Source organism: Schistocerca americana, chromosome 2 (assembly GCF_021461395.2).
Source record: "Schistocerca americana isolate TAMUIC-IGC-003095 chromosome 2, iqSchAmer2.1, whole genome shotgun sequence".
NCBI classification, from domain to species: domain Eukaryota; kingdom Metazoa; phylum Arthropoda; class Insecta; order Orthoptera; family Acrididae; genus Schistocerca; species Schistocerca americana.
In genome coordinates, this window is record NC_060120.1 from 707043464 (window position 1) to 707187642 (window position 144179).

Genomic DNA, 144179 nt, shown 5'->3' on the forward strand with positions numbered 1-144179 from the left:
CCGTCATCGCCGTCTGTCCAAATACAGTACTATGTGGGCCTCAGAAATTTCATGGCAGCCCTGCGTGGTTTAATTCATCACCCAAGCCACCACTCTTCCACCACGAACAACCAAACATGTGGTTCACTGGCAATGAATGTATTTTCCACAACGATGGCATTTATTTATGACAGTTCAAATTGTGTCACTTTACTGTGCCACCTAAGCAAGCATGCTCACCTCATTATAAATGTCATGTTGTTTCCCCTGGCTATCAACACATCCGATGTGATGATGACTGCACTCACTCATCACCTCGCCCGAATACCAGAACAGCAGCTATCTGAAATTTTCTACGACCAACATTTAGGCCCAAAAACGCCTTCTCAACTTTGGAGATACCTCTGATGTTTAACAGACACAACACTCAAGCCAAATCATATTTTATGGATCTACTCACTTGCAGTTATCAATGATCTCACATGAGCATGAACCATTGGAGAGAAGATTAATTTTAGCAGATAGACAATGCATTAAGTCACTAAACAACAATGACCAGCCATGCATCAGCCAGTGTATAGGCCTTAACTCATGGCAACCAGCTGCTGAACAGCACCGAACACTCATGGACACCTTGGCAGATGATGTCACTGTCACATGTGTGGCCAACAACTGTCACCTGTCCAAAACATATAGAGAGCTGACTGGCAACAACATTCTGTCTGCTGCTGATTTTGTGCTCGTTTTGGCAATAAAGTTCACAACTGCAAGACATACTGTGACCATCCAAACAGGAAGAATGATTGTCCCACCGATTCAGGTCGCCTACCGCTCGACATATGAATTAGTCTCGTTGCACGCCATCTTTGTGCAACAGACATAATGTCTTGGACAACATTTTCAGTCAATATTTTCTCTTTGACATGTGGTCTGTGAGAGCATTACTCCAGGTGATCAACCACCAGCAAAAAAAACTTTATTTGCCTTCCAACTTCGTGCAGCAAACAATTCACACATCACAGTGTATGGAACCACACGTCGAATCTTAACTTCAGTCTGGAAGACAAGTTGTGTTGGAAATGTTTCATGGTTTTTGTCAATGAGCCAGTAATGGGGGCTGACTTTCTACAGCATTTTCACTTCTCTCCCGATTGGTCTCTTGGAACTCTTTTGCATCACAGTAGCAGAAGATCCGTCACTGGATTTATCGGTAATCCACCGTCTGTCATGCACGCAACGACCACAGACCACAGTTCGCAAACAGTCAATTCAGTTGACACGTACAAACGCTTCTATGGGAAGAATACCTCACAATAAGTGACAAAATTCGCTCGTCAGCAGATGAGCCCGCTACTGCACGTACATACATGGATCACCTCATTCGAGAGAGGCCTCACCATTTTGCTTCCTTCTTTAGAAACAGGTCATTGGACGTGGAACACGCTGCAGCAGACACTCACATACATGCAACAGATTCATCAGCTCTTGTACAGGTCAGTCAAGTGCATTGCTCCTTCGGTGCCTATGGACTAGTTGTGTGCGTTTCTCCCACTCCACTTAATCCCCATGTGCTGATCCGATAGTGCACTATCAGTAAAACTACAGTTCATGAAACATAACGCCAAGTCAGCCAGTCTGAATAAAGTGTGTAGACTGGCTCATCATAGAAATCGCGTGGCTAAGTTGATTATAGAGCAGTTGCTGCAAGCTGGGAGTGTCAGACTGAATTTCCCATCCGATATTTTTTAAAGTTCCTATCAATTTACATTTAGGACAATTAGAATCTTAGCACAAGTGATCTGTGACGTCATAGACTATGGAAAATTCAGCAGGACAAGTTACCTAGATCCACCATCCTGTATTTTTCAGATTCCTGCTAATTTTTTAATTTCCTGACATTTTATACAAGGTCAATTGGCCCTTGATGTTAGAGGGATTGGGGAAGGAGTGGGGATAGAAATCAGGCAAAGTTGCATGAAGATATCGTCAAAAATCAGGCAGTAATCCAGCTTGGGCTCATACTGATTAAGCCACATGACTGATGTAGCTCAACTGTAAAGGAGACCCAGTACAGAAAACTAGTGTGTCCCATTCTTGAGTACTTCTCTATTGTTCATGATCCCCACTAGATCAGATTAAAGGAAGATACCAAAGACATTCAGACATGTGTTGCTAGATTTGTTGCTGGTAGGTCTGATCAACATGCGTATATTACAAAGACGCTTTGTGAGCTCCAGTAGGGATCCCTGGAAGGAAAATGACGTTCTTTTCAAGAAACACTATTGAGAACATTTAAAGGACCAGCATTTGCAGTTGACTGAAGAACGCTTCTACTGCTACCACCGTAAATTTTGCATAAAGACCATGAAGAGGAGATTAGAAAAATTAGGGCTCATATGCAGGTACATAGACAGTTGTTTCTCCCTTGTTCCATTAGCGAGTGGAATAGGGAGCGAAATGGCTAGTAGTAGTACAAGATACCATCCACTATGCACCAGTTAGTGCCTTTTGGAGTATATACGCAGATGTAGGTCCAAGTATTTGATTTCTCTTACTCGTTTGTGTGAAGCTGTGCCCACACAGACCGCACTGTGTTGCACAAACGAAAAAAAGAGAAAAAAGGGGTTCAGCGCAGCGTGGCAGAAGATTTCTGTGCACTTATGAACACTCTGCTTCAGTCTGCACTGCTCTTCACCATATTGCGCTGCTGTCCATCACACATCTGTGTGCAGCATGGCGCAGTGCTTCAGCAGATATGGCTTAATGGAAAGAACAGATCAGTTGCTCGTTTTTACATCAATCCACAAGCAGGCAGGTGTTGCAGAGGTTCAGCCCTGAAGTCAATGGATTGATATGCAGTATTAAGGAAGTGAAGGAGGAGGGCTTCATTTGCACACTATCTGAGTACCAGAAAGAAAATGGGGATAAGTGTCTTCTGACTATGACTTCCTTGAGATCAGAAGCATGTTACGGCACAAGTTTTGTGAGCAACCTTTCTATGAGTCTCTGTTTTAGTAGTCGTTGAAGGATTCACATATTGCTCTTTTGAGAGTCAAACATGTTCATTTAGCGTGTCTCTACTATGGCTCTACGTTTTGTTTCACTTACATGTCCAGTGGTCACTGTTTCCTTAGAAGATTCTTTACAGTCACCGTATACCATGGAGGTTCATTCCCGCCATGAACTGTTCTGCTAGGTACATATCTACCCAATACTTGGTCAACAATGCCACTAAACCTGAGCCACAGCTCCTCTACGTGCTCCTACCAAGACTTACTGCCTCTATATTCGATTAACTAAACATGTATTCTCTTCTGTTTGTTCTAGTTCCCTTTGACTGAAGTTTTTGGTGCATACAGCACCGGTTACCGTCTTGGTGGATTTGCATTTCTTGTCCACTGCAATGAATACGCCGCCTCCATTTCCCATTAACCTATCCTTTTGGTTCAAATGGTTCTGAGCACTATGGGACTTAACAGCTATGGTCATCAGTCCCCTAGAACTTAGAACTACTTAAACCTAACTAACCTCAGGACAGCACACAACACCCAGTCATCACGAGGCAGAGAAAATCCCTGACCCCGCCGGGAATCGAACCCGGGAACCCGGGCGTGGGAAGCGAGAACGCTACCGCACGACCACGAGCTGCGGACTATCCTTTTGGAGTACACTTAAATTTACACCAAAAACCTCACTGGCATCAATTTCAGGTTTTAGCCAACTTTCTGTAACTGATAAGATGTGAACTCCAATGCTTTTTAGCAATTCAAGCACTTGGCACTTCATTGTGAAACCTTCAGCAGTTGTGTACTAAGATTTTCCCAATCTTATCTATGAGGTTGCGGGAGTGCTTATTTTGGTCTTATAGTAATACCTTGGGGACATCTACAAAATTGTCCAGAACCTTAGAAGACGCTGGTTCAAGTTTTCCACTCTACTCAGAACCAGAGAGCCACTATTGGTTCTGGTGATAGTGCAGCAGATAATGTACTTTGACGAACTTGTGTGAACAAAACTGGCCTTCTCAGCCTTCTCTGCTAGTCGCTGCAATCATCCAAGTTAGACCTCAGAGCTCAAGTGATAGGCTTTGTTTGTTCTGACGTGAACCACAACTGCAGCTGGTTGCACCCTGTTCCTCAATCACTGCCAGAATAGTTTCTTCAACATGCCGAATAAGGCTTTCAGGCGGATACATTGAGCGCAAAGTGTGATACTTCTTATACTTTGCCATTTCGCTAATGGGAACCATTCATCCATGATTAACAGATCCCTTCTCTTTTAAGTTTTCTTTGCTGGTACCCAAGACACAGCAGGGTTCCCAATAGGTGAAATGTGTCACACTAGCTCAGTTTCATTTTCAGGTGTAGACAGTAATTCAGACTTGTTGGTCAGAGGGATGAGCTCTCTCTGGTTTCTACTCCCTCGACCTACCAGTTACATGACTCTCATAATGAAGCCGATGGGTGGTAATAGGTCCTACATTTCCTGGAGAGGAGACATAATCCAAAGGAGAGGGCAGTACTTGAGATACTTTAGTTATCTCCAATATGTGGCTCTTTGGTAGCCCACTCAACACACCCATCCACAGCAGCTTCCAAGTGTTTGACAGCAATCAATATTATTTCCAGCTGCTTAAATGAAGAATAACTAACTGGCAGAGACCGGCATTTACTGTAGGGTTACTCTGTTGCGACCCTTACATCAAAATGGATGTGTGCATGTGAATGACAGGATAATGGTATCACCTAGCTTCTTTTCGTATTTCACCAGTTTAGCTCAGTTCCATTTAACATTCATATAATTATTTGCAGAACACATTAATCATTTCTTCTCAGGTCCATTCTTCATGTTTGCTCCCTATTGCAATTGGTAACACCTTAATCAGTTGTCATAGTTTTTAATTTATATACATATACAGGGTGAGTCACCTAACGTTACCGCTGGATATGTTTCGTAAACCACATCAAATACTGACGAACCGATTCCACAGACCGAACGTGAGGAGAGGGGCTAGTGTAATTGGTTAATACAAACCATACAAAAATGCACGGAAGTATGTTTTTTAACACAAACCTACGTTTTTTTAAAATGGAACCACGTTAGTTTTGTTAGCACATCTGAACGTATAAGCAAATACGTAATCAGTGCCGTTTGTTGCATTGTAAAATGTTAATTACATCCGGAGATATTGTAACCTAAAGTTGACGCTTGAAACCTCCGACGTTCAGTTGCGCGTTGCAAAAAAATAAGGGCCACGGTCGGCGAGCAGCATCTGCAGGGACATGTTTACGATGACGACCGTGTTTACGAGTGTGACTGTAGTGCACTGTTGTGGTTTGGTCTAGCTGTCGCAGTGTCCGCATGTAGCGGTTGCTGCTATTGTTATTCTGCATTCGTCTCCGCACGCAGACCAACTGTAGTGCACCGTGTTACCAGACGTCTGTGATAGCGTAGTGCTGTAGGAAATGTGACCATGGTGTATTCGAACTCTGAAAAGGCGGAGATGATACTCATCTATGGCGAGTGTCGACGAAATGCAGCTGAAGCCTGCAGGGTGTATGCAGAACGGTACCCGGACAGAGAGCATCCAACGTGCCGCACATTGCAAAACATCTACCGCCAACTGTTTGCATCAGGTATGGTCGTAGCACGCAAACGGATCCGTACCAGGCCCGTCACAGGAGAAGCGGGTGCAGTTGGTGTGTTAGCTGCTGTTGCCATGAACCCACACATGAGTACACGGGACATTGCGAGAGCCGGTGGACTGAGTCAAAGTAGTGGATCGTCACCGCTTTCACCCGTTTCATGTGTCGCTACATCAGCAATTACATGGTGATGACTTTACTCATCGAGTGCAATTCTGTCAATGGGAATTAACAGAGAATGCGTTGCAGTTCTACCTGTTTACCGATGAAGCGGGTTTCACAAACCACGGGGCAGTGAATCTACGGAACATGCATTACTGTTCCTGGACAATCCTCGCTGGCTCAGACAGGTAGAGCGACAGCGACCGTGGACTGTAAATGTATGGTGCGGAATCATTGGCGACCACCTCATTGGTCCTCACTTCATTGCAGGGGCGCAAACAGCTGCAACATACATCGCGTTTCTACAGAATAATCTGCCAACGTTGCTCGAAAGTGTCCCACTGAAAACGCGTCGACGTGTGTGGGTATCAGCATGATGGTGCACCTGCACATTCCGCAATTAACACTAGGCTGACCCTTGACAGGATGTTGGACGGGCGTTTCATAGGACGTGGAGGACGCATAAATTGGCCAACCCGTTCTCCTGATATTACACCTCTGGACTTCTTTCTGTGGGGTACGTTAAGGGAGAATGTGTGCCGTGATGTGCCTACAACCCCAGAGGATATGAAACAACGTATTGTGCCAGCCTTCGGCGACATTACACCAGATGTACTGGGCCTGTACGACATTCATTACGCCAGAGGTTGCAATTGTCTGCAGCAAATGATGGTCACCACATTGAACATCTTTTGGCCCGACATGTCGGGACACACTCTATTCCACGCCGTAATTGAAAACGGAAACCACGTGTGTACGTGTACCTCACCCCTCATGGTAATCTACATGTGCGTCAGTGAAAAAGACCAATAAAAAGGTGTTAGCATGTGGACGTAATGTGCTGTTCCAGTCTCTTCTGTACCTAAGGACCATCACCGTCCCCTTTGGATCCCTACGTAATTCGGTGCTTCCGATACACACGATCGAACAGCGGAGGAGTGGTACTCAAGCGTCAACTTTAGGTTACAATATTTCCGGATGTAATTAACATTTTACAATGCAACAAACGGCACTGATTACGTATTTGTTTATATGTTCAGATGTGCTAACAAAACTAACGGGGTTCCATTTAAAAAAACGTAGGTTTGTGTTAAAAAACATACTTCCGTGCGTTTTTGTATGGTTTGTATTAACCAATTACACTAGCCCCTCTCCTCACGTTCGGTCTGTGGAATCGATTCGTCAGTATTTGATGTGGTTTACGAAATATATCCAGCGGTAACGTTAGGTGACTCACCCTGTATATCTCCTTATAAAAGTAAATATGGAAATGTACTGCACATTAATTACATTGTCTTCATTTTACACAATCATCTATACTGGCAGTCGACCTGGTGATCTAGTGGTAACACGCTTGACTGGAAACCAAGAGGTTTTGGGATCAAATACTGGATGGACCTAGGACTTTTCAGTCTGCACTTTAACCTAACACTCACCTCTCAATCATGTGAAGAGTCGCCAGAAGTGAGATGTGGTTTGGATTCCACATAAAACTGTAGGTCCCCTTCTCCAGTAGGATAACATGGGTATGTTAGTGACAAGCAAGTTATCAAAGTTGTGTCCAATTGAGAGGCTTCACTGAGACGATGATCCACACGAAATTATTATTATTACCTATACTGGAGACAGAGATGCGAAGAAATGTTTAGATCCTTACCTCAAAAGGGAATAATTTTTAAGGTATATATAGGTATGCAACAAATATTTTTTATCTCAATGTTTTGATGCTAAAGACTTTAGTGTCAGAAAATAAATAATGCTGAGTGATGTGCCACCACTTTTTAATTTCCCACTACAATTTTATGGAAAAAAAGGAAGGTCACAATTTGCGATATAATATTTATTATTCTGGTTAACAGCACTTGAATTCATAGCACATGTCACACATGTCCACATTTGCGTATGTATGCAGGTGATCCACGCACGCAGTCCTCTGGTGACATTAGTTAATCCTGGATACAACAGACGCCAAAAGGACTGCCTAACCAGAACAGTAAAACAGACTCTATACCAACAGAGATGAGACCCTGCTAAACCTAAGACCAGCGCTTGAAAATAAACACTTTACAGCTGTAACTAGTCCTATAGCTTGTCTCTAGAAACCTCGCTTTCTGTAAGAAGCGTGCCGGGTTCGATTCCTGAGCTTGAGAAAGGTGTTTGTATAGAAGAATGATTGACTCTGACCAAAAAAAATAATATTCACAAGGGCCAAAGAGTATTAATTATCTTTTTTAAGGCATAGCAACATATGACAGCTAATTTATTAACACCAATTCGTGCTTCACAACTGGCAGTATTACGAAACGCTGTTATACCTTTGACTGCAATAGAACGATGAATATAATGATGTTCCTTTAAATATCATAGACTGACAGATCTTTATAATTCCATTATTCATAATACAAATGTTCAAATGCATGTCCCCCTTGTTGGATGCATTGATGCAAGTGTCTCTCGATATTAGCATGGACACCTCTTAACATTTCTGCAGAGATTGAAGTGCAAGCATGACATATTTGTTCTTTTAACATATCTACATTTTCTGGTTCCGTTTCGTAAACCATGGCTTTGATACAACACCGTAAGAAAAAATTCAAGGGCTTTAAATCAGGCGATCTTGCTGGCCATCGTATGTGACCACCACGACCTATCCACTGTTAGGGGTACACATTATTTAGATATTCCCTATACCCTCTACGTTAATGGGGTGGTGCCCCATCGTGCTGAAACGAGTGCCTCACAGCAATCTGAAGTGGGATGACTTCTAGGAGATGCCCAAGATTCAGCTCATTCTGTAGGAATTGCAAATACAGCCGACCAGTTAGTTGGGGAGCCAAATAAACTGGTCCAATGGTGTAGTCTCCTAGAATGCTGCACCATACATTAGCACCCCAGGGCAGTTGCATGGGATGTGGTTGTAACCTGTGAGGATTTGCAGTAGCCCAGTAATGCAGACTGCGTCGTTTGGTATTGGTGTCATTGGCGAAATAGCATTCATTTCACCATAAAATCTGCCTGATGAAATCCATATTTACAGCTACTTTATGTATGAGACGTCTGCAGAACTATACCCGATTTTGGAAATCGTTTCCATATAGCTGTTGGCGTTGGTGCAGCTTAAAGGGATGCCATTTTCGTTCCTCCAGCATCCTTTGTACCGAAGACCTCAGCATTCTCTGGTCCGCTGCAGCTCTTCTTTGTCCTAATTACGATGAGAAATAGGTATTACTGGACGAGATGTAATGACATTCATAATCCTGATAATAATGACCATAACGGAATAATAATATAATACAAGCTGATATAAACGAAAGTGTTATCGTCCTATTGCATTTAGGTTGCAGTATTATTTGTACCTATAATAATAATAATAATAATTATTATTATTATTATTATTATTATTATAGATGCCCTCCCCCCATGGACCATGAACCATGGACCTTGACGTTGGTGGGGAGGCTTGCGTGCCTCAGTGATACAGATAGCCGTACCATAGGTGCAACCACAACGGAGGGGTATCTGTTGAGAGGCCAGACAAATGTGTGGTTCCTGAAGAGGGGCATCAGCCTTTTCCGTAGTTGCAGGGGCAACAGTCTGGATGATTGACTGATCTGGCGTTGTAACACTAACTAAAACGGCCTTGCTGTGCTGGTACTGCGAACAGCTGAAAGCAAGGGGAAACTACAGCCGTAAATTTTCCCGAGGGCATGCAGCTATACTGTATGGTTAAATGATGATGGCATCCTCTTGGGTAAAATATTCCGGAAGTAAAATAGTCCCCCATTCGGATCTCCGGGGACTACTGAGGAGGACGTCATATTCAGGAGAAAGAAAACTGGCGTTCTACGGATCGGAGCATGAAATGTCAGATCCCTTAATCGGGCAGGTAGGATAGTGTTGTGTACATAGTTCCGCATAGTCAGCGCGTAGCCCCGCTAAGCACAACAGCGCAGGTGCAGCGCTCGTCCATCTCCGCACTACGTGATGGCACTGTCTTAGAGACGGACCAAATTCTGATACCGCTAATCCGCATATTAATATGTAACGCAGCCAATGAGATTGCTGCTAATGTAGAACCTTTTCTCCTTGTGGATCACACTTGCGCAGTGATACCTGAACGCTCGAGGTATTATAACAAGTGTACAGACCTCCAATTAGTCAGTCTGCATTTGTCTGCACCAGTCTGCGTTAGTCTGCATTAGCCTGCATTAGTCTGTAGTCAGGTTTCAGTCTGTGCCAAATAAGATTATCATATTCCTGTACATAGCCATGAAGAGAAATGTATAGACACTTTGTCAAGTATCAGAGATATGTGAGAATAAGATTAACGTACCAAGAACGAAGGAACTTCAGATTGTCAATTGTAAATAGCATCCAGAACCAAGTTAAGCTATTTTTATGCTTGTTATTATTTTAATAAATGTGTGTGAAAATTAATCAGGTTCTGTTTAAAGTTGGTCACCGTCAATCTGCTACTCTAAGCATGCAAGTGGCATTTCTATCGTCTGACCTAACAGCAGAAGATAAACACGCCACGATAAGACCAAGAGACATATTGATGACACTCGCCTACTTCGTTAGAGCGACAAGTCAAATAATTTGATGGTGTGTGTACCGAAGGTCTTACAGTACGCACACCACAGTTAGAAAATTTAAAAAGGGAAATGGATAGGTTAAAGTTAGATATAGTGGGAATTAGCGAAGTTAGGTGGCAGGAAGAACAAGACATTTGGTCAGGTGAATACAGGGTTATAAATATCAAATCAAATAGGGGTAATGCAGGAGAAGGTTTAATAATGAATAAAAAAATAGAAGTGCGGGTAAGCTACTATAAACAGCATAGTGAACACATTATTGTGGCCAAGATAGACACGAACCCCACACCTACTGCAGTAGTACAAGTTTATATGCCAACTAGCTCTGTAGATGACGAAGAAATAGAAGAAATGTATGATGAGATAAAAGAAATTATTCAGATAGTGAAGGGAGACGAAAATTTAATAGTCGTGGGTGACTGGAACTCGATAGTAGGAAAAGGAAGAGAATGAAACGTAGTAGACACGAAAGATGAAGCCGCCTAGTAGAATTTTGCACAGAGCATAACTTAATCACAGCTAACACTTGGTTCAAGAATCATAAAAGAAGTTTGTATACAGGGAAGAAGCCTGGAGATACTGACAGGTTTCAGATAGATTGTATAATGGTAAGACAGAGATTTAGGAACCAGGTTTTAAATTATAAGACATTTCTAGGGGCAGATGTGGACTCTGACCACAATCTATTGGTTATGACCTGTAGATTAAAACTGAAGAAACTGCAAAAAGGTGGGAATTTAAAGAGATGGGACCTGGATTAACTGAAAGAACCAGAGGTTGTACAGAGTTTCAGGCAGAGCATAAGGGAACAATTGACAATGGGGGAAAGAAATACAGTAGAAGAAGAATGGGTAGATTTGAGGGATGAAGTAGTGAAGGCAGCAGAAGATCAAGTAGGTAAAAAGATGAGGGCTAGTAGAAATCCTTGGGTAACAGAAGAAATATTGAATTTAATTGATGAAAGGAGAAAATATAAAAAAATGCAGTAAATGAAGCAGGCAAAAAGGAATACAAATGTCTCAAAAATGAGATCGACAGGAAGTGCGAAATGGCTAAGTAGGGATGGCTAGAGGACAAATGTAAGGATGTAGAGGCTTATCTCACTTGGGATAAGATAGATACTACCCACAGGAAAATTAAGAGCCCTTTGGAATAAAGAGAATCACTTGTAAGAATATCAAGAGCTCAGATGGAAACCCAATTCTAAGCAAAGAAGGGAAAGCAGAAAGGTGGAAGGAGTATATAGAGGGTCTATACAAGGGTGATGTACTTGAGGATAATATTATGGAAATGGAAGAGGATGTAGATGAAGATGAAATGGGAGATATGATACTGTGTGAAGAGTTTGACAGAGCACTGAAAGACCTAAGTCGAAACAAGGCCCCGGGAGTAGACAACATTCCATTAGATCTACTGACAGCCTTGGAAGAGCCAGTCCTGACAAAACTGTGCCATCTGGTGAGCAAGATGTATGAGACAGGCGAAATTCCCTCAGACTTTAAGAAGAATATAATAATTCCAATCCCAAAGAAAGCAGGTGTTGACAGATGTGAAAATTACCGAACTATCAGTTTAGTAAGTCACAGCTGCAAAATGCTAACATGAATTCTTTACAGACGAATGGAAAAACTGGTAGAAGCTGACCTTGTGGAAGATCAGTTTGAATTCCATAGAAATGTTGGAACACGTGAGGCAATACTGACCCTACGACTTATCTTAGAAGCTAGATTAAGGAAAGGCAAACCTACCTTTCTAGCATTTGTAGACTTAGAGAAAGCTTTTGACAGTGTTCACTGGAATACTCTCTTTCAATTTCTGAAGGTGGCAGGGATAAAATACAGGGAGCAAAAGGCTACTTACAATTTGTACAGAAACCAGATGGCAGTTATAAGAGTCGAGGGACATGAGAGGGAAGCAGTGGTTGGGAAGGGAGTGAGACAGGGTTGTAGCCTATCCCTGATGTTATTCAATCTGTATATTGAGCAAGCAGTAAAGGAAACAAAAGAAAAATTCGGAGTAGGTATTAAAATCCATGGAGAAGAAATAAAAACTTTGAGGTTCGCCAATGACATTGTAATTCTGTCAGAGACACCAAAGGACCTGGAAGAGCAGTTGAACGGAATGGACAGTGTCTTGAAAGGAGTTTTGCTATTTGGGGAGCACAATAACTAATGATGGTCGAAGTAGAGAGGATATAAAATGTAGACTGGCAATGGCAAGGAAACCGTTTCTGAAGAAGAGAAATTTGTTAACATCGAGTATAGATTTAAGTGTCAGGAAGTCGTTTCTGAAAGTATGAAAGTATTTGTTTGGAGTGTAGCCATGTATGGAAAAGAAACATGCACGCTAAATAGTTTGGACAAGAAGAGAATAGAAGCTTTCGAAATGTGGTGCTACAGAAGAATGCTGAAGATTAGATGGGTAGATCACATAACTAATGAGGAGGTATTGAATAGGATTGGGGAGAGAAGAGGAGTTTGTGGCACAACGTGACTAGAAGAAGGGATCAGTTGGTATGACATATTCTGAGGCATCACAGGATCACCAATTTAGTATTGGAGGGCAGTGTGGAGGGTAAAAATCGTAGAGGGAGACCAAGAGATGAATCAAGTAAGCAGATTCAGAAGGATGTAGGTTGCAGTAGTTACTCAGAGATGAAGAAGCTTGCACAGGATAGAGTAGCATGGAGAGCTGCACCAAACCAGTCTCAGGACTGAAGCCCACAACAACAACAACATTATAGGTGCAAATAATACTGCAATAATTATTAAAGGTGTAAATAATACTGCAACCTAAATTCAATAGGACTAAATTTCGTTTATACCACCTTGTATGTACGCACTATTTTCATTTAAACTATGCTTATCATGTGTGGGATGTGCTCCAAAATACTCAGTAACATTCCGGGCAACATTGGGTGTGCTGTGGATTGGTCTTTCCATGACATGTTGTAACTGGAAAGCTCTAGTTCTTAAACGCACCTCTGTATGCCAGAAAGGTAGACATTGCGTTGGAAAACATTGTGAAAACAGCCTTCGGGCCTCAACTGCAGTGTGTCTCCCCATAGATCAGTGTCAAATCAGTGTAGTCTTTGTTGGAGAACATAGCAGTTGTTACCTGTTTCACTGTAAGATCTGATTCGAACTACCGACTGCCATGCGACCTTACCAGAGTCGAAGCAGGAGAAAAATGCGCGCAGATGGCGGCACAGCTCAGTGGGGATTCGCTTGTACATGCTCTCCCCTTTTGGACAGCAGTGACGAGGCAGCTCTTCTTGCATTAACGCATGCAGGAAACATTAAACTACTGAGGACAATTTGCATGGGCCACCTTGTATACAGGTTGTCATATTCAGGGATATGACAGAAGCTATCACTCGAAACAAAAATGTCTCGTAAACATGGGTCTAAAATGTTTACCATAAGAGCTATGAGCACTTCTCCACCTTGTGAAACAAATGTCTTCTGCTGAGAGCTCTTTGCTTTCCATATTCTGAGAGATGATAGTGTAAGATTTTGTGAGGGATGCACTGATCCAGAATTGTTGCACAAACAATTTGTTAATTAACACTTTTAGAACACTCAAAGTTTAAACAGTACAATATATCTAGGTTACAAGAGAATGCACCAAATAGAATGCAAAGAGCTTACAAAGACAAAATGTATCTTACTTTGACAGTCAATTGTTGCTTGTAATTTCCTGGTCAATCTTCAGATCGCTGTACTAGCGCCCTCTTTTTTTTTTTTTTTTTTTTTTTTTTTTTTTTTTTTTTATATATATATATATCCAAACACAGGCAATGTCAGAGAACTGGTGTTTGACCTGCTGTCCTGCCCTCGTAACTCTTAGTGGACGCCCTTGTGTAGGTTATTATAGCAGCCACTGTTCCTCATTTCTCCGTCGACAATCATGCCAGCTGAATTCATTGTATGAGATGAAGTGATAACAGGTGGAAGTTCCCGTAAATGTAGGCTGGCCCCCAGCTGAATCCGTGTTGATCGTCTCCTCTGTAAAATGAGCTGGCTTTAAGTGCTCAATTGAAATCGTCTTCTCACGCCTGTTCCAAAACTTTTTTAAGGATGCAGTTCTCTTTGTCCAATGAATGGTGGCGAAAAAAAGTCTGTTGTTCTGTTATTCTTCAGAAAACTGAGATGCTGTGGAATTACAGCAACTCACTCATTTAGTGCTGTGTGCAGGAAAATGTTGCAACAGTTCCTCCAAAGAAATCTTCTTGCATTGTGTGCCCGAATGCATACCGCAGATTTTTTTCGGTTATGGGTGTTATCAACAACTCCAACAAGGCAGTCATGGCAGGGGAAGAGGGGAGAGGAGACTGAGAAATGCAGCACAACAACCTGTAGTGCCATTTAGATGCCATGAAAAGAGTCTGGGTGTTTGCAAGGAACTACAAAATGCTAATCTGTTAAAATGCCAGTAAATGTTTAACATTTATCTACTTTCGGGATACGTGAATAGCATTTCGTTATTAGTGTAATACTATTTTTAATGGTTTTAATTAAGCAGGTCCTTGTTTTCATCATATGTGTACTAGTGTTGCTCGATGGCTTAATGGTTAATAGCCGGATTATGGATATAAATGCCTGCTAGAGTTCATTTCCTGCTCAGTCCTAGGACTTGGTTCAAATGGCTCTGAGCACTATGCGACTTAACTTCTGTGGTCATCAGTCGCCTAGAACTTATAACTAATTAAACCTAACTAACCTAAGGACATCACACACATCCATGCCCGAGGCAGGATTCGAACCTGCGAACGTAGCGGTCGCTCGGTTCCAGACTGTAGCGCCTAGAACCGCACGGCCACTCCGGCGGGCAGTCCTAGGACTATTCTATGTCACTTATCACTTCTTTTAACCCTGGAATTGTTTGTTAATGTGAAAACGGCCAAGCTGCGCCTTTGTTCGGAATCCATCTTAAACTTTAGGCCCACTTGTCACTGTCTGGCTAAGTTAGATCTGATGAATAAAAGAACATAGCTTACTACCTCAATCACGCCCACACCTTGCAAGGCACTATGGTGTTCAAACTAACCTTCGCGTCAATAACAAATTTTATCTTTATGTCTTCACTCTGGCGAGCAGATTTCACTTGCAATTTTATACTTAATCGCTCATGAAACTGATAGATGATTTCCATCTGAGTTAGGAAAGAGAAATAAAGTTCCAAAAATAGTATTCGATAGTAGCACTTTTAACAGAGCTATGTTGGCCGTTGTAGGATGTATTTCTCAGAGATAAAATCCGCTCAAAAACATTTCTCTTTATGGACAAACTAGACATGTATCAAGTGACGTTGTTTACGCGTTGACTTTCCTGCTTATGTGTTACATGGAGCACGACCTACGTTTCTTTAATCCGTCTCGTAGCTGCCACTCGAAACGACCTAGCCTAATCAATGATTGGTTGATTATTTTTCCACAGAAGTTTGTTTGACTGTCGACGCATGTGACACCGTCTGCTGAGGTCGAATCTACTATCGATTTTACAAAGGGAAACTTATACAGTAGCGCAGTTGCTGGCCTAGGTCTAGGAGAATTGCCTGTGCGGTCTGCATATTTCGCGAGATGAGCCCTATAGTGCAACTACCGTCAATATTAGCGAAGAAAGTTACAGCGTCACCGCTGGTAAGAATTTTTTGTTTACATACTGTTGACACGTAAATTAACCTTTTAAAAAAACGGAGCAGTTTTGCGTGTGTATATATATTTCTGGCAATGATTATGTAACAGGTTTTCGATGTGCAGAGAAAGTGTATTATTAATGTGTATTGTTACCGTTTAATCGTATGCTGCCGACGTTTAATCGTTCTGTCTCCATTCAAAGTCAATGAACAATAGGCCTACTTGCAACAGCAATGTAAAATCAGGACATATCTTAGTTCAATGCGTTCTTTTGCTATTGATCGCATACTGGTTATTATGATCCAAATTTCAAAATGTTGTGACGAAATTCACATGCGGAAAACAATTGTCCAGTAACCATTGCTACAATTTAATCAAATAATATTGTTTAAAATAATGGATGAATGAAGAACGTTACGTAATGCAGGTCCAATGCTTAGCTAGAGAACAGGCGGAGGTGTAGGCGCAGTAGCCGGTTACTGAGTATTCCTAAGAAGTCAGTTATTCTAATAAATGTCGTGCATTTGCAATATTTAATGCGAAGTGACTGTATATGTTAGTGCACTTTATTTTTCTCTTTTTGCTATGAGCTGCTGATGTCACTTTCTCTGTGTAACACCGTAGTTAAATAATTTCACCGGTACGCAAAATCAGCAGAACTATAAAGCTTCACGTATAGTAGATACTCCAGGAAACACCAGACACTCTTCGTTGTTCTACGTAGACTATACTGGTATGCGTAAAGTAAATATTGGACAAATTTTTAGTTTCATTGATGCCCTGTTAGTATACTACGTATCGGTCTTACAAACTACTTTAATCTGCATTATTCTCATGTTTCTTAAGAATTCTTGTATTTGGATCATTCTATGCCAAATGGCCTAAATTTAAATAAGGTCCTCCCACGACTGTCACCAATTTTGATTAGCCTAGATTTTTGAGGGCTTATGTTTATATTTCATAATATTAGAATAGTCATCGTCCTCATCCTGCAACGTTTCCGGTTATTGGTTAATACTTTTCCTGTTGCATTGCCACGTTTGCTGAACATTACATGGTGAAAGAAATGCAGAACATGCATGCTCAAAAGATAACTATGGCAAAAAATTACTGAGTTGATGTGCTGTCATTGATATACTGTTTGGTGGGCAAACAAAACCTGCTGTGAATAAAGTTGGGAAAAGACTCATTTGTAAATAGGAGTGAACTGGGGTTAGTGCTATTAAATCATATTTCAGGTAGGGTGCATATCAGCTAAAGACCAAGGTGGTGGTTAGTGACCTAACTGGAAATAAGCATTAAAAGTTTCTAGAATAATGTGATGAGTCTTAACAAACAAGGAGACTATATGGGACTGGAAGGAAACCATTTCAAAGTGACATCATTCGCAAAAAGAGAGAGAGTGGAAACATTGTAGTTTTCATAGATGTCTTTCATCTGTGCTCGTCTGACACTGAAATGTAAGTAATGGAAGGAGTATAGGTTACTCACTGTGTAGTTGAAACAAGGTGTATTTATTAGTGAGATTACATGAATAAAGAAACTAAAGCTGTCACCAACCTAGAAGTTTGAAAATCAGGCTATAGTCTTTTGCTAGATATGCTCCTATTGGAGATAGTCTGTCCTTACCTTCCTCTGACCTTCAAACTAACACCCATCCAGTTACAGTGATATGTATAACTTAACATAGAATTTGAGCCCCAGTGCAGCTTAGTTAAGTGCACAAAGAAATTCTAGGTCTGACCGAGAACTTCTGGATTTGTAGACTAAGACATAATGATTCAATGAATCATTAATATTGAAAAACATGGTTATACCTTCTCAGCTACGTGGACACCAACAAATTGTGTATTGAACATTAATTTTATGTTTTGTTGGTAACATTAGTTGTACATTATACAGAGGGAGGGGGAGTGTGTGTGTGTGTGTGTGTGTGTGTGTGTGTGTGTGTGTGTGTGTGTGTGTGTGTATGAGAGGGATCTGGTCAAGAATGATGACTATACAGTTTTTGGTTATAGTTGCATCGGTACAAATCTGAGACAACACAGAAAATTAATAAAGTCCTAAGCAGTGTAATTCTTCTAGACTCTCCCATGTAGATATGAGGATGGTTAAGATTTTTAAGGGAAACAATCTTATTACAATTGTCTCAAAACAGATCATGACCAAATCATCCTCCCTGCTGGCAAACACTCCTCAACTCTACTACTTGACTGAAAGTCTCTGCCAAGCATCTGATTCCTCCCCCTTACAAGACCTGTCACTGATGTCATCCCAAAAATCCAGCATAACCTCCAGTCCCTACTGAAATCCTTAGGCCCCTCCCAGAAACTCTCCCATGAATGCATCTCCCTCCTTACCCCAACAAAACCTTGCGCACCAACCTCCTGCATGCTCCCTAAAACTCACAGAGCTAACCACCCGGGACACTCTATTAGAACTGGTTGTTGTGGTCCTAATGAAAGAATTTTCACTCTTGTTGACAAACTCCTCCAACCGATTGCTCGAAATAAAGCCTCACACCTCAGAGTCGACTCGGCATAAGGAAAACACAACACTGTTGCCAGCTTTCAACCATGAAGTGCAAACTGTTGCAGAGAAAAAAAAAAAATTGTGACAACTGTGAGACATTGCCATAGAGATGTTTACAAAATCTCATTACATGATTAGTTGAGGTAGGTGACAGACCTTCAGATCCAAACCCACTACTTCATTCCTCATACACCTTACCAACTATATCATGAGCATAATGTTGTCTCCTTTGAGGGGAAGGTGTATAAACATATGTGGCACTCTCCTATGTGGGCAATCTGAGGGAACCTTCCTAGTCTCCCCAACCTCTCGTCAGGTTCAGGTTCATTGATGATGTTTTCATGATCTGGACTCGGCCAAGACACCTTATCCTCATTCCTATACCCCAACCCCATCTGCTTCACCTGATCGTCCTCAACCCAATATGACACCTTCCTGGGTGTTGACCTCCACCTCTTTCATGGCTCTGCCCATATTAATTCCACTAAACACTGTGGGGGGGAAGAATTTAAATTTTTGTTCGACATGACGTAATGGTTACTGAAGTATGATCAAAATCCTTATTTTCAGAAAAACTTTGCTCTCTCAAGTGTGGCCTCAAGGAAGCTGCATTTTGGTGGCAGTGTAAAACAGAGTGAAGCCAAAAAATCAGAACAGGTGAGTTGATAGATATGTCACTATTTGTTCAGCGTGTGGTAGGCAGCTGTTCTATGGTAACTGCTCATGTGTGTATATTACTTTCTTAAGCTTCTCAAAAGTAAAATTGAATTGTGAGCAGATGCAAACATGAATCCCTGCCTGAAACACAGCAAATTGCTCTGATGTGAGATATAGAGTAGAAAAATGATACTGTTTCTTCCTTTTTACAACCTGATTTTGATTTTTAAAAAATCAGCTCATAAATATCAAACTTACTTCACAGGTAGCATTTCGGAAATTTTTGTTACTCAGATTTTTTTTAGTAATAACTAAGTGAAAATGCAGTAATCCTGACAGTAGCAAATAATGCCCTGTAGATAACTGATGTGTAATGTTTTGGACTATGGATAGCTATAGGCCTCCAATAGACTGTATGTTGTAAAGGTTTGAGAGAAGTCTGTATAATATCTCTGGCCATATTCTGTATAAGAACTTCGTCGTATTGTGCAAACTCTGTATTGGTGTTCTAGGCTTTAGACATTTATACACCAATGTGCTCATTATTGAACGAGTGACAGTGAAAAGTTACTGAACATTGAATTTATTATTTGTGAAAGCCTTTATATGAATAATTCTGAAATTTGTTGAAACAATCAAATTTCAGTAGTAATGGAACAGTGAACTTCGGAGCACTATAAGGCTGGAACTTTGTTTGCCTTGTGGAGAAGTTTCTAGTGAAATGTAATCTGGGATATAAGCCTGTACAATGCTGGTAGCTTTCGCATGTTTCTCCCATGAGAATGGTTTATCAACATAAAAATTTAAAGCTGTTACTTTCAGTAATATCTCACCACTTTGTACAGAGTACCAGGATAAGCTTTATCTCATTTATGACAGCTGATTATTGTGTGTAATACTCAATTAGTCATGTGAAATTATTTTAATTCACATATTTAAAGAAAGTCACGAACTAACCACTTTCTTGAACAATGGAAAATCCAAGATGGAATGTGACAGTATTATGAAAAGTATAGTTGCTACTCACCATATAGTGGAGATGCTGAGTTGCAGACAGGCTCAACAAAAAGACTGTCAGGAAGAAAGATTTTTCCAAATGCAACTCTGCCACAATTCTACACACACACAACCACATTTTCTGGCTGCTGAGACCAGACTGTGTGTGTGTGTGTGTGTGCGTGCGCGTGTGCGCGCGCTCATGTGCGGTCTACTTCTGATGACCTTATTGGCCAAAAGCTTACTTTGTGACAGCTTTTGTGTTCTGCCTATCTGCGACTCAGCATCTCCACTGTATAATGAGCAGCAACCTCTTTCTTGAATTTACTATTATTAGTATTATTATTCCATGAAGCGTTTCTAGCTTTTATCTGCTATTGGCTTAATACAGTCACACATTTTTTTTAATAATATACACCTTAACACAAGCTGATATACAGTTGTAGGTGCAACGTTCATCAAGATGCATGTGAGAATGTACATAATTCTGGTACGGGGAACTGCTGTAATCTGAATAGCAGACAGCTGGAGCATTCAAAATGTAGTCAATGTGCTCGTGTAGTTGCTAAATACATATCTATGTAAAAATAATTAAATGGCAAAAAGCCAAAAAATATCTTGGCCTCGGAAAGTGCGTTGTTATACATTCTTAAGTAATTTAAGCTATGACCATGAAGCTCAGTCACCATTCTCTTGAATAAGATAAATCAGCTTAATATTTTACTCTAGCTAATATTTTGTTTTTACTCAATGGTTAGGTAAAGCAAATGAGACTGCCAGTATTACCTCGTGCAGAAGTTAGTCAATAAATTTATAATTTAGTGTGCATGTCCTGCTTAATTTTGTTGTGTCATGTAGTTTGATTACCACCCATTTTTATGGAAAAAACTGAATTCCTGTAGTTGAAATGTATTATTGTAGTAATAGTTGTCCAGAACTCTTCCAAACAACTAGGTGAGCACTTACACAGCACTGGAAAATTTCATTGTTTTAGAGTTTCATGAGGAAATTTGTTTACCATTTGTATGTAATGTTGACAAGGAAGCCGCATAGAGTAGCTATGTGGTCTGAGGTGCCTTGCCATCATTTGCACGGCTTCCCCTATTGGAGGTTCGAGTCCTCCCTTTTGTGTGTGTGTGTGTGTGTGTGTGTGTGTGTGTGTGTGTGTGTGTGTGTGTGTGAGAGAGAGAGAGAGAGAGAGAGAGAGAGAGAGAGAGAGAGAGAGAGAGAGAGAGAGAAGTCCTTAGTGTAAGTTCAGTTAAGAAGTTTGTAACCTATACCAAAAGTTATAAGTGTAATATGGATTATAGAATAATTATAGACAATCACACACTGTGTATTGGAGATATTAAACAGTTGATAGGTATCTATACACAAAGTTGAATAAAGTAATTTAACTTTTGAAGTAGGACTTGTTTCAGAGCAGTGGCAGATACATATGGGGGGTGCCCCCCTCCCCCACTCCCTGCTGAACCGCGCACATTGCCAACCCTGCCAGTCAGCTCACATGCTATTCATTAGTTTCTTTAATCGCTTGACTCAACTGAATCGAGTTATTGTATTTGCCTATGTAGCATGCGCATCCGCATCATCGTATTTTGTGCATTTCTGTGTGGCACATAGCTAGCTAAAACGTACCTACAAGAAAAGTCGCATGTATTGCTAAAGTAGAAAGAAGTTTTTCAACATTGCGGCGTACAAAGACATGGCTGAGGTCGACAATGGAGGAGGATCATCAGCTTAATGGCTTAGCTCTGTTGAATACTCACCCTGACATTGATTGTCCTATTGACGATGTGATTAACCAATTTGCCAGGAAGAATAGTCGCATAGAATTCATCTTTTAAGGAAGAGAACCACAATTGTAACAAACAATTGTATCATAAGATGACACTGTCTTGTATATGTGTATAATCAGTTTAAATAAAACTTTCTTAAACTTCGCATGTGGCTTGATTATTTTTTACTATGGTATAAAACATACACAATGTAGGATAAGGTTAGGCAGTACTGGGTAAGAAGTCAGCTATGGCCTTGTCAATGGAACCATCACAGCATTCACCTTAGCAACTTGGGAAAACCATGGGAAAATGGAAAACCAATGTTAGGATGGCTAGATGGGGTAGAACCCTTCTCCACCCACAAAACTGTTACAGTGCATTAACATTGACTTAGCCACGTCACTCAGTACATGATTAGGAAAGAAAACCACATATCCATAGTCTGCAAGGAGATTACAACATGCACAATAAATATGAACAGTGATATATTTAGAACATGAAAGTTTGTTATATTGCACTTCTGAAAAAAAATGTAAACACAACACATTATTGGCTGTAGTCTAGATCAGGACCATTGGTGAGTGCTGCCAACATTGCTGCACAAAACACGTAAGTATGCCACTGGACCTTATGTAGACTTTTTTAACACTGCTGAAAAGTAAATTACACAAACACCAGCTAACAGTATATCTACCAAAACTAATCTTCTGACCTATCCTTCCTCTGTAGAGATGTACGGCCTTCCATTTGAAACAGAGAAAACTGGAAACAAACAGCACAGACATTCTTGCGCAAAGACACACACATTGTGAACTCTACAATAAATGAGGGCTTAGTATTTCTATAATCTAACATAATCATTTACTATATAGAAACACACCTCAGCAAGAAATGATTTTAACTGCGCACGGAAAGTCATTACTTTTCCCAATCTCTTTCTGTATGATGGTAATACATTACGAAGAATTTACATTTTTACTCCACAAGCCATCTTACAACGTGTTGCAGGGGGTACTGTGTGTCCTGTTACTTCCTCCATTTGCTGTTCCAGTCCCAAAAGGTTCACAGGAAAAACAGTTGCTGGTAAACCTTTGTGTAGGCTTGAATCTCTCTGATTTTATCTTCATGGCCTTTTTACGAGATATACATAGGAGGAAGCAATATATTGCTTGACTCTTCTAGCAATGCACACTCTTGGAACCTTTAACAGTAAGCACCATGATGATGCAGAATACCTCTGTTGCACTATCTACCACTGGTGCTTTCACGTTTACTGAATGAACCTGTAACAAAATGGATCTTCTCTATTTCCTCTATCATTCCTATCTGATATGGATGCCAGATTGACAAACAATATTAAAGTACTGGTCAAATGAAACTTCTGTAAGTTACTTCCTTTATTGATGGATTACATTTCCCGAGGATTATTCCAGTGAACCTTAATCTGGCATCTGCTTTACTTGTGATTAATTTTATGAGGGCATTCCTCTTTAAATTGCCCCATACGCATACTTCTAGATATTTTATGGGAGTAACTGCATTCAGTAATTGTTTTTCTTTTATGTAATCATGTATTAATGTGTTCATGATATGCTACATTTGCTTATGTTGAGGGTCAGTTGACACCAAAATGCCTCATATATCTTAAAGTAAGGGTTGTTTCTGCTTGCTCCACATGGAGGGGCAAACAGTTGTGAGTGTTATACCTATGGTATTCACTATTAGTGTGTAGGTTTCCAAGACTGGCTCTTTATCAGCGCACATTTGTATAAATAAGGGGAGGATCCTGTAAGCATGTACAAATTTTTAAATAGCAGATTGCAGTGAGCTGTTGTGGATCTGTGTGACAAGATTCGAGTAACCATTTTCTGCAGTGTAAAAGTTTTATCTGATGGAACTACTACTTATTCTCCAGAATCATTCCATAAGCTTAAAGGCACTGGAAGTGACCAAAGCAAAACATTCTAGCATGTTCTGAAGAACATTCTTTAGAAATGGTTCTCAGAGCAAAACATGTTGAACTGTGTGTCTGGGAGAGTTTTGTTACATGTTCTTTTTAGTTTGTCTCAATCAACATACATCCCTAAAAGTTTTGTGCATTGTGCTATTTCTAACTCATTTTCACCCATTACCAGTTGAAGATCTTGATTTTGAGTCATTTTTCCAAGTTGAACGTAATTTTTTTCATTTTGCATGAAGGGTCAGCCTGTTGATATTGGACCATGAATGCAAGGTCTTGAGTACTTAGTTGTTGCAGACAGTGATTCCTTAACATTGCAGAACTAGTGTAATAGTTAGCAAACAAAATGATCTTAGCTGCAGTTACAAGGGTCTGTATGTCATTTGTGTAAATACAGAACAGAAAGAAGCCTACCACACTACCTCCTGTACCTATTTTTGTGACTTTCTATTAGCCAAATACTTAAGATTAGAATGAGCTGAATTGGGTTCCATAACCTTTTGTTTTGCAGAGATGATTGAAACCCCTTGTTTTATACCCCATGTATCCCAATTGCTTCCCAATTACCTAATAGAATTTCGTGACTAATTGTAACCAAAGCTTTAGAAAGATTTAAATTAACTCAAACAGCACTATTGGTTTTGCCTAGGCTTCTAATCATTTCATCTGTGTAAGTCGTTATTGCTGTTTCTGAAAGACTGATGCTCAAGAGGTACAAACATACCAGGATTGTGAAATTGTTTATTGATCATAAATTATTTGAGACATGCGGATTAACCAGATGAGTCATGATAAAAGTTTTTCAAGGTCATCGTTGAATTTAGATGGACTAGTCATTCCTGGTTGTCAGCAAGCTACTGTAGGTGATTCCAAACACAGGTAAACTATTTCCTAATACCTTGACTTGGGCCCATTGACCTTGCTATGCAGATATATTGAGGATGGTTGTTACGAAACACTGCAGCTGCTGTTTGGACTAATTCATACAGTTCAGTACCAGAGGAAAATAAATGTCTTGTCTTTTTTTTTTTTTTTTAAATAAGTATGTGCACAGCAGCTCAGTTTGCTTTACATTAGGTGAATCACACTCCGTACATCCAATAGAAAGCAAATGAAATTGACACTGCAGTTCTACTATGAATTGTATTGTAGTTAAATATGGTAAATTTAAGAATTCCTATGAATATAGGTAGAAGTAGTTGCTGAACAGACCACTGGTAGAAATTCTACCATTAACAGAGTTTTTAATTTTGCACATCGAAAATTAACTTTCTACATACTATCATCTAAAAATCGGAATGTAATTGCAGGATTTCGTATTTTTTTTTTTGTTCCAGGGAGACAGCAACACGTTGCGAACAATTCCTGAAAATTTCATAGCATTAGCACATATATATTTTGAGAAAAGGCTTCTGATAATGTAAAAATGTAAAACAGAGGTTCAAAGATTTTCTTCTCATACTTCTACGTGTAATAAGCTTACCTCAATTTTAAAAATCCTTCATACTAATACTCCTAACCCTCCAGGTTCCTCTTCTCTCCTCTTAGAATCTTCCTGGCCTTCATTTTCAGGTAAGACACTGATCTCTTTAGCTTTCTTAACCCAGCTCTCAGTGATGGTCTAAAATGCTTTCGTTGTAAACACACCAGGATCTATACCACCTCTCTTCAGCACTTCAATTCTGCTATTATTGCCATTATTGTAACATAAAACTGCATCATAGACACCTTGTTTTAAGTACTTAAAGTCCACAGAATGTCGTTTTTGAGCATCTAATCCAAATTAAATTATTGAGGCTTTCATTTTCATTTTGTGTCTTTTCCATGAATACGCTTCCTCAATAAATCATGGTTTGGAAGAAACCTGAATGTGGGCTTAATTGCATTCATAACATGTTCTGGCAATGAGTGTTCATGTGAATATGGCTCATTTCTGTTGTTTAACTTACACCAATTGTCTTTCAGGAAACAGATTATGCATTGATGTTTGGTCAGTGGATAGTTTGTGGGGAAAAAAAAATTGCCCAAACAGCACCCCTCATTGCCTCTAAATTAGTGTGGTTTTCTGATAGCTCTCCCATAAAATAACTGAAGAGAATCAGTTTCTTTCAGAATAAGATCTCCTTTTCCTCAGTGTTTTTCCATCCTCAAGTACTTCCTCTCTTCTCTTTCAGCAAGTGACAAAGCCTACCACGAAGCTTCTTTGGGATGTGGCCAACACATTCCAACTTTTCAATTGTTGTATTGTATGGATTTTTCCGTTACAGCTTTGAACAAAGAGGAGTGCTCATCACCAAGTTATTTAATATATCTAACAACATACTGGTCCTCAGATCTGGAGAACATCCTCACAACTGCAGTAGCCTCCATGCTCCCACTTGAGCCACTATAATTTTTAGAACATGCTACTGCAAGCTTTTCTTGCCACAGTTTCTCACTGTCTTCATTGTGGGACATTTTCCTTGTTGCACATTGGTGACAGTATTTAGAGATAATTTCTACATCTAAAACTTCACCTGAATCAATACCAATAACAGATGCAACTCCATACAGAGATGAGAGACCCATTTTTATCAAGGTCCCATCTACACACACAATCAAGTCAGTAACATATGTAGGAGATTCACTGTCATGAATATCTACTCCAGGATCTATTTCTTTTTCATTTATTTCCGCCAATTCCTCCACTGCTTCCTTCGTAGAAACTTTGGCATAGAAACAGCATCAGAAAACCACACAATAAATTAGCTCCTCCCCTGCCCTGTCCAAGGCGTCTCAGAGCTTATGCTAACCTAAAAGTGCTTTAGAAAGATTTAAATTAACTCAAACAGCACTGTTGGTTTTGCCTAGGTTTCTAATCATTTCATCTGTGTAGGCCGTTATTGCTGTTTCTGAAAGAGTGATGCTCAAAAGGTAGAAACATACCAGGATAGGTACCAGCGTCAGGGGTGTGTGTGTGTGTGTGTGTGTGTGTGTGTATGAGGAAAGTGAAAATTCATAGCCACGCGAATTACAAATTAATTTAAAATCAATCACAAGCTATTCCTACTCTTCTTTCTTCAGCAACAATCATGCATTCCATATTTTTACAGTTAGAACATGAAATCATGAAATCTTTGCAGCCTGGCAGAGAAGATATAAATCAATAAGTTTGAATCCAGTGGAATCCATATCAAAATCATTCTTGCACCTGTACAATTCTTCTGTCCCAAGTTTCAGTCCTGAAGCTGAGAGCTTATGTTCTTCATTTCGAGCTGCTTCCTCTTTTTTGTTGGTAAACCAATACCCATGAAACCTCTGTTTCCTAAACACAGTTTTTCCACTGCCTGTTATGCATAAATCTTGACTTCCACATAAAGGTTTGCGAATTTAACCTTCCACTTACTAATATTTGTTGGTATTATCAAAATGTAAATAAACCACGTGCAAGAAAGTTTTCAGCTGAAGATACAGATGTCAGCCAAGGATATTGAAAGAAAATAGCCTTCACGCTGACAAAAATTCTGCTAAAGCAAGCAGTTTCTCAAATGTTGAAAAAGGTGGGAGTGACTGCCAGTGCAGAGTTAATCAGTTAAACAGTTTAAAGGCATTTCTAAAGCTGCTATCACAATAAAATTCACACCCAACATAGATTAAACTGTGTAGATAAAGAAAATAATATTTTAAAAAATGGGTTTTTTGGACCAAAATCAATTACAACTGCAACTGTCAGTCCATTTTAAAGCAAAAATATTTGCTGATGGCCACTTACTCATTCCTCGGCACAAAAAAGAAGCCTGGACAAACATATGCAGAATGGGTGACTGATTTTACATGTGTTGCAAGGGACTGCAATTGCATATGTGAACATGACTGCCAAGAGATTGCTTTTGTGAACAAATCAGATACAGTATGTGATTCAAAGTATCTGGACACCTGGCTGGAATTGACTTAAAAGTTCGTGGTGCCCTCCATTGGTAATGCTGGAATTCAGTATGGTGTTGGCCCACCCTTAGCCTTCATGACAGCTTCCACTCTCACAGGCATACGTTCAATCAGGTGCTGGGACGTTTCTTCAGGAATGGCAGCCCATTCTTCATGGAGTGCAGCACTTAGTGGTCGGTGAGGCCTGACACGAAGCCGGTGTTCCAAAACATTCCAAAGCTGTTCTATAGGATTCTGATCAGGACTCTGTGCAGGCCAGTCCATTGTAGGGATGTTATTCTTGTGTAACCATCCGCCACAGGCCGTGCATTATGAACAGGTGCTCGATTGTGTTGAAAGATGTAATTGCCATTCCCGAACTGCTCTCCAACAGGGGGAACCAAGAAGGTGCTTAAAACATCAATGTATGTCTGTGTTGTGATAGTGCCACGCAAAACAACAAGGGGTGCAAGCCCCCTCCATGAAAAACACAACCACACCATAACACCACTGCCTCCGAATTTTACTGTTGGCACCACACATGCTGGCTGATGACATTCACTGGGCATTCGCCATACCCACATCCTGCCATCTGATCGCCTCATTGTGTACTGTGATTCGTCACTCCACACAGCGTTTTTCCACTGCTCAATCGTCGAATGTTTACACTCCTTACACCAAGCAAAGCATCATTTGGCGTTTTCCAGCATGATGTGTGGCTCATAAGCAGGCGCTTGACTATGATATCAAAGTTCTCTCAATTCTTGCCTAACTGTCAAAATACTTGAATTGAATCCTGATGCAGTTCGGAATTCCTTTGTGATGGTCTGGATAGATGTCTTGTCTATTACACATCACAACCCTCTTCAACTGTCGGCGGTGATGAAATCTTTGGTAGTGAAGGTTCAGGAAGAATCTAAATACCAAAGGAAATCGATGGCTGCACTGGGATCACCAGAGTGCTGCAGCCCAAATTCGGCAATGGTAACTTTCGATGGAGCCCATATCAATTTAAAGGGAAAAATGATGGCAGCAGTCAGATACAAAGGCACAAACAAAAAGCTTTCATTAACAATTGTCAACTCGTGAAAAACAATCACTTTGTCTTGAAATAGCTCAATGCCTTCAGTTTAAATATTAACTAAAATAAGTCACTGATTGGGGGATAAAAATAGCTTTAAAGAAGCCAAGAAGAAAATATGCTATGATCATGAATCACTTGTCCAGCCCGACTTAGGCATATGCAGAATCTACAAAGCAGTCCTAAAATTGAAGACAGGAGCCACCCAAATTTTTTTCAAGGTAATGTTTCAGACACAGACCATTACCATTTGCTATGATGAATAATGTTAAAGAAGAAATTAAGACTGGCCAAAGAAAGAATCTGGAAGTAAGTGAATCACTTAATAGGCTGTTCCAAAACAAAAAGGATCAATAAAAATCTCTGAAGATATCAGAGTGACTGTAGAGCTACAGGTGGAAATAGATCAGTATCTGATCCCAGTGCCTGGGGAGTTCTTTCAGAAAATCAGAAGTGGAAAATGGTTTACAAAAATAATTTACCGAATGCATATTTCCAGTTGGAACTGGAATGGGGAATCCAAGATGGTGACTATCGTCAACTCTGCACTTGGTCTGTTCGAATACCAGAGATTACTGTTTGGTATACAAATACTCCTGCACTATATCAGATATTTGTGGAACAAATCACAAGTACCATACCTGTGTGTGCCAATTACTTGGATGACATAACTTTCACAGGCACGAATATGGATGAGCACATGAAGAATTTGGACATGCTTTTCACACAACTGGAAGGAAATGGCCTCAGATTCAGTTAGAAAGAAATGTGAAATCTTCAGAAACAAAGAAGGATACTTATGCTGCATCACTGATGATGCCGGTAGAATCCAACCATGTGAAGCTAGTATGGAAGCAATAAAAAAGCTGTCCCCATTCAAAGAATATCCAGGAATCATAATCTTTCATTGGAATAGTAAATTACTACAACAAATTCATCAAGGGATTTGCTGAAGCTGAAGGACCACTGAACCAACTTTGAAAGAAAAATTCTCAGCCCAAATGGATCAAGCAAGAAGCAGCAGTTTAGAAGCTTGAGAAGGAAATTAAATTGGTGCATTTTTACCCAACTCAAACTGCATTATTAACCACTGATGCATCTTCGTATGGAATCAGAGCAGTATTGTCTCTAGTATACAGGTGGAGACTTCGCCATTGCTCCCAAGACTTTAAGTAAAAATCAGGCCAGATACAGACAGATTTAAAAGAAGCACTATCTATAACTTATTGGGTCAAGAAATTTCAGCAATACTTTTGTGGAAGAAGATTTACAAGATTTGAATTAATCACAGAGCACAAGCATCAATTTCAGTATTCCATCCAAGGAAACAGCTGCCAGTAATGACAGAGACTACAAATATGAGACATAACTATGAAATTGGATATAGGTCCACAGAGAAACTTTGCTATGCTGATGCCTTATCAAAGCTACCTGCAAATCTGGATGAAAAATGGGTATGTCTAAAGAATCTTGCTTGCAACTTGACAAAGAAATTGATAAACAGATAGCTATTTCCAGTTGATCACAGAAAGAATTGAGAAACCACGAGCAAGAGTGCAGCACTAAAAATGATTCTGCATTATTTAATAACTGATGGTCAGACTATCTGCCAAAGGACAAAAACTTTGGCAGCCATATTTTAGCAAAAGGATTGCCATCAACACCAGGCATGGCTTGTTACTTCTTGATACAGAGTTTGCAAGGATCATCATTCCCCAAAAGTGCCAAAATTTTGAAGACACTTCATGGTGAACTCTGGGGCTTTGTCAGAACAAAACAAATGGCAAGAATATAGTGTTGATGACCAAAAATAGACAAAGCAAGTAAATAAATGGTTTCACAACATGAACTTTATCAAGTGGCACAATATAATTCAAAAAAGGATTTTCAAAACTTGCCCAAAGCAACAAAAACCTGTGAAAGAATTCACATTGATTGTGTTGGATTATTTTGAAAATCATCCTGTTTAATATTTGTGGCTGTCTAGTCGCAGTTCCCTTAGGTACTTGACACGTTGTCAGCTACTTCAGAAATCACAATAAAGGCACTCGGAGAAAATACACTCCTGGAAATCGAAAAAAGAACACATTGACACCGGTGTGTCAGACCCACCATACTTGCTCCGGACACTGCGAGAGGGCTGTACAAGCAATGATCACACGCACGGCACAGCGGACACACCAGGAACCGCGGTGTTGGCCGTCGAATGGCGCTAGCTGCGCAGCATTTGTGCACCGCCGCCGTCAGTGTCAGCCAGTTTGCCGTGGCATACGGAGCTCCACCGCAGTCTTTAACACTGGTAGAATGCCGCGACAGTGTGGACGTGAACCGTATGTGCAGTTGACGGACTTTGAGCGAGGGCGTATAGTGGGCACGCGGGAGGCCGGGTGGACGTACCGCCGAATTGCTCAACACGTGGGGCGTGAGGTCTCCACAGTACATCGATGTTGTCGCCAGTGGTCGGCGGAAGGTGCACGTGCCCGCCGACCTGGGACCGGACCACAGCGACGCACGGATGCACGCCAAGACCGTAGGATCCTACGCAGTGCCGTAGGGGACCGCACCGCCATTTCCCAGCAAATTAGGGACACTGTTGCTCCTGGGGTATCGGCGAGGACCATTCGCAACCGTCTCCATGAACCTGGGCTACGGTCCCGCACACCGTTAGGCCGTCTTCCGCTCACGCCCCAACATCGTGCAGCCCGCCTCCAGTGGTGTCGCGACAGGCGTGAATGGAGGGACGAATGGAGACGTGTTGTCTTCAGCGATGAGTCGCTTCTGCCTTGGTGCCAATGATGGTCGTATGCGTGTTTGGCGCCGTGCAGGTGAGCGCCACAATCAGGACTGCATACGACCGAGGCACACAGGGCCAACACCCGGCATCATGGTGTGGGGAGCGATCTCCTACACTGGCCGTACACCACTGGTGATCGTCGAGGGGACACTGAATAGTGCACGGTACATCCAAACCATCATCGAACCCATCGTTCTACCATTCCTAGACCGGCAAGGGAACTTGCTGTTCCAACAGGACAATGCACGTCCGCATGTATCCCGTGCCACCCAACGTGCTCTAGAAGGTGTAAGTCAACTACCCTGGCCAGCAAGATCTCCGGATCTGTCCCCCATTGAGCATGTTTGGGACTGGATGAAGCGTCGTCTCACGCGGTCTGCACGTCCAGCACGAACACTGGTCCAACTGAGGCGCCAGGTGGAAATGGCATGGCAAGCCGTTCCACAGGACTACATCCAGCATCTCTATGATCGTCTCCATGGGAGAATAGCAGCCTGCATTGCTGCGAAAGGTGGATATACACTGTACTAGTGCCGACATTGTGCGTGCTCTGTTGCCTGTGTCTATGTGCCTGTGGTTCTGTCAGTGTGATCATGTGATGTATCTGACCCCAGGAATGTGTCAATAAAGTTTCCCCTTCCTGGGACAATGAATTCATGGTGTTCTTATTTCAATTTCCAGGAGTGTATTTGCCATAGAATGATTTCATAAGGCCATAGTTTCTGGCAGTGATATAAATTTGTATGAAATGAATTAAGATTCCTGTGGCAATAATGGCTTGGATAACTGAACTGCAGGTCAGCTTTATCCTACTTCAAATTTTAAAGCAGGATGATTTTTCAAGACGTGCAAGGAAGGGGTGAAAAAAGACTAACTATGGACGACAAAACAAGAAAGAAGCTCTGCAGAAAATGTTGATTAGTTATCACACAATGCCAAATCCAGTAACTGGAAAATCACTTGCTGCACTATTTCAAGGGTGTCAGCCAAGCGTCACACTGTCACTGATCCTTCCGTCAAGAGGCAGCAAAGCCAAAGAATGCAAAAATTTCTCAAATGATTTGTCAAGCAGCTCACCATGGATCATTAGCAGTACAAGCAAGCAGCTGAGGAATATGCCTTATGGAACTGTCAAAAGCCATCAAAACCAACTCAGAAAATGCAGCATCTTGAACAATAGTCGGCACCACAGAACTGAAGCTGAATGGCACTTAACGCACCTGCTTTCTGAACCAGCAATAGAACCAGGGTGAAAATGGACCCCAGGATACTTCAGAGACTTAATCAGAAATTGCACAGATGGAGGGGAAATAAAACATTGGAAAGTCCAGGATGAAATAACAATAATATGAAAAGGATTGATTACTACTCATCATGTAGAGGTGGTGGTGTTGCCGACAGGTGCAATGAAAGACAGCTAAACATTTAAGCTTTCAAACAAATAAGTCCATCTTCCTGGTGCATGCAAGTGGCCCTCAACCCACCTCCCCCCCCCCCCTCCCCCCCCTCACACACACACACACACACACACAACTTGCATGCATATCGTAGCTGTGTGTGTGTTTAGCAGTCTTTTCATTGTGCATGTCTGCAACTCAGTGCCTCATGCATGTGATGAGTAATGGATTGAGGGTATATCTACCAAACTGAGGAGATCAATAAGGATTCGTTGAAATAGGTTCGCATCAGCCCTTACTCAAATTAACTGGGGGAATATTATCTATGAAATTTTGCACATTTTAATAAAATTTCTGTGCATATACAGTAGTGCCATGACTTCCAATATTGTATTCAGTTATTTTGCTACACTTGCATCGGCTACAATAAGATAATACCAAATTAAGAGGTGCATTCAAGTTATGACATCTCTGATATATTTTCTTCAAGAGTGTGGTTTGTTTTAAAGGACACATGCTGTTGTGAATGTGTGACAGAGATGGCAGCTCTGTACAGCACAGAGAACTCTGACAGCAGCAAGAGTGAGGAGTGTTTTTGATACTTAAAATAGCGAAGTTTCCATTACAAGAACAGCATGTAATCATTCACGTTCTCCATTTGTATGGCGTGAAACTGATTGAAATTCATTAGAAGTAGAGTGAGGTGTGGTGATAGTGTCTTGGGTGTGTCTAATGTGCATTCATGGGTGTGACAGTTCAAAGAAAGCAGAACTTCATTTGAAACAAACCAAGACAATCTTGGGCCTGCCTCAGTATGGCTAAAGATATGACCCAGTAAGTGGAGAAAGGTGTTTTGGAGGATTGCCAAATTAGTGTCAAACACACTACCACCAAAGTTGGCATTTCCATGGCATCTGTGCATACAATCCTGCATGAAGACCTGAAAATGCAGGTGGGTGCCTCGATGCTGACATATGATCACAAGGGTGTGTGTGTGTGTGTGTGTGTGTGTGTGTGTGTGTGTGTGCGCGCGCTCTTTTCTCACATGATATACTGCGAACTATGGATAAAAGGGACAATCAGATTCCATATTTCTATATTTCTGGAAAATATTTGACACAGTGACTCACTGCCAACTGTTGACATGCAATTCACACTTAAGTGCCTGGCAGAGGGTACATTGAACCATTTTTATACTGCTTCTCTTCCATTCCACTCTCGAATGGCGCATGGGAAAAAGGAACACCTAAATCTTTCTGTTCGAGCTCTGATTTCTCTTATTTTATTATGATGATCATTTCTCCCTACGCAGGTGGGTGTCAACAAAATATTTTCGCATTCGGAAGAGAAAGCTGGTGATTGAAATTTCGTAAATAGATCTCACCGCAAAGAAAACTGCCTTTGTTTCAGTGACTGCCACCTCAACTCGTGTAGCATATCAGTGGCACTCTCACCCCTATTGTGCAGTAACATGAAACAGGTTGCCCTTCTTTGCACTTTTTTGTTAATCCTATCTGGTAAGGATCCCACGCCATGCAGCAATATTCCAGCTGAGGACAGACAGGTGTAATGTAGGCTGTCTCTTTAGTGGGTTTGTCACATCTTCTAAGTGTTCTGCCAACAAAGCGCAGTCTTTGTTTCGCCTTCCCCACAATATTATCTGTGTGTCCTTTCCAATTTAAGTTGCTCATAATTGTAATTCCTAGGCATTTAGTCGAATTGACAGCCCTTAGATTTGTGCAATTTATCAGATTTCTTTTAGTACCCATGTGGATGACCTTGCTCTTTTCTTTGTTTAGTGCCAATTGCCACTTTTTGCACCATACAGAAATTCTCTCTAGATCATTTTGTAATTGGAATTGGCCGTCTGATTTTACTAGACAGCAAACTACAGCATCATCTGCAAACAATCTAAGGGGGCTGCTCAGATTATCCCCTAGATCATTTATGGAAATCAGGAACAGCAGAGGGCCTATGACACTACCTTGTGGAACGCCAGATATCACTTCTGTTCTACTCGATAATTTACCATCTATCACTACGAACTGTGACCCGTCTGAGAGGAAATCATGACTCCAGTAACGCAACTCCCCCCACCACCACCACCATCACCACCAGGGGGCTCACCGCTCTTTGGTGAGTAAGTGCTTGGCGACCACGGGGCCCCAGCCCTTGTAGCACCACTTCTCTTTCAGTGCTGATTGTCTCCTCTTCTTCTGTCCTTTTTCCCCTCTCTTGGGGAGATGTCTCGTGCTTCCATGGGCTCTTAAAGCTCATTTTTGTTGGTTTACTTGTAGGTCTCTTCTCTCATGGTTCTTTCCCTGTGCTGTGCTGTACTGTACTGTTCTTTCCCTGTGCTGTGCTGTACTGTACTGTACTGTTCTTTCCCTGTACTGTACTGTTCTTTCCCTGTACTGTACTGTTCTTTCCCTGTACTGTACTGTTCTTTCCCTGTATCACCCTTTCCTCGTTTTGCTCTTTCCCTGTTTCCTCTTTGCCTGTTCTTTGTTCTGCTCTCCTTTTCCTCCGCTGTGGTGTTTGAGGCCATCCTTCCTTTCTTCCTTTCCTTCTTATCTTTTCTTCTCCTCCTTGTGTGTGCCTGACGGCCACCCATGCATTTGACGCATAACAGGAGACTGGGTAATGGGTAATTCCCAGCCCCAGGTTGGCATGCAGGCCCCTCACGTACCCCCTGGTACATGCCAGGCCCAGGGAGTGGTGATTGCCTGAGCTTTTACCTTCCTCCTCTGCCGAATGGTCCCTCGGTCTGTCGTTCAAGAGGTGTGACCTAAGATGTGGACAATCATCTAAGGCGGGAGGCTCCCCTTTGGAGGGCTCCTGCAGGAAGGAGCACGCCATCAGGGACACTGGCAATCATCGGGGACTTCTTCCCAATGACTGATTTTCCTCCTCTTTCTCTGAGTGTTTCACATAAAAGAAAGTGGAATGAGGCTCCTGCCTCAATGTCTCTTCCTGTTGTGCCTCGATATCTAGCAGTCTCACGTTTAGATGAAAACAAGACTTTTGCTTCTGTAAACCCCTTTGTTATACAGACAGGCGTGGATGGCATCACCGGCCCTGTAAAGTCATGCTCTTGGCTCCACAATGGAATGCTGCTTTTGGAAATTAATAGTCCTCTCCAGGCCCAGAAACTACTCAAGGCTCAAACCCTCCACAAATATCCTATAAAAGTGGAGGCTTACTGGATGCTTAACTCGTCCTGTGGTGCTATCTACACCCGGCTGTTGGATGGCTTGGCGGAGGACAAATTAACTAATTATCTCTCGGATCAGGGCATTACTGCTGTTCGAGCTATGAAGAAGGTGCCCACTCGCACATTATTCCTGTCTTTCGATCGGTTCACGCTTCCTACCAAGATCAAGGCAGGCTATGAAGTCATCTCTGTGCGCCCTTACATTCCCAATCTGTTGAGGTGTTACAAATGCCACCAGTTCAATCATACCAGCATGTCATGTAAAAACGTGGCCAGATGTGTCACTTGTAGCAGGGATGCACACAAGGGTGCCTGCCCTCCTCTTTCTCCCCGCTGCATTAATTGTCATGGAGAACGTGCTGCTTCTTCTCGTTCTTGTCCCTTCTATCAAGACGAGCGGGCTGTTCAGGAGATACGGATTTCCTGTTGCCCGGAAACTGTTGGTGAGCTGTAAACCGAATATCCCTTCGTCTGGAAGCTACAGCACCATGTTAACCTCTCCCCGTCCCACAAAAAACATGGCTACACAAACTTGTGACTTACAGTTTAGTTCAGTGGTGGCAAAGTCGCCTCGCCTTCAAGCAGAAACTCTGTCTCCCACTTCCCGGGCAGTAGATTCTGCTACCCGTTCTTCGCCCTCACCAGCGAACAAAATTGCAACGCAGCCAACGAACCATCATTTCAAAATGGGTTACTCCCGGGAAGATTTCTTGCTTACCTCAATTTCGCAGCCGTTAACTACATGTGCAGTGCCATCACACTATTAAGGAAAGCAAGAAAGCATGCTGGGTTCCCATCACTAGCTCGTTCAACAGTTTCACTCCGTCCTCTCTCGTTTGGGGTGGCCTGCGCCGGCTTTCTGGAACTTCCGCCCACTCCCCAATCCCTAGTCTGACTGTGGCGGGAAACATCATAGTCGACACTGTGGATGTTTCCAACGCTTTGGGCCAGTACTTTGTGAAGGTTTCAAGCCCCACCCACTACCATCCTGCCTTCCTTCCTCAGAAACAGGTGGAGGAGTCTCATGCAATCTCTTTTCTCTCTTTGAATCGAAAATGCTACAATACTCCTTTTATGATGAGGGAGCTTGAACGTGCTCTCCTCATCCAGGTCTTCTGCTCCTGGGCCTGATACAATCCACATCCTCATGCTGCAGAATCTTCCTCCTGCCGAAAAATGCTTTCTCCTCGATATCTACGACCGTATTGGGACTGACGGTGTATTTCCCATGCTTTGGCGTGAAGCTATTATTGTTCCCCGACCTAAGCCTGGTAAAGATAAATCTCTTCCTTCCAGCTATTGTCCAGTTTCCCTTACCAGCAGCATTAGTTTATGATAGCTGTTGGCGGACGGGCATTCTACATACTACGCACACATGGGGCCTTCGCAGTCGTCTTCCCACTTTCATCCGGGTATTTTTAGCAGACCGAGTTTTCCGAGTACATGTGGGTTCCTCTTTATCCCACACCTTTCCTCGGGAGAACAGGGTGCCTCAGGGCTCCGTACTGAGTGTCATCCTCTTCGCCATAGCCATCAACCCCATTATGGACTGCCTTCCAGCTGGCGTTTCTGGCTCTTAGCTATTTATTGCAGCTCCCAGTGGACATGTCTTCTGCAACTGTGTCTTCAGCGTTGTCTGGACCGTCTTTGTTCTTGGAGTGTCACAAATGGTTTCTGCCACCATTCTCGCGACTGGGCCAAAATGCTCTCCCATTTGTGGATGCAACGAAGTTCTTAGGGCTTACGTTCGATAGGAAACTTAGTTGGTCCTACCTGGCTGCACGCTGCACCCGGTCCCTAAATGTCCTTCATGTATTGAGTGGTACTTCTTGGGGAGCTGAGCAGACTGTCCTCTGCCTCTATTGATCTCTTGTCCATTCCAAGTTGGATTTTGGATGCATTGTCTACTCCTCTGCACGTATGTCTATCTTACGCCTTCTAAATACAATACATCATTTGGGGATCTGTTTCGCCACTGGTGCCTTCTGTACTAGCCCTGTTGAGAACCTCTACACAGAAGCTGCCCCACTGTCATACCAACACAACATCCTACTCAGTAGATATGCGTGTCGCCTTTCTTCCATGCCAGGCCACCCAACCTTTGATCCTTTTTTTGATGACATTCTTGACCGCCAGTATGAGATGTACGTTTCTTCTCTGCGGCCTTCCGGCATCTGCTTTCGTCACCTGTTTCAACAGCTGCAGTTCACACTTCTTGCCACTTTTCGAATGGGTGAGTGCCCTTCACCACCTTGACTTCAGACACAGGTTTGTGTTCGTTTTGACTTCAGCTCATTCTCGAAGGATTCAACTCCTGAGCTGACCTGTCGCTGTGAATTTCTCAAATTTCGCTCACAACTTGCCGATAGCATATTTTTGTACTCTAATGGTTCCAAGTCCGCCCAAGGTGTTGGCTTGTGCTTTTGTCGTCGGGGCTGATACGTTTCAATACCGGCTTCTCGAGCAGTGCACAATTTTTACTGCAGAGCTTTTTGCCCTCTATCGGGCTGTTCACAACGACCGGAGGCACCAGCTCACTCGCTGTGTGATCTGCTCTGACTCCCTCAGTGCCCTTCAGAGTCTAGATGATCCCAATCCAGTCCACCCTATCGTTCGACCAATCCAGCACTGCCTCCATTTGTTCCCATATGGGGGAGCCCAAGTGATGTTCATGTGAGTTCTTGGCCATGTTGGAGTGCTTGGGAATGACGCTGCTGATGCTACAGCCAAGGCCAGAGTCCATCTCGGTCGGCCCACCTCTTACTCTGTTTCCTTGGAAGACATTTGTACTTTTCTCTATCGGTGTATCACGTCACTTTGGCATGACCATTGGTGTTCCCTTCATGGGAACAAACTCAGAGAAGTCAAATCTCTCCCAACAGCCTGCTAGACTTCCTCCCGGCCGTCTCGCCATGACGAAGTAATGTTAGCTTGGTTGCAAATAGAACACTGCTGCTTTAGTCACTGCCACTTGTTGAGTGGTGACCCTGCACCCAGATGTCCTTTCTGTAGCCAGCCATTAACAGACAGACATTTCCTGATACTTTGCCCCTATTTTAGCCACTTACATCTCAGGGTCGGACTGCCTCCCCCTTTTGCCGGACATTTTAGCAGATTATGTGCGAGCTCTGGCTCACGTAAGTTTTTAAAAAAGCGGTAAAATGACAAAAGAGACTTGATTTCTACCTGGTGACTCTGGTGTCTTGTTGACGTCTTTTAGATACTCTTCTGTAACGTCTTGATGTTTTAGATTTGTTTTTCTTCCTTTTTGTATTGGACCTCGCAACGGTTTTTTACCCTCGTGTTTCCAGCATTCTATGGTCCTATACTGGGGACTTCTGAAATTAGATGTTTTGCACTGTAAAACCCCACAGAAAAAGGAAGAAAAAAAGTCACACAACTGAGACGATACTCCATATGCACGCAATTTTATTAATAGTCGCTTGTGAAGAACGATATCAAAAGCCTTCTGGAAATCTAGGTATATGGGATCGCTCTGAGATCCCTTGTCAACAGCACTCATTACGATATTTCCTGAATCTGTGTGTGTTGTGTGTCAGTAAGTCATTTTCTTCAAGGTGATTCACAATTTTCGAGTACAGTATATGCTCCAAAATCCTACTGCAAATTGAGGTCAGTCATATGGGTCTGTAATTCAGTGAATTACTTCTATTTCCTTTCTTGAATATTGGCGTGACCTGTACTACTTTCCAGTCTTTAGGAACAGACCTTTCGTCAAGTGAGTGTTTGTATATGATTGCTAAGAAAGGTGCTATTGTGTCTGCATACTCTGAAAGGAACCTGATTGGTATACCATCTGGTCTCGAAGACTTGCCTTTTTTAAGCGATTTGAGTTGTTTTGCAACACCTAAGATATCTACTTTTATGTCACTCATACTAACTGCTGTTCTGGTTTCGAATTCTGGAATATTTACTTTATCTTCTTTCGTGAAGGAATCACGGAAAACTGTATTTAGTAACTCCGCTTTAGTGGCACCATCATCGATAACATTTCCATCACTATCGTGCAGTGACGGTATTTACTGTTTTTTACCACTGCTGTATTTTACATACGACCAGAATCTCTTTGGGGTTTTCTACCATATTTTGAGACAATGTTTCATTGTGGAAACTATTAAAAGCATCTTGCATTGACGTCTGCAATAAATATGGAGCTTCCTTGAAACTTAGCCAGTATTGAGGATTTTGCATTCTTCTGAATTTGTCATGCTTTTTGCGTTGCTTCTGCTACAGTGTTGTGACATGTTTTGTGTACCATAGTGGATCAGCCCTGTCTCTTATTAAATTATGCGGTATGAATCTATCTACTGCTGTCGATACTGTATGTTTGAATTTGAGCCATATCTGGTCTACACTTTCATAATTAGCTTGGAAGGAATGGAGACTCTCTCTTAGGAAGGCAGCAAGCAAATTTTTATCTGCTGTTTTAAATAGATTTATTTTGTGTATATTTTTAGTGGTTTCGGTCGATATGGTTTTGAGCCTCACTACAATGACCTTGTGTTCACTAATAACTGTATCCGTCAAGACTCTCTCTATTAGATCAGGATTATTTGTGGCTAAGAGGTCGAATTAACAATTCATGTAGGCTCATGAACTAATTGTTCAAAGTAATTCTCAGAGAAAGCATTTAGTACAATTTTGGAAGATGTTTTCTGTCCACCACCGGCTTTGAACATGTATTTTCGCCAACAAATCAAGGCTAGATTGGAGTCTCCAGCAATCAGAACTGTGTGAGTGGGGTACTTATTTGTAATGAGATTCCAGTTTTCTTTGAGCTGTTCAGCTGTTATATCATCTGAGTCGTGGGTTCGGTAGGAGCCAATTATTATTTTGGTACGGCTGTTGAGTATAACCTCTACCCATAGTAATTCCCAGGAACTATCTATTTCAACTGCTCTACAAGATAAACTACTACCAACAGACACAAACACACCACCACCTACTTTACTTAATCTGTCCTTTCTGAACACGGTTTCTGCCTCTGTAAAAATTTCGGCAGAATTTATCTCCAGCTTTAGCCAGCTTTCTGTTCCTATAATGATTTCAGCTTCAGTACTTTCTGTCTCTCAGCACTTGAACCCCTGGTACTTTTCCAACACAGATACGAAAATTTACAACTACAATACCGACTGTTGCTTGGTCGATTCTTGTTGTTTCTTTGCCCTGTATCCTTTGAGACTGGAGCCCTTTTCTATCTTTCCTGAGACTGTCTAACCTAAAAAACCGCCCAGTTGATGCCACGCAGCCCGTGCTACCCATGTAGCCACCTCCTGTGTGTAGTGAACACCTGACCTATTTAGCGGAACCCGAAACCCCACCATCCTATGGCGCAAGTCGAGGGATCTGCAGGCTACACAGTCACAGAACCGTCTGAGCTTCTGATTCAGACTCTCCACTCGGCTATGTACCAAAGGTCCGCAGTCGGTCCTGTCGACGATGCTGCAGATGGTGAGCTCTGCCTTCATCTCACTAGTAAGACTGGCAGTCTTGACCAACTCAGATAGGCGCCGGAAACCAGAGAGAATCTGTTCCAATCCATAGCGACACATGTCATTAGTGCCAACATGAGCCACAACCTGCAGTTGGCTGCACCCTGTACCCTTCATGGCATCCGGAAGGACCCTTTCCATATCTTGGATGAGTGCCCCCCGGTATGCACATGGAGTGCCCTTCGGCTTTCTTCCGTCCTTAGTTGCCATATCCCTAAGGGGCTCCATACGAGGTACAAGTGTATGGAGTAGGTTCCCGGATATGTGAGTTGTTCAAAGACTTATTAAGCATTAGAACCCATTATGTTATCTTCGATAGTGAGTATTAATCAGAGTCAAGGCTATCATCATGAGTGCCCCAGGGAAGTGTGATTGGACCACTATTATTTTCTGAATACATATATGATCTGGTGGACAGGGTGGGCAGCAATCTGTGATAGTTTGCTAATGATGTATGTATGGAATGGTGTCAAAGTTGAATGACTGTGGGAGGATAGAAGATGATTTAGACAAAATTCTAATTTGTGTGATGAATGGCACCTAGCTTTAAATGAAGAAAAATGTAAGTTAATGGAGACGAGCAGGGAAAAGAAACCTGTAATGGGCAGATACAGCATTAGTAGTGTCCTGCTTGACACAGTCAGGACATTTAAATAGGTAGGCATAACATTGCAGAGCAATATGAAATGGAATGATCGTGTGAGGATTGTGGAATGGAAGACTAATTGTTGAATTAGGTTTATTGGGAACATTTTGGTAAAGAGAGGTTCATCTGTTAAGTAGACCACATGCAAACGCCAATGTGATTTATTCTTGAGTACTGCTAGAGTGTTTAGGACCCATACCAGGTCAGCTTAAAGGAAAATGCTGAAGCAATTCAGCGGCAGACTGCTAGATTTGTTACCAGTATGTTCGAATGATACGCAAGTGTTATGGAGATGCTTCAGGATCCCAAATGGGAATCCCTGGAGGAAAGACAACTTCTTCTCGAGAAACACTTGAGAAAATTTAGAAAACGAGCATTCGAAGCTGACTACAGAATGATTATACTGCCCTAACATATACTTTGCCTATGGACCACAAAGATAAGATACAAGAAATTAGAGCTCATATGGACACCTATAGATGGTTGTTTATTCCCTCGCTCGATTTGTGAGTTGAACAGGAAAGGAAACAGTAGTGGCACAAGGTACCCTCCATCACACACCGTACGGTGGGTTGGTGAGTAAGTTTCTAGATGTAGATGTACTTTCTTTTCATTGATTGTGGAAATGAATTGGACATTTTTCAATCCTGAAATGAAGCACCAGTCAGTCCAATGGAAGCAGTCATACTCATGGTCCCAGAAATTTTCAGGTTAACACCAGTGCTGAAAAAATGATGGTGGCCAAGTTCTGGAGCAGTAATCCTTACACATCACCTTACAAAGGGCACTACAGTGACTGGTGCAACCTACCAAGATGTTTTTAAGAACAAGCTCCTTCCAGCATGGCATGAAAAAAGTATGGAGAAGGCTGCATACATGCCCTTTTCATCAAATCAGTGCACCAGGCTAATGTGACACTCCAACTTCTTCGTGACAACTTTGAAGTGATTTCTCATCCTCTCTACACACATGACCAGCTCCCAATGACTTCTGGCTGTTCCCAATTATGGAAGAGACACTCCATGGTCACACACTCACTGGCTGTGCCGCTATTGCATCAGCAATTTTCCTGTGGGTAAACCAGAATCCTAAAAGTGTTCGCAGTGGCTCTGGAATCATGGCGTCAATATTGTGAAAGATGTGTACGGCCACAGGGAGATTACATGGAGAAATGACGGAAGTTTCAAATTTTCATGTGACTGGTGTATGAGAAGAAAATTTGGAGGTGTGTTAACTTGGACGCACCTTGTATTGCTTTGTGTTCTGTGTTAATATACCAGCTATTTTAAGACTTACGGTTACTTGGGTGCTCACCGAATAATTTATTAGAAACAATACTGACTGGGAAGCAGTGGTTTTTTTTGTGTGTGTGTGTGTGTGTGTGTGTGTGTGTGTGTGTGTGTGTGTGTGTGTGTGTAGGTTTATGCTATTTCATCCTGACTGCCCTGAAAAATTAAGTTAGGTTGTCAACTCTAGCATATAACAGATTCAGTAACTGCATCAGAGTGAACATGAGTGACACCAGTGTTTTGGTAGTAGTTTTATAGTTCGTGATTAAAAGCATGCAGCTTAAAAACATTTCACATATGAGAAATTGTACATTAGATAACACTTTTGATAACAACAAAAAATACTTCTCATTTGAGTCCTCTCTTATGTCATCTAACAACTGATAAAAATACCTGTACAAAACTCAAGAAACAAAGATACCAGTAGGTGTTATGCATATATCTTTAGTACTGGCAGCAAGTGTATTTTACATTTTGTATCATACAGTGGGTATATTGTTATTCACCATACTAATTGTTACTCATGCCAAGTCCATATGCTGTTCTGTATTTTACAGATTTCAGGATCATACCCTGTTGTAGACCACACTTATGATGCCGTGGTTGTCGGAGCAGGAGGTGCCGGTCTCAGGGCAGCATTTGGACTGGTTGCAGAAGGATTTAAAACAGCTGTCATTACAAAACTGTTTCCCACCCGTTCACATACTGTAGCTGCCCAAGGTGGTATCAATGCTGCCTTGGGGAACATGGAGGAAGACAACTGGCAGTGGCATATGTGAGCATCCAACAGCAGATAATTTTTCTGTTTATAAATACTTCTCAGTTCACACAGTTTGATCAGCATTTCCTTTAAGTGCTTTAATTTAGATGCATATGCACTGCTAATTCATATGACAAGAAAGCGCTCAGTTGGCTACTTGTTGTTCATGCAAAATGCAGACTGTTGCTATTTCTCCCAGGAGTGCAGTTCCATCTCTTCCTCTTCCTTTTCCTTTTTCATGTCTCTCCACCTCCCAGTTCTTCAGAACTCATTAGTAATTAATCCAAGCACTCATCATTTACTTACCTACTGTCAGTTATTTAATTACCTGTAGTCAGCATTAAGGTAGATATTGGATGAAGGGCAACAGGCAGATTCCATATTCTTAGGTTTCTGGTACGCATTTGACGCACTGCCCCACTGCGGATTATTAACAAAGTAATACAGCCTGGTAAGTTGTTCACCATGGGTGTTAATCAGAGATGAAAGGGTATCGTCAGGAGTGCCCCAGGGAAATGTGATAGAGCCACTATTGTTCTCTATATACATAACTGATCTAATAGATTAGCATGAGCAGCAGTCTTGTGACTGCAGACGATGCTGTAATGTATAGGAAAGATTGTCATTGAGTGACTGTAGAAGAATACAGAACAATGTAGACAAGGTTTCTATTTGATCTGATGAATGGCAGCATGCTTTAAATGTTGAGAAGTGCATGTTAATGTAGCTAAGTAGGAAAAAGTTCCTGCAACATTTGAATACATTATTTGTGGTGTACTGGTTGACAGTCATGCCAATTAAATATCTATGAAATAGAACAAGCATGTAAGAAAGATAGTAGAGAAGGCAAATGATTGAATTCAGTTTATTGCAAGAATTATAGTAAAGTATAGCTCACCTAAAAGGAGATTGGTTTACAGAACACTGAGAGATCCATTCTCGAGTGTTTGGTATCCTTGCCAATACTAATTAAAGAAAGACACCAAAGCATTTCAGAGGCATGCTGATAGATTTGGTACTAGTGGGTTCAATTAGTACGCAAGTACTACAGAGGTGTTTATTGAACTCAGATGGGAATTTAGTAGGTGCAAACATTGCCTAAGGGGGGACAGTGGTGTTTAGAAATACACTGTATGGTGGCTTGTAGAGTGTGGGTGTAGGTAAGTACCTCAACCCCTCATTTCCAGAATGTGCTGAAATCCAATATCTGATTGGCTAGTGTTCAGTCCATTCCTTTGCATGAAGGTATCACAGAATTTTTGATTAGTTTATCTTGTCTTAACATTGGGATCACAGATTTACTTCAAAGTTTGTGCACATTTAATAGGCCATTAAAACAACATAATGTGCTAGTGGTAAGGTGTCCTGGCAATTCCGCGAAAATTGCAAGAGAAGTTTTACTCATCTATTATGTAACTGATGTATTTGTGGGTAGGTGCTGGATGTTAGTTCATGGTAGTCAAGTGGTTAGTGTGCGAGCTGCATAAGACAAACATGTATGAGGCAACAGTTCGACTCCTGCTTAGAACTAATTTTTAATGTATATTTTTTCATCACTAGTCATATTATTATTTTATTTAATATTTGAGAGATAATATAATTTTTTAAAAAAACCACTTGTATTTGCATGAAGTTTCAGTGAATTGCATGTTATTTGACTATTTACAGTTTTTAATCAAATTTGATTATTAGAAGAAACATATTTAAAACTATCAACAGGTAAATGAAGAAATGCAAAGAGTTTTCCCGAAAATGTATGCCTGTTGTGATTTGCGAAATTCCCTAAATGTGCAGTCTGGTAAGGTACCCGTAACTAATTTACACCTTGACGCTTTGAGATGCAGACAGAGGAAGGCCCTATTTGGCAGTTAACCTGCATAGTAGCGAGACACTGCTAATGTAGCAAGAACAAATAGTGGAGATGCAGATTTTTTTTGAATCTCACAGGGTTTACACCTGAGCTACAAAAATGAAGTTTTAAGCAGGAGTCAAACTGTCACCCCGTACATGTTCGTCTGACGAAGCTCGAATGCTAACCCCTTGGCCACTATGAACTCTAAACATCTGGCACGTATGGGCAGATGCATCAGTAGCACAATAGATCTGTAAAACTTCTCTTGCAATTTTCTCAGTATTGCCAGAGTAGTGCATTTTACTGTCCGGTCCAATAGCTGAATGGTAAGTGTGATGGACTGCTGTCCTAAGGGGCCTGGGTTCAATTCCCTGCTGGGTCTGGGATTTTCTCCGCTCTGGGACTGGGTGGTGGTGTTTTCATCATCATTTCATTCCCATCTGGTGCACAGTCGCCCAATGTGCCGTCAAATGTAATAAGACCTGCACCAAGGTGGCCGGACGTGCCCCGTAAGGGGCCTTCCGACCAATGACGCCAAATGCTCATTTCCATTTCAGTGCATTTTACTACATGCACATTGTTATTTTAGTGGCCTACTAAAGGTGTACAAAGTTTGAAGTAAATCGATGATCCCAACTTCATGGCCTCCCCTAGTCCATGCTAAAGAGAGGCCGCTTTGTAAGTTTACAACCACTAGCTAACAGTGAAAGCAGACCAAAATACAAACAAGAAAAAATGGCAATGGCGATAGGGGTTAGTATCTACTGTATATCACTGCAATCTTCAGCCTATTGTATTATGCAACAGAATTCCATGCAAATATGATCTTATCACCTGTGGGTTGCATATTTTCTTAGTTGGCAGTCCAGTGTTGCCTTCCGAATTTTCTTTTCATTCATGTGAGTAATTCACTTAGTACATCTGTGCTTCTATTACCTCACTGAGGCCGAGTTTTTGTTTAGTCAATTACTTGTTACAAGTGTTAATACGATCTTTAGTCAGTGCCAATTTGTGCCCATCTGTCGTGTTTCTCCCCAGTAACTCTTTCATCACAGCTATACATGTGTATGGTACCTCCTTGACATCTGATATTGTAAGTGTAATAACAATGAAAATTCACTAAGGTGTCTGCGAACTGATCCCGTATCTGGGTATGCTGAAGAACTTATTTTTACCACAGGCAGTGGGATGCCTTCACAAGTCATATAAAAGTAGAAAACTAAGTGATTGACAACTGCTGTACTCCTGGCACTAGCCAACTTGGCAGCAAGGCATTGACATGTGTTGCTCCCACAATTACACGTAATGATGTTGGCTAAAGTGTACCTGATCCAGTTTAAAGTTGTTTACTACAAACATGTAATTTTGAGATGTTTAGTTTGGTTAGTTTTTCTAACTTGTTCTTTCCAAGTATGGTATTTTTCCTAAGTATTTGCAACTGTTATTGCATTTTAGCTGATACTGTTCACGTACTACCCCACTTGCTTGGTACATGTACCTTGTAATAGAGCAGTGTGGATTCTGAAAGCCTTTAATGTAGTTACAAGGTGGTGCATGATTTGTAGAGATTTTCCTGCAGTCATTCATCCAAGAGTAGTGCCAGTTCCCTTTTCTGTTTTATTCTCAAACAATGCATTTTACTCATCAATGCCATTTGCATCTCTCAAGATAGAACATTGTTTTATTTCTTTAGGATGATGTGAGAAGTATTAGACTGCATTATCACAGAATTCATATGTAATGGTATATCATTGGGAATTTAATGTACAGTTTTAAAAATGTAGAATAATATTGAACTTGAGGTATTTATTATACATGTTAGAATCTATTTGTTGGCAATAATGGTATGTCAAATGGATTGGATAATATAAAATACAAATTTTAAGGAAGTCAGTGTGTACACTAGTTATAAAGTAACATTAGTGCTTGATGAAGGAAAAGTAGATTTCACACAGAAATCGGTATTTTATTGTGCCTTTAGAACTATTGATGGTCCTTATATAGTGGAGCTATCTTTATAGAACTGAAGTGGTTTGAAGGCTCCAAATAAAATCTGACATTAGTTGCTTTGCAACTGTTTAATCAGTGATGGTGGTGGTATATGTTGTAGGTATGATACAGTAAAAGGGTCTGACTGGCTGGGTGACCAGGATGCCATTCACTACATGACAAGAGAAGCACCAAAGGCTGTCATTGAGCTTGAGAACTATGGTTAGTTACAAATGTTTAACCTTTTATAATTAATGATGTACTAATCTGGTTAAATATGTGCTTGTATTTGCGATTCTATGTGTGTTGATAGTAGTAAAGAAAATTGACATGTCCCTGCAAATTATATTTACTGTGCATAGAAAGTGTGAAAAAGAGACTAGCCTGCTTTTCCTTTCTGATAAATGAAGTTGTACATCATTCATGATTCTCATTTAGAAGGAGAAAAATATTTTGACTCCATCAAAATTTACTCATTTATGTAGGGAAAATGTAATAACATCCTAGTAAAATTCATATTTGGTGGTAAGTTACAGATGAATCAAACCAATAGCTTAATTAACATAAAGCTGAAAATTGATGTAATTAAGAGACTAGTATTTTGTCAGAACATTTCAGTATTAATTTTCAGTCTACAGGTATTTTAATTCTTGCTAATCCTAATGTTCAGACTTCATGGGGATGCATTTTGCACAGTTTTCTGCAGTTCCTATGTCCATTTCAGTATTGCCTCTCCTACAATATTTTTCTGCTATATTGTAACATATCACTTTGGGGCAGCAATGTGTTGCTCTGTGTCTTCCTCTGATCAACATATGAGGGCCATGACCTTGGCAAGTATTTTCTCTTTGCATAAGTAATTAGTTTCAACCCACATATTTTGCGCAAAATTTGTTTTCTTTGTGCATGTGCCTGATTCTGGTTTGATGCAGTGTGCATGTTGCGGCAACTGCTAGCTGGTCAATTACTACAGGCTATGGACTTAAGAAGATCGTAACAATACTGTTGACACAACGATACAGGAAAGTCGGCATTCATTAGCTAGACTTGAAAAAGTGTTGTTGGATTATACACAAAATCCTGTAAATGATCTGTAACTGAAGTGTTCTGAATTGTAAATACAAGACACAGTATGTACAGCTGTTAAGGAGAGGAAGTGGATGTCGTTTCATATGACTTGGTTTTTGTAGAATGACGTCTCAGTCAGCACAGAAGACACTGATAACGGAGTCTGCTCTACAAAACAATTTCATGGTCATTCTGTCAGCAGACTGCAGCACATAAAAATGTAAAAATTTTAATAAACAACAGCAACTGAAAATATCTTTGCGTAGTTAACTGGTACACGCAACACAGAACATTGCACTGAACAGCTGACATTTACTAAGGAATAACTGCCATTTGCTGTGGAACAACCAGCAACTGCTACGAAATGCCTGACTAGTGATAGAAAAGAAAATGTTGAAGGTGGGATGCGTTAACTGCAGCAAAGCCTGTGCATGAATACTTTGGATACATTCAACAGTTGATGCAGTACGGTGTTTGACGAAGGTTGTTGTGGAGCCAATTACTGCAACATTACATGTGGTAAAGCAGCATGTCTGCAAGACATCATTTGCTTGATTACAATTGTGGGCAAGGGGGGTCGCTCGAAGCTGGTCAAAGTGTCACTACTGTGGCCTCAGTAATGGGTGTCTCCAAAAATGTCGTCATTCAATTGAAAGAAGGTTGGTGAAGGTGGAACTGCTATGCAGAGGAATGCCAGTTGTTGTAGATGGATCCTCACAGCACAGGAGAATTGATACATAGCGCTAGTGGCATAAAGGAACAGATATCTTGCTCAAAGGCAGATCGCTGCAGACATTGCAGCCACTACCGGTACAAGTATCTCTGCCAGAACCATGTCATTTCAGTTAAATGAGGCTGGTTTGTGTGCTCGGAAGTCTATTAACTGCATCCCACTTCAACCACACCATCATTGAGGAAGAGTTCATTGGTGTAGGGAACATGTGGCAAGTGATTCTGGCCACTTGGTAGTGTGGAGAGAGGGTGAAACATATTACACACCACAGAATGTTCATGAACGTCATTGGTATGGCCTAGGTGTTATGGTGTGGACATGCATTATACATAGTGGCCGAATGCTTTCACATATCCCTGCACTAGGTACCGCTACAATACAGTGGTGTTCCAGGGAGATAATTCCAGATGATGTGCATCTGTTTAGGGTTGCAGAAGGTCCTGACTTTCTGTTTATGGATGACAGTGCCTGCCCACTCAGGACCACTGATGTGCCAGACACACTTAAAAGTGAAGATATTGAACATGTGGAATGGGCTGCATACTCCCCAGATCTAAACCCTATAGAACGTCACTGGGATGCTCTTGGCAGACATGTTTCTCATGAACACTCCATGAATCATGCAAGAACTGAAAACCAATTTGAGAGAGAAGTGGGACAATATCCCCCCAACGACTCCTTTACACTTCAGTAGCCATCATGAATAACAGGTGCAACGTATGCATTAATGCCTGAGGAGAGAATATTCCTTACTGACTTGAGAGTCTGGTATCGACCTTTATGTTAGCAGTCTGACCTATGTCAAATATGAATGTTATTTGTGTCTGTTATCCTGCTTTCCCCTGTAGTGAAATCTGTACCATTTTTTGTTATCCCACTCCATCTCTATTAACATGTGTACTGTGTTTCAAGCCATCCACACACACTTCTGGTTATACCCGTCCAACAATATCGTTGTTCCTTTGCAATTGTGAAGTAGTGTATACGAAAATGATACAGTTACATGCATTATTGTGAACTGAAAGTGTTTTTGTTTCCTTCATGCAGTTTTTTTTTCTTAAGTGACTGATACTTATGTTTAGATTAAAATTTACATATACAGCAATAACAGAAATTTAGCCCCTAATTTGAGTAATATGTAGTGAAATGACAAGGGCATGGATAGGAGAAAGACTTCCGTAGCTCACAATGATAAATCTAACAGACTGTTTTTATATACATTGTCTGTGTAGAACAATAACTTTTATTACAACCATTAATGACATATTCTCAGTCCATTATCTCATGAGAGAGATTGTTGACAATCACAGAAATTATGCAAAAAGGAGACTTCAAACTTACACACTTATACTAGAAACAAATACTAACAAAGAGATAGAGGGGCTGGTCAGTACTTACCTCAGCTCAGTACAGCCGATAGATACACAAAAAACAGAACTGAAAATTTACTAACTTTCGGAACAAATGTTCCTTCATCAGGGAGGAGAGAGGGGAAAGAAAGGGAAGAAGAGAATGTATATTCAGTTACTCACAACCCAGGTCATGAAGCAACAAGGAAAGGAAAACAGGGAGGGTAGCAAGGATGGAGGCATGGTTGTCAGAGGGAAGCCAAAGATATTCTACTGTAAGTACTGTGCCAGCTTCAAACCAAAGAGGATGCATACAGAAGTAAAGAGGTATATAGTATAAAGACAAACACAATTATGTAGGATGAAAAGATGTGTGAATGGCTAAAGAGGAAAGGGAAAGAGGAGAAGTCTGAAGAGTAAATGGAAGTGAGGTTGTTTAACGTAGGTTCAGTCCAGGGGGATGGCGGGATGAAAGGATGTTTTGGAGTGAAAGTTCCCATCTCCGCCGTTCAGAGGGCCTGGTGTTGGGTGGGAGAAGCCAAATGGCACATACGGTGTAGCAGGTTCCTGGGTCCCTAGAATTATGCTGGAGGGCATGCTCCACTACTGCGTATTGGACATCTCCTAGGCGGACAGTTCGTCTGTATCCGTTCATGCGCTCAGCCAGTTTAGTTGTTGTCATACTGATGTAAAAGGCTGTGCAGTGGCAGGCATGTCAGTTGATAAATGACATGTGTAGTTTCACACGTGATCCTGCCTTGAATTGTGTATGTTTTACTAGTAGCGGGGCTGGAGTAGGTGGTTGTGGGGGGATGCATGGGGCAGGTTTTGCAGCGGGGTCGGTTACAGGGGTAGGAACCGCTGGGTAGAGAAGGTAGTCTGGGAATATTGTAGACTTTAACAAGGATGTTGCAGAGGTTAGGTGGGCGACGAATGGCAACTCTGGGTGGTGTGGGGAGAATTTTGTCAAGGGATGATCTCAATTCAGGGGTTGACTTGAGAAAGTCATATCCCTGGCGGAGTAATTTGTTGATGTTTTCAAGGCCAGGATAATATTGGGTGGCAAGGGGGATGCTTCTGTGTGGTCTGGGGGTAGGAACATTGTCGTTGGACGGGGAGGAATGTATTGCTCGGGAGATCTATTTGTGGACAAGGTCTGCAGGATAGTTGCGGGAGAGGAAAGCACTGGTCAGGTTATTGGTGTAATTGTTGAGGGATTCGTCCCTGGAGCAGATACATTTGCCACGAATACGTAGGCTGTAGGGAAGGGAGCGTTTGATGTGGAATGGATGGCAGCTATCAAAGTGAAGGTACTGTTGTTTGTTTGTGGGTTTGATATGGACAGAGGTGTGGATGTGAGCTTCAACAAGATGAAGGTCAACATCCAGGAAGGTGGCTTGGGTTTTGGAGAAGGTCCAGGTGAAATTCAGATTCAAAAAGGAGTTGTGGTTATGGAGGAAATTAAGGAGTGTTTCTTCACCATGAGTCCAGACCACAAAGATGTCATCTATAAACCTATACCAGGCCAGGGGAAGCAGCTGTTGGGTCTTCAGGAAAGCCTCCTCCATGCGGCCCATGAAGAGGTTGGCATAGGACGGAGCCATCCTGGTTCCCATGGACGTTCCCCTGATTTGTTTGTAGGTCTGGCCTTCAAAAGTGAAGTAATTATGGGTGAGGATGAAGTTGGTAAGTGTGATAAGGAACGAGGTTTTTGGAAGATCTTCGGGTGGGCGTTGGGAGAGGTAGTACTCAAGGGCAGAGAGACCATGGGTATGTGGGATGTTTGTGTAAAGGGATGTAGCATCTATGGTGACAAGAAAGGTTTCAGGTGGGAGAGGAGTGGGAATGGATTTGAGGCGTTCTAGGAAGTGGTTTGTGTCTTTGATGTACGATGGGAGTCTGCGGGTGATAGGTTGGAGGTGTTGGTCTACCAGAGCTGAGATACGTTCTGTTGGGGCTTTGAAGCCTGCTACAATTAGACGGCCAGGATGGTTCTCTTTGTGGATTTTGGGTAATAAGTAGAAGGTAGGGGTACGTGGCTCAGGTGGAGTGAGTAAGTCTATGGAAGCCGTTGTGAGGCCTTGTGAGGGACCTTGGATTTTTAGGATTTTCTGCAGATCAGTCTGGATGGAGGGAATGGGATCCTGGGTAACAGCTTTGCAGGTTGATGTGTCGGAGAGTTGATGCAGTCCTTCTGCCACATACTCCATACGGTCAAGTACGACAGTTGTGGAGCCTTTATCCACCGGGAGGATGACAATAGAGAGGTCTATTATCAGCTTCTTAATGGCACGGGATTCAGCTGGGGTGATGTTGGGGGTTGTCGGGATGTTCTTCAAGAAGGACTGGGAGGCAACACTGGATGTGAGGAATTCCTGAAATGTCTGCAAGGGATGGTTTTGGGGGAGGGGAGGAGGATCCCTTTTAGAAGGCGGTCGGAACTGTTCTAGACAGGGTTCAACACTGGGTCTAGTATTTGGAGGCTGTGTTTGGGAAGTGAAGAGAGATTTCCAGTTGAGGTTCCGGGTGAATGAGAGGAGATCTTTAACCAGGGCAGTGTGGTTGAATTTAGGCGTGGGGCTAAAGGTTCTGCCTTTTGATAGAACAGATGTCTCTGGAGGAGAGAGGGATCTGGATGAAAGGTTTAGAACTGAATTGGGACTGGTGATATGTGGCATTTGACTGTGGTTATAGTTGAGATTTGGTCTGTGTGGGGTATGTGCTGGGATGGGGAGGTTGAGTAGGGTGGCTAGGCTAGGTTTGTTGGCTATGAGGGGGGTTTGTTGAAGGTTCTGTTGTGGTTGGTGTTTGTGAGGGATAAGGAGAGGGACCCCACTTCTTAGGTGTTGCACTAGCACTGTGGATAGTTTTTTCAGGTGGTGTGTGGCATGGAACTCAAGTTTGCAGCTGGCTTCTAGGATGATGATCCTGAGTGTGTTCTCCAAGCAAGGGTTTGAGAGGTGGAGGACTTTGAAGAGAGAGAGGAGCTGTTGGGAGTGGTGGTTACATGAAGTAGCGTAGAGATTCTGGACAAGTTGGGTAAGGGCTAAGGATTGAAGGTTCTGGAAGTCCAGGAGTGACTGGTGGAAGGAGGAATTGCACCCAGAGATGGGAACTTTTAAGGTAAGCCCTTTAGGGGTAATTCCAAAGGTTAAGCAGGACCGAAGGAAAAGTATGTGGGATTGCAGTTTGACTACAGTGAATACATGTTTCCGGAATGAATGTAAATAATGTGGTATAGGATTAGGGTACATAGTGGGTAAGTGGTGGGTAGGGAAATTAAATAACTAAAGTTAAAATATTAACCATAAGAAGGAATAAAACACGGAGGGAAGGAAGAGAGAGAAAGAAATTGTGATGGTAATGTTCAATACCAAGGGAAGACCACTATATAAGAAAAATACGGAAAAAGTTGACCAGACCAAGCAAGTATGTCCAGATCAGAGGAAAAGAACACACGTTGCTCAAAAACACAGATCGCGCGTGCCGCAAAAGAGGTCACGCGTAAAAAAAATTTCTGTGGCAGAGAAAGATAGCCAATGGCACAAAAATATCGCCAGCAACATGCTACATCCCTTTACACAAACATCCCACATACCCATGGTCTCTCTGCCCTTGAGCACTACCTCTCCCAACAGCCACCCGAAGATCTTCCAAAAACCTCGTTCCTTATCACACTTACCAACTTCATTCTCACTCATAATTACTTCACTTTTGAAGGCCAGACCCACAAACAAATCAGGGGAACGGCCATGGGAATCAGGATAGCTCTGTACTATGCCAACCTCTTCATGGGCCGCATGGAGGAGGCTTTCCTGAAGACCCAACAGCTGCTTCCCCTGGCCTGGTATAGGTTTATAGATGACATCTTTGTGGTCTGGACTCATGGTGAAGAAACACTCCTTAATTTCCTCCATAACCACAACTCCTTTTTGAATCTGAATTTCACCTGGTCCTTCTCCAAAACCCAAGCCACCTTCCTGGATGTTGACCTTCATCTTGTTGAAGCTCACATCCACACCTCTGTCCATATCAAACCCACAAACAAACAACAGTACCTTCACTTTGATAGCTTTCATCCATTCCACATCAAACGCTCCCTTCCCTACAGCCTAGGTATTCGTGGCAAACGTATCTGCTCCAGTGACGAATCCCTCAACAATTACACCAATAACCTGACCAGTGCTTTCCTCTCCCGCAACTATCCTGCAGACCTTGTCCACAAACAGATCTCCCGAGCAATACATTCCTCCCCGTCCAACGACAATGTTCCTACCCCCAGACCATACAGAAGCATCCCCCTTGCCACCCAATATTATCCTGGCCTTGAAAACATCAACAAATTACTCCGCCAGGGATATGACTTTCTCAAGTCAACCCCTGAATTGAGATCATCCCTTGACAAAATTCTCCCCACACCACCCAGAGTTGCCTTTCATCGCCCACCTAACCTCTGTAACATCCTTGTTAAACTCTACAATATTCCCAGACTACCTTCTCTACCCAGCGGTTCCTACCCCTGTAACCGACCCCGCTGCAAAACCTGCCCCATGCATCCCCCCACAACCACCTACTCCAGCCCCGCTACTGGTAAAACACACACAATTCAAGGCAGGGTCACGTGTGAAACTACACATGTCATTTATCAACTGACATGCCTGCCACTGCACAGCCTTTTACATCAGTATGACAACAACTAAACTGGCTGAGCGCATGAACGGATACAGACGAACTGTCCGCCTAGGAGATGTCCAATACGCAGTAGTGGAGCATGCCCTGCAGCATAATTCTAGGGACCTAGGAACCTGCTACACCGTATGGGCCATTTGGCTTCTCCCACCCAACACCAGTCCCTCTGAACTGCGGAGATGGGAACTTGCACTCCAACACATCCTTTCATCTCGCCATCCCCCTGGACTGAACCTACGTTAAACAACCTCACTCCCATTTACTCTTCAGACTTCTCCTCTTTCCATTTCCTCTTTAGCCATTCACACATCTTTTCATCCTACATAATTGTGTTTGTCTTTATACTATATACCTCTTTACTTCTGTATGCATCCTCTTTGGTTTGAAGCTGGCACAGTACTTATAGTAGAATATCTTTCGCTTCTCTCTGACAACCATGCCTCCATCCTTGCTACCCTCCCTGTTTTCCTTTCCCTGTTGCTTCATAACTTGGGTTGTGAGTAACTGAATCTACATTCTCTTCTTCCCTTTCTTTCCCCTCTCTCCTCTCTGATGAAGGAACATTTGTTCAGAAAGCTAGTAAATTTTCAGTTCTGTTTTTTGTGTATCTATCGGCTGTACTGAGCTGAGGTAAGTACTGGCCAGCCCCTCTCTCTCTTTGTTGGTATTTGTTTCACATCTTTATATGAGATTTTCCATTAATCATTACACTTAAACTAGACAAAGACAAGCAGCTTGAAAGCTAGTCACAGCTCTGTTACATTCTTATACCAAACACACATCAGTCAGCCACCAATGATTACTGTCCCTAATATTTGTTTCCAATTGGTATTTAAGTATTTCCTTGTAATTTTAGTTGACTGGCCCGTTTCCTTACTGTTTTGCTTCTTTTTTCAGCAGTTTTTCATCTTTTATACAGCACAATGAAATTTTGTCCTTTGACTAAACATTCTAAATACTGCTCTAGAATTTTCATAAACAGTGACATCAAAAACAAGCAGTGCCTTCTGTTTTATTTTTAGTAAACTATTTGTTTTCTCCTTCATTCTAGTCTAACAACTGTACATGATAGAATAGGCACTTGTAACACTGGAAGAGTGTACGGCAGTGCACAGATATAAAGTTTTTAATATGACTAGTCAGTTTGTGATTATGAACACATGACACCAACATCATAATTTCTATAAATTGCATATGGATTTTAAAAACTACACTGAAATAATTGTGACTCTCACTTTTTGTTATGCAAGATGTTTTCGTAATTGCTATTACTCATTACGTTTTAAGGACATGTGCTTATCTTTTAATATTTACAAGCATAACCCTGTTTTTACAAAATATGACATGCTCTTACAATTATTGACTGATCTTTTACAAGATGGTGGTTTTGCACGTGGCATTTCATGGGGAGCCAATATTTTTTTGAGCCTGACAACATAAGTGTCCTGCAATATATGTTAAAGCCATAAAATCACATTCCTGAAAATGACTAAAAAGCCAAAACCTTGGTTGTACAAATAAACAATGAAACAGTCAAATGGCAGTGTAGTCCTTTAAAAAAATGTTGTATGACTGTTGCTCAACATCAAAGATGTTTTTGATTGTATTTTGATGAAATGTGACAAGGTCTTTCGATAAGTGTCGTATGAACAGAATTAATTAATTGGGTAGGTGCTCAAGAAATTAGCTGTCTTTGTGGGCTACCGAGCAAAGGCAGTTATTTCCCTCAAGTTCTTACTTGACTATCATGCTGATGTGTAAATTGAGAAGTTTTCAGTGATTAATTTGATTTCTGTCTTCAATGAAAAGACTAAGTTAATAACATACTACATCACTTTTGATTTCTAAGGAAACATCTTTTCACAAAACGATCACATTTACCTACACTATTAAATTGCCCAAAGAACTACATGTGACAAATTCTTCAACTCTGATACATATGTCATCCTTATAGGTAGTAGAGCATAGTAGAGCATGTGGAATCCCAGCAACTCCATCACAAGTGGTCGTACTCTACATTATCTTGGAATGTGTTAGTTATGAAATGCCATTTATGGTTCATTGTTATGATTTGGTTGTTTTCTGATATTGGGTGCCAGACACAATTAATTATCTACAAAGGAATTGTTATCCTTACCCCGCTTTCAGCTGTGTTGAATTTTTTTTCCATGAACTTCTAGTTTTAATTTGATTTATGGCCTACAGTTAGGTCAAGAAAAATCCTAAAAGATCGTTTTTCATTAATGTTATAAATAAGGACCCAAGTGATGGTGTAGGTCGGGGTTTATTTTTAAAGTATGTGCAATATGCTTCACAAGTACATAGGACTGTGATTGACAGATAAAGTGCATATTTATCTCATCCAAATATAATTACATGATTTATTTCTCATTTTTTGTGTATACTAGAATAAAAATTTAAATAATTAGTTAAAGTTACAATTTCTATTCATTAATAAACCATTAGTAATAATTTAACAGGGTAAGAATCACGAAAGTAGGTATTATATGTGGTAGAGCTGAAGACATCGAAAGTTTGATTATATAATGGTAAGATAAAGATTTTGTAACCAGATTTTAAATTGTAAGTTGTGGTCTCTGGCAACAATTTATTGGTTATGAACTGAACATTAAAACTGTTGAAATTGCAAAACGGGTAGGGAATTAGAGAGACGGGCCCTAGATGAATTGAAAGAACCAGAGATTGTTGAGTGTTTTAGGGAGCATTAGGCAATGGTTTGCTAAAACGGGGGGAAAGGAATACAGTAGATGATGAATGGATAGCTATGAGAGATGAAATTGTGAAGGCAGCGGAGGATCAAATAGGTAAAAGGACAAAGCCTAGTAGAAGTCCGCAGATAACACAGGAGATATTGAATTTAATTGATGAAAGGAGAAAATATTAAAATGCAGCAGATGAAGCTGGCAAAAAGGAATACAAATATTTAAAAAATGGAATTAGCAGGAAGTGCAAACTGGCTAGGCAGGAATGCTAGAGAGAGAGAGACTTACGGATTTAGAAACATTCTTCACTAGGGGAGAGGTGGATACCACCTACAGGAAAATTAAAGAGGCTCTTGGAGAAAAGAGAAACAGCTGTATGAAGGTCAACAGCTCAGACAGAAAACCAGTCCTAAGCAAAGAAGTTAAAGGTGGAAGGAGTATATAGAGGGTCTGTATGAAGGAGATGTACTTGAAGGTAATATTATAGAAATGGAAGAGGATGTAGATGAAGACGAGATGGGCGATGTGAAACTGCAGGGAACATTCGACAGAGCAGTAAAAGACCTAAGTTGCAACAAAGCTCCAGGAGCAGATGACCTTCCGTCAGAACTAGGGTAGTCTTCGGGGAGCCAGCCATGACAAAACTCTTCCATCTGGTATGCAAGATGTATGAGACAGGCAAAATACCCTCTGACTTTAAGAAGAATTCCAAAGAAAGCAGTTGCTGACTGATGCGAAAATTACTAAACTATCAGTTTAATAAGTCTTGGTTATGAAATACTAACACACATTCTTTACAGAAGAATGTAAAAACTGGTAGAAGCTGACATGGGGGTTCCAGAGAAATGTAGGAACACACAAGGCAATACTGACGCTATGACTTTTCTGAGAAGGTATGTTAAGGATTGACAAACCTACATTTGTAGCATGTGTAGACTTAGATAAAGCTTTTGACAGTATTGACTGGGATAATCTCTTTGAAATACTGAAGGGAGCTAAAGGCTGTTTACAACTTGAACAGAAATCAGATGGTATTTATAAGAGTCGAGGGGGCGTCAAAGGGAAGCAGTGGTTGAGAAGGGGATGAGACAGGGTTGCAGACTATCTCCGATGTTATTCCATCTGTACATTGAACAAGCAGTAAAAGGAGCCAAAGAAAAAATTGGAGTAGGAATTGAAATTCAAGGAGAAGAAAGAAAAAAAATTGAGCTTTGCTGATGACATTGTAATTCTGTCAAGAGACAGCAAATGACTTGGAAGAGCAGATGAACAACATGGATAGTGTCTTGAAAGGTAGGCACAAGATGAATGTCAATGAAGCAAAACAAGGCTAAGGAATATAGCTGAATTAAATCAGAGGATGCTAGGGAATTAGATTAGGAAATGGGACGCTTAATAAAATACATAGTAGGTGAGTTTTGCTACTTGGGCAGCAAAATAACTGATGATGGCCAAAGCAGAGAGGGTATAAAATGTAGACTGGCAATGGCAAGAAAAGCATTTCTTAAGAAGAGAAAATTGTTAACATTGAATATGATTTAAGTGTTATGAAGTATTTTCTGAAGGTATTTGTATGGAGTATTGCTATGTATGGAAGTGAAACATGGATGATAAACAGTTAAGACAAAAATAGAATAGGAAGCTTTCAAAATGGAGTGCTATAGAATAATGCTGAAAATTAGATTGGCAGATCATGTAACAAATTAGGAGGTACTGAAAAGAAATGGGGAGATTAGAAATTTGTGAAACAACCTGGCTAGAAGCAGGCATTGCCTGATAGCACACATTCTGAGATATCAAGAGATGACCAATTTAGTATTGGAGGGAAGTTTGTTTGTGTGTGTGCGGGGGGGGGGGGGGGGGGGGGAGATCATGGAGGGAGACATAAAAGAGGAATATAGTAAACAGATTCCGAAGGATGTAGGTTGTTGCACTAGTCATTCCGAGACAAGGATTACACAGGATAGAGTAGCATGGAGCATCAAATCAGTCTTCAGACTGAAGACCACAGCAACAAGGTAATATTAGTTGTGTGTGTGAATTTGCTTCAAACATTTTATTTATTCATGTTTAAACTAGGATATAAATTTGAATAATTAGTACAATCATTGGAAAATTGAAAAATCACTAGCAATAATCTGGCAGACTAAGAGCATATATCTTTGTGTGAAATTGTTTGAAACAACTTTTGCACTTCAAGAGACATAAATATACACTGCCATTTTTGTAAAAAGTTTTGGTTCTGCTATTACTTGGCATAACCTCCGCATTTGCAGGAAAGTTGGATCATCAGTGTCTGAGAAATGATCATAACCATCTTTTATTCTGTCATTGGAAATAATAGGGATAAGATTGCAGTATTGGGATTTTTACACACCTCAGGATCAGTTTCACCCTCAGGTTCATGCACCTCAGGTCTTTCCTATGTGGAAGTTGCCAGTAAAGCTTCAGCTAAAGCCTATGATAGCTGAAGAATCATCCAGGTTTGTTGAAGCACCTAGGTACATTTCAGAGCCACAAGTTGCTGTAATCACAATTTTTTTTCAAATCTACTGGTGTAGGTTTATTTTAGATACATTTTTTAAAGTTATACTGTGCTGGGAAAAAGGAATCACCTGTTCATTGATGGAACCAGATTTGAAATTTATGGGAAGATTGATATAAACATTTCTAACAGTGTTGATAATTAGTTGAACCCTCTGTAATTCATTTATTTTTACTTCTTTATTCACTATGTTAGTATCTATAAAGTGAGTCTTTCTTTTCAAGGGAATAAATCTGTTAAGGCATAATGTTGCATATTACTGAGAGATTAAATCCTTTCTGCCAGTACATTAAAATTCTAAGCCATCGGATCATGTTCATTAATAAAGTCTTTCACTTTTGGACAAGACGTTTACCATTTGGCATCTGAGAAGCAAAAATATAATGTCCCACTTGCAATAAATATTTTTTTAACATGAAAGTGAATTTTAATTAACATTTCTTTGCTCAGAATTCATACATACATGTATGATTGTACTGGTGAATGATAAAATTTAAACAAGTACAACCCATACAGCAGTGGTAGTTATTTGTTCCACAGTAGACAGCATATTTTGAAAAGGAATAAATAGGATGGGGTACAGCAGTGTTTATAACACCTCTTTGGATAAGAAAACGTTAATATTGACCTTCATTTATATGATATTATTAAACACAACGAATTGCCTTGCTATTGTGACAACACTCCTGACCTACTGAATTTTCTTTGTAGAACAGTATGTCATCAACAATTGGAACCTGAAATGCAATTGCACCAATGTGTGTTACATGCGGTGATGGTGGATGATGGATGGTGATGATATTTGTTCATACTTTACAGGTATGCCATTCAGTAGGACAGCTGAAGGCCGCATTTATCAGCGAGCATTTGGAGGCCAGTCTCTCAAATTTGGAAAAGGAGGACAAGCTCATCGATGTTGCTGTGTTGCAGACCGCACAGGGCACTCCTTGTTGCATACACTTTATGGCCAGTCTCTTAAATATGATTGCAATTATTTTGTTGAGTATTTTGCTCTGGACCTTTTGATGGATGGTGATGCTTGTGTGGGGGTTATTGCTCTCTGCTTAGAGGATGGATCAATACATCGTTTCAGAGCAAAGAATACGGTTAGTGAAAATGTTACTTGTTGATAGCAAGTCCTGTGTAACATGCAATATCTGAACTGAAGCAATCAGTGCATGCTTAGATACATATCTTTCAACTTCACATGAAATGGCTGGACAGTGTTCACCAATGCATCATGTATCTTATGACATTCCTTAATTTAATTCTTTTATCATCAAATTTTGAACATCTTTTACGACTAGGTTTGCTACATACATTGAAATACTGCTTACACAAAACCTGAGACAGCAACCCACATAAACACATGGTACTGTTCTGTTTCTGGGAGGATCCATAATGTACAAGGAACAGGCTGATTATAGTTTGTGTGTTTTACATACATGGAACGAACAATTTGGGCTGCTTACTTAACCCCTTTGTACCATTGTGAAAATTAATTTTTGTTGTGAATTCTGTTTGAATTGTTTCACTTGCTTGTACTGTAGTCAGTTTTTAAGGTTAACAAAATTTATGTTCTTTCATTTTACACACACACACACACACACACACACACACACACACACACACGCGCGCGAAAGGTAATGTGAATACATCAGTGTGCTGGCATGCTTCTGTCAGTGTGGCCTGTAACATGATATGACATTGTATGTGTATTCTTACTGTTATTTGTAAAACATATGGCTGTATGCCACATATTGCACAAGAGGTTACACATTGCTCTCTTGGCAGTAGGTGTAGGCCCTCTTCTACCATTCTGTCACCCATAAGTTGGATGCTATGTTCTAGAACTTAACTTGCACTTTTGCTCTCATTGTATCCAATGTATCATGAAGGAATAGATGTACATTATGTTTTTTCTAAATTCTTAACTAACATAGGAAATGGCCCAGGTTTTGAGTCAAAACTGTGGTGTTGGGAAGATGACAGTCATAGAACCCTCAAGATTGTTGGAACAGTCAGTCACGAGAAAACTCCGCCTGTGTGAAAGATACGAGACAGGAAAAATGCCCTCAGAAGAAATATGCGCTAATTCCCATTCCAAAAACAGTAGGTGCTGACATGTAAATATTACCTTATTATCAGTTTACAAAAAACTGTCTCAAATTTTCTTCAGATGTCCAGTAAAATGTAAGAATACAGGAGTAATACTGACCCTATGACTTAGGATGAGGAAAAAGAAAGGCAAGCAGTTGTTAAGTTGGTAGTAAGACAGGATTCTGGCCTATCCCCAATATTATTCAATCTGTACAATGAGCAGGCTGTGGAGGAAACAAAGATTGAAGGTGGGAAGAAAATTGTCAGACAGAAGAAATAGAAGATGATGACACAGTAATTCTGTGAGAAATGGCAAAAGAGTGGGAAGATCTATTGAATGGGTTGAATAGTGTCTCAAAAACATATTATAAGATGAATATCAACAAAAGTAAAATGAAGGTAAATGGAATGTTGTTGAATTAAATCAGGTGATGCTGATGGAATTGGATTATGAAATAAAACCCTAAAAGTAGCAGACATGTTGCTATTTGGGTAGAAAGATAACTGATGATGGTAGAAGTAGAGTGAATATAAAATGCATAGTAGCAAGAGCAAGGAAAATGTTTTTGGAAAATAGAAATTTTTTTAACAACGGATATTAATTTAATTGCTAGAAGACCTCTTTAAGATATTTGTATGGACTGTAACCTTATACAGAAATGAAACATGCACTATAGTCAGTCAGTTAAGAACAGAATAATAAAAAAAAAAAACTTTTGAGTTGTGGCATTGCAGAAAAAATAGTGAAGATTAAATGGATAGGTGGAATAACTAATGAAGTACTAATAAATATAATTGGGAGAAAGAAATTTATGGCACAACCTGACTAAAAGGAGTAGTCAACTGATTGGACACATCTCAAGGCATCAAGAAAGTGTTAGTATGACTGTTTGTGTGTCTATCAACCTACCAGTGCTTTCGTTCGGTAAGTCACATCATCTTTGTTTTTAGATATATTTTTCCCACGTGGAATGTTTCCCTCTATTATATTCATATCATTAATTTGAACCCAACAATTACGTTTGTTATTGTCACTGTTGCATTTCGAATTTTTTCTGTCATCTTATTTTCTCTTTCTGTTTTTGCAAGTAATTTCACTTTATATTCACCTTCTCCTTTTTACCGTAATCTACCATACAATATTATCCCGCCTATATATACTCAATAATACGTAACCTACTTCCAAACCATAAACAAAAAGAATTTTTTTTCCCCGGCTGTCAACACTATCGCTGCTATAAAATCCACCGTTTCCAGTTCACAAATGGTTCCTTTCACCTATTAAACAACCATTTCGGCTAGTTCTAATAACTTTCGCTTTATTTCCATTTCCGTTTTTCCCACATCACTGATCATTTTTAGCCGCTTCCCACAGGTTTTAATGTCATTATTTCTTCATCAGACAAATGTTAGCCTCATTTTCATAATCTGCCACCACAAAACCACTCCTTTTAATAAATTTACACGCAGTTTTTTCGAAATTTTCCCGAATTTCTCCATCCTTTAACATGTTTTGGTGGCAACACAACCACCTAACCTTTGTGCACATCGTTGTCTACCAACCCAAGTTCACCATAGGATCCACATAGCCCAGCTTTAACCAACACTTTTCGCCTTTTTTCACACCAGATCTCCAGTTGCTTTCTAGTTCCCCTTTATCTCTCCCCATATATTTTTATTTTCATTTTCATTCATGTTACACTTTCCAGCTTCTAATACCATGTCACCCTCACAACAACCCCAATAAGTTTTATTTACATTCCCTCCGCAAACATACCTTTGCCCTAGCCAGATTACACTCCCATATTTTATTTTCTCAGGCTTGTCTGACATTTGGCATTACCCCCAAAGGCCTCACACTTAAAGTTCCCATCTCTGGCTGTAACCCTTCTTTCCATCAGTCCCTATACCAATACCAAACTGAACAATCCATTGCCCTCACCCACCTAATCCTTCACCTACACATCAACTCAGGCAATGAACACATCCGTCAACTTCTATCCTTAATAAAAGTCCTCAGTCTTTCCTCTCGCACATCCACACCGGCTGTTCAGAGCCTCCTCCTACAGGCCAACTGCAAATTAAAACAGCATGCCACCCTCCACCTCAAAAAACTATCCAATCTCCTGGTTTCCCACCTCCGGAAAGGCAACTCACTCACCGTTCACAACCTTTCCAGCAAACCTCAACCTCCTCTCATTGCACACAGACCCAGTCTCTCCCATCTATTCAATCTCCCACTTCCAGCTCCACTCCCCCCAAAACCTCAAAATTCCATTCAACACAATCTGGAACCACAACACCCTAATTCAGTAGTTAACCTTTCCTCCAAACCTCTCTCCCGTTCCGAAACCTCTGTCCTATCCAAAGGCCTCACCTTCAGCCCCACTCCCAGATTCAACCAAACAGCCCTCGTCAAAGATTTACTGTGCTACACTCGTACTCTCTGCTGGAAATATCACTTTGCCACGAAGAAAAATGACCCTAATCCTACTCCAAATGATCCAACTCCCCAAGACACTATCCAATTAGAACCCTGCCTGGAACAGTTCCATCCTCCGTCACAGCGGAACCCACCTCCTCTTCCTCAAAATCACCCTCTCCAAACCTTCCAGGAATTTCTGACTTCCAGCCTTGCCTCTCAATCCTTCTTAAAAAACCTTAATCCTACTCCCAACATCACAACTGCTGAAGCCCAGGCTATCCGTGATCTGAAGGCTGACCGATCCATCGTCATTCTTCATGATCTGGACTCACAGTGAAGAACAACTCCAGAATTTCCTCTCCAACCTCAACTCCTTTGGTTCCATCAGATTAACCTGGTCCTACTCCAAATCCCATGCCACTTTCCTTGACGTTGACCTCCATCTGTCCAATGGCCAGCTTCACACGTCCGTCCACACCAAACCCACCAACAAGCAACAGTACCTCCATTATGACAGCTGCCACCCATTCCACATCAAACGGTCCCTTCCCTACAGCCTAGGTCTTCGTGGCAAACGAATCTGCTCCAATCCGGAATCCCTGAACCATTACACCAACAACCTGAAAACAGCTTTCGCACCCCGCAACTACCCTCCCGAACTGGTACAGAAGCAAATAACCAGAGCCACTTCCTCATCCCCTCAAACCCAGAACCTCCCACAGAAGAACCACAAAAGTGCCCCACTTGTGACAGGATACTTTCCGGGACTGGATCAGACTCTGAATGTGGCTCTCCAGCAGGGATACGACTTCTTCACATCCTGCCCTGAAATGGATCCATCCTTCATGAAATCCTCCCCACTCCACCAAGAGTGTCTTTCCACCATCCACCTAACCTTCGTAACCTCTTAGTTCATCCTTATGAAATCCCCAAACCACCTTCCCTACCCTTTGGCTCCTACCCTTGTAACCGCCCCCGGTGTAAAACCTGTCCCATGCACCCTCCCACCACCACCTACTCCAGTCCTGTAACCCGGAAGGTGTACACAATCAAAGGCAGAGCAACATGTGAAAGCACCCACGTGATTTACCAAGGTTCTATGTGGTAATGACCAGCAACAAACTGTCCATTTGCATGAATGGACACAGGCAGACAGTGTTTGTTGGTAATGAGGATCACCCTGTGGCTAAACGTGCCTTGGTGCACAGCCAGCACATCTTGGCACAGTGTTACACCGTCCGGGTTATCTGGATATTTTCCACTAACACCAACCTGTCAGAACTCCGGAGATGGGAACTTGCCCTTCAGTATATCCTCTCTTCTCGTTATCCGCCAGGCCTCAACCTCCGCTAATTTCAAGTTGCCGCCACTCATACCTCACCTGTCTTTCAACAACATCTTTGCCTCTGTACTTCCACCTCGACTGACATCTCTGGCCAAACTCTTTGCCTTTACAAATGTCTGCTTGTGTCTGTGTATGTGCGGTTGGATATGGGTGTGTGTGCGAGTGTATACCTGTCCTTTATGTTTGTGTTTGTTTGTGTGTCTATCGACCTGCCAGCGCTATTGTTTGGTAAGTCTCATCATCTTTGTTTTTAGACATATTTTTCCCACGTGGAATGTTTCCCTCTATTATATATGTAAATCAGTTGACCTCTTAAAGATGAATGGACTTTTAAAAGACTGTCGTGTCTTAAAAAATTCTGAGATTGTTAAGAATGAAGCATAGTTGTCGCACATCTGTGACTAGTGGTATTAACCACTGCTGCAGGCAGACATACACTGAGTATATAAAATTATGTGGTAAATGACCATTAATTTCATTTGTGATCGTTTGAAATAATGAACATTTCGCCTAAATGTAAGAAGAAAGGTAAAGTCAGCAGTTTGCCTCCAAAAAGTACGTACCACTCCAAATCAACCTGGTTTCTACACATTCAGAATTTCTTTTCTGATAATCTCTGGTGTGTTTATGGTATGAAATGGAATGAATGTTGTATAGTGTAGTAAGTTAATTCCATGTAAAATTTTCACAACTAATTTTAACAATTTTGTACATTAAATTTATATAACAGCAACTAGCATTGAAAATTGTGTTTGAGCACCATGAAATGTGCAAAGGCAACCTTTTTTAAGTTGAACTAAAATACTTCCATCATTCAAATGACTGTACATTTTAGAAAATAACATTTTGACAACTCATGTTTTGAGCACAACAAACAGTCTATCTCTCACTACTCCTCCTCCTCCTCCTCCTCCTCCTCCTCCTCCTCCTCCGCCCCCACCCCCACTCCCTGCCTCCATTTTGTTCTTTTTGTTTGATTACAATTAGGTGTATCAGGTTTCCCCAAAATATCATAATTTTAAAGAAAATAAACATATATTTGTAGATTTATGAGTTCATTTTCAAATTCTGTTTTAGATACTTGCAACTGGAGGATATGGACGTGCATATTTTTCATGCACATCAGCACACACATGCACGGGGGATGGTACAGCTATGGTGTCCCGTGCTGGGTTGCAGAATCAAGACTTGGAGTTTGTACAGTTCCATCCCACAGGTATGTTTCATCATACTGGAACTGAAGTGGTCCATTGATACTCATTGATAAAAGAATTATCTCCAGGAACTTAAACCTCAAGGAAAAGAATTCTCATGTAAATAATTCCTGATATCCCACCAACAGACATTTAGTGTAATAAAATTTGTTTGTTATTCTGTGCTGCAAATTTCTTTACAGCCAGTGTGCACCCACTACACTAAAAAATGTTATAGTATTTCCCACCTTTAGAATTTTGCCAAATACTAGCTTCTATTAAAAACGTAGGAAAACATGCCCAAACTCGCTTGTAAAAGTGTAATCTAAAAGAAAGGGAAGAAAAACAGTAAGGAATGGAGCAGGAGGGTGTAGGAGGACTTCAACATAAACAAGGAATGAGGGAAGGAAGAGTGCGAATACAGGGTCTGACCTCTGGAATGGGTGGGAAATGCGCTCAGAATTTGGGTTTATAAGTTTAGTATCTACACAGGTGTGATAATGCAACTTCACTGTATGGTCATCGCGAATAATTCCTTGACTGACGGTGGCTCGATAATAGCCAGATATCAGAGCTATGTGAGAGGGAAATGAACTCACTGTGCAAGTTGATCTAGCAAAGAATCCAAACTCGTGTAAAGACAAGCACAGGTAGAACTCATCACGCAGCTGGTGCAGATAGTTAACGTCTAAGCACTTGGCACAATACATGGCACAATACACAGGGTGAGGTGTGTTGTGGTCAAACTCCAAGTAGGCACTGGCTAGCCTGGCCTACTGCAACCCCCAGCTAAACACTTCTGTCAGTAGGTCTGCTCATACAGTATTTTAATAATAATAATAAAATAATAATAATAATAATAATCCTAGTGGCACAGCTATCAAATTTACATCTTTGTTGTCACAAATATTTGGCTGTTTCTCCTGAACATGTTAACATTTGTGAAGTTGTGGTTGCTGTGGGACCTGTGAACACAGCTGCATTTGTCTGAATACGTATCAGATTTCTCTTCTGTACTGACATGAGAATGTTAAAATGTCACTTGCTTCTAGACATATCGTAGGCTTGCTGCTCTCTCATTGCATAGAAATAGCAACTTACATGCCATCATTCGTTCCCGTCATACGTCACCGTGAGTGTCCACAACATTATGGCGAGAAACTTAGGTATACCATTAGCCCCCATCTAGACTTTTACTGTCTCTTGCCAAAATGCTGTTGTTGAGAATTTGTACAATTTTAGTCAGTTCAGTTCCGACTATGAATGAATTCAGGCAAACTGCAGTTGAATGTGGTAGCTGTTCCTAAAAAGCCAAAGTACGTGATATAGATTCACGTGTTTGGCAACAAGATGCATGATGTAATATTCTGCCCGCTCACTACATACTTTCCCGCACTCCTCTAGTTCTCAACCAAGTTGGTATCAGTGTTCCGCCCCCCCCCCCCCCCTCTCCAACCCTTCTGTACTCCTGTGCTTGAGCAACTGTAGAATGTGGACTGCAATATCTTCTATGGTGAAGTCATATGCAAGAACAGCAACTAATACATAAATAAAAGATCACAATTACAACTCAGTCTGATTCTTCGACTTTTGCTTGTTTCATGATCTACTGATGTCTGTTGGTACGGTCTGCATGATGGACCTTGCCGCCATAAGTTAATCTCACAGCAATTATAGTCATAATAGAGGGAAACATTCCACGTAGGAAATATATATCTAAAAACAAAGATGATGTGACTTACCAAATGAAAGTGCTGGCAGGTCGACAGACACACAAACAAACACAAACATACACACAAAATTCAAGCTTTCGCAACAAACTGTTGCCTCATCAGGAAAGAGGGAAGGAGAGGGAAAGACGAAAGGAAGTGGGTTTTAAGGGAGAGGGTAAGGGGTCATTCCAATCCCGGGAGCGGAAAGACTTACCTTAGGGGGAAAAAAGGACGGGTATACACTCACACACACACACACATATCCATCCACACATATACAGACACAAGCAGACATATTTAAATAGTCAGTTTGATATGAATGATTTCATTTATTAGACATTTCATTCTCGATTAATCTTCTTTCTTGTTCTACATGAATGTCACTATCATGTTCTGAAACTAATTAAAAGCTGGTAACATTTTTTACTCAGAATTCTAATAGGTGAGCAGTGACTGAACTTTTCAGTTGCAACGTTCTTAGTAAATCTTTACAGTCTCCCATAATCAAATAAAATATTGGTCTAAGTTCATAATAAGGTAATGTTTTTTGAAGGACAACATTTCCACTGTGAGGGTTACCTTTACTTAGAACTTTAATTGCGAACCTGTTCAAATATAACAACACATTGCTAGATGATAGAATGTAGTGCTATTTCCTTCTGTGTTTCACAAAATTGTCAAATTTTTAACCAGAGCAATTGAATGTTGTTAGTGGCCAGTTCATAGTTTCTCACACATCCCTTGAATTCGTGCTGCACGAATCAAATGTCGCACAGTAGTTCAAGCAATGTTGATACGGTATTGAGTGTTTTGGCGTATCAAGAAATTTTGAACCTCTTCAAACATAAGTATCATTTACCCAGATATGTACTTCAGAATTCTTCAAAATGAATCTGCATGTGACCTCAATATCCAACGCCTCATCTGTAAAGGAGATGACGCCTGTGTACTCTGTTATACAATGTAAAAATGTCAACCTCAACAGCAATATTTTAATCTGTGAATATAAGAATATCCTGTATTTTCTGAATGACGAATTTGGAAAAAAAAAAAAAAAAAAAAAAAAATAATTGGGTAAGTACAGTACTGTGTGTCCTGTGTACCCTCTATGGAAGGTTTCCACTCAAGCTCATCTGTATCCATCATGATGTCTGCTGCCAGAGATACTCAATCCCTCCCCCCTGAAAAATCTATTAGGGCCGAGACTTACCAGGCATGGGCTGTGATCTCTAGCACAGAACTGGAGAGGCCTCTGGAAGACATGACAGTGGACCAACCACCATTGGAGCCAAAACTGATGGCACTAGCTCTGCTGAGAGGGCATGGAAGCTGCAGCAAGTAGAGGTGATGCCACCTCCATTGGCATGGGGGGAGGGGCTGGAGGATGGAAATAACTTCATGGGTTCCTCATCAGAGGTGCAGGTGCATCACTGCTGACCTTTGTGACTCACCATGACACCCACCAGATACCTCTGCCTCTGGTTGAAGGACCAGGTCCAGATGACATCCCCTGGAGGAAAACACAGTGGTCCATGGTCGACCATGGCATGTGTCTCGGGGTGCAGCATATCAAGGAGACCCAGTGGATGGGGCCTATGTAAATGTTCCACTGGACAGCAACTGTTGACTGCCATCACATAGTATGTTGCCTGGAAGCTCGACAATGCATCATCATGGGAAGCAATAGACACGAACTTCTTCATTTGGGTCTTAAATATGTGCACAAAGCTCTCCACCTCTAAATTAGACTTTGGGTGAAATGGTGCAGTAGTCAGATGCTGGATACTGTTGTGAATGCTAAAGTCCTCAAATCCCGTGACACAAAGTGCCAACTGTTGTTGGGTGCAGGGGGATATCTCAGGGGCAAAAATAACCGAGACTGCATGAACCGTGGTAGTTGACAACATAGAGGATAGCTTGGCTACATACACAAAACTAGACAATGCATCAACCATCAACCACTGCATGCTACCCAAAAAGGGTGCTGCAAAATCAGAGTGTACCATGTCCCATGGGTGCTCTGGGACTGGCCAAGGAGAGAACTGGTGCAGCAGTGCTGCCAGGTTCTGTGCACAAACCCTGCAAGAACTCACTAGATGTTTGATGTCGCAGTCAATTACCGACCAGTAGATGTGATGTTGCACCAATGCCTTCACATGAGTCATACCCCAGAATGACGCATGTAACAACTGGAGTATGCAAGGACGCAACACTGGGGGAATGACCAAAAAACAACATTGCTCTTGTGTGGCGAGCTTGAGAACCCCACTGAACTACATTGAGCTGACCATGTAATAGGAAAAACACGTGACACACCAGATCTGCACCAGAAGAGATGTGCTCTGGCCAACCCAACAGAACCATCAAGACAAAATTGCAGAAAAGCACGTCAGTGGCCATGGCAGTCATGAATTCGAATCCCATCAGCAGAAATTCTGAGACAGTTTTCTGCAAGGCCTCATCTAAATGAACTCAAAAACCTCTGGACAATAAAAATCCAGATGGAGTCCCACCAATAGCCGCAATAGTACATCAGCATTGCATGTTGGGCAGTGGGGTAGTAATGAATGCAATAACCATAGTTATTGAGAAAGAGGTTCCACTGCTGCAAATGGTTGGCAGTCATATCCGACAACTTGGAATGAGGGCAAGTGAGGAAACCAATGGCTTGCTGTCAGTCAGGAGGAGCCACCTTTCCCCATAAAGAAAGACTTAGATTCCTTAACCGCAAAAATAATAGTTAGCACCTCCTTTCCCATCTGTGAATATTTACAGTGAACAGCAGGAAGCATCCTTCGATGCTTGGGCGATTGGCTGTTCGATGCTGTCTGGTTTCGATGGGACAGGATGGCACCAATGCCATACTGGGACATGCCACAGACCAAGGTTAAGGGTTTCCCTGGTGTAAAAGAAGCCAGACAGAGCACAAATGCCGCTTTGAGAGACAGCAAAGGCCATTGATAATCCTTAGACCAGACAAACTTAATGCCTTTCTGGTGAAGTTGGTTAACCGTGCGGCAGATGTGGGTGGCCGGGGGGGGAATGAATTGAGCATAATATGAAATCTTACCTAAGAATAACAGAAATGCCTTCAGGTTCTTGGACACCGATAGATTGACAATGGCCTTGGTGAGGTTGGCCAAGAGGATGAGACCATCTTTTCTAAGCACATGACCCAAAAAAATGCACCTTCGGGGGAGAAAAAAACTGTGCTTTTCCAACTTGCAACAAGGGCTATTTTCCAGGAGGCTATGGAAAACTGACTGAAAGATTCGTAAATGCTCCTCTGGAGAATGGCCCACTACCCAGAATTTATCAAAGGGATTGCTGCAACAGGGAATGTGCTGAATCAACCACTCCAAATACCATTGGTAAATTCGCAGCTCAGACAAGATTCCTAAAGGCAAACAAAAGTGATAAAGCCCAGATGAGCTGTTGATGACGGGGAATATCTGAGAGACAACTTGCAACGACAGCTGCAGGTAGGCATCACGCAAAACGATATGTGAAAAATAATCCCCCTCTTGCGACAACGGCACCAACAACTCCACTCACTGTAGAATCTGATACGAATCCGCAACACATTGTGCATTGACCAACTGTTCAAAATCACCACAAAGGTGCATGGCCCCATTGGACTTCCTGAATCACTACCAAAGGGGTGGCCATCTGACTTGAAGTATGAGAAATGATGCCACGATTTGCTAAAGCTACAAGTCAACATTTACCTTGTTGGTCATGGTAAAGGGAATGGGGCAGGGATGATAAAATTTGGGTACCACTGACAGCTTGAGAGAAATGTGCCTCAAAATTTTCTACACTCCCCAGGGTATTAAAGAGAGGGCTGTAGGACTGCAGTAAGGAGTTCAAATTATGAATCGGAACAGATTGAGACACTTAAATGCACTTTGTCAATGGTCTGGAAGCCAGAAAGAGAAAATGCATCGAGCCCAAAGATATTTTGTGCCAGTAGTGAATTGACCATTAACAAGGTAAGTTGTTGTTTCACGTTCTTATAACACGCAGAGGTGGACAATTGCTCCTGCAAGGTAATACACTGTTTACATTAAGGCACAACCTGATGGAGCGGATATTGCAATCCCAGGCACTCAGAGAGCCTATAATTAGTTTTTATAATTAAGTAGGCTGACTGTTGCTCCCATGCCTACCTGAAATTTGACCAGCCACCCATCCACTACCAGCATCAATAAAATACGCTAGGGCTTCATGTGCAGGACATCAGAGACAACCCCAGAGTCCATTGAAAACATCAGATCATCCGATGACTGACTCATTGCCGTCGACTGTCACAGTTGACAAATGACTTAACTGCTGGTGTAGCCAACACACAGCCTCCCTGTGTATTGGGTACATGCAACAAATGGCAGTTGTGACAGGATCATTGGTTTGCCCAGTGAGTGGAAGGAGAATGACACCCCTGGCAAGAATTGACACTGAGTGGCATGAACCTGTCAATCTCGGCATTCAGGGAAGGGCAGCTTCGCAATGCCATCACATTGGAATCGTCAACTGCAGGAACACTCGGCAACTCGATGGGAAGCGAAGCCACTGGGGACATCCCTGGAGTCACTGGGACTGTCTACCATTGCACACCCAATTGAGCTACCTGCCAATTATCAGAAAGGATGCCCCTTGCCACTGCCATAAGTTCATGCAATTCTGTAATTTGGGCAGCTTCAGCTGAAGAAGGGTTGGATAATGTCAATAACCTAGTCTGAACTTTGCAGTCAGGAGCTAACTAAAAATAACATTCCAGTCAGCAAGTCTGCACAATATATCCTTTATTGTATGATTATGTGATAGCGGAACAAATACTGGCAGCAGTTACTTCTGTAAAATATCTGGGAGTATGCATACGGTAAGATTTGAAGTGGAATGATCATATAAAATTAATTGTTGGTAAGGCAAGTGCCAGGTTGAGATTCATTGGGAGAGTCCTTAGAAAATGTAGTCCATCAACAAAGGTGGTGGCTTACAAAACACTTGTTCAACCTATACTTGAGTATTACTCATCAGTGTGGGATCCGTACCAGGTCGGGTTCACAGAGGAGATAGAGAAGATCCAAAGAAGAGCGACGCGTTTCGTCACGGGGTTATTTGGTAAGTGTGATAGTGTTACGGAGATGTTTAGCAAACTCAAGTGGCAGACTCTGCAAGAGAGGTGCTCTGCATCACGGTGTAGCTTGCTGTCCAGGTTTCGAGAGGGTGCGTTTCTGGATGAGGTATTGAATATATTGCTTCCCTCTACTTATACCTCTCAAGGAGATCACGAATATAAAATTAGAGATATTTGAGCACGCATGGAGGCTTTCTGGCAGTCGTTCTTCCCGCGAACCATACGTGGCTGGAACAGGAAAGGGAGTAATGACATTGGTACGTAAAGTGCCCTCCTCCACACACCGTTGGGTGGCTTGTGGAGTATAAATGTAGATGTAGATTTAGGACACTCAAAATGACACTTCCACGAGAGGCCCTGCATACCGACAATCCAGGATGCATATAACTGCCCAGAGCACATGTGATGCTGGCTAAACTGCAACTGCACTGCCACCAAATGGGTTTGATACCCACAGTACTGCATACCAACCAACAAAGCTCATCAGATGGAAGTGCCTCAGGCTCAGTGTAGGGCTTCAAATTTTGGACTACAATAAGGCAGCCTTATCAACTGGTTCAACGATCTGGCAATGCAGCAAGGACTGGCACAGAAAATGGAACAGCGGGCACCTGCCCACGCCCCCTTCACCCCCTCAAAACAATTCTGCATTCTGGTATTCATTGCCTGCATCTGCCTGCCCTTTGGTTGGCTGAACTGTTCTTGCCAGCATTGTAGAAATACTGGGACCACACTGCCCAAAAGAACAATAGGGAAAGGGAAAGTAAATGTAGGAGTCTGACATGTGTAAGTACGTCTTTCATTGCCACTTAGTATCTACACGGGCATGACAATGCCACTTCTCACAATTAGTGCGAATACTTCAGACTGATGGTGGTTCATTAATAGCCAGGGAACAGGACTCTGTAAGAGGGAAAAGAACTCGCCATGTCAGTCAAAATGTGGAAAGCAGTGCCCAAACCCAAGTAGAGACGAGCATAGAAAAAACGCGGCATCCAGCTGGCATGGGCGGCTAGCAACTTATACCAGTATTTATTGGACACCTTAATAGGTTTTATTATTTCCATCCTATTTTACCGTTAAAAACAGTATAAATTATTCTTAAGTGGAAAGCCTACACAAACAGTATTGTCAGGTGTCTTTGAAAAGATATTCACTATCAGTTATTAATTCAACTATGTGATACTGTACTGACACTGAGATGAATAGGATATGTAGGTGAACGCTTAGATATGAAGGTCACTAATGGAAGAAAATATACAGTCAAGAGTGTTAGTTCATGGTTCAGTTCACAATCAAGTTGATGCTCTGGATAACTGAAATGACTGCTACATCAGAATTTCTGTGTCATTTATAACTGCATTTTGATTGTGAGTGGTATTACTTTTCTGTTTGTAATAGAGTATTTATCAAGAAGAATGAGCAAATTCACATATTTGAATTAACATTACACACTACCTTCTCATATACATTCATACCTTTATTGCCACCCTCCTAGTCTTTTACTGGTACCTGTCCTTTATCTTCTCCTTGTTTTTTTTTTTTTTATTTTTTTTTATTATTATCATTATTTCATTGTATGATCTCCAACCCAGTCCACAGTGAACACCTCTCTTCCAACTTCCCCTGTGCCACAAAAAAGGACTTATGTTGTAATGTTTTTTTCCAGGTGGCTGCTCTGTGGTATGAAGTGAAGTGGGGGGTGGTTTGAAAAGTTCTCGGAATGGAATAGAAAAAAAGTACTTACATCGCTGAAACACTTTTATTTTTCAATGTAGTTTCCTTGTTGATTAATGCACTTGGTGCAACGATATTCCAGTGTCTTGATCCTATCTTGAAAATGACTTTCTTCCAGGCCTGCAAAATAGTTGTAAACTTTGGCCATCAGTTCTTCGTTTGAAGTGAATCTTCATCCATCAAGAAAACTTTTAAGCTTTGGGAAGAGATGGAAGTCTGACAGAGCCATGTCATGTGAATAAGGCGGGTGTGGCAACAATTTCTACATTCGTTCGTGTAATTTTACCATGGCGATGGCACATGTGTGCCGGCACGTGTTGTCATGATGGAAGATGATTTTCTTCCTTGGTAAACATGGCCTTTTTTCGCGTATCTGTTTTTGCAGTTTGTCCCAAAGGTTAGCATAATATTCTCCAGTAATTGTTTACCCAGTGGGGAGATAATCTACAAACAGAATCCCCTTCGCATCCCAGAACACTGATGCCATGACCTTTCCCGCCAAAGGAATTGTCTTTGCTTTCTTTGGTGACAGAGAATCAGCATGTTTCCACTGCTTTGACTGTTGTTTTGTCTTTGGGGTATAGTAGTGCACCCAAGTCTTGTCTGTTGTCACAAACCGATGCAAAAAATCTTGTTCGTTTCTCCTAAAATGGGTCAAACATTGTTGCGAAATGTCCATTTACATGCGTTTTTGATCCAGCATCGAAAGTCATGGCATCCATCTTGCAGATGATTTTTTCATTTCTAATTCTTCAGTTAAAATGTGATACACCCTTTCAGATGACATCTGGCAAGTGTGAGCAATTTCATGCGCTTTCAATCAGCGATCCTCAATGACCATTTTATTAACTTTTGCAATGATTTACGTTGTAGTGACTCATCTTGGGTGACCACAGCACGGATCATCATCTAAGCTCTCCCAGTTAAATTTAAATTCATTTGTCCTCATGCAACTGTTGAATATGAAGGAACAGAGTCCCCTAATGTATTCTGGAAATCGGCATGAATATCCTTTGGTTCACATCTTTCCTTGTGAATCTCGATTTTTTTTTTATTTGTTATTTTTGTTTATTTTTTATTTATTTTTTTTTTTTTTCCAACTTTGCAAATCACTACGTGGGAACAACAGAGCCACGTCGCTGCCATAGCTCTCTTCCAAGACCACTGACGTGGCATGTGTTTATAAGCAACAAACAGTCCAATGAATATCACGTGAAAAACTCGTTGTGCTAGCACTGACCTCTCGTGGTGATTCCAAGAACTTTCAAACCACCCTCGTAACATATGCAACTTTTTTTTACTTGAACCCTACAAATTTTTTGCTAAAAGTGCCAGGTGTTGTTGGCATGTACTCTTCATGTTCCTCTCCTATTATGTGTAATATTACAAGCAATGAGAATTTACTTCACTGGATTGTGACTCAGAGTTTGTTTTTAAACTTTACTGTGACAGTATAAGCATGAAATTTTAATTAAATGAAACAAAAAGTTTACTGTTACCAGTCACCGTTTTATTCTTATTTTTTCCACGACGCGTTTCGAAGGTTTAAACCTCCATCATCAGGTGGATTTACATTAGTTAGTATTACGCATGTGTGTGTGTGTGTGTTGTGTTGTGTTGTGTTGTGTTGTGTTGTGTTACGATTTTGGAGGAACTTGTGGCACTGCCTCCAGTGGTCACAGGTTCCTTTTGCTGTTGTAACACATCAAATGTATACTGCCACATTTATTTACAGTAAAGCCTAACCTAAAAATATTCGCATCTAAAATGAAATTTTGAGGTTATATTTAGGTTGCCGCACGAGATTAGCCAAGCGGTCTAAGGCGCTGCAGTCATGGACTGTGCGGCTGATCCCGGCGGAGGTTGGAGTCCTCCCTCAGGCATGGGTGTGTGTGTTGTCCTTTAGGTTAAGTAGTGTGTAAGCTTAGGGACTGATGACCTTAGCAGTTAAGTCCCATAAGATTTCACAAACCTTTTATATTTAGTTTAACTTATTGTTCATATAATTCTCATGAACCGTCATATAAATTTTTAAGCAAGTTACAAATTTAAAACAGTCTGTGCTCAAAAATAGTTATATGTAGTACCGTTATATTCACTATAACATTGTGCTCTCAAATTAAACTAATCATCGTGTTTGCTGAGTGTTATGCTTGGTGTATGCTTTCAGACAGTAAAAGAAAATAAGTATTATTCATCATCATCATCAGCACAGTGAATTTGAAACATGGCTTTGTGGGATATTTACTGTTGTAAATTTGAAAGGTACAGAAATGAGGCTTCCATTCTGCACTTCAGAAGGTGTTGAAGTTGTTCCTTATTGTGCTTAGAAATGCTACTGCTCACTTCATACCATTTTTGTTATTATTAATTTTTATTTTTGTCAGTATAATATCATACATAGTTTGTGTCTGTGGTCCTGTTGTGTAACCTTTTCTTTTTATCAATCAAAATATTCTCTCTCTCTGTGTGTGTGTGTGTGTGTGTGTGTGTGTGTGTGTGTCTCCACAGGAGTAGGTGCATGCACTTACTAATTGGTTTATCTTGTATCCAGGCATATATGGTGCTGGTTGCCTCATGACAGAGGGATGCCGTGGTGAAGGTGGCTATCTAATCAACAGTGAAGGAGAGCGATTCATGGAACGTTATGCACCAGTTGCTAAAGACTTAGCATCACGTGATGTTGTCAGTCGATCTATGACAATGGAGATTCGAGAAGGGAGGTAGGATAACACCCTTTATAATTGCCTTCCCAGTTTAAATCAAATTTTGTAAGTTCTTTTAACAGTGCTTACTTAATAATTTTGCCACAAATGTAGTAGTTCTTTCATACTATAAAGTGCTTCTGGCGTGCTTGACCATTGAGCAACCAGCCCGATGCCTTTAAGGAATATGTTATTTCCATCATAAATATGCAGTAGTGAAGCTTGCAATTGTATCATACAATAGATGTATAAGAAATACAAGAAGTGAAGGACAAATGTATAAGAAATACAAGAAAGAGACCATTCTGTGTTTGATCTAGTCTGTCCAGTCTGCTTTTTCAGTTTTCAGTTGTTCCCTTGTCACTGATGCACAGTGCTTTGTCCTCAAGTACTCCTGTCCATTACTCGATTGGTAGGAGATTTTAATTTTCTGTGTTTGTTGCTGCAGAGGTTGTGGCCCAGAGAAGGACCATGTACTGCTGCAGCTTCATCACCTGCCACCTGAGCAACTTGCTACAAGACTGCCTGGCATTTCAGAGACAGCCATGATATTTGCTGGTGTTGATGTCACTCGAGAACCTATACCCGTTTTGCCCACAGTGCATTACAACATGGGAGGTGTACCAACAAATTACAAAGGTCAAGTCATTGTGAACAGGTAAGTTCTTTGACATTTACTTACATTTATTCTTGTGATTGTTCAAAGTGGGATATACTCTGAATGACAGAATTTTGTGATCTGTGATATTTAGATGCCTTTGATATGAAATGTTTGCAGTATATTTACTGTTTATCATGCTAAGATTTAAAATGAATTCCTGTTAGTCTTTCCTTCCCTCCCTCCCTCCTTCCTTCCTTCCTTTTAGGTTCAGTTTATCCAGCCAATGCCAGGTTGGGACAGGTACGGTACATCTTCAATTTTTGCAGAGAGCAAACTGTACTGAATGTAGGCTTTTACTATGAAGGGGTTGCCACTTTCAAAGGTATTTCAAAGCTACTGTCACCATCCCCACGCTCTCTATGGGAGGGATTCATGTACCTGTTCTGTCTGCATCTAGTGTAATCACACAGCCAAATTGTGTGCACTTCATGTATCTCAGGTAGGATGTGGGAACCAGCGCCTTAGTTACCTTAGTCGATGTGGAAAACCATCTAAAAGCAGTCGCTGAGACCACCTTGTGCAAATGTTCTATTAGTCTTTTATAAAACGACAAATGAACTACCTTTAGGAATAAATTATAGGAGACTATATTCACTTTCCCATCAGTTACTATTGTATCAAAGAGAGGGGGAAGGTTTGTACATCTGTTCATAGATTATGATTAGATAATCCGTTGCATATTAAAGAAGTGGAAGATAATATTTCTTGTGCCTGAACAACTGGTAATAAATAGACTGAACTAAATGTAGCGTTGTAATAGTTTCTGTTATGTATCAAGAGGTAATTAACATTTCTGGTTGTAAATCTCTAACAGGGCTGAATTACTCACAGTGGTGGTCAGTTAGCTGCAGTACAGTATATTTTTTGTATATTGTATTGACTATCTGTTTTAACTGGAACTAGCTAATTAACGTAAAAGTGTGCCCTGCCATTCTTTTTTAGTACTTAATAATTATTTCTCATTTGCAACCAGTATACTTGATTTTTAAGCTAAATGTTATTTGATGTCAACTCATCATCTGTGCTTAGAATTTTTTTTTATCTTTTTGTGTGTGTGTGTGTGTGTGTGTGTGTGTGTGTGTGTGTGGTGGGGGGCGGGGGGGGGGGGGGGGGGGGCAGTTCATTTTATTTCTCAGATTCTAGGATATTGTCGAAGTAAAATTTTCTTGGTCATAGAACACATCGCTAAATTTACAGACATAGTATACAAAATTTAAAATAACAAAATGCAAGAATGGAATTTTAGCATAATGAAATGTAAACTAATATCAAGCAGTGGAAAGTCCAGCATGGAATATCAACGATATTATGAAAAGGGTCGATTGCTGCATGCCTTGGAGACAGGCACGACAAAAAGACTATTACGTATAAACTTTCAGCCAGAGCCTTCTTCAGAAAAGAATAAAACACACACACACACACACACACACACACACACACACACACACACACAAAAGCAAGGACACCTCACATAAACATAACATCTATCTCTGGCCACTCCAGCCAGAATGCAACTGAAACAGGAGTAAAAGTCCGGGGTGGGGCAGGGAAGGGGGAAAGGGGTGGTTTACAAGTGAGGAAGTGTACAGGTACTGAAGGTGGGAGAAGAGGGCTGCCAGGCACAGCATCGGGAGGCTAGGTGGAGGGACACCAGGGAGCAGAGAGGAGGAAAAGAATGTTGAGTGGGGAAGTGAATTGTAAGGAGCTGACAGAACAGAGGGCCGCCTCTCTGTATAACATTGTCTTCGTCATGCCTGTCTACAACTCAGCGTATCATCTTCATGGTGAGTAGCAATCCAGCCTTTTCATAACATTGTGAACTAATGTCATAAATTAATGTAAAGACAGGGTGTACACATCCTTGAAAAATTGTGGAATTTTTTCATTTGGAGATATCTGGGAATTTTGTTTGTTTTAGTTTTCAGTTAAATTTTTGTAATTTTGAGTGGTGAGAACAGATATTCCAAAAAAGAATTTTACTGTAGCCTGCTGCTGCAGAACAGTACTCTAGTAATAAAACATAAATGAGAAAATAACACAAAAATAAAACCTTAGTTGCAAAGAAAACATGATTTACAATAACAAAACATAGTGCACACACAAGCGTATGCTGACAGCAAAATGTGCCAAAGACTATGCAGTACTTCACAAAAAGAAACTGCTTACAATGCTTCTTTCTCGTGGGCTTCGTTTCAATGAGCGTGATGTCAAAACTGTTTACATTTCCAAGAGATCGCAAGAAAAATTGCTAGTTGTGATTTGTGAAGCATTACTTTCAAAGTTACTTTCCTTTTATGCAAAATGAGTGGTGCTATGTGTGAGAATGTGAGAGGAATTTCTTAAATCATGCAGATTGAATTCTCATTCAAAACATAACAGTGAAGACCAGCCACTTAGAAAATTTTCTGGCCCAGAAGACCAGCCACTTATGCCATTACTTACAATCATATTGGCACATATGTGTTTGATGTACCTTCAAGAGTAACACCCACTAAAAAAGACCTGTTTCAAGATTAGTTTTTCATAGTATTTTAGTTCTTTTATAAATTGCAAACTATCCAACATCCAAGGTGAAAAGAATAATTAGCCTTCAAAAAAAGTGCGAAATTAGTTTTTGAACAATTTCACACATAATGGGCTCCTCTCTCGGAAAGCTGAAGTGCTCAATGGAACATGCATTCAGCCAGGAAACCCACAAAATTTAGAATCATGCTTGTCAGAAATATACAACTGCTGCAATTTAAGCTGTGCACTTAGGATCATGCCTAACCACACCCTCAAAAAGAAATGGTGACCAATATTATATTATGTGCTGTTGCTATACTGCATGCATATAAATTGAAACCATTAATTTTTTCTGTTCATGTGTTCGCACTACTTAACAGTGATGATGCTATTGGCTGACTAAATCACACATCCTATGCCATGAATGTCTGCTGTCATTGGCTGGCGAGTTTTACAACTCCAGTAGAAAGTATATTGCCATTTAACATGAAAAAATAATAATAAAATAAATAAAAAGCTTTCACTATGGCACAGTGTATTTTCACCTGAGAAAGTGTATTTTTAACTGGGAAATAGGGAAAATCCAGGAAGGTTTTTTTGTGCACATATAAACCCTGAGAGGGTAACTGCGGTAAGCTGTAGAAAGCTTTTGATCTGAAGCTTAAACATCACATTTCTCATTTATTTTGAGAAACTGTCAAAAGCGAAATGGGAATAATAGTTCCCATCTTTCTGTACTACCCCTCCTCCTACACACACACACACACACACACACACACACACACACACACACACACACACACACACACACACAGAGAGAGAGAGAGAGAGAGAGAGAGAGAGAGAGAGAGAGAGAGAGAGATACAATGACACTTCTGCATGGCTCAAACATGCTTGTACAAGTGTCAGTTCATACCTGAAGTCAGTTGGTACCTGAAATATGTCGACCACAAACGACAATGCACTCGCCTGACTGGTTCAAAGGTAGCAAATGATTTTGAAGAGAGATGAAATTTTCCACATTGTGCTGACTGTTCTGATAGAAAAACTGGAGAGGGAGTTCCTCCAGCTGCAAGTGGCTCATAGTATTTAAATTACAAACATGCCCTCATATGGTTCTACTTTTCACAGCAAGTGCAAGCTATAGATTCATTGTGTTTGATTTTGGCACAAACAGCAAAATATTGGATGGAGCTGCTCTCCAGAATACATAATTTTTAGGAGACTTGTAAAAGTCATTGAACATTTGAGAGAGAAAAGTCACAAACAGTGCCCAAAAATGTCATATGTATTCATAGGTGGCGATGCTTTTCCTTAGCGATTTATATGCTAAAACTGTTCAGAGTGACTTGAATTCCATAGAAAAAGAAAATTACAACTACCCATTATGCAGAGGCTACATTATTTAGCATGATTTTGGGATTTTTGACAGCACTCTTCAGGATTTCTCACAAATCTATAGATTGGGAAGTAGGCTGTAATGATAAAGTATCAGAAACAGCGTTTGCTTTACATAATTATTTACTGATCATTATGGGTCAAAAGTATGCTCAGTATGATTCTCTAGATTGTGAGGACCTAGACTACGGCGTAATTAATTCTGGCATTACGTCAAATAATTTGCTGGAAACGTTTTCACGTCTCTTGACATGATGGCTGCGGAAATTGATTGCAGTAAATACAGCGCAGAAACTGTCTCACAAGTACGTACATGCATGTCTGAAAGAACAGACAGTATTGAAGATCCACAGCTGTATAAAATATTTTCAAAATGAATTCGCTGACTGTGAATTCCATGACATCAGCTATATTAGGTATACACCTTCTACCCAGTAGTGACACAAAAGGACGTAGAAAGTATGAAATGTGAAAATTAGGATCAGTTTGGAAGTGTGAATGGATAGCCAATAGTGGTTAAGGCAATTGCTTGCAATAAGCAGAAAATCTGATTCAAGTCGCAGTCCGGCACAGATTTGCATATGTCACTACTGGGTAGTAAATCTATACTTAATGATGCTGTCAAGAAATTCACGGCCAGTAAATTAATTCTGAAACTGGCTCACAAGTAACATTGCATGCACACTGTAACACAACAGCCTATTGTAATGGGAAGAGACACTTTATTCAGTCATAAAAACATCACCGCAGATACACAGGTGGTGGCTAAGATTGGGTCATATTCATGTTGACAGCTGAAATCAGCTTGACAGGAGCTTGTGGATGACCAGTTTCACACTGTGCTCCACAGATAGGGTCGTTTCTGGACTTGCACCAGACGCTAAGGTGACCGCGTGACCGAGACAAACCATCCTTTGGACAGTACAATGGCTGCTCATGGCCACTTTTCGTGTCCAGTACAAAATTAAAGCTTACCCCAACATCAATAATTATTGAACCTTGTGTGTCACGGAAAAGCTAGTAGGCTCATTTGAAGCATGTCTATATAAATCGTAGAACTGCATTAGACTGTGATAATAGATTGATTGAAATTATTCACATATTTAAATGACAGGCCAAAATGTGGATTTCGCGCAGTTAAAAAAAGCTTTTCTTATTAAATAAACAGAGAAACATTAAAAGTAGCAGCAGTACTGTAAACTTGAGATATACATAGGAAATTATTTAATGAATAATTTAAACTGTTTGTTAATAGTTACTCTTATAAATCCAAAAACCGAGAAAACCATAGAAATTGTTGTTTATAAATAAACTATAGCAGATAAAAGAAAACTGCATTGTATTTCTGAGAATTTCTGTGCGAGTTGATGTATATGTGTCTGAGAGGTTAAAATTAAGAATTTTAGCCATTTTCATGTTCAGTAGTTAACTGACTTCAGTGGTAGTTGAATGAGATTTCCTGGGCGAACAGCGGCACATTAGTGGAAGTCTGTGTTCAGACACCATTGGAGGCTCTTGGGCTGCGTTAATCAGCTTAAGAAAGCGGTGAAACAGTGGTTAGTTTGCATGTGTGTTATTCAGAGTTCCTACTGTTGGACATAGAAGTTCTTTGACATCTGATGGTCTTATTATAATTCAGGCTGCGTGATACCAGCTGTGCTTGGAAGGTTTCAGTGTGTAGCCATTGTTGAATTCGCAGTTTGAGATATTGTGGAACTTAAGTGGTTTTTTAAAGATAGCGTATGCAATTAACCATCAATTATTCAACCACCTGCAAGATTTTAAGAAATACAGTCAGGCTCTGAAATTAATTTATCATGAACAGTGACTTTCAGATGTTCTGTGTTCTTATTGGAAATAAACTTGAATTTGTGAAACTTTACAAAGTCAGTCCGTGCGTGTGCGTGTGCGCATGTGCGTGCGCATGTGCGTGCGTGCTTTTTGCATAGCAAATCCTGCCTGGATTTATATTGAGTACTTTTGTGGAACACGAAGTAAATTGCAACTAATGTGAGTTGGTGCCCCATATATGAAACATAGCCAAACTTGTAAATCCAACCGCTTATATGGAGGCCCTTTGAAGTGCCTGTATTCTGTAATAAGTGCCTGTATTCTGTAATGTGTGGGTAAATCTTTTCATGCTGTATAACGTGGGGGATCTGAGCTGATATAGAACTTAAACAGTTTATAACTTTGATTTTCTGTGAGTTGATGAGAGAGATTGTATTTTATTGTGTCATCCCCACTGCATGCACATTCCCATACAACCTTAACAGCTGCAACAAGCCTCCCTATCTTAGCAGAAATGCTCAAGCATGCACACGAATGCTTGCACAAGCTTGCATAATTGAAACCCAGTTGAGTATCAAGTAGCTTGTATAGTGTTGAGGCTTGCACAGATTTATCCTACACGCTCTCAAGTATGTTTGCGTAAAACTCTGGTGCATGTGTGCTTGTTAGGCATGCAGTTACATGTGTGGCCATCTTTAGTGTTTTTGATGCTGCCATTCCTCTAGCCTTCTGCACTTTTGGATGGTTATGGGTTTACACAGAATGTTACATAGGACATAATAATAGTCAAATGAGCTTCCATAATAATATGTCCAAGGTTGAGGCAGGCAGGCAGGCAGAGAGAGAGAGAGAGAGAGAGAGAGAGAGAGAGAGAGAGATAGGTGAATGTGCTTCCAGTAAAAGATGACAGTACTGAGTTTCTGTATAAGATCCTGTCTGACATACTTCCAAGAAATCTGTCCAGCCATCTTAAACCTTTGCAAGAGCAAGATCTCTCACTCATGCTCATAAAACTGGAAGTTCATCTGTGTACTATGGATTATTTGTGCTATGTGGAGCAAGCTAATTAATGTAAGTGTATCCTGTTATCATTTGCAGTCCTTAACAACTGACCCACTGCCAGTGTGCTTGGTTCTGTCAATTGTCTTCCAGCATTGAGATTGTTGAAATCTGCCCAGTCAATTTCATAGTCATGTATCCACATAACCCATGTTAATGGTTTATGTCCTTTTCAATTTTGTAAGTGTTATCTTGTGCTGTTCCTTATCACACATTATTGGTGTCAGCTCATTAAATATTAGCCTTCACACTTAAGTGACCATGGAATTTATTAGATTTGCTGCAGGACATATCTCTGTGGAACACTCAGAAAATATACGTGGATTTCAGCAAGATGTATGCTTCCGAAAGATAGGCAATGATAAGAGAAAATTATGGCTTCATGGAGATTCTCAGAATCTTGAATGACTGACACCTGTATCTTTCTGCTGCCTTATAGCACACAGCAAATACTACAGCAGCTGTCACTTTTGCTTCATTCTCATTGCCCTTAGTAATGTCCCATCTCCAGCCACTCCATTTCACACCAGTCAATTAAACAATGTCTGAAATTGGAAATAGGTTTTAAATAGTATATTCATGACCATCACCGCATTATTCTAGTGAAGGTCCAAGCCAAACTACAGAAATCAAAAATCTCACATTCTAGAATAAGATCTTTTAACTCAGTTCCACTGCTATTTAATTGCTCTCATTGCACATTACATTATATTCTGACATGAAATGGTTGAAAGTCTATGGTTTGGTATTATGTTTGCTATGACTAATGATTGTTTGGAAGTTGCTTCAGAAAACCACTCACAAACTGTTCACATACAATAGTATCTTTTAAAATATATGTGCAAATAATGTAACTAGTAAGCATATAGAAGTTGTTAGGTGTATTAAGACAGAACAAAAGTTCAAACATGTTGAAACAGTTAGATTTTGTAGTACACTGTGCTATCTGTCAGACAGCAGCAAGCAATTAAGTTTTCAATGATTGCTGTGTAGATTTTCCAAAGGATTCTGGTAGGGAACACAGACTGGAAACCTTATTTGGGTCCTAAAATTTTGAATTCATTTTTAAACAGGAGTGGATAAAGACAGTGGGACCCTGTTTGATAATGTTTTCTTTGATGAACCTCAAAGCAAGAAAATAACTGTATACCAAGTAACAAATGCTCTCTGATCATGAGGCACAGTTAATTACGATAAATAAAGTAGCGCATTATAGTTTAGGTACCGTCAAAAGAGGTGATTTCAGATGGTTTTGTCATTATTTTGATTGTAACTTTCGTATATATTGTTAGATTAAATTGATTGATATGGAAGTGGTAGGGTGTAAGTGTAGCAAATAAAATATACCAGAACCAGAAAGTGTATGTGTAGGTATATTTATCTGAGGCAGTTAAATAAAGTGTCCGAAGTCATCCCATGGATTGGGGTTATTTCGGACACGCGTTTCTTAAATCTCTGTGCGAAGTTACAGTATATAGAGGGCGAATTCGGACAGTTACTACCCTTTTCTAAAAATTCTACATGCTATTTATTTGATTTTGGTGACATTTTACACATTTATTACGAATAAGTGATATAGAGTGATATAATGAATTTCATATATTACAGATAAGTTTTTATTTTGCAAGAATTTAAATAAACAATCTCTTTGTTCACTTCTGCATGAGCTCATTTAATATTTTCACTTAAGCAAACAGAAAGATCTTCTGACTGCCGTTTGAGGAATAAATGCATCCATTCTTCTCCTGGCAAATTATTACAAAATTTCTTCTCTTTTCGGCTAGATTTATCAAGGTAGCCTTTAACTAAATATCTAATTTCCAATTTAGTGAACGGAAATCCCCAATGTGTAGCCCTCAAAATACCTTGCTTCAACATTTCTTCTTCTTCTTCTTCTTCTTTATTTAGCACTGACCGTCCTCCCATTTTTTTCGGATGTCCTTCCTGCACTTTATTTTGTAGGATTGATTTAGGTATACCATACAAATCACATGCTTTTCTGTATAATAATTTACCACTCTGAATATCACAAACAGCTTTATCTAAAAGTTCTGGGTCATAATTACACCATACTGTAGCACCTCTCCTGCTCTTATACGTTCTTGGCATTGTCCAAAATCACCCCACATAGGACACAGTTTTACAAAAACCGTCGTTATTTTATAACCTTGCACGAGAAACTCTACAAACGTACAGAAATTGTCTCAATGCTGTTGGCTACTGAGCGTGTCTACAATTATGGCTACAATAACTTCCCGCTCGGCGCAGCAATAGAAAGTTTCCATTTTACGATAATGCATGGATTTTTAACACTAAGACTGTTCGTCAGTTATTCACCTAGGGAAACAACTGACACAAAATAAAAGTTATGGAAAGCGATAAATGCAATCTTGCACTTAAAATAACTGGCGCACGGATGTTAAAATAAGTAACTCTTTGTTTCTATGCAGTAACAAAGAGCAAATAAGCCATACTGTCCAAATTCGCCCCGGTGTCCAAAATCACCCCATTTGACGGTACTCCTCAGAGGAAATGAGGTAGAATAATTAGTGACTGCTGGACAAATGTTTACAAGAGATGATCCGGAACAAAATTTGTAATTAACCACATGTTGCCTTGAAATTAAATCTATTCTGGAGGGGAGGGGTCAGAGTATAAGTGTGAGTAGGACTCGTGGACTGAGGGTTCCATACCAACTTAATTATGTGTATAGATAGTTCATACATCCCAGGAATTTAAACGATTTTTGCCTGATATTGATGTTGGCAAGATATCAAAATAGTATGTGACATAAATGGCTATCTCTTGATTGCATTGACTTCCATCCTTGAATGTTTTACACTGCAAAGGGACCATAGACCTTAATATTTGACATAAATTTCAAGTCAATATGTCTACCAGTTCCTGAGAAAAAAGTGTCTTGACAGACATGCAGACCGACAACAGTGTGATCCTGTAAGGGTTCCATTTTTATCGACTGAGCTACAGAACCCTAAAAAATATCATTATTCAAAAATAACTTTCTGCCTAAGCTAATCAGAAAGAACATCAAACAACCATGTAACAAATCATGGATCAATAGAAGGATTGAAGTATCTTGTGAAAGGAAAAGGGAAATATATCTGAAACCTCCTGGCAGATTAAAACTGTTTGCTGGACCGAGACTCGAACTCGGGACCTTTGCCTTTTTCATCAAGCACTCTACCATCCGAGCTACCCAGGCGTGACTCTCACACCATCCTCACAGCCTTACTTCTACCAGTACCTCGTCTCCCATATTCCAAACTTCACAGAAGCTCTCCTGCGGTGGTAGAGCACTTGCCCACGAAAGGCAAAGGTCCCAAGTTTGAGTCTTGGTCCGGCACACAGTTTTGAAAATTTCATTCTGGGAACATCCTCCAGGCTGTGGCAAGCCGTGTCTCCTCAATATACTTTCTTCCAGGATTGCTAATTCTGCAGCATTGCAGGAGAGCTTCTGTGAGGTTTGGAAGGTAGGAGACCAGGTACTGGCGGAAGTAAGGCTGTGAGAATGGGGCACGAGTCGTGCTTGGGTACCTCAGATGGTAGAGCACTTGCCCATGAAGCAAAAGTCCTGAGTTAGTCTCAATCCAGCACACTGTTTTAATCTGCCAGGAAGTTTCATATCAGTGTACACACTGCTGCAGAGTGAAAATTTCATTCTGGAAATATACCTGTTGACAAGAACAAGTAAGATCCTGCAGTTGCACACCACAAGAACTACTAAAAATTACTAACAAGGAGAGTGCGCAAGATGGGTCTCACCAGTTTGGTTCAAACTGTCAGGTAGGTACCCCTTTCAAGTGCCTAGAATCTCTCTTCTGCATGGGCATGGAAAAGAGGAAACACAGAGGGCATTTTTCGGCCGTGATGATAAAGTGCCATAGTGCAGTGCTCTAAAACAATGACTGTAAATTCTCCGGATCTGGATTTATTTCAACTGCTACTGTAATTTTTTCAGCACAACATTAAGCTATTAATTATAAAATTTAAATATATTTATCAGATCAATTTGTATACATAAAATTAATATATTCAATTAGTTATGATTACTTAAATTTAATTTATACATTTCTAACAGTTTGTGATTTCAACTGTCCGTCAATCACAACTTTCTGTTATGATGATCTCTCTCTCTCTCTCTCTCTCTCTCTCTCTCTCTCTCTCTCTCTCTCTCTTCCCCCACCCCCACCCCTCGTCTTTGTTCTCTGTCGTGTTCAGAGCACATGTCACTGGTAGATGTTTCAAAACCCATATAGTCGCTCTTTACTGTCCCCATTTCCTGGTAGTTTGTAATATGCACTATAGTTGTGAACAGCATCTCGCCACATGCCTGTGGTGATTTTCCATAGAAACTTATTATTTTATTGGAAAATGAACAAAAAATTTCTGCCAGTGAAGTGATAAGTGAATACATTGAAACATAACTTTTAAAGATTTTTTTTTTTTTTTTAATTTCACCACTGCAAACATTATGCTTTGTCTTTCTCTCCTTTGGCTCATGCACGCTTTTATTGTATGCAGTCATTTTTTATTCGTAATAGATTAACTCTTAAAGTACAGATGTGAACAGTGATGAATATGATACTAACAAATATTCATCTTTTTCTGTGGTGTCCTCGACTGATAAGAAGAAAGTCATCGATTGTGATGATGCTTATCCAAAATGGAAGTTCCAGCATTAAAATCATGATTCCCAGTTTCAAGAGGAAAAAAAAATCTTGAAAGTTGGAGGAAGGAAATAACAAAGTTTGAGGTGTAACGCATCATTTTAGGGATACTGATGGGTTACACTCTTAGCCTTTCTAAACAATGAAAGATGATTGTAATATTTATTAATTTCTTTTAATAATAATTGTCAGACAGCATATTCAGGGAGAAATGGTCTATTGTTAAGTGCAACTAATATGAGGTATGTAGGTATGATTGGATAAATAGTTTAGCATCTCCATGTGCTGTGGGATGCTGCTGCTTAGATGTTGGGGGATGTTGCAGTCATGGAAAAATGGAAATCACAGTAGCAATAGTGACGACATAGAAGCAAAATGAAAGAAGTTTTTTTAAACTGTCATTCTGACATTCATTCTCTGATGTTTGATCTTTCAAAAGGTATTCACATTGTACTATATAATAAGGCAATGCATCTGTAATCAATCAGGCAATTGTAATAGATTGTGCTATACATATTTGATGGGAGTTATCTGTCAATGTTTAAAGAAGCTTTAATATATTGGCATTAAAAGAAGGAATTTTCTTGGTCAGTACGTAGATTTGAGGAGGATTCCAGCTCCCTTTCAGCCTTTAGTGTTAAAGGCACTGCAAAGGAAAAGAAGTCCGCTAAGAACAACTGGAGCGCAGTTATTCGGAACTGATTAGAAGGTCCGAATCATAATTAATTCACAAGATAGGCAACCTCAGGAATTATATTATGTACCACTCATTGATCAACTAAATAGCCATATACAATCCAAATTGCGTTCATCAACTCTGAAATATTGGAAAGATTTCAAGACGCACAAGGCTGTTGTGATTAAGTGACAATGAGAACTTCACAGCAACGGGCTATGACATTGCGAGGAATTGAGAAAAAAATTGTGGTGGCGACAGGAATTGAAACCGAGCCAGCAAATTGATGTTTGCTACCTCATGTACTTGATCCTTGTTGCTCAAAAAATCCCTCGTGCTGTACTCAACAATCTTAATAGAGCATTTTCTCTTTTCCTATGGCCCACTCAGGTGAGAGATTCCAGGAACCTGGGAGGGGCACATACCATTTTGGGCAAAATCGATGAGCCCCATCGCGCACTCTCCCCTTGTCACAAAATTTATTAGAAAACAGAGGAATATGTACAGCATGTTAGAAATCAAAATTACTATGAGAGACCTACATCTGTCTGGAATGTAGTAAAATGAGAAACCGTACAACAGGCCACAGAACAGGATAACATCACTACTGAATTAAATGGAAAAGCTACAAATGATCAGTGACAGGCAGCAGAAATGTTAATAATCATTTCTTCAATGTGGTAGAGAATATAGGAACCAGCTGTTCAAGAAAAAAAGCAAAGAAGGGCATTGAAACAACAACTTGTACAAAACTGTCTTTTGAACATTTCACCATCTTATTTTGAAATTAAGGAAATAAGAGATTCTCTGAAAGCTCATCTTGATTTGATGGCATTTCCAACACAGTACTAAAGACTTGTTCCCATCCAATAAGTGCTGTCATAATTTTCTGAAATATGTAATACATCAAAACAGATGTACTGAAATAAACCATTGTTAAAAATCACTATAGGGGAAGTGGTAGGAGAGACGTCAATAACTACAGACCCATTCTGCTGTTGACTTCATTTTCCAAAATTTTTGAGAATGTGATGTGCTCTAGAACAGTATCCCCACTGAGCAACAGTAATATCATCAGTGAATCACAGTTCAAATTTCAGAAGAGTTAGTGTACTGAAAATTCCATTTACATCTTCATTCACCAAATGTTAAAAGCATTACATAACAAAATAGCACCTGTTGGACTTTTGTGACATCCAGTGCATTTGATTGTGTTTACCACAATATTCCATTAGATACTCTGAGGTTTTATGGAATTGATGGTATAATCAACCAGTGGATAATGTCATATCTGACAAAGAGAATTCAGAAAGTTGCACTCTTCCCCCACAATCTCTTGTAGAGATCTGATTAAGGCATTAGGTATTTTGAAAACTGCTTCACAGTATATTTATTCCCCCAATAAGTTCGTTGTAAATAGTACAGTACAGTGCAGTTCAAAAGGAACAATGCTGTACCTAATTACAATACCAGAAGAAAAAAATACTTTGATTACTCCACAGTAAGGTTGTCTTGAGCACAAAAAGAGGTGCAGCAATGCTGCAACCAAAATTTTGGATGACGTAGCCAATGATATCAAATGTATGACAGTCAGCAAAGTAAAATTTTGAATAAAAACTGAAAAAATTCTTCTCAACAGCTCTTTCTATTCTGTTGAAGAATTTCTCTTTTTGTAATCTGTACGTAAGTGACCTTGTATATGATCAGCATATAGCCATTTTTACAAATGAATGTGTAATATGAATGTAAAATGAGTCGTTCCCCAAAGAAAAGATGCTTGGTACAAGGCTGGAATAAATTTGATGTCAGATGGCTTGAAATTGTTTTTATATAAGATTAAATTCTTTTGGACAGTAAATATGTGAAATGTTAATATTTATCTAGCTGTGAAATACCACAAGTGCATTTCAATGACTTCTGTTTCCATCTGAAGGGGTGATGGAGACAAGATTATACCTGGACTGTACTCCTGTGGAGAAGCTTCCTGCTCTTCAGTTCATGGTGCCAACCGATTGGGCGCAAATTCACTTTTGGATTTGGTCGTGTTTGGCCGTGCTTGTGCGAAGACCATTGCTGCAGAGGACAAGCCAGGAGAAAAACTTCCAGAACTGAAACAGGTAATTCATGAACACAGATAGGAACGAAAATTATTGTGAGGCCAATGTTATGATTTCTTATTTTGATCAAAACTATAAATAGCTGCAATATGGTCAGTTGCATGCATTTCTGGTGGATGTTAAAGATTTAATAAGCTTGTCGAGTTCCTTTATATGGTTAGTATAGCCTCAGGATGTTTACTCCTGGACACAGAGGTAAGTATATGCTACTGTCTAAGCATTTTCAGCATTTCATATGGTCATATTAAGAGGTATATAAGGTGTCAAGCATAAGTAAAATAACATCAAACAGTGCCGCTCCTCACTGCAGCAGTTCAAAAAATTACTTTTCTTGAAAAGGTTCAGTAGTCTAAGATGTTACACAATGTCTGTGGGCAGCAGTGAGTCAGTTACTTTGTTCAGAATATGCAACAGCAAATGAATAATGGCACTTCTGTTTAATATTAGCTGATGTTTAGGTTGAAAAACGTATATATTGGTGGTGGTGTTACTGTCATATATAGATCTTGTCCAGATTGTATAATCTGCTTGCAGAGCTGCTTCAGAATATGTTTTATGAGTGATTCTGGCTGCATCTGCTGGGAACCCTTGGAGTGTGTATATGCTTATTGTGTCCACTTCTAACACTGAGTCCTTATTCTTGTCAAAGTCTCCCTCCAGATTCAGGGGTAACAGGAATGTTGAATGCGTGCAACGCTATAGTGATGCAATATTGGTCTATATAAGAGTTGATAATGATAGCTGCTAAGTACTAGTGCTCCTCTCTGAAGCTGCTGTTCCATTTGTTGTGACATGCCTTGGGCCAGGCTGCAATGGTTAATCCTTTGAGTGAATGAAAAAATGATCAAGCCAACATAACTCTGAAATAGATGCCAGTATGTACTCCTTGGGAATAGTAATCAATAATACTGCTCAATTTATTATGTAGTTGTTGTTGTTGTTCTTGTTGATGTTGTTGTTGTTGTTGTTGTTGTGGTCTTCAGTCCAGAGACTGGTTCGATCTAGCTCTCCATGCTACTTTATCCTGTGCAAGCTTCTTCATCTCCCAATACCTACTGCAACCTACATCCTTCTGAATCTGTTTAGTGTATTCATCTCTTGGTCTCCCTCTATGATTTTTACCCTCCACGCTGTCCTCCAATACTAAACTGGTGATCACTTGATGCCTCAGGATATGTCCTACCAACCAATCCCTTCTTCTGGACAAGTTGTGCCACAAATTTCTCTTTTCCCCAATTCTATTCAATACCTCCTCATTAGTTATGTGATCTACCCATCTAATGTAATTATGTACTTATAAATCTACAATGAGTTATAGGGTGGTAAACATCTGTTATAAGAGGTTTGCTCATAAAGCTTCAGATCAAATGGCAAGAAGTTTGTGTGGTTGTTTCGAAGACCTCATGACTAGCGTAATGCAGTTAGTTCATGCATGGTTGAATATGTCTTGTAATCAGTTTGAGATAGATTTAAAATATTTTCAGAGCTAGATGTTAGAGACACTGATACAAACTGAAAGACGTCTTAATAACTAAGTACCACTTTCACTCCTTCCTCTTCCAAGGCACCCATTAGTATACCTCTGTGTGGAAAGCCTTTATGCTGAGACTGCTGAACCTCCGCTGTCCAATCGGCGAGCAGTCCTTCTGAGTCGTTATGCTAGCCATCTGTCTTCCATGCCTGCTAATCCAGCCCATGACCTTTTTTTCGACGCCTCCTTTGATGTAGGGTATGCAGGCCGCTCCTCCTCCCTACTACCCCCGGGAGTCCGCTTCCGTCAACTGCTCCATTCTCTTTCCTTCCGCTTTCCTAAAACCTTCTTGACAACTTGGGGTACAGCACCGCCTTGGCTCCGTCCCCGGATCTACTTGCTCCGTGACCTTTGTCAATTTCCCAAGGATGGTACCCCTACACTTGTTTATCGTCGGGCATTTGCTGCTCTATGTGCACAATTGACGGACGCCACATTTATTTACACTGATGGCTCGAAAACATCGTTAGGTGTAGGTAGTGCCTATATTGTTGGCTACACCCCAAATCACTTTCGGCTTCCCGACCAGTGTTCGGTTTATACTGCGGAGCTTTACGCTGTTCTCCAGGCTGTCCACTACATCCGCTGCCATCAGCGGATACAGTACGTAATCTGGTCAGATTCTCTCAGCTCTCTCCTCAGTCTCCAAGCTCTTTACCCTGTGCACCCTCTGGTCCACCGGATTCAGGACTGTCTGCGCTTGCTCCACCTGGGGGGCGTCTCGGTGGCGTTCCTCTGGCTCCCGGGACACGCTGGTATCTGTGGGAATGAGGCGGCCGATATAGCGGTGAAGGCTGCAGTCTCTCTTCCTCGGCCAGCTATTCAGTCGCTTCCCTTCACCGATCTACGGAACGGTTTATGTCGCAAAGTTGCTCAATTATGGTATGCGCATTGGTCAACACTTCCCCATAATAAATTGCAGGAAGTGAAAGCCCTTCCTTGCGCTTGGACTCTTCCTCCCGAACGCGTCGTCGGGAGGAGGTAATTTTAGCTAGACTCCGGATAGGGCACTGTCTTTTTAGCCATCGACATCTTTTAAGCGGCGATCCTCCCCCACTCTGTCCCCACTGCTCTCAGCTGTGGACGGTAAGACACCTTTTAATTGAATGCCCCTATTTTAATCCGTTACGCTCCCGTCTACAGCTATCGCCTGATCTATCGTCGAATTTAGCAGATGACACGCGCTCAGCCGACCGCGTTCTCCAGTTTATTAGTGACAGTGAAATGACGTCAGTCATTTGAAGCTTTTTTTGGGACAACCAACCCCTTTCTGTAGTGGATTTTTAAGCATTCCTTCTGCTTTTAGTTTCTCCAATTTTATGACTTTGTTCCCATTGCTGCTGGTTTTAAATTTCGGTTTTTTACTGTTTCCTAAGTCACGGGCTGGGCGCTAATGACCATAGAAGTTTTGCGCCCTAAAAAAAAAAAAAAAAAAAAAAAAAAAAAAAAAAACAGTATACCTCTGACAATTCTTCTTTTCAAATAATGTTGTCCTCCTGATAAGTTTGGAACTAATTCCTCAGTTAAAGGTATGGGGTTTGTATCCATTTTATACTGTGCATTGATCATACTTTTGGAAATCTGCGTAAATGTGGGAGTGTCCATTTGATTTATCTAACATGCCCATCAAAATAGCCTATTGGCCCTTGATGTTATGTACAGTGTACACAATATGGTAAACAAACAATTCAGAATAATTTTGATGTAGAATGTCCAAATTTTGTTGTGTAGAATAGTTACTGGTAGCACACTTCTTCCATTGCACATAGACAATCTAAAAACTTCGAATGCTATTATTTTGAATACATTCTGTAATATTTGTTCCAGTTATATACTGGACATTCCTTTAAAGTGGAGGTCAAGTATGCCATAAGACATCGGGGATGTGCATTGTGGCCTTAGACACAAGTGGTATACTGTGGTGTAAGTCTTTAAATAGATGTGGGTTACTGCCGCTTTGCTACTTACTTGAACCTTAATTCTGTAGCTTTGGACATATAATGTGATAAACATGTGTACATCATGTGGTTTCTGGATAGAATGCATGCCCTGATATATTGACTACCATTGATCTTCGCACATTTATGTGATTACTGTTCTTTGTGGGATACATGCTTTTAATATAGAAATTACCAGTCATCTTTTGTTTGAGTTAAAGCAATTTCTGCAGAATTCTTTCCTTAATTTTAAAATCTTCTGAGGCAAATACAGCATTAGGTTATATTGATAGGGGTTTTTAATTTGAACTAGTCATTTGACCATGTGTTGTAAGTGGCTTCTTGTGTTACTGCCTGTAAGTCATCGATCTATATTTGTGTATTAATTCTTCTAATCATGGTATCTGTGTACAATATACCACACTCTGGTTGACTTGCAAATCAGCTACTCAGTGCCTGTAGAAATCTTTCCTCATATGGTTTGAAACATCAGCATAGACCCATTGCTCCAAACACTGAGAAACCTTTGTCCTTTAGTCTAATGATTTACTGTCTTCAAGAAAACATTTTTTGCAATTGCTAACATACTTGTGATAATGATTAAGTGGATGTCAGTTACTTAACACTTCTGGACATTTTGGTTGAATCTTTTACATTACATTGCCCATTCATCTTGCTGACTTAAAATCCGGGGGAGCCTGCAAGACATATGGTGTTAAGCTCCCACTGTTTGAAGAGCTCATTACGCTCCTGATGCTGTTATTATATCTTCATTTACAGAAATTATTTATTTTGCGTGTTTATGTATCAAGTTTTGGAGAACCATGCAGTTCACAGCATGTGAACGAGTAACGAGTCAGTACATGGTTTACAGAATGATGATTAGAAAATGTATAAACAAAAGAATTAATGAAACATAAAAAGATAGTGATGGCATCAGTGAGGAGACCTGCTGTGCCATAATAATGTGACGATTTAATCCATTTAATCTTGAACTGAGTGTCATGGAAATCAGTTAGCCCTTCACTATTAAATACTTGTATAACAGGCTACGAGTTCATGGAAATTCATTTTACAATATTGTAACAATATCTTGTCATGGTGATTTTAAACTGTAATTATCATTGAACAAACATAAAATTACAATTATCTAAACAATACTCTGGATCTAAAGAGGCCCATTGAAACCCACTCACACCTTCGAACCAAGAAAGTAACTTAAGTTCATGGGCAGCATAAACAGGGTGCACAAGATGTGATGTCCCTGTATGAGGAAAATGGTGGCAAAATACACTGTGGTGGTGTAGGTCAGAATGGTCTGTGTAAAGGGAGCAACACCTGTTCAGTGCATGGTCAGTGAAAAGAGTGGCAATGACTTATAGAAATATTGATGTGGTTTAGGACATTGCGCACAGATGTCTGGTGTCTGGTAGTGGCAGGGACGTAGAGCTCTACCACTGTTAGAGTGAATCTTCATCATCATGTTGGTGGCAATAACTTTTGGCAGGTTGAGAGCTGACAGGTTGCCGTGCTGACGTCTCACTTGATTAAAGGATATATTGGACATGTAGCACAGATTATGAAGAAACCTTAGAGATATCTCAGGACAAACATGAGGCGAAATGCATCCCAAGCCTCCGTCGGTGAGAGGGGCACTGCTGTGCTAGCCACGTCATAGTGACATCATTGGCAAGGCCTGTAACATAACTATCACATACTGACCGGTTGTAACTGCCGTTTATAACAGATGCTGAATGCACTGATAGTCAACGAGAGGGATACCAGAAAATAGCTATTACCTCCAAATCTCCTCTAAGTATATCCTTCAAGCACCTCAAACCACTTGGCGGAAAGGTCAAGAATTACCTCTGTGCTAACATTGCTCAGTGATGCATTGTAGCAAACATATCCACCTCTGATAACTCAAAGTAACGCCTGATGATGGTTCATTTTGTATACAGGAAGAGAATGAGCTTTCCCTGGGTGCAATTCCTTGGTGTGATAGATATAAGAAAGAACATTGATATGTTTACTTTCTGTGTGAAAGAGAAGATGTAATTCAGCAAATCTGTCTGTAATTGCTTTACTACTTACGTAAAATCACTGGTGGTGGTACAGCCATATGCAAAAACGTTTCTTGAATTGTTCTCATCTCAGTTAGATATGAAGGAAGATGTAATTGGTCACAATCATCATTCAGGAATCATTCTGATATTTTGATGAAATGACTTTATGGAAACCACTGAAATTCTGAGGGCAAGATGGTGGGGATTTAAACACAAGTCTCAATACTTGAATTTTATTATTCTTTTTCGTAAGTGTGGCTACCATAATATGGAGATAATACATACCAAACATTGTTTTCATGTCTTTTACAAGTGAGAGCAATAAAGTACATTTGACAACACAGTGACAGATCACTGTAACTGCTTAGCCATTAATGTAAAACACAGTCATAACGATCCATTACAGAAAAATTGTAAAACACAGTCATAGCGATCCATTACAGAAAAATTGTAAAACACAGTCATAACGATCCATTACAGAAAAATTGTAAAAATTCATTGTCTTCAATGTCAGCATATACCAAAGAAAGTACACAGAATTAATTCCCATGTACTGTGTGCTTTCACTTTTATTGAACTAGCACTGTTGGGTAAGATACAGATGCTAAACAGCAGCGTTATCTTGGAATCAATTTTCTCCATCCACATTTAATTTCCATTTATGATATGGCATGGCATATCAGTGCTGAAATTAAACATTTGAAGCATATGTTGACGCAATTCAAAATGCTGAGCCTTTTTTCACTAGGTGTGGTGTCCTTTGACAGTAAAATTGACTGAAGTAAATATTGTTGTATTGGATATAAGATATGATTGACAGTTTAATCACAAAAATATCCTGAATGTGCTGTAAAATCATTTACTCAGAGCACTCATCCACATTTGACCCTCTTTGAAGTTGTAATTGTTCGGAAATGTTCCCGATTAATACTTGCAACTGACAGTGACCTTGTGAAGCGCAACAGTGGAGACCCTTCCAGAAACTTTCAGTGTGCTGTTTATACTGACACAAAGACAGACAGAACACTCTGACATTACAGCAACATTTGAGAGACAACAACACACAATAGCTGGCCTTAATAGTATTTTGCACACTTTTATACTTACCATTACCTTGAGCACACAAATAACGACACACGCTGAATGAAATTCGGACAAGACTGGAGGTTGAATCAAATAGCTGTAGTACTTAAGATGTATGTGAAGAAATTCATTTGTAAAAGTCTGGAAGCAGAAATATTGTCACATTTTCAGTAGTATGTTGCAATTCTACTCTGTAAGCTATGCTGGTGTATATGAGGGCTAAGTAACAATAATTTAGAAGGACTTGAGGGAGAACTCCTCATGTCATGACTGCAGTAGCTGTCCTTTGATCTTTGTGTGCCCTCGTCCTCACCACAGGTGGGCCTCTCTCAACCTGGGGTGAGTGACCTGTCATTCCTTTTTAACCATACACAATGTACCTACTTCCCCTCTCCGAAGGGAAAGTATTAGTTACCTCTTCTGCTTTTATGTGTGCCTATTGGCAATACTAAGTCTTACGAATGTTAAGTAGCAATTCTGTCTCGTAATTTAAAGTTAGTAGCATGTACTTTTCGTCACTCTTCTTCTTATGATTACTTTCAGTGTTGCTACATCTATCAATTCTGGTATACCCTCATCCCAGAAATTTGTTGTCTGTGACTATAACAGTTATCCAGAATTATTTATGGAAATCGGAATGTAAATATCATCATCATTGTCACTGTGGGAAGAATGTACCCAGAAATTTGTACATTTACTCTGTCGACTTAGTCCAGAGCCACTTTTGATGGTTGCCTACATTGGGTTTTCCATAGTTGGCTCTCTACATTCTGTGGATGTAGCTTTCTTTGCAGCTTGTATCAGAGCATTTATATTGATGACTTGGTGCTAAAACAAAATTCGATGACTTCTAGCAAGTGTTGATGTATTTGTTTTAGCACTTTGTGACCACAATCAGTGTCTTGAAACACACTCTAACCTGACACCTCCTGTCCACTAGGGGAAGAAAAATTTTACTATTGCAAAAGATTAAAGTTCATTCATTTAAACTGCTTCTGACAGACAGTTGAGGAGTTTCATATTTGATGAGTACAACTGTTCATTAGCTTTTCATATTGGAGAATTTCAGCTGAAGTAAATTTTCAATCAAGTGCTGGGGCTAAATAGACTTAAGTTCAGCTTAACTGATTTTCTTATTGTATGTACTACATATGAGGGTGTGCATAGTATTTCATAATAACTAACTGAAATGCTCTCTTTCAGGATGCTGGTGAGGCATCTGTTGCAAATCTTGATCGTTTGCGCCACATGGATGGTGGAACTAGGACAGCAACCCTCAGGTTACAGATGCAGAAGACTATGCAGACACATGCTGCTGTCTTCCGTACTGCTGAGACATTACAAGAAGGCTGCCAGAAGATGGCAGAGTTGTATAAGCAGATGGATGATCTTAAGGTTTGTGTCAATCCTAGAGTAGCTTAATATTTTGTGTTTTCAGAATCTGTTTGTGATAAGGGAGTTGTTAAACTGGTTTCTTTTACACGCAGTCACGCATTCATCTGTTATTGACTATATTTATGGGTCATATGCTAACATTATAAGGGCTGCAGACGAAACAAGAATGAAATGGCGCAAGATTAATGTTGCAGTTGCAGTTTCTTCTTAATTGGCCTCAGTGGAATGTATTAATTAAAATTCTGTCCCATGGTCAACCATCTCCCTCTCTCTCTCCTACTATTTTTGTTATTATTCAGTCTTATAATTTCTTGAACCAAGTTATATAACTTATGTTTGAATGTGTTAAAAAAGTCAACAGACGCAAATTTGCCTGCCTTTATTTGCAAGAAATTAGTGTTTGCTGACATGTGTAGCTGTCATTATATGTATTAAATCAATGTTTGCTGTCATGATGACACTGACTTGAAAGTGCTTCAACAACACTTAAACAAGGAGATTTTTTTCTGCATTATTGTGCACCTTGTGACCAAGAGGCAATGATGTTCATGGAGCAAATTATTCCTTTTGACTGTCTAAAAAATTTCACACCAAAAGCAATGTAATAGTTGCCATTTGTGATTCAGAAATCATTATATTACTAACAAATGACAAACATTTCCCTTTTTCAAAATTTGCCTCACTCTGATATCCGTATCATCTACACATTGGCTTTTACGTAGAGGTGCATTTACATAGACCATTTTACAGCAATGTGTGGCTGTGATAGTATTGCCATCAATATCAATGCAATATGGCTTCAATAAACGACGATATTTCTCAATGGCCTGACAGTGTTGCTGATGGAGTATGTGGTTACAGATAATTGGTGTTGTCCATCAGGAATGAGAGAATATTTCATATGGCTGGCCATGTTTGCTTCTGCTTCCCTTTCACTCACCTCCTTGCATCCTCTTTCTCTCACTGAAGGTCTGTGGTGTCACGTCACATGTGAGTGGTGAAACAATAGTTTGCTTCAGTTTGAAAGTTGACACTCATACATAGAGGCACTCAGGCTGTGGGAATATGAGAGTGGACAAACAAGAGAACCATGAACTTCATAATGGTGGTACATCTATAAGCAAAGCCATGGAATGTAAAAAATCAGAGATCTCACTCTGAAAAGGACATTTTCTCATCTACCATCATATTTGCATCGAAGTTCTGTATGAAACACCAACATCCAAAAACTGAGGAGCAATCACCATTCTGGTTGAAACTGGTATGCAGTCTTTTCTGTTAGTATTGTTCTTACCAATCTGAGGCTAGATAATTTTAAAATACAGTCCAAATCGTTATTTGACACGGTAGGGACACTCTGGAAAAGATAAACATCTAGCATTAGTTCACAAATCAAAGTTTCAGAAGCAGTTCACTTGCATAAGAGAGAACATTTCTGCAAAACCTGGTTTCTCATTTTCTTGCTAACTTTTTCACTTGTGAGATGCAAAAGCAGCAAAGCCACACTCACTTTCATCTATTTTTGGGACCAGTGCAGCCCATGTAAACACTTCTGGAAACATTACTGTTGCCAGCAATATGTTTCCGGCCCAGAAACATATTGCTGGCAGCAGCAATGTTTCTAAACACGTAGCTGCATTTCATGTGGCCGGCAATGTTACCTCACGTATTTGCAAGACCGTACTATCATCGAGATGCAATTTCAGTGGTGCATTTACCCACCATATTTTGGAATGGAACCGCCCCCCCCCCCCCCCCCACGCACACACACACACACACACACACACACACACACACATATATATATCTCCTTTGCAGATTCATATCCTACACCAGAAAATACCTAGTGCTATCTGAAGCCACCTTTATTTATTTATTTATTTATTTATTTATTTTTTAAATGGGAGATGATGCTGTAATTGACAAAATTAAATTTTGTGGTTTTTGCAATTAAGAACTGATGTATTTGATTCTACATAACATTTGTGATAAGAATGTAAATGTTTTTGGCCTAGTCAGTTGATATTATCATTAAAAGTTTTAGTTTTGCAAATTTGATTGTACAAAAACTTTTATGATCAGACATTTAAACTTTAAAGAATTGGTGGTTTACTGTGCTTGGCAGAAATAAGCTGCAAAGATACAGTATTGTTTGCATCAAGCCTAGAAACAATTAAAAAAAACACCTGGGTACCTTTTATGGACCAGTTCCACTTGTATGCTTAAATTGTTAGCTCAAAAAACCTTTCACCTGGCTGTTTAGGACTCTGGTTTTTATGTGTCCTTCCCAGAATTTTCAGTTAAACAGATGTGGTGCTGCAGAAGAATGCCAAAGATCAGATGGGTGGATTGAATAACTAATGAGGAGGTATTGACTTGGATTAGGGAAAAAAGAAATTCATGGCACAAATCAACTAAAAGAAGGGATTGGTTGATTGGAGGTATCAAGGAATATTCAGTCTGGTGATTTTTTGAGGGGGGGGGGGGGGGGGGGGGCAGCAAAGTTGTAGAGAAAAGCCCAGGTGTGAATACAGTAAGCAGGTTCAAATAGATCTATGTTGCAGTGGTTACTCAGAGGTTAAAGAGGCTTGCACAGGAGTGACTAGCTTGGAGAGCTGCATCAAACCAGTTTTTTCGACTGAAGACCACAACAAAAACATCTAAGTAGAACACTGACAGTCTGCTTGTCAGTATGCTTATGCATTATCATCAACCATTTGATATATTCACTACTGATTCTCTCCTCCAGGCTGCTTCTCACATTACAGCATTCAGCCATACCAATCAGTGCTGCTCCTAAATTTTTTTCTAATGTATCCTGTCTTTCTTGTGTTAGGTATTTACTTATTACTTGGAGGCCAGCAAAGAATATTGATTTATTTACCATATCCCAGCAGGTCCCTATTCAATTTTCATTAGTCACATGTCTGTCCTTCAGTGTTGTCTGTTACCCCGATCAATTTGTTTGCTTTGCTGTCCCTTCTAGTTATTCTCATCATGTTTCTCTCTGTTATTTACTGAGCAGTGTGAATTTTTTTCTAATGAATTTTACATTAAAAATCCGTGTGTTGGTGCCGTAAGTGAAAACTAGTAATATACACTAATTGTAAGCTTATCTTTTTCAGACACATCACAGGTTTAGTTGTGAAAACCTTACCTAGTCTACCAATAGCTCTCCAGGCCACTTTAACTCTACTGTAATTTTTTTCCACCCAATAGTTGTCTTCGTTGCTCAGTACACAAAAACTTTTCAATTAGTCTATAACTTTTTCCTTAATGTGTGCCATTTTCTTTTCAATAAGTTGATTATTGACCAGAGCAAGTCATAAAGTGGTAGAGTGCAAGAAAAGTCTTGCTGAAAAGTCAGTCAAGTGTGACTTTTCAAAAATGTTGTAAAATTGGTAACCAGACTGACTGTTGAAGATTTGGTTTTATAAGGAAATACAATATGGTAGGGCTTTCTGATTTGTAAGAATGGCTTTTGTATCAAGTTTTTCTATTTAAGGAAATTCACATTGCAGTGACTGGGAAAATTGTCCAGCAGTGTGTGTGTGTGTGTGTGTGTGTGTGTGTGTGTAAATGAGTGCACCCATCATAAAAACTAGAAGTATTTTCTCTCTTTATTGCTTCATACCAATTATTATGTGCCTCAAATTCATATCACTGGCTATTTGATTTAGAAATATAATCATGTTTGGTTATTGATTAAAATCTGTATATCCATTTGGTTTTGCTTTTTTTCTACACTTCACTGGAGTGTAAGCAAAGACACTCTTATATATAACATTAAAAATGATAAAGACGAGTTGTGTATTGTTTCCTGATATGCCACGTCAGACATACGCGGTGTTAAATATACCAACATTCTAAATTACAAAAATTTGAAAGGTAGAGTAAAAGAATGGATTCTTGCATGTACATATAATTCTGCTCTTACATTGAAACAGTGATAAATATGTTTTCCTGTTTTGGTCATGCCTGGTGCAAAAACTGCTTCCTGTACTGTTATATGAAAAACATACTAAGTATAGAAAACGTCATAAAAAAGAGTATTGAGTATTGTCAGCATAACATTCTAAAAGGCTATGTAAGTTTTTAAATTAACTTACTGCAGAGTTATCAGTATCAATTTCGAGGGAACTTCCCATTTCCAACTTTGGTAGCCCACTTTGACTAAGACTTGTATATGACTACAGATTTCATTACTGATGCTTTAACACTTTAAATAAAAAAATAATACATTGTAAGGTTCCTTTCTACCAATCTAGTTGCTTGATAGAAGCTTGATATGGAACACAGACCTGGTGGAGACATTGGAACTGCAAAACCTCATGATCAACGCTGTGCAGACAATTGTGGGTGCAGAAAACCGTAAGGAATCAAGGGGAGCCCACGCTAGGGAAGATTTTAAGGTTAGTCTCATCCAAAGTTAAATCGGTTAAGTGATGTGATTGATTGAGTTTAATAATTTTACATGTGATTCATGTAGTTGTAATGCTAATAATCCATACCTGTCTCCCAGCATTAATTTGCGCACAATAAGGATATAGTTTGCATGTATCATAAAACTTACATGCTCTCTTCACAGGTACGTGTGGATGAATATGATTATTCCAAGCCTCTAGAGGGCCAGACACCGAAGCCAATGGAACAGCACTGGAGGAAGCATACATTGACAACAATTGATGAACACAGTGGAAAGGTTAGGTTCTATAAATCATCTGTTTGGCTTAACATGTTAACAGCTACTTATTTTAGTATAAAACAGTTCATATCTTGTAAGTTTCCAGTTTTTGTTTTATAACAAACATCTGTTGTCACACTACTTGCATTTATTGAGAAGTATTGCACATAAGAAAAGAGTGTGAGTGTAGGACAGAGAAATGCAAACCAATTTGAAAATGTTTCAGCGTAGAGATGACGATAGCAGATTCCTGTCTGTGCAACTTCACATCAGTGGCATTGAATAGTATAATGTGTGACATGATATTACAGCATTCTTCTTTCATATTGGTGAGAAAAGTAATTTTAAAAAGTTCAGCAGAAAGAACAACAGTTTTTTCATATGCAGGGATCAAGAAACCAACTGAAATTTTTTACCTTTGGTACAATGGTCTCGTATATCACACATGCATCTGAAATTGACTTTCAATATTTGCCACCTAGTATACTGGTGTGTTAATATGAGAATTGTAAGTGCTTCAAAAGATCTCTGCAACATGTTCTATGTGGAATCAGTGGAATAATTATTTTTCACATTCCATGTGGTGTTTTTTTTCCCATGAATTTACCACTTAATACTTTCCTTCACTCTGATTTGTCAGTGTTTCATTGCTACATGAGACTGAAAACTAATTTTAATTGTGAGGCCAGCCGGCCGGTGTGGCCGTGCGGTTCTAGGCACATCAGTCTGGAACCGCGTGACTGCTACGGTCGCAGGTTCGAATCCTGCCTCGGGCATGGATGTGTGTGATGTCCTTAGGTTAGTTAGGTTTAAGTAGTTTTAAGTTCTAGGGACTGATGACCACAGATGTTAAGTCCCATAGTGCTCGGAGCCATTTGAACCATTTTTGAATTGTGAGACCAAGAGATAGTGTCAAAATGTTGATAATGTTCCACTTGTGATGAGCTGTCAGTCACATGCTGTATATTAAAAGCGTATTCATCTTAGATGACAGGGTCAAGGATGTTTAATATGTTTCCACTCATCTGTTGAATTTACATGCCATCTGTTTACTTGTGACCTCACTTGAAAATCAGATTGTTTGTGTACTGTGTTTGTGATGTTTAATAGCATAGTTAAATTATTAATGTCAAGATGGTCCATGTTAATGTCTACATCTTGCATGAGGTTACCAGTTGTCTAAGGGCTCCACAAGACGTAAAAGTTCCCTTCCCCCCCCCCCCCCCCCCCCCCCCCCCCCCACACACACACACACACACTTATGCTATGTATTTTTCGCCAGGGATTATCATCACATATACATATACAGGAAATTCTGTAGCAAGCAACAAAAGTTTGGAGTGAATTGCTTTTCCTGAATAATTATTTAAACAGAAAAAAAGTTATGCAAATCTGGCAGAAGTGGTAAAACAAAAACTTTGGGCATAATACTCAGAATCATCATTGTGATTGTTAGTAAAATCCATGTTGCAGCATTAGAATATGATACAAAGTATACATTTTAAAACATATGTTTTAGAGGATTTTGTATCAGGATGAATATTTCACAAGAGATTCAGAATTCTTAATTATAAAGCATTTCAGTTAACTTTGTGGAAAAAGTTCAGTAATAGTGAACAGGAAAGCCTGTCAGATCTTCGTCTCTCCTGATATGAAACTATCTGTTGTCAAGTTATACCAAGGAACTCGTGCATATTTTAAACATCAGATGACCAGTGTATCATTGTAAACTTGACAGTGATTATTAACACTTTGAAGATGAGCAGCATAGCTCCTAAGTCATCCTATTGATTCCAGCTACGTCCAAAAATTGGCAATGTAGACCTGAGTCAGCCATTTCGCTGCTTTGTGAATGTATTACAGTGTTTGTCTTACGTATGTCGTCTGTGTAAAGGTGCTATTATAATGCTGGAACTGCCACAAAAAAAGAGGGGGCAGCACTTGTTTTTCATTTTGCCAGAAAACAAATACAGACAACATTGTGTGTTACTTGTTTTTCAGCATTCACATACATTTTGCTAAAAACAACTTTCATTTTGCAAATGAGGCTATTTGCTTATTGTGAAATGGAAAGATGCTAGGAACATATTTCTTTTGATGACAAACCGCACAAGAATGCATACAACATGAACTACAGAAACCACTAATTTACTACTATCTCTTTTAGAGGAAGCCGATAATATCCAAATGGTCTTAGATGCAATACAAAGTTTGTGCGGAACGAAACTAGGCTAGATCTGGGAAAGTGGAAGGAAAACATATCGGGTACTATGGTTAAAAATATAATGTGAGACTTCGTTTCCCATATTCCCCAAAAACTTCATGCTAAGACAACTAAATAATTTTCAGTAAGAAACTACTTTTTTGTACAATTTACATTTTAGTACCAACAATTTCTAATCCTATGTCCATGTGGAAACAAAAGATGAAAAGTTTTTTTTTCCAGTGTAGATAAAGCAACAATTTTCATTTCGGCCTAAAAAACTGTCTAGGTTCTTTGTCATAGACAAAAGATCTCCCTTTAAAGTTCAATAAACTGATTTAATTTTAGGCAGTAGAACCTGCCCCCACACAAAATTCCAAAAAACTGTGCAAAAGCACAGTATCGGACAGTTGAGAGACGCACCCTAGCTTCCCAATCCTCAAAGTGTTCATGTTGTTTCACTTGACAACCTCGTAGTTGATATGATCCTAATCTGCTTCCTTCATCATGTTTTATCTCTGATTTAGGCCTGTTCCAGTGATTCTTTCATTTCGTGATCCATGCAGCTGTGATTTTAGTGACAAATCATGGTTTAATTTGTTCACAACCATTTTCTGTCTTCAATTAATTATAATCTTTATTGTGTGCTTTTGCCCATGGACTCATTTTTAAATAATTTTTCTACAGAGGATTGGACATTCAACAGTTCACTGAAAAGCACATCATGCCTTTATTGTTTTAAAGTGATTACTTCTGGACAGCTCTTGTAGAAATTTCGGATGAAGAATTGAGTTCCTTCATTCGCTGAGTTAAGTACTCACATTTTTGTGGATACATGCATTATTTAAACAAGTGTGATGGCAGATATACTAAATTTTTTATGAAGGCTTGGTCCACAGCCTTTATATAATTATTGAGTGTAGTCATTCTACATATACCTGTTGAAAATACTTATTGCAATTGCAATTTTGATATACATCACTTTCAAGTGTTGTGGGACACCAAAATCCCTCTCTGCAGTGTTAAGTCATTACATTCTGGAACATAGTTCCTAGCAATCTGATCCAAATACATATTGGTGGTGTAAGTACATCCACACTTCCGTACACAATGTGAGCACAAGCCATGTCCAAAAGAACAGAAACTATCAGTCTTTCAGTGCAGAAGTGTAATGATGTCAGATATCTTGTTGGAATAAAGTAGGTCTGTGACTGAAGAGGAATAATGGGCAGAAGGATTCAGAATTGTTTCTGATAAATTTAAGTGATGTTACAAGGGTGGACATCAAGTCGTGGGCCTTCTCGACATTCAGGCACTTCCTCTGTAGTGCTATTCATATTTTTACCCTATCAGTATGACCAAACAGTTTTACCAAAACAGATAACAGGAAAAAGAAATAAAAAGTGTGCTTATTAATTAAAAAGCCATTTGCTTTGACCCCTGTGTCAGAATTGTTATTTTATTTTATTTTTTTTTAAATATTTAGAAAAGAATATTTTGAAGCTCTGTATAGTCAGACAAAACTGAAGACATTGTCATGTACCTTATGGCCCACCTCATAGAACAGCAAATCAGATTGCCTTAAAATATTGCTAATAATATCAGAGCCTTAGTTGTGGTACTTTGTGTAGAGTATAGCCCTAAAAAATATTCTTCTAACTCTTAACACAGCATCAAAAAATTATATACAGACATTAAATTGCTTTTTGATGTCCACGTCTGTTGTTTTGTCTGGCATGATTGCAAAATACTCTGCTCGTCTGATATCATTCAATAATTTTCTAAGAAGTTTATGACTTAAAATCGTGGGATGTCCATTTATAAGTTCTGTGCTGTAGCCACATTGAAAGTTGCTGGTTAACTTCACATCAAAGCCGTAATAAATTGTTTAGTTACTGTTTTATCAATTTGCCCTCGTATTGCAACACTCAGTAACAGAGAAAAAGTACACAAGCTAGGTTTTGTTTTATTTGTCGGTTTTTCTTTTGAAATCTGGCGAAATACATTGACATTTGATTTTTAAGGATTTGAATTTCAGTACAGCTTCTCTGTGGCAGCGTGTTGTTTAATGCACTTTCAGCTTTTCTACCTCTTTCTTCCAGTTCAAAAAACCAGTTTCCATTTTGTGAGAACTGAAAATGATGATCTTCAAATATTGTTTGCCAGTGTTGTAAATAACATCTTTTATCTTATTGTAAACAGTCCATGCAAATTGCTGGCTCCAAGAGGGCTGATAACTGTGATGTTTGATGTTCCCCTCACTTCCACCTGTGGAACAGTGTTTTCTGTTACCACCACACTTTCGCCCCCTTTGTCTTTTTCACACACAGCAGAACTGACACTAACTGTAGGTTCACCATCACTGACATTTGGGGCATTAGCACTTTTCTAATTATAAACTTGTCCATTTTAAGCTGACCTATAAGGGACAGAAGGCTGATTAATAATTCAACCTAGTCACAGTCACAGTAAAACTGACCACTGACACTATCCACTGTGTGTCATATTAGTGCACACGCTTCATACCATAAGAAGTTGACAGACACTAATCGCACACTTTTATTTGGCTGCTCTTTCACTTATGAAAGTAGGCCAACTTTGGGCTGCCACAGAATGTTTATGGTCACTGCTAGTATTAGCTAAGTAAAGGGAATTGCGCACCATAACAATAGGTTATGATTGTGTGAGTGGTGTTCATTTGTGTGTGGTGTTGTGCCTGGTGATTATGAATATTATTTGCAAAAATGAGTGAAGAGGCTTTACTGGTATCTGTGGTCCTTCTAGCAACTTACCAACTTTTCTGTCACTTATGTGATCTATTACATGTTTGTTACTTTTATAAGATGTAAGCAGGCTGTCCTGGGAGGAGGAGGAGGAGGAGGAGGAGGAGGTGGGCTTGTCTAAGCAAATAGTACATTATGAGCAAATCATAAGCTCCTGCTCCAAGCATGCCTCCTTACAGGAACCAAGCAAAATTGTGTGATTAATACAGATCCAGGAGAAACCCTGTCAAGATAGCTCTTCAGGTGCAGAAGGGTTAGAGCTGTATAAGAGATGAACTCTCAATAGTTCATCAAATTGGAATTGTTCTTGCACCTTTCCTCATACCTAATCATTGTATGCTCTTGTGCAATATTGTACATACAAGTTTATCAGGTTTACTAATAATTGGGGGGGGGGGGGGGGGGGGCTGTTGTGAGAAATACATGTTCGAACATTGAGAGGGGGGGGGGGATGCTCTACTACTAAAAATTGGGGGGGGGGGGGGGGGGGGGGAAGTATATCGCCCACTCCCCATCCCTCAAGTTGGTGCTCCTGGTTTGAATCTATGCCCACTTTCTGAAGAACTGTCTGTGCTGATTTATTTGAAACTCACACCGAAGTGTGCTCTAAATCTAAAATTTCTAAGCAAAAATTTAACTCGATGAAAGGGAATATTTGGGCTCAGTCACATTAATAATAATAATAATCATGCTAATCACCTTACAATATGAGCACATTAAAACTGACTTATTGTGAAAGAGTAAGCTTACGTTAGAAGATGCAAACTATCAAGCTAACTCGTCAAATAAAGCTATAAATTGGTTTGTAAATTTACAAAGTTTTTTTTTTCAGCTTCATTGTCTCCATTAATTTCCCTTGACAGACCTGTTACTAGCCACCATCCTCATTGTGGCAATATGCAGTAATTGGTAGACATGTGTGCCCTTGCTAAATAGTATTACTCGACTTGATGTCACAAGAGCACTCGCTGCCAAGGAAAACAAACAAAATCTTCTTTTTTTTTTTTTTTTTTTTTTTTTTTTTTTTTTTTTTTTTTTTTTTTTTTTTTTTTTTAAAATTAATTATGGACGTATTTGTCACTTGTATTCATCCCGAGTATCACTTGCCATAATGTATGTCTGAAGATGAAAACCTGCTCTTCTGTAGTGCATCATTTTTAATGTAACCTGATTTTGAGGTTGTTGTTGTTGTTGTTGTTGTTGTGGTCTTCAGTCCTGAGACTGGTTTGATGCAGCTCTCCATGCTATTCTATCCTGTGCAAGCTTCTTCATCTCCCAGTATCTACTGCAACCTACATCCTTCTGAATCTGCTTAGTGTATTCATCTCTTGGTCTCCCCCTACGATTTTTACCCTCCACGCTGCCCTCCAATACTAAATTGGTGATCCCTTGATGCCTCAGAACATGTCCTACCAACCGATCCCTTCTTCTGGTTAAGTTGTGCCACAAACTTCTCTTCTCCCCAATCCTATTCAGTACCTCCTCATTAGTTATGTGATCTACCCATCTAATCTTCGTCATTCTTCTGTAGCACCACATTTCGAAAGCTTCTATTCGCTTCTTGTCCAAACTATTTACTGTCCATGTTTCACTTCCATACATGGCTACACTCCATACAAATACTTTCAGAAATGACTTCCTCACACTTAAATCTATACTCGATGTTAACAAATTTCTCTTCTTCAGAAACGCTTTCCTTGCCATTGCCAGTCTACATTTTCTATCCTCTCTACTTCGACCATCATCAGTTATTTTACTCCCCAAATAGCAAAACTCCTTTACTACTTTAAGTGTCTCATTTCCTAATCTAATACCCTCAACATCACCCGACTTAATTCGACTACATTCCATTATCCTCGTTTTGCCTTTGTTGATGTTCATCTTATATCCTCCCTTCAAGACACCATCCATTCCGTTCAACTGCTCTTCCAAGTCCTTTGCTGTCTCTGACAGAATTACAATGTCATCGGCGAACCTCAAAGTTTTTATTTCTTCTCCATGGATTTTAATACCTACTCCAAATTTTTCTTTTGTTTCCTTTACTGCTTGCTCAATATACAGATTGAATAACATCGGGGAGAGGCTACAACCCTGTCTTACTCCCTTCCCAACCACTGCTTCCCTTTCATGTCCCTCGACTCTTACAACTGATAAACATAAATGTGGTTGGACCAAAATGTTCTGCTACATGGTTCAATTACAGCTGCATCCTTATCATCATCAAGCTATGTATAAAATTGAAGTTGTAAGTCATACACCTCCATCCTATAAATTAGTTCATGACTTCTGAATTGTGCATTGTTCTCTAGCAAATAAGGCATTAACTATTTCAGTTGCTACAGCATTATCTGCAGGCACTTTTCCCTTTTTCATGTTCGAATGGCGTTATGTACCTAACCCAGATCTTTTCCAATGTCTGTGTGATTATGATTCATTTCTAAGAGTACTTTAAAGAAACTTTCAAATGGCTGTGCATTACTTACATTGACATCTTAACAAAGTAATATGTTCTCTTCCTAACATATTTCTTCATAATCATTACTTTCAGTTGTTTCTCTTAACAATTTTTATTACATTTTCTCACATCCTCAAAAATATTTCAGAATTGTTTTATGTTTAATTCTGTGCACTCTGTTAGGTTGGTGTTGTTTTTGCTAAATCTTTCACATTCCATGTAGTAGCTGCCTTGTTTCACTTGACATTTTTTCTTTTGTCTTCTTCGTGCTTAGTTTTGTATGTCTCCCCATGATTAAACAAATGTTCATAATCCGCATTTTCAGTTTTTTGTTAGTGGTTTCTTCCAGCTCTGTATCTGTTTTTACTCTGAAGCTATGACTGCTTGAAATACTAATGTTATTCACAACACAGAGGAAGCATTGAGTTCCAATCACTGTTGGGCACCCCCCCCCCCCCCCACACACACACACACACACACACACACACACACACACACACACACACACACACACTTGCTGTGCCATGCAAGCAAACATGGCAACTTGTCTCTGAGTACTGTGATACCACAACCTGTTCTAATTAGGATTTTCCATTGTTTGAAGTACTGATGTGCTTTGAGAGTCAAACCCTGTCAATTTACTGTTTGATAAAATAGTCAGTTTCATCTCTTGTCCCATCTGTTCATAGCCAGTCTATTTCAATTTGATTTCTTTAGGAAAAGTGAATTGATGACAAATATGGTGGTGTTGACAGATTTAGTAGTAGCATGTATAACATGTCAAATTTTTTGTTCCAGGTTGAGATCAAGTATAGGCCAGTGATTGACAAGACACTGGATGAACGAGAATGTGCTACTGTTCCACCTGCAATTCGTTCATACTGAAGTGAGCTACTTGAATCTACACAATTCTGTGTGTTATGCAGAATGCCTGCACGCTTAGCCTTTGTATAGGGTACTATAGAAGAGTGTACCTACGTACAGTATTACATTGGAGTCCGATTTTGATTTTACATCAGATATTTTTTTAGGTATCTTTTAAACAGATGATGAATGACCTTGATGGTTATATCAGTGCAGCTCAGAACCAGCATTTGAAAGCAGTACTTACTTAAATGTCCTCTGTAATGTGATAGTACAAGCATTTTCCAAGAAAATTTATGGTGCTCACACAAATATACCTACAGCTGTTATTTATTTATTTATTTATCAAGGAAATGCAGTCTGATCTTGAGATTGTCTGTAGAAGTACTTATATATTCAAGTTTTGTAAATGTATTTGTTGTTATACATTGGTTTTAAACACAAAGAACCTCATTTGTAACTATTTTAGAGTTTTGAAAAGGAGTGCTGAAAAGCATGTAAGACAGTATTTGTTTGAATGTTAACATGCATTTTGTGAAAGTTTCTGAATTTATTGTCTTACTTAGTGTTCCTTTTGGAGAGAAGAAAATGCTTTTTTAACAAATTACCTGTGCTTTCCTGAATGTGTGTTAGCTTCAAATGTGACTAAGATTCATTTTTCATGTCCTGGTATCTGCAATGTACCTGAATATTAATGGCATATATTTTTCATGTTAGTATTTAGGCAAGAAAATTGCACTCAGTGGACAATCCTCAGTTTTAATAAGCTTTTTGCTGTAATATGATTTTCTTAAAATTTTGTCACTCCTTAAGAACTTCATGGATTTTTCAGTACCACATTACTACTTAATATTATTTTAACATTTTTTTTCCATAGCTGTCTGCTGCGTTCTTGCAGTGCTATAAACAGCATATTTTCTGCGCCATTGTTTGAATAACAGTGATGTTTCTTTGCACATTGTGACAGTATTCTTTATTCATCCAAAACATGTAAAAGAAATGTATAGTTGAAATTAAATGCTACTATTAAATCTTTATTTGTCTAGACTGAAGTTATTTTATTTATCAGCAGGGTTGCTGCTGCTGTATTCTGTGGGGGGATGATTTTGACAAAGGCCAAATTCATAAGCAGTTGTACCTACTCAGATCAAATGTCGATCAGAAAAAGTAATTTTTGAGAACATATTCTCTTGGAGGAGATCCCTTTTTTGCAGTCAGCATTCATGGAATTGTAATGTCTGCTCCATTCACCACCACTGCCTACCATCATGGTGATAGGTCTGAAGATGGTCGAAAATGGCCCGAAACGGGTAACCTCATAAGAAGTAGTTTCTTGCTGTTTTGACTGTTCATGTTCATTTTTAAGCAGTATATAAAACATTACTAGTGTAATATGTATTAGCATCTCTACTATTGAACTCTTTGGTACATCAATTTTTGCCTGTTAATTGACCTTTCTGTACCACTGGATGGTACTGTTGTGACATGGTCAGCATGTTGATAAGGAAAGGGGGTTAGCGTGAGGGCACTGGGCTAAGGAAAGCAATGTTTCAGAGGAGCTTACTAAGGAATGCAGACACTCAAATAAGAAACTTCATTAGAACTTAGAATTAACAAAGCCACTTTTAAGTAAATCTCGCTTTTAACAAATATTTCAGCCGGTGTCATTGAAACTCCCATAAGAACAGTGTTATTCCTCCCCACCTTATGAAAAAGTCAGTTTCCGAGGAGTGAACGTGGAACATGATGCAAATTAAAATCCAATTTTTACACAATTCCTAAGATGTCCACATTAGTTTCCAGTTGCTTTCAGTTTCATGCAGGTCATGTGACGGCAGTATATGGTAATGTATTTTTTCAGTTGACACATACCTGGATCATAGGTTTTTGATCAATAGCTCAAATTCCCTTGTAGTGATACAGGAAAATTGCACTGAATAAATTGGAAAGCTATCTCCGCTCTGCCTACTGTTTGATTCTGGTTATGCAATCCGATCAAAGTATTAATGGAGAATGAGCTATGAATTATAGTATTTGTAATTGTTGAATTTATTAGTTATACTTTTGTGGAGCTATGCTCCAAAAACAAAGTAAGCATGTAATTCAGCAAAAGCTAATGATTACCCATAACGTTAAAGACAATTTTGACATAAAAATTTTCACTTTGATGAAGAAGTATCATACGGCACCATTCTCATTGTGTGACATTCAGGAACAAGGAAACATTCTTAAAAACTGGCTCTAGTGGTTCCTCTGGATGCAAAAGGAAGGATATTTGCATGTCACTGTTCTGTGATGTGGAAAATAATCTTTTAAAATGCTTCCAAGAAATGGGGAGTGGCAGCATTCTTATAAGCAGAACATACTGCAAGAGAAGGCTCGTAAAATCACCCTGAACATTGTGTGTTGAAAATTGCAGTGTGTCAAATGGCATGTTAGATAGTTTCAAAAAACGTCACAATCGCTCACTTCAGTGTGTACGTGGAGAAAGTGAGGCTGTGGATGTAGAATGTGTAAACCCTGAGAGAACATTAGAATGTCACTAGTAATATAGGTTTGTGAACCGAGAGATGTCTCAGTGCAAATAAAACTGGCGTCTTTTACAATTCCCCCAAAAATGCATGCTGTTAAGAGACAAAAATACCATGGAGGTAAAAAAGTAAAGAAAGGATGACTGCACTATTGTGGGTAAATAGTGATGGGTGTGAAAAGTAGCCTCCACTGTGATAGAAAATTTTGAATTCCCAAGTATTTCAAAATATAAAAATGCTACCTAGTACTTACACATACAACAGCAATGCCTGCTTGACGTCAGAAACCTCTGCTAGATTTCTCAGGCCTTAAGGTGCCATGATAGATGCAGCAGACAGGAAAATAATACTCATTGCTGACTTAAGCCCTGTACCTTCCAAGCAAACATAATTTTCCAGGAATGAAAATGTTGTGTTATTTCCATCAGACTACCAAAAGCATCTGCGCCTCTGAACCTAGATAGAATATAGCCTGTTAAAACCAAACACAGAGTTACAGTTGTCCATAAGTCAATTCCATTCCTTGAGAAGAAGGAAGTGATGACTTAACATTCTATGGGCCACATGTTTGTTATAGCCTGGAATTATGTTATACAACAGTTAGTGTTAAATTGTTTCACAAAGGTTGTTTGTGCTACATCAGCCACTTTTGAAGATGACATTCTTCCAGAAGATCAGAGTGTAATTGTAGAGGTTCCTGAAAATGGGACATTCCAGGAATTTGTTTCTTGTGGTGAAGATGTTCTGACTTCCACACCCAAGCTAATTTAAGTGAGGTGCTTGCGAAGGAACAGTGTGGTGATGACAGTGATGATGAAGGGGAGGAGACTGTTGCACTAAATTTTTGCAGCTGGTGTACAAGGAACTACTTTTCGTCTTTTGATGTAGACAAATCAGTTGTAACAAATATCAACCAACTGGAACAACTGCTTCTGTCACTACAAAGTTCTGGAAGAACAAAACAAATGCCTTACTTTATTTATTTTTAACTAAAGAATTTGTTCTACAAAATATGTGATGATACATGATCTAACGCAAAAACAAACAAACATTGCACCACAAAGGAATTATCCGAATGGGACAAAAATTGCTAAATGTGTTGCACATATACACCCAAACAAATGATTACAATTTAAGAAAATTTGGATTGTTATTCAAGAAAAAGAGCTCCATAAATTGACGGGTTTATAATGCATTAGTCCACCTCTGACTCTTATGCAAGCAGTTATTTGGCTTAGCAATGATAAGAGTTGTTGGATGGCCTTCTGAGGGGTATTTTGCCAAATTCTGCCCAGCTGATGCATTACATAGTCAAAATCCCAAGCTAGTTGGAGGGCCTTGCCCATAATGCTCCTATGGTTCTCCATTGAAGAGAGGTCCTGCGACCTTGCTGGTCGAGGTAGCATTTGGCAACCACAAAGAGAAGCGGTAGAAACTCGCCATATGTGGTTAGGTATTATCTTGCTGTAGTGTAAGCCTAGGAAGGCTTGTCATGAACGACAACTGAAAGGGGTGTAGAATATCACCAATGTACTGCTGTGCTGTAAGGGTGCTGCGAGTGACAACCGAAGGGATCCTTCTATGAAATAGTATGGCACCCCAGACCATCACTCCTGGTTGTCGGACTGTATAGTAGGCAACAGAGAGTGGGAACATCTGGCACGTCTGTGAACACATAAAGTACAGTTATTCTCAAAATTACAATTGTCTAACGACAAGATCATCAAAACTGCTTGCAATAAGTATCATCTATTGCAATTTTAACTGTACTGTAAGTAAAAATTTAATACGCAACAAAATTAACTTCAAGCACAACCAAAATTATTATATTTGCTTGACAACTGTTTCTACTCGATAGAATTTTTAAAAAAATGTGTGTAAGGTGTGCGTGTAGATGTGTTTGGCTATAGTTACGTTTAATCACAGCCCGTAAAAAAGAATTAGTGGTAGAAAAGACTAATGTAAAAGTCTATCGTAGAAATGGTTAGCAAGTTGTCATTTTTCGCTGTCAACAGGCATTATGAGTGACAACTAACAATCATCTGCGAATAACTCCACAGAAAGCTTGACCAATAACATCGAAAACCACTGATGTCTCGATAAACAAGTTACTTTCATTTTAGAGGGCCTTATCTCATTTGTGCCTTGGAAATGGCACGGGTTTACATGTGGAAATATCGAACATTTGACAAATGTATCCAGCTGCATACTTGAGTCTCATTAGAGCACACAACGTGGTGGGAGAAGCTTAACTTCTGCTTGGGCAATATGTTGAACATTATAGTCTGCATGATTCAAAGAATACTAAGTCCTAATCAAAAAGGGTAGGAAGTTTTCATTATTATGTATGCATCTGATATGTTGACAAATACATTTTTTAAACCACAAGGCTTTAAAACTAAGAAATATTATCACTTTGTTCCAAAGTCTATATCATGATAACATCGTCACCTATTTGAGTGTTTCCAAACAATGTGATTGTAAATTTACGATGACAGGTTCAAGGCTAAAATCCATCATCACTTCCTTGTCAAATTATTCTTTCTGAAGCTTTTCAGCATACCATACAGACTGTGCCCATGCTATTGGTGGGATGTTGCCTATTCTCTCTCCACAAGCGATTCAGCGAATGTTATCTTGAATGGTCCCCCCCCCCCCCCCCCACATAGCCTTAACACTTTGCCCAAATTAATTTCATGGGGCTACACTGACAGTGACACGGGAGTAAACGCAAAACTGTGTGACCTCATTTACATCAAAGAAGCCAAGTTTGTGCACTTGTATACATTAACGAGCTGCAGGAGCTGCACAGAACCTATTCCTGTGAAAACTTTAAAACCGCCAGTACCATCACTCATTTTCCAGCAAATCTCCCTGGAATGATTCTAATCGACACATTTTTCATCAAGGTAATACACTACTGAACTACCTCTTCCTCTTTTGATTGTGAATTTATATGGGATGTAGTTTGCGCTGCACCTATACCACTTCTTTGAACTAAAAGCTCTCTTCTTAACGTATCTGGAACCAACATCTTTTGAAATTCTTTACATTGACGAAGTGCTTAACATTGAAGCTAATTTTATCTTGCATAACTGTAAAACATTTTGTGATGTCAGGCATTCCTCATTCATATGGAGAAATTTAAAACAACATTGTTAAAACAGTCCATTTGTATTACAGGTTCCTTGCGATTTCGATGCTTTACAGGTGACACGAAACCAACTTTTTCTGCGGTTCCTACAGCTCTGATGCTTTCATTTACTATTCTCTTTACCATTATTTTGCGTGCACCACATGGTTCTGGAGTCCTTACTTGTGCCTTCAAATGTGAACAGTAGGAGACCTGCTTTCAAATTCAAGTTTGAAAAAGTTATAAATGTGGTAAATAGTCCCCCTTGTCTGCTTGTGAAGCATTTCACATTTATTGCCGTCACTTGGTGTTTCTTTTTTTTTTTTTTTTTAAAAAAAAAATCGCACTTAAACATTTGCAGACGTACATTAACAACTATACTGTTACAAGGAACTAAAAGAGAAAAAAAAACTGACAATTGAATGAATACTTTGGTTGTTGCGAAGTACAGCAACAGCACAGCATGTAGGAGCGAGGTTCTCGTTGTCTAGCTGTAACTCGCTGCTAGCCATTGGGAAAGAGAATGAATATTATTGGCTGTCAGTGGCTAATGGAGTGGGATGCGCAGAACGACTTTAAATTGGGCCGCCCTCCAACATGACGCGGACTTTACGAAGAACAGTTTTGAACATGACTGGCACTGTCAGCGCGTTGATGATAGTGCATAAGTGCCATTTGCGGTCAGATATGACAGCACAACCTGCAGGCTTGTCCAGCATTTGAATTTTAAGTTCAAGCAAGCATTTCTCGAAGTGTTTCCACTTTTCTGTCCAGCCCCTGTATTATTACATTATCTCAACGCGATAAACAGCTTTGTAATGCAGATCGCATAGGTATACTACAGTTGGCGGGAAAATAAGCAAACTTGTGTTTAGTCACTAAAACTGCTACGGATGAGTATTTATTCTTTTTCCTGCTTAAGATGACGCCTAATAGTTACGTATATTTAAAGACAAATGCGTAATAACAGTGCTAGTGATTTGCTGAGGTTTAATCGGTTCACACACAGAGCTACTCAAAAGAAACTGAAATTACCAGCAGTTACTAATGCATTAGTGACGAAGCTCCACCCACACACAGGCTCATCAGATGTGATTGAAACACTCTGACAAAAAAAAAATCACTAGAGCAAAAATTAATTAATGTAGAGTAATGAAATTTCGGGAATACAAATACATGTGTCTAAGTGATATATGTAAGTGATTAATATAGCAAAATCACCGGTTACTATAAACGTGAGAAAAGTCACTGCAAATGTGAATTGCTCGTACGTTAACAAATGCCAGAAGTTAAATGCAAGCATGCAATATATTGTACAGGTGCCAGATGTCAGTTTGTGTGATGGAGTTAACACCTGCTGCACTTGATCTCGGTCAATATAGGGGCAGTTGATTCTGTTTGTGGTTGAAGCTGGAGTTACTGTCCAGTGATGTCCCTTATATGCTCAACTGGAGATATATCTGGTGATCGAGAGGGCCAAGGCAACATGTCGACACTGTAGAGCATGTTGGGTTACAACAGGGGTATATGGGTGAGTTTTATCCTCTTGGAAAACACCCCCTAGAATGTTTTCAGGAATGGCAGCGGACGACGAATCATAAACTTCAACAGGCGAGTTTTGTGATCATAAGTATAAGCTTATTTTAATACACTTTCTCTCTTTCTCTGTATGTGTGTGTATGAAGAATTACAATGTGGTTCTTTAATGCAATGCTATTTTTCTTGTAGAATTTTTCAAAGAAATTGTGGCAGTTGGGATGGATGGAGAACAGTCCAGCCCTGTGACTGTACACTCCCAGAGTATATCCACTCTGCAGCCTATGATTGAAATTATCACAATGCTCAGTCCACCTTCAGCTGCGAAGATCAAATTGAATGACCCATACCAAATCATGATGTCTTTCTCCACCATGAGTTTGTGGGGAATGATGACAACTGTAGAGGGGCAGTATGGTAAACTCATCCCAGCGCTCTCCAAACTGCACACGTACACTGTGACCTATGTGACTTGTCCGCTGGTAAATCTGATCATTCCAACGAAAAACAAACTGCATGTAAGTGTGGACATGGTACCCAAGGATAGATGCATACTTGTGTTGATCGGTTGTGCCTTCCAGAATGATGAGATCACCCAAGGAAAACAACAAAAACATTCCCTGGACTGTAACACTCTCTCTTGGTTGCAGAATGTTTGCTTTCAGATGTTTCATGCTATACACCCCGACAGGTCTCTGTTCCATAGAGCATAAAACATGATTCGTCTGAAAGGGTCACCTTTTGCCACTCAGTGGATGTCCCGTTGCGGTATTAGCATGAAAAGTCCAGCCTACATCGCTGATGAACAGCAGTCAGTATGGATGCATGGACCAGGTGCTTGCTGTGGAGCCCCATGCACAGCAATGTTCACTAAATGGTCATTGAAGAGAGACTGTTGGTAGCCCCTTGGTTGATCTGCACAGTCAGTTGCTCGACAGGTGCATGTCTATTTGCCCATTCACATCGCAGCTTTTGTTCACTCTTGCCATCTATGGCTCATGGTTCACCACAGTTGCCTCCGCGCCCTAATTTTTGTGAGCAGAAACAGTAGTGCTGATCCAACAAGCGTGGTCTCCAGTGGGAGGGCTTTGATGCCATCTGAGGACCAGGCAGCATTTCTGGTCAATCACTGTGAGGCATGCAGAATATCTCCCCAAAGTGAAACCACGTACTGAAAGAACAAAAAATTATTCTAAAAATAACTATGAAAAAATTGTTACTAAACCATATATTGGAACAATTATAAAAACTTTTCAGGGTGGCAACCTATATGGACTCTGCGCTGGGAGTGCAACACCCACACCAATCGCCACTTTGCATTTTTGAATAATTAATTAGGGTAGTAATGACAAGTAGCAACATAGATGTGAACAAATTTGCGATTCATTGCTCTTTGCTAACAGAGGTGGCTAAGGGATGAGCAATGAGACTGTTCTGCATTGTGTTATGTGCAAATAATTTTTGTGAATATAGTTTCGTGCAGTATTTTACTTAGGGAGCAGGTGGTGTGAAGCCAGAAAGGCATTAGCCCAAAGGTCGAATTTTACCACCTCCAGTGCCCCAGGTGGTGCTGCCCCACCAGGGCAGTCTCCAGTGGGAGGGCTTTGATGCCACCTGAGGACCTGGCTGCATTTCTGGCCGAACACTGTGAGGCATGCAGAATATCTCCCCAAAGTGAATAACGCAGAGAGACACTATTTCACCCTTGGTCGTGTCACCCGGGGCTCACAAAAGCATCGCGGGTGACATTACAAGCAAGGAATGTACCTACACGAATCCCCCACTCCATAGTTTTTGTTCGTGGGACAGAGGAGTGAAATGCGTCCGTTTAGAAGCTGGCGGTAAGGAAGTGTCTGGAAAGCTTTTTGGACGAGCGATGACTCCCACAGGCGACCATGATTGGCCAGATTGATGTGACATAAGCAGTGTTTCTTGCTCACTCACAGTCAAGCAGGAGTAGCACTCAATGGCAAAAATTTGTTAAAATGTTGTGATTGGACAGCCACAACAGTAGAGAGGCACACCCCACTAGATTATGGTAGCATTGACACTAGCATTTCAGTGGAGGAGCTGTATAACTTATACGGAATTCCGCCTAATTTTGTGGAATTGTATCGTATTCGTGCGCTGCTGTGGCTGCAAGGACATCACTTCTGATCACCATAAAACCACAACGAGAACAGCCAGCTCGGGACCCTGTAATGGAGTAGAATAGGTGATATATGCGGCTCCTTCCATAGCACGATCAGCCTTGCAGTTCATAGAAATTAAACAGGTGACCAATGACCCATTGAGCATCGCAGGACATACATGCATTATTTCTGTGATTAGACACTGAGGGAAAGAAGGTGACCTAGAATCTTGTGGTCTCATTCACTTGAGGGAAAGTATCAATCCGCATTGCTAGATTTTATAGTTACACATTTGTGTTATACTCCTTTCTCTTTATTAAGATATTAATCGGTCCACACTCAACACACATCACCTCATTAAGTCAACTTGTTAGTGTATGTAATTGTCAAATGGAATAAATCTGATTATCTTTCCTGATATTTCAGAGTACACACATATTGGCGCACCAACCTTTTTCCCAAAACCAAGTCACGATTCTGGTGGGGTTAACATGGCATTAATAATTTACATGCATAAATACTTTCTATGAGGCGAGCGACCTCACCCAATACAATTCTTCAACAGAGGCTGGGATTGTGTAGTCAGATGTCATTAACCACATAAGAATCACATAGGGGGAATTTATAGTAGCATTCCGAGTTCAGTAAATAGACCATTTGCATATTGCCTCACAGTAGCAAAGGAACCTCAGTTGTCGCTTCCCAACTTTGAAAACATATTGTTTACATTAGAAATTAATTTGCTACATCATTGTTATTACTTACAACAGATACTAACACCTTTATCCCAAACAAAACTGACCCTTACCGTATGGTGAACAGAGTACAAATGACAATGCTCAGGCAACTGCTATAGACAGAAAAATGGTAGGGGAAGAGGTTTCCCACTATTTTAATGTGTTCCTATTGGTAGAGAGAGAAAAAGGGAGGAGGTGGAGGGTTTCCCACCTTTTTAAGCCATTCTTGGCCTATATCAGTGGGTGAAGGGAGAGGATGACCTCAAAATGGTTCAAATGGCTTTGAGCACTATGAGACTTAACTTCTGAGGTCATCAGTCCCCTAGAACTTAGAACTACTTAAACCTAACTAACCTAAGGACATCACATACACCCATGCCCGAGGCAGGATTCGAATCTGCGACCATAGCGGTCGCGCGGTTCCAAATTGTAGCGCCTAGAACCGCTCGGCCACTCTGCCTGACTGATGACCTTGTCTTAGATCATTAACTGCACCACAATCGACATACTGGATGAACGAACTTAATTTTTTAGGTGACACAATTGGCCTGCAGGTTTGTGTGAGGCTTCAGGTTACAACCTGATCGTGAATGAAGCCACGCAAAGTGCACTACAGCTGTGGGTTGGGTATCAGGTTACGTTTTGACCAGTTGACCAAAATACAAGGGCAGGGAGGGGTGGCGGGGGGCTTCCCAAGAAGCGTGGGGTTGACCTTGAAATAATATCGTTACCTGGGCTTGTACTGGCCTTGCTACCTTACTGTTGTTTTGTGCGACACCTTCTACCACAACATCAACCTGCTCTTCACACAGCACTGCTGCTGTCTGCTACCAGTCTGTGCCGCATGTGCTGCCTCCTCCATCACTCTCACTGATAGAGACAGTTGGCTGCATGTGAGGGGGAGCCGCTGCTCACTCGTTTCTGTCCAGCTCCGCCAGCGAAGCCATGTCCTTGCCGCGCTTTCTTCTTCTCAGTTTCTTTTTCTTGGCTACCACAGCACCTGCTGAGCATGCCTGGTCTGTCTTCTTCTTCCACTTCATCTTGTTAACGTTTCTGCAGATTGACAAGGTCATGTAGACGCCACGATTTGCGACATACAACCCACTGCTATGGGTTCACGTCAGTTCATCCTTTTTTTTTTTTTTTTTCAGTGTACAAGTTTGAGTGATGTGTTTTTCAGCACACTTCTGCCGAGACAACGTACTTGCTGAGTAGAGCCTTGAGAGTTTCCTAGTCAGACAAATACTCTACTCATGCCTACAACTGAGTATTGTCGTCCAGGCGCTTGAAGCTGATCACACGCAGCACAGCGCTCTTGAGCATGCCAAGGAACTCCATCTAACCTCCACCCAGGTATTGGATGTAGAAATTCGGAGCTGGCATTCTTGGGTCGTGATAGTTGTGAGCTGTGATCCTAGTATCATTTGTCAGCCTTAGTTTCTCTCCATTATGGATGTGGCAGGAGGCATCACTTTCCATGGAAAAATCATCCTCAGCTGAGCTGCCAAACTCGTTTTTCGAGTTTCTTCGGACATTGGTCAGACGATCGTCAGTCATATCATCAGTCAGTTGCTTGGTTGACTCATAACGCATCGTTGCCATGGGGCAGACCACCGACTGAGATATTCTCCCTTTTTCACAGCATCTTACCCATGGCGCACACACGCTGACATGATAGATTGGTCTATTGCTGTTAAATTAGCAAACATGGCAATTTTGCCACGCATGCTCACTCCACAAGCTAGTCCACTCAGTCATCTAACAGCAGTAACAGAGCGCTCAGCAGCAGCAACCTGCTCGCCACAGTTGCACAAGTGGAATAGTCCTACTGAACTGGAACGAGTTCAGTACTTATACTTACTGGCTTCTCTTTCCCTGATTGGTTCTAGTTCCTCTGCCTGCAGCCCAGTCCCACTATAATTGACCTGAGAAGCTCTGTTTTTGGTCCAGTGCACCTGGCAGTGAGTTGATAGTTCGTTTTCGATCCGGTGTTGCGATAAATATCAGGAAATTAATCATACTGTGATCAATGAAAAAAACGTAGGCTCTTGCACAGGCCCTCCAGGTACTGGGAGAATATTATAAGAGAGTCAATAAAGATAAAGGCATCAGGAAGTCTCATGAATCGTGACACTGGGTACCAACTGAGCACAGCATGGGATCCTGCACTGGAGTTAGTAAAACGCAATGATTGCAGCAGCAGAACTCAACAAAAAGAAGAACTAAGCGTGTGAGCATGGGAAACGAACCCCAGGCAGACGACGAGGTAGCTGTGCCAAGAACAGAAGGCCTTATGGCTGTCAGGCGCATCAGACTGAAAATGGAACATCAGCTCGTTGCCAGGCGCATTGGACCGAAGACGGCGATTTTAATGGGAACGGACAGCAGATGGAGCGACTAGAACTGACAAGGTGGGGGGAAGGCAGCAGATGTAAGTACTGGGCCTGTTCCAGTCGTTTACCAGTCTCACATAGCACCTGATGAAGACACTGAGCCACGTTGTTGAAATACTATGCATGGACGACAATGATATCTGACAGAAAACCAGCCACCTCAGATCACCGGTAAAGCCTGACAAATTACTTCAAGAGATTCTTCAGGGAAGACATGTACTGGAATATCAAGAAGTTGGACATACTTGACAAAGGAAAGGGAGGATGCAGAGTTCTCTCAGCTTCCTGCTGAGATGTCCAGATGGAGACATAGTAATAGTTTTTGCTAGGATCAAGCATCACATCAACTGCAGAATAGCAAGCAAAATAAAATGTCGGGCGAGCATAGCATGTGTGATAGAAAGGATTCGAGAAACGCTCTACAGGTTAGATGTGGTGACCAGGGAGCTTTTACACATTCACTTCTACATGACAACCTACATGCCATGCAAAGATTGGGACTGGGTAAACAGTGCTTCTTAGTCCCTAACAGAATGTGCTAAGTGGAATGCCTCAGATTAACAGTCTGTGAAGTTTGACTGTGTGCGTAAGAAAGCACAGTAGATGGAAGATACTCACACGGTGATTAACTCATGTGGCAAACAGCTGATCACACCACCTTGAAGGTACTTATTGGAGCCTCAATTTCACAACTACTCCTAGAAATGTGCCTATTTTAAGTTTCATCAGTCCAGTGGAGCAAGTAGCCAACACTATTCCAAAAAATGTGTTTAAAAAAAAACCGCCGCGAGACCTACAGGGTTCACCAAGACGAAACGTCTAAAATCGGATAATTTCAGTGACGAGAGGCTGGCACTCAAGAAGCTTCAGAAAGACAGCAGCAGCGTGGTTTTGTCAGCAAATAAAGGGACTTCCCAAGTCATCATGCATCAGACTGATTATGATGAGAATGCTCGTCAACTTCCAATGGACCCAGCATACAGACACCTGGAAAGTGCACAAGAAGACCAGAGCTCCCTTGAACTCAACAGGCATGCCTGAAAAGCTCATCAAACAACTATTATCAAGAGTGCCAGTTCCACCTAGGCTGTATCGACTACTTAATATAGACAAAAAGGGTGTGCCACCACCCCCATTATCAACAACATTTGCACATCAACATACCAAGCTGCTAAGTATTTGAAGGAACTGCTGTTCCCACTTGTGGAGAAGCTTATCCACCACATCTGCAACTTGGAGGACTTGATACAACGTCTCAAGCAACTACACATCATGATCAGTTTTGATGTGGTCTCCCTGTTTACCAATGTACTATAAAAAGACTAACTAGAACTGACTGCACAGAAATTTGATGGTGGTCTGATGAACACGTTCAGGTGTATATTGACTTCAATATGTGTTCTGTACGGTGGTCCAATACTATGAGCAGACAGAAAGAGTAGCTATAGGAAGCCCCATGACTCCAATGGTTGCCAATCAATTCATAGAGAAATTTGAGGAGGAAGCATTAGAGACAGCTAGAAAGATATCCACATGTTTCTTCAGATAGTTGGATGATACCTTTGCGATCTGGCATTATGGTAGGGAAAGGCCTATGGAACTTTTAGATCATCTTAACTCATGTCACCCAGATATAAAGTCCACCATAGAACTGGAGAAAGTTGGTCCGCTGTCATTTCTGAAGTTTCTGGTGAAAGGGAGAGCAGATTAGGGTAGACATGTAGTGTATGTTCTGGATACACAAACACACCAACAATACTCAAGAGAGGAGCACTAGTAAGATAATGCTGTAACTGGTAAGTAGAAGATAGCAGTGTATGTATGAGAAGACCTTGAACTTGCGTATCAAGTGACACATCTGGTGTCAGGTTGAATACTGAGAAAATGGACTAGTTATATACAAGGCAACTTCCCACTTCACGCTCCATTCCCCCACAAAGAGTCACCACGTTCATGAGACAATTATATGAGTTATATTCAAGTTTAGCCCCAATTCCCCCTCCTCCCCACCCCCAGGGAATCACTATCCCGCCCATGCATCCCTCCCCCACAAACCAAGAAGGTTCAACCCCCTCCCTCATCATTTATAATCAGAGCAACTGCAAAGGTCTCTTCATTTGAGATTTGTGCATCATAGACCAAGGTTCAGGTTTGTTAGGGATCAGGGTGTGGGTATTTGTTATTAATAATGCATTTTACACACATTTTCTCAATAATGTGCTGTACTGTAATTTTGCAACAATGGCCTGATCACTTCCACAGCGCAAGACGCAGGGGTGGGGAAAGAGAGGTGTTGGCTATAGACCGCGCACAACGAGGGACACGCAGACCTCTCGGTCTCTGTTAGTGTGCAGTTAAAGTGTTTTTTTTTTCTTTCGCTTCATCACCCGCAATAAGCCGCCGAAACAAAAACGAGCTCGTAATGCTCTGAAACTAAAACAAACACAGTAAATTCTACAGTGGAGAGAGGAAAAAAACACAGGATAATAAGTTCGAGGCAGGAAATAGAGACAAGTCTGGTAAGCTGTTTGTTTAGCTGTAATGGCAACCGCATGAGGGCAGCCAAACATGAAGAAGTTGAGTATTCGCTGTTTGAATGGTTCCAGCACATGCCCTCACAGCAAATTCCGCTGCCTGGCTCCATGGTCCAAGAAAAGATTCGTGAAATCGACCAGAAAAAGTGAATTTTCTGGGTTTGCGCGTTCTGAGGATGATTATCCTCGTTTCAGAAGAGCCATAAAATCTGTGCCGTCGATGTCTGTCATGAGAGACAGAGTGAAACAGGAAGATGCCAATGAGTCGGCGCGAGAATTTCAGTCCAAGCTCTAATACAACTATTGCCCAAGAGATATGTTTAATTTGGATGACGCCAGCGGTTCATTTAACCTGACGCCTGAAAAAGCACTACATGTCAAGGGCGAAAAGTGCCAAGGAGGAAAACGCAACAAGAACAGACTGACGGTGGTCTTCTGATGTTAAGCCCAATGTTTCTGAGAAGCTCAAACGTTGGTGATTGTAAAATATAAAAGTCCACGTTGTCAACCTATTCAATCTGTCAAACTGCCATGCCGCTACGAGAGTAACAATAAAAGTTGGATGACCAGATCTCTCTTCCGTAGCTCATTCTTGAAGGTTCAACAACAAAGTGGCTACGGGGAAAAAAATATTTTGCTTACTTCGTATCACTGCTCGGCACATCGTTCGATGACCTGGAACTTCCGAACACAGGAGTTGCCTTCTCACCAGCTAACACCACCTAGCGTCTGCAGTCACTGGATAAGGGAATAATCGTCTCAATGAAGCGTTATTACAGACGCCGATCTGTACAGTCGAACTACAAGAAACAGTTCGATATTGGAATGTACTGTAAGGTATCTGCTGCTTGCGATTAACATGCAACAGACACCATTGCTAACTTTTTAAAGAAGGCCTGGACAGCACCTGAGGACGCCGCTGAAACTAAAGAGAAAACTGATGATCCACCATCTGACCTTACTCATAAAGCGAATACCTTTTTGGGATGAAGTTGCAACACACACTACTATTAACTTTTTAAGAAGGCCTGGACAGCATCTCAGAACGCTGCTGAAACTAAAGAGGAAACTGTTTATCCAACATCTGAACTTATTCATAATGCAGATACAACTTTGGATTCTGATGCTGCTATTCTACATGCTTACACCTGGTTGGTGCGGTCTTGTACTGTCAATATGTAAGAAGGGTCCTAGTCAGAAGACAACACCTGTGCTACTGAAGAACCAGTCATCAATTCTGCTGATAATGCAGAAGACAATGATACAGTAATATTTCTGTCTTCTTCTGAGGGGAAACGTGAAGACATGAACCAATACCCCATGCTGAAATTGCAGCTGGAATTGCTATTCTCAAGAGATTTGCTTCCGCGGCTGGTGTCTCCATGGCATTTCAGGCTGCACAGGATGTTCATTGTCTCATAATATTACGGCCAACAGACTGACAAACAAACAATATTCATTTAGTAAAACTTCATATAAATTCAGAAGATGCGTTTTTTCTAACAAAGTCCACCTTCACTATATAACAGTTAACCTTTGTGTACTTAAAAGAACTTGCTTTCACGTTACTAGCGAGAGTTTCTGACACACACAGTTTCCTGATAACAAGTGTAAAATCTTAATTAGTTTCAATCTTTGAAACTGTTTTTTTAATTAATATATTGGAGTGAAATGTGTAATGAATGAGAATGCTTGTAGGCGAAACTAAAACATGTATTCTGATTAAAATGCAGTGTGTTAAAGAACAGTACAGTAAAATATTTTTTAAGATTATCATTTGTTGTTTACAGAACGCACTAATTCAATGCATACAATGTTCTTCCACGATATGTGTGCCGTTGTACAGTTTGAAAAAAAAAAAAAATGATGACAAGCATTTGACAAAATGCACAAATACAGGGTTATTACAAATGACTGAAGCGATTTCACAGCTCTACAATAACTTTATTATTTGAGATATTTTCACAATGCTTTGCACACACATACAAAAACTCAAAAAGTTTTTTTAGGCATTCACAAATGTTCGATATGCGCCCCTTTAGTGATTCAGCAGACATCAAGCCGATAATCAAGTTCCTCCCACACTTGGCACAGCATGTCCCCATCAATGAGTTCGAAACCATCGTTGATGCGAGCTCGCAGTTCTGGCACGTTTCTTGGTAGAAGAGGTTTAAACACTGAATCTTTCACATAACCCCACAGAAAGAAATAACATGTGGTTAAGTCGGGAGAGTGTGGAGGCCATGACATGAATTGCTGATCATGATCTCCACCACGACCGATCCATCGGTTTTCCAATCTCCTGTTTAAGAAATGCCGAACATCATGTTGGAAGTGCGGTGGAGAACCATCCTGTTGAAAGATGAAGTCGGCGCTGTCGGTCTCCAGTTGTGGCATGAGCCAATTTTCCAGCATGTCCAGATACACGTGTCCTGTAACGTTTTTTTCGCAGAAGAAAAAGGGGCCGTAAACTTTAAACCGTGAGATTGCACAAAACACGTTAACTTTTGGTGAATTGCGAATTTGCTGCATGAATGTGTGAGGATTCTCTACCGCCCAGATTCGCACATTGTGTCTGTTCACTTCACCATTAAGAAAAAATGTTGCTTCATCACTGAAAACCAGTTTCGCACTGAACGCATCCTCTTCCATAAGCTGTTGCAACCGCGCCGAAAATTCAAAGCGTTTGACTTTGTCATCGGGTGTCAGGGCTTGTGGCAATTGTAAACGGTAAGGCTTCTGCTTTGGCCTTTTCCGTAAGATTTTCCAAACCGTTGGCTGTTGTACGTTTAGCTCCCTGCTTGCTTTATTCGTCGACTTCCACGGGCTACGCGTGAAACTTGCCCGCACGCGTTCAACCGTTTCTTCGCTCACTGCAGGCCGACCCGTTGATTTCCCCTTACAGAGGCATCCAGAAGCTTTAAACTGCGCATACCATCGCTGAATGGAGTTAGCAGTTGGTAGATCTTTGTTGAACTTCGTCCTGAAGGGTCGTTGCACTGTTATGACTGACTGATGTGAGTGCATTTCAAGCACGACATACGTTTTCTCGGCTCCTGTCGCCATTTTGTCTCACTACGCTCTCGAGCGCTCTGGCGGCAGAAACCTGAAGTGCGGCTTCAGCCGAACAAAACTTTATGAGTTTTTCTACTTATTTGTAGTGTGTTGTGACCATATGTCAATGAATGGAGCTACAGTGAATTTATGAAATCGCTTCAATCATTTGTAATAGCCCTGTATATTGCAGTGGGTACTGGGAGATGAAGAAGCTTGCACAGGATAGAGTAGCGTGGAGAGCTGCTTCAAACCAGTCTCTGGACTGAAGAACACAACAACAACAGCATGAAAGAAAAGTATAAATTTTATGTAGGTTAACCATTACGATTGAAAATAAATTTTTATTATGTATGATAATGTTAAAAAAGTGTCACTGTTAATTTTAGTTTGAGTCATTTTTGTTTCATTAAAAGGATTCAATATCATTGAAGAATACTTTCCTTTTGTCATTTATAAATGTTTCACGAAGATTATCCCCACTATAAGATGAAAGATAGAGTTGGCCAAATCTGCACTGTCACGCCTTGCACTATTGTATGGACAGCGAAGCATATTTTTTGAAAGAGAACAGAAGTTCAGTTTGCTCATGCGGCCTGATAGGTAAAATAAAGTAAGATAATGCAATTTGCCACGCAGTGATTTATTTCCGGTACATGCAGTTCAATCCTTCATATTTTTGCAGTGTGCTTACAGAGTAGGGCCGAGTTATCTCTTGAAAATCTATGAATCTATTGTGGGGCCTAAATGAACATTTACAGAAAAACGTAGGAACAATATTTAGTAAAACTTCATTAAAATGCAGTAGATGCGTTTTCTGCATCTTCCAATATAACCATTGGGTACTTAAAAGAAACTGCTTTCACGTCACTAACGAGAGGTTTTGACACACACAGTTTCCTGTTAACAAGTTAGAATCTTAATTAGTTTCAACATTTGAAAAACCGAGGGGTCTGGCACAAAAACATAACAAGGAGACAGTCGTAAAATCCAAGAAAATGGCTTCTGTGACTATGGGACCTTAGAGGAGACATTGCACAAAAACAGACTGAACAGGGAGATAGCTTTCAAACTGCTCAGCGTTTCATAGGACGGACTTGAAATATTTTCTGTTCACCAAGCACCTGTGAAGCTGTTCAAACTAAATATTCTTTGGATTACTGTCATGAACGTGGAGTTAGAAACAGTCGTGGACAAAGAAACATGTAGTGTGCTTGAGGGAGCCATGTACAAGGAATGGACAACTAATTGATCTCGCAAACGACACAACAGTAATCACAGAGGAACCAAACCAAAAGATAAAATCATATTAGTGAACGGGCAGTGGGCTATAAAAAAGATGTCGCAACTATTCTATGATCATGTAGTTACAGTAGAAATACAGGGTGGGGCAAATGAAAGTGGCCCAGAGAACAGAGTTCCAAGGTACAAAGAAACACAGCAGAGGAAAGGAAATACAGTACTAGCCTAACTACAGCAGATGTAGAAAGTGGGCACCATTCATCTCTTGGAACTTTTGGGCACATTTTGGAATGTTTTTTGACTTGATCAAAACAGATACTTTCTGACACCATTTTTAGACTAAGCGCTGCATAGCACTCTTTTCTGGTACTGTGACACCACTTAAATTCTCAGCAAACAACTGACCACACCGTTTCCACGACTTTGTTTTCACATAACTTCCTGCAACCAGCACCTGCTGCTCTACTTGAGTACCATCATCCCCTTTGCACTGCACCATTCACATTGACACAGCCAACGCTATGCTCTGAACCAGTGCGTATCACGTGGCAGGTGTAGAGGTGGTGTGTGCGTCACAGGGTGTGCTTATTTGCATACATTCACGTCCAATCGTTTCCACTCGTCCAGGCCACTTTTATTTGTCCCTCACTGAATGTAAATGGAATGATGCAGAGGTAATTCCATCAGTTTATGTGCAGTTGTCTGATGAGATCCGTCTATACAGAGACTCAATAGAGAGAACTGTACAACAGACATAACACCATTTTTACCAGAAGTTAATGATCACTGCAGATATCAATGTTTATTCAACACTGTAGCACTCATCATGAACAGATACGTGGGGATGCTATATTAATAACGAGATATGCACTAACAACCGACACCTAGTTAATAATGAAGGGTCAACCCCACATATCGAGCAAAAGGGCAGGAGCAAAATCAACGATTGACATTACTTTAGCAAATATGAAATCTATTGGGCTCATTACGTCATGGGAGGAATGTGAAATGGCTACACACAGCTATTATAATATTACTGTCGCAAGCAGAAGTACGATTTATGGGAGCGACTCCACTAGGATTAGAAATCACTAGAATTATAAATCAATAAGCCACTCAGAAGTGAGTGGTTTGAAGTGTACTACTGAGTTCCTGCACCTGGAATGGCACCGGTGGTGGAATCTTAAAATTTCTGTTCTGTCTTCTTTTTTTTCCTTCCTAATCAAATAATCTTAAATTAAATTCTTTTAATTTCTCAGACTAACCTTATATTTTATTTTTATTTGCTTGTAAAACACTTGTTATAAACTAGGTTACAATAAAAATATCTTCTGTAGAATTCGTAAAAAAAAGTAATACAAAAATAAGGTCCTTTCAGTTAGCTAGGTGATGGACCATCATTTTAAATGTAAATGGTTCTGGTACAGACCACCAGATACTAGGACACGTTATAAGAGAGCTAACAGAGACCAAGGTGTCAGAAATTCTCATGAATCGTGACAGTTTATTGGTAACGCCACCTCTGTATGAAAATCACTGGCTGTGCTGTGTGCAGTCTGTGGCTGCTTTGCATTGTTGTAATACTCGCCATTGTAGTGTTGGGCAGCTGGGCTGTTAACAGCGCGTAGCGTTGTGCAGTTTGAGGTGAGCCGCCAGCAGTGGTGGATGTGGGGAGAGAGATGGCGGAGTTTTGTAATTTGTCACGAACTGCTGTATATATTATGACTATTAAGGTAAATACATTGTTTGTTCTCTATTAAAATCTTTCATTTGCTAACTAACCCTATCAGTAGTTAGTGCCTTCCGTAGTTTGAATCTTTTATTTGGTTGGCAGTAGTGGCGCTTGCTCTATTGCAGTAGTTCGAGTAACCAAGATTTTTGTGAGGTTAGTGATTTGTGAAACGCATAGGTTAATGTTAGTCAGGGCCATTTTTTTGTAGGGATTTTTGAAAGTCGGATTGCGTTGCGCTAAAAATATTGTGTGTCAGGTTAAGCACAGTCGTGTATAAATTGTACAAAGTGGACGTTTAATATGGCGACCCTGCCAGGACATGTTATAAGAGAGCTAACAGAGACCAAGGTGTCAGAAATTCTCATGAATCGTGACAGTAGGTACCAACTCAGCAAAGTCAGGGATCCTGAACTGGAGTTGCAACGGCCGCAACAGCAAAACTCAACAAAAAGAGTGGAAAATGTTGACATGGAAATCGAACCCCACACAAGGTGCACCATACCGAGAACAGAACCCCAGATCTCTGTTATGGCACTGGGCCGAAAAATTGTCGTTGTGTCGTCCTTACGATATGTGCAAATCTGTCGTGTTTTCGCGCCACAACATGGACAAACAAAACCAATTGAAGAAAACTGACTCAGCGAAGGGGACGTCAGTCATGCATCTCAAAGAGTCTGCCAATGACTGTACATCTGACCCGCCTCTGTACATTCACTAAAAAAGCACAGAACGGATAGAGTTGTATGACGTAATGGTTGACTGCCGCGAGCTCGAACATGGCGTCGAGTGTGTAGACAGATGCCCCGATAGAGACTTCCGGGAACTGAAGAGCGCTGTGGCTGCCCACATCGACGAAGCGCCCACAAAGGAAAATGTGCCATCGAAGCAGCAAGAGAAGACAACCAAGGTGCTCCTCAAGGGGTTTTCTTGAATTTAAGACGATAAGGCAGCCATGAAGGTCTGCTATGTGCTAGCTTCAGGAACATAGCATTAAATCTGCGTACCAGACAAGAAAGAAGAGATCTCTGTTGTTCGTCGTCGCTATGTGAACTGTGGACGGGTTCAGTAGCATCTTCGAGCTATGGAAACTCCCTTGCTTCCCTAACACAGTGGAAGTTTACCACGCAGCATAGACTGTTGGTCTCAGTAGTCCTGTTGGCAGGGTGAAGGCCACGTGTCAAAGCACTACCATGGCACCATTAGGTGTGTAAAGTACTTTGACGAGCATGTCAGTCGCACCTGTAGCAGAGGCAAGGAAGAAACACCGGTGTATGCTTGCTGCAGAGAACCACACATTGCAAACTGGTGTGCCTGCCCAGCTTTTCCAGGCCACGGTAACGTAAGTGAGACAAAGCAAAGAAGAAGACTAACCAGGCGAGCTTGGCTGGAGCCGAGGAAACCAAGAAGAGGCACCGATGGAGATGCAAGCATGGCAATACCTCAGCCTTGCTTACAGAGCACATTACTCGCCTTCCACGCCACGCTCCAACATCTGCTCCCCATCCCAACGAGAGTGGTGGGAGGGGAATTTGGCAGTGAGATGCAGGATGCATTCACTCAGCGCTGACACACAGAGAAGCACAAGTCACCATAGTGGCAGAAGACAGTCCGAAAACCAGCTACAAAGAAGATGTCTGGCGAATCGTGGTCGATGCTCTCCTTCTGAAGCCTGAATTGAGAGGTAGAGTGACACTCCATGCAGAAATGGAGGCCGCCTGCCTCTGACTAAAGGAAACATTCCATTGATAGCGCCCGATAGAATCGTGAGAAGAGCAGACCAGCCTACATAAGTGCGCGATGGCGCCAACTCAAACTGAAGAATGGCCTCAACAACAGGGGACACAGACATGTGACCTAAAGCCACGAACAAGGACGATAGTGACAAAGGAGGCAGTATAGGGGACAAAAGTCATCAGAGGAGAAAAACATTTTCTGATCAAGCAAAGGAAGCAAGAGAGATTGGGTTTAATTTTCAGTCGATATCAAGGTCATTAGAGACAGAGCACAAGCTCGGATTGCGTTAAGGAGAAATCGGCCGTACTCTTTCAAAGGAACCATCCTGGCATTTTCCTGGAGCAATTTAAGGAAATCACGGAAAACTTGAATCTGGATGGCCGGATGCGGGTTTCAGATTTGTCCTCCTGAATGCAAGTTCAGTGTGCTAACCACTCCAGCAGCTCGCCCGGTGTTGAACAAGCCAGAAACACAGACTGATGAAGTAGTGAACGGAGTCGCCTCCTCACAAGCAGTGAAAGACTGTCCCCCATTCCTGCAAAAAGAAGACATGTATTGACAAAGCTGACATCAAATCCACACACCAAGGGAGAAACATCTGGTGACAAAACAAGGTGCCAGTATAGACACCCTCAGTTCTAACCGGGGTATTAGGAGGTTTTCGTTGGCTGTAAGGCAAATGCCAGAACTGTTCCACAACACCCTCTCAATAAATGAATAACTAAATCCCAAAATGAGAAAGAACCCACAAAACATCACTGAAAAATATAGAGATGCAAAGAGCAAACTCATGCCTCGAAGCCAGAAAAGGACAAACATGATCTCTTCAAACAGTCCGCCATCCTTGATAAGAGGAGGGGAAAAAAATTCAACTAGCAATCTCAAGTAGCACCTGACGAAGAGAACGAGTCACTTTGTCGAAATACTGTACATGGAAGACAGATATCCGGCAGAGGATCTGACACCTCAATGTGTGAGCAGGCCGCTGGGAAAACTTGAAGATTTAGGAAATATGCTACTGTCTAACTGAAACTGTTGTAGCATTACACGGGTAATCGTCCGTGTAGCCCTCGAAATCTTTAAGAAATAATCTTTTGGGGATGTCCATTGCCGTCAGATATACCTTGTGTCATGTTAGAGTAGGAGAGTCAAAACAGGTAGTAACCCATGACGTCATCTCAAGTCAGGATTTTTTTTTGTTGTTGTGAAATCTTTGCTGAGTGATTGACACAGTATACATGTTAATAATTTCTAAATTTTATTAGTTATTTATGGAGTAAAGAATTTAATTAAGTTCAATATGTTTTAGGATCAATGAGTAATGAGTCTTTATGAGATGGATATAAATGTATTTTGACATAGCGGACCACAATGCTGCGTTATGTGTGATATTTTTTCTCTTTGAGCTTTGAGAAGGATAATACCTTCTGAGTTGCTCGAGTGCGCGGACAAATCGGAATCGAGTGCAGGTCCTCTGTAATTTTTTATGAATGGACATAGAACTGATAATTCACACCCCGGAGTTGGTTTAGAAAATATTCTAGGGAATCACAGCCAAACTTTGTTACAAACAAATCGCGCGCGGACTTTGAAATATCGGCGCGAAGTTTGAGGTACGCGATAGGCGGGTCTAGTGCAGCAGGGGATACAACCCGTCGGCTTTGAACAATGACGTCATTCCTTAGTCATAGATCGTAATGTCTTCACTTCGAGGCCTAGATAATAAAGCAGTTCTGTGTTCTAATAAGCACTATCATTAAAATAATTGAATGTAAATCTAAAAGCGATCGCTTGATATTGGGTGCATCATTGAACGTGTGACTTAATTAACTTTTGCTGTTATGTTTCAGCTTCGTTTCTTTACTGATTGCTTAATGAAGTAGGATCAGTTTATTCTATCTCGTGAGATTTTTTTTTTTAAAAAAGCCAAAAAACTCTTATTACGTACTGAAGGAAGCTAGAACATTAAGAACAATCGCTTCTCGGTTTTTGACAAGATATTGCTTAATAAAGTAGGATCAGTGTATTCTATCTCGTGAGATTTTTTTTTTAAGCCAAAAAAACTCTTATTACGTATTGAAGGGAGCTAGAACACCAAGAACAATCGCTTCTCGGCTTTTGACAAGATATTGCTTAATAAAGTAGGATCAGTTTATTCTATCTCGTGAGATTTTTGTTTTAAAAAAGTCAAAAAACACTTATTACGTAGTGAAGGTAGCTAGAACATTAAGAACAATCGCTTCTCGGCTTTTGACAAGATATTGCTTAATAAAGTAGGATCAGTTTATTCTATCTCGTGAGATTTTTTTTTTTTAAATCAAAAAACACTTAAGGCCCGTCCACACGCAACGATCTGTCTGCGCAAATGTCTGCGCACATCACATCTGCGCAGACAGATCGTTGCGTGTGGACAGAAGATTTGCACCAACCTGAGGTGTGTGCAAACCTGGAAGTTGGAGTTGGAGGTTTGAGCGAAACCTCTCAAATCTGTGGGTTCAAACCACATCTGCGCAGACAAGTTGGAGCGTGTGGACAGGAGATCGCCGCAAATCTGGCGCGAAACAGCTGTTTGCTCAGTCTAGTGTTTGTATTTGTGCGCACAGGGCTTTAAAATGGCTGATACTCATCAGTGTTCTCGAGAGTTTGTAAGTGAATTCATTGAAATATACAGAAACCACCTATGTTTGTGGAAGATTAAAAGTAAAGAATATAGTGACCGAGGCAAAAAGACAGCAGCATACAATGCTGTACTTGAAAAATTGCGGGCAGTTGACACCTCGCAAACAGAGAAACTGTAATAAAAAAAATTGGTTGCGAACTGTTTACCGAAAAGAGTTATCCAAAGTTCAGAAATCTAGAAGATCTGGTGTAGGAGTAGATCAAGTAAACCAGCCAACATTATGGTATTTTGATCTGCTTGGCTTTCTTAGTGATCAAGAAACGCCAAGACCAAGCAGCAGTACAATTGAAGATGAAATTGGAGTGTCAATGTGCGAGGAAACGGAACTCGAGGTAATGGAAAACAATATATTTCACATACGTTTATCAAAAGTTTATTCAAAAGAATATATTTGTGTGAAAACATAATAGAAAATTAACTACTGTTATAAAAAGAACTCATCCTTCAAGACAGCGTAAATAGCTTCACATGTGTTGGGTATTATTTCACTCAACGCTTGTTTCGATATTGCAGTTGAAAATTCCAAATCCTTGTAGCTCCTTCCTGTTGCTAGGAATCTTAATGTTACCGCCAGCCGTTCATGAGGAGAAATTGCACTTCTCATACAAGTATTTTTTCTCATATGAGGGGTTACAAGCTTTAAGAGATAATTATAAGGTTCGACATCCATCCGCAAATAATTTCGCCAGTCGTTAGGTTCGCTCTGCAACTCTCGCAGTAAATTTACGTGAGAAAACTACTTTCGCTTTAGCAGCCACTGTCTACACCTATTTGACCGCTTTCTCTGTTTCCTACGGTTGGTCTGAATGCTTTTTTGCAACACAATTTGCGAACACAGACCACAACAGAACTTCGTCCATTTCTATATTTCAAAATAACTGAATTAAATTTTTGACGTTTACGGGGAGCGTAGTCGCTGATGTTTCTTTTCTACACCGACAGATGGCGGGCGAGTAGTAGATTGGGGTTTGTGTCGTGTGAACACACCACATTTGCAGCGATCTTTTGCATGTACAGACATCTGCGCCGATGTCTGCGCAGACAGATCGTTGCGTGTGGACCGGGCTTTATGCTTTTGACAAGATCAATGTTTATCTCTCTCGCATTCCTTTGTTTCTCAACATTCTCCTCAGCTCTTTCATCTCTGTAATACATGCTCTCTGGCGACTTGTGACGTCATTGTTCAAAGCCGACGGGTTGTATCCCCTGCTGCACTAGTCCCCGATAGGCTATCGCCCGTTATAGTCGCGTGAAGGATTAAGTGACACTGACCGTGATTTATTGACATTAACTTAATAATAATTATCAAAGAATTATCGGAAGGGATAGTAAGTGTTCTTGATGCTTAATGCAAGTGTGAGTTGATTTACTGTTTGAATACGACGGATATTAATCACGGAATAGTCAGCTAGTTGATACATTGCTTAGCAGCCTATAAACAGATTGTGATAGAATTACCGAAACGATCATTTCAATCATTATTGATCACTACACACACACACACACACACACACACACACCAGAAAACTAACTACTCTCGTTGTGAATGACATTTGGAACGGATGAGTTTTGTTTCAGCTTCTCGGGATCAATAAACTTCGTCTGAAGTTTAAACTTTACAAACTGTGTCGTGTTCCTTCAGTTTGGTAGAGTGATAGACATTGTAGTCTACACCACTATTTACTTTTCTTCAAAAAGAGAGCACTTACCTTTTTCTTTTAGAGGAATGTTTCTGCTTCAGTTAGCAATATTATCAAAACAGAGATAAGGGTGACACTCACATATAGCACTACATCATCGTGAACAACCACACACATGTGCCCCCGTTATCGTCCCTTTTTATGTTGAAGACCCTAAGATATTGCCACTGTACGACGAAGGAAGAAGGAAGAGGAGAAGAAAAGGGAAGAGGGCCGAAAAGGGGAGATCACACTGTATAAAGTATTTTAAATTGTGTTCATGCTACTTTCAAATAAAAAAAAAACATTTCATACCTGGCGTATTAACATCTTTGTCCCCTTCACTCCATACCTTTTCAGTCTCATCCTTTCTCGAGTATTCCAGAAGTTTATAATTGTACAATGTGGGATGTTTTCCCACTTACCACACAAACTTTACGTTTATCGGTTGATTGTTCAGTTTTATTAATGGAATGGAGCACTGTTGCAATGGATGAGACCCAGAAACTGAGTGATTTTAATTACTTCCGAGTCAACACATTGAGCAGCTTGTGACTGATTATTATGGGTTACTGACTGGCTAGTAACTGGTATATAGTTAATGACTCATAGCGGACTCTTTAGTGTTTTGCGTCACCAGCCATTCTCTTTTGAGTAGCTCTGTGTGTGGAGTGCCTTAGTCTATTAAGTCAAAAGAACTCTGGACAGCATACTGTGAAATTGTAAAACTTTAAAAATATTTTAACTATTCCTGCATCCAGGGCCTCAGTTGACAGAAGTTTTTCAGCCCTAAAAAGGATGAATAGTTATGTACATTGTTCAAGACTGTACAGTCTGGAACCGCGCGACCGCTACGGTCGCAGGTTCGAATCCTGCCTCGGGCATGGATGTGTGTGATGTCCTTAGGTTAGTTAGGATTAAGTAGTTCTAAGTTCTAGGGGACTGGTGACCTCAGAAATTAAGTCCCATAGTGCTCAGAGCCACTTGAACCATTTTTTGTTCAAGAATGCCTTACAAGCTTAGTTCTTGAATCTGCATGCGAGATTGTTTGGGCAAGGATCAGTTTTAGCATTGGATATAAAATTATAGTTGGATTCTTCTATCAACCACCAGACTCATCTCCTGATCTAACCAAAAACATTACAGAAAGCTTCATTTTGCTTGTACGTAAGTTTCTCCATCATAGTGTAATAAAAGGTGAAGGCTTTAATCACCCAAAAGTCAATTGGGAAAGTTACAGTTCTGTTAGTGGTGGGTAAGGCATGACATCCTGTGAAATATTATTAAATGCCCTCTCTGAAAACTACTTAGAACAGATAATT

The 144179-nt window shown here is 40.4% G+C and overlaps 1 protein-coding gene across 1 annotated transcript; it reads left to right on the plus strand.

The window, feature by feature from the left end:
• The first annotated feature begins 15864 nt into the window (after positions 1–15864).
• LOC124593704 (succinate dehydrogenase [ubiquinone] flavoprotein subunit, mitochondrial) lies at positions 15865–116787 on the plus strand. Its single transcript, XM_047132011.1, has 13 exons — positions 15865–16022; positions 19122–19208; positions 44340–44557; positions 48505–48605; positions 62310–62596; positions 68438–68576; positions 79694–79862; positions 80293–80502; positions 94556–94739; positions 102560–102751; positions 107020–107163; positions 107340–107453; positions 115675–116787. Exons 1-13 carry the CDS (start codon positions 15963–15965, stop codon positions 115759–115761), a joined length of 1992 nt encoding a protein of 663 aa, XP_046987967.1. The 5' UTR covers positions 15865–15962; the 3' UTR covers positions 115762–116787.
• Positions 116788–144179: the final 27392 nt, after the last annotated feature.

What these genes read in the sequence shown, in the direction of transcription:
- LOC124593704 (XM_047132011.1), top strand. Translation starts at nt 15,963, where the DNA reads ATGAGCCCTATAGTGCAACTACCGTCAATATTAGCGAAGAAAGTTACA. An exon ending in CATTGAGCTTGAGAACTATG is followed by an intron (nt 48,606 to 62,309) that starts GTTAGTTACAAA and finishes CATACTTTACAG; the next exon opens with GTATGCCATTCAGTAGGACA. An exon ending in TGTACAGTTCCATCCCACAG is followed by an intron (nt 68,577 to 79,693) that starts GTATGTTTCATC and finishes TCTTGTATCCAG; the next exon opens with GCATATATGGTGCTGGTTGC.